Genomic DNA, 142,099 nt, shown 5'->3' with positions numbered 1-142,099 from the left:
CAAAAGGCAGGTCTTGCCAAACTAACCTGATCGCCTTCTATGACAAAGTGACTCGGCTGCTGGATGAGGGAAAGGCTGTGGATGTGTCTTCCTGGACTTCAGCAAAGCCTTTGACACAGTTTCTCACAGCATTCTGCTTCGGAAACTGTCAGCCTCTGGCCTGGACAGGCGCACACTCTCCTGGGTGGAAAAGTGGTTGGATGGCCGGGCCCAGAGAGTGGTGGTAAATGGTGTGAAATCCAGCTGGAGGCCAGTGACAAGTGGGGTTCCCCAGGGCTCAGTGCTGGGTCCAGCCCTGTTCAATGTCTTTATCAATGACCTGGATGAAGGCATCGAGTGCACCCTTAGCAAGTTTGTGGATGACACTGAGCTGCGTGGGAGTGCTGATCTGCTGGAGGGTCGGGAGGCTCTGCAAAGGGATCGGAACAGGCTGGACAACTGGGCTGAGTCCAATGGCATGAGGTTTAACAAGGCCAAAAGCCGGTTCCTGCACTTGGGGCACAGCAACCCTATGCAGTGCTACAGACTAGGAGAAGTCTGGCTGGAAAGCCGCCTGGAGGGGAGGGACCTGGGGGTGTTGGTTGACAGTGACTGAACATGAGCCAGCAGTGGCCCAGGTGGCCAAGAAGGCCAATGGCATCTTGGCTTGTATCAGAAACGGCGTGACCAGCAGGTCCAGGGAGGTTATTCTCCCTCTGTACTCGGCACTGGTGAGACTGCACGTCGAATCCTGTGTTCAGTTCTGGGCCCCTCACCACAAGAAGGATGTTGAGGCTCTGGAGTGAGTCCAGAGAAGAGCAGTGAGGCTGGTGAGGGGGCTGGAGAACAGGCCTTATGAGGAACGGCTGAGAGAGCTGGGGTTGTTTAGCCTTGAAAAGAGGAGGCTGAGGAGAGACCTCATTGCTCTCTACAAGTACCTGAAAGGAGGTTGTAGAGAGGAGGGTGCTGGCCTCTTCTCCCAAGTGACAGGGGACAGGACGAGAGGGAATGGCCTCAAGCTCCACCAGGGGAGGTTTAGGCTGGACATTAGGAAAAAATTTTTCACGGAAAGGGTCATTGGGCACTGGAACAGGCTGCCCAGGGAGGTGGGTGAGTCACCTTCCCTGGAGGTGTTTAAGGCACGGGTGGATGAGGTGCTAAGGGGCATGGTTTAGTGTTTGATAGGAATGGTTGGACTCGATGATCCGATGGGTCTTTTCCAACCTGGTGATTCTATGATTCTATGAATGTTACAAAAACCAGCCCTAAGCTTGAAACTTAATGTTAAATGACTGTCATCATTCTTGTATATAAAAAACAACCTGTGATATCCTTAACTCTAGAGCCACTTTGATATCTGTTATCTTTTTCAAAATAAGAACATATTAAAGCCTGGACTGATCAGTAACATCAACCTAGATCTTGCACCAGTTCTAGATGCACTGAGCCAAATGAGCAGCCAGCAGGATTCTAAATAACTCCAAAGGTAATGAATTACCTGTCAAAGCTGTGGCTGTGGTGCATTTGTTGTGGATTCTCGCACGGTTTTCTCTTAGGATGGCTTTGTCTTGTATAAGGGAACTTGGAAACCGCCGTTTAGAATTAGAAATAGTAAGAAATTTCTGTCTTTTTGTTTCCCAACAGTTCTATCTAATCTTGATAAAATATTAACAGAATTTAAATAATAATAATAAATTCTTCAAAGCTCTTCTTTTTTGCAGAACTATCCAGAGGATTGGAGGGGAAGCTTTCTCCTTTATAGGTTTTGTCAGCAAACTGAGTTCTAATTCAAAGATAAAGCTTTAAGACTTATGGTAGCTAATGATTAGTAAAAATTGACATGGCAAGAAAGCAATCACTTTATTGCATTTCTGTGTTAATAAATACCTTTAAAGGCTCTGGTCACTGATTCATGCATAAGACACAGCACCTTCGTTTATGGTTTCGGCTGACACCAACTCTGCCCTGTAAGCAGCGCAGTGGCCTCTTGGCTCCCTGGCTCTTTTCCAGCTGTTCTGGCTTTGCTTGGAGAGGTGGGGAGGAGGGACATTGAATAGCTCATAGCATTAGTTGGCCAGGAATTATTTCTATAATCTGCAACTTGAGGGCAAATGGACAAGAAAATAAGAAGCTTCTAAGCCAAAAAATCAAACCAGAACCGCTTCAGAGAAATGCTGCTGCTTTGCTTTTCCTTTACCCAATTGTTTTAGACCGAACTCCCTACATCTTCCAAGGTCCATCAGACAAGGGAGTTGACCCTGAAGCCTTTTGGTGTGATGTGTGTTGACACAAGGAGCAAACACTGTGGCCCTGGCAGGAGGGGCTCCGTGTGCTACCTAGAGCAGCTTTGTGAACTGAGCTGAGCCTGGTCTCGTCCAACTGGTATGGAAACTTCTTGTGCTGCTTCTAGGGTGCAGTGCAACCAGGAAGGCAAGTGTTCAGAGAAGCCAGGCTTGCCTCTGCGTTTCATTTTCTTTGCCAATGGCTTCTGGAAAGGAAAAGAACCATGGGGAAGATGCTGCTGGGTGGGTCACCTTGCTGAAGGGTGGCTACCGAGTAGGGTTTCCCTGGTGACCCAAGCAATGCTTGGTTTATTACCTTCTCGCTTTGAATACAAAGATACAATTTGTTTGCTGCCTTGTTGGCCAGAACTGGCCTTTTCATCTTGCTAGACTATATCTTCATGGAAGACATGCCAGTGTGCACCAGTGTTGTGTTTAGAGAGGGTTAACGCTATGGGGGGTGATGTGCTCAGCTCTGGATTTTCACATTTACAGGGGATCCTTCGGCACACTGAGAGAAAGATAAGTACTTACCTTAAGGAGAGGTGGATTTGTTTAGTTTCCTTTTCCTGCAGAACAACAGAGCTGGTGGTTCCAGCCTTTCCATGGACACACAGGTGAGCGTGTGCACATTACTATTGTAAATGAAATCACTAGTGGATTGCAGGGTTAATACCAATTTGCATCTGAAACCCCTGAGTGAGGTGAGGCTTTACCTTTCTCTTGCTTACCTTTCTGCCTCAAATGTGTCACCATCCTTTCTAACACTGCTAAGAGATTCTGTCTTCCTTCCCTATTCCTCCCCCAAAGATCCTCTTCTCCCAGCTTCCAAGTGCAGAATCTTTCTTTTGGAAATCTGAGACAATAGGAATTTTTTTTTTTTTATTGTTGTCTTATCAGTTTTCTGAAGATTGGTTTTCAGTTGTAGAGAATCCTAGTAGATTGTCTGCTTGGTTCCTTTGCTTCTCAGTGGTATTCCAGATACATGGAAGGCAGTGAGCTCTGACTAGTTCAGAACAGAAAAACTTCTATGGTTGTTTCTACCAGCTTTTCTAGCTCCTTTCCTGTCACTGCTACTGCCAATAGTATTTTTTATTAGCAGGAAGTTTCATGGTGTTGATTGCTTTCCTTTTGCTAGATGCTACCTAGAGAGAAATACTTGTTAACTTTCTGTACCAAAGGCAATTTAAGACCATGGAGCTGGAAATACCAAGTTCCTCTTCCATCTAAACACAAATTGTATTTAGCTTCCAGTCAAGGACTTGCATCTAGTTCTTTATCTAAATGCATCAAAAGAAGATCCCTGCTCACAAGGAAAAGTAACACAAAATAGTCCTTGCTGTATTGGACTTCTCTCAGTTTCTTCAGGCAGGAATACCACACCCTCAGTTCTTCCTTAAAAAAAGACACCTACTGCTTGGTCAAGGTGGGGTACACCTCCTGCTTTTACAGCTGCATTGGTTAAGCTGCTCTGCTTAGAGCCAATTTACAACAGAGAAATACACACAACACACAATAGGAAACAAAAAAGTATAGATAATTATCTGGGTCCATTTGGTCAAATTCCACTGATTCTTCTTGTGACTTGAAGCATATGGCTCCTCTCCTGCCTGCTCTCACCTCTGGGCAGTTTGTCTGGTTGCACTATATCACAGTTGTATGAAAAGCACATGTGTCTATGAAGGCTTGTGACACTAAAGGTAAAAAAAACATTAATCTGTAAATGCTAAGTATTTCCTCTTTTTCTTACTTAGATGTTGGTATTGGAAGGTAGAAGCAAACAGAACAACAAAAGTAACCTTAACATATGAATGTAATTTCTATTAAATTAGGCATTCACTCTGCAATCTCATAATCGTTTTTCTTCTCCTGGACTAACTGTCCTTTGTGCTGGACTAAATTAGCCATAAGACTTGAAGATTCTTGATAAATTCTGAGATGCTGACCCTGCCAAATCCTTGGCTGAGGTCAATAATCCTCCTCATTTGGCACTCAAAGCATGCATGATGCTAGTATTTTGTTTCAGTTATAAACCTTGGATATTTGTGTTAATCTGGAATTTTCCTGTGCAGAACGAGACAAATTTCTCCACACTGTAGTTCTCTGTACAATGTATTTCTCTTGTATTTGTCCCTACTACTCGATCCTTCTGATTTTTTTTATTTTTTTTTCTTTTTCCTATTGAAACAGGAAGACACTCAGCCCTGAATTTAATTTTCCTGGATGCACAAGGAAATGAGTGGGGCTTCATTTTGGTTTGTTTTTCTCTTCTGGTCCAAGATTGCTATGGACTCAGCAGAGTTTAGGTTGCAGCTTTCCAATGCGGGCTGAGCAATAATTATGGCTTTGCGGTATTTCAATGGACCTTCTCAGGCAGGTTGGGCAAACCCTCTTTTCTGCACCATTGTGTGCAAAAGGCCTGCTTCTGGCATGAGCTTTCAAATTAGGAGAGAGGAGTCTGTCACTGAATTGCCTGTAGTTAGGTAGGAAAGAACATCATGATGCAAACACAATCCTGTTTTCCTTGGTTTGAACAAGGTGTGTGCAAAGGGATGGAAGACCCCTCACCCGCATGCAGGGAAGCTGCTTGCCAGCACTGTATACGCGAGCTGGAACAAGGCAGGGTGGACTCCACTCTTTGCCATTGTGCACGCTGAGATGCCAAGGTGGTTGCTCTGTTCTTGTGTGTAAATCACTGCTGTTAAGCTATTTCTAGGCAAGTAAACAAGGATCATAAGCAACTTATCTTTTATTCTTGGAAAAGTGCCATTATGGTGATCTCTTAGCTGGCATGTGTCATAACGGCTGTAATGATTCAGCGTAGCTTTTCTGGGCTGTGTTGCAGGTTCATCTTGCGCCGCTGTTCCCTGCGTGCTGCAATAGGAGCTCTTCTCCCATGAGGGCCTGGCCACGTGAGCTTGTCTGCCTGCCTCCTACAGCCGTGTTGTATAGCCAGTCACAATCTGCTCTTTTGATTCACCGTCAGCATGATTCAGATGCTCTTTGCAAGATCTTGTTATTTTACTTTCGCATTTGCTTGAGACAAGTATGTAAATGCTTCTGATCAAGAAAATCCCAGCTATGACTGTGAAGTAGCTGCCATAAATTAAAAACTGGGAGGGAGAGAGAAAAAGGCAGGAGAGTTAATGAAAAACATGTTAGGGAAACACTGCCTCTTTTGGAGGTTAGATAGACACTCTATTACGTTCACCTATGTTTTGGCATAACTTCTTAATGTACAAGTTCTTGCTTTGTAAAGCAAAATCTTAGCTTTTCCTGCAAACAGCAGGTCTTTGAGGAATGAAGACCTGCCTCTCGCTTCTCATCCTTATCCCTCTTAATAAACACCAGAGGGGGGAAGGGACAGGAACAGGATTTTTTTCTGTTAGTGCAAAATATAGAAGTAGCTTCATTACCCACTTACTCATGAGTAATGTAAGCCAAGAGGCTGAGTTGGTCCTTTGTCACTCTTACTTGCACACTTCAGTGCGGTTACCACACTGGCTTCAACAAATATACCAGGATTTTGTATCAGTATTTCTAACAACAGTGGCAAGGTCATTTACGAAGTCCTACATATTCCTGTGCTTGATTTTAAAGTTTTAATGTTAGTGTTTAATTCAATCTTTAATATTTTCAAGTAACTTTTGCCTTCTCTGAACAGAATATCTCAATAGCTTCAGTCTATTTCAAATCTCTGAGGGTGGGAAGGTGCCCTAGCTGAGATTCTATCTGAGAAAATGCAGAAATCAATACATTTCAGTCAGCTCCAAGATGACTGGAGTTGGGCTGACTGAAGCTAGGGATATGGTTGTGAGATAGGACATCCCACCCTAAATTAAATGCCCAAACTATGGGCAGAAAACTCTTGTTTACGTTGAGGTACAGACCAGGTTTGCTTCTGAGCTGGAATTAGGAGGCAGGTGTCCTTGTCACTTGAGCTAAAATAACTCCAGTACTCCAGGCTGTGTCTTATGGTCTTGAACTCCCTTAACAACATACAGTCATGTTGATTCCTCATCTGAGAAAACCAGCCTGAATTTCTGGGCAGGGAGGATATTATTCGGTGTCCTATTAATCAGTCAAAGCTGATCAGATAGGGCCCAATTATTTACTTTCTGGTATGTCTGCCTTTAAAAAGGTCAAAGACCAGCAGCTGTAATTGTAAGGGCTGTGCTGTAAGTTGAAAGGGAAGACTGATGGCTGACACAAGGGAAGAGCAAGATGTCTAGGTTTCTGCAGAAGAAAGAGGGAATTAAATTCTCCTCTTCACACCATTTTGTCTTGCAAACTTTCGAGGATGAATTGGCTAAGCAGTAAGTGTGATGTAAGTTAACAGCACTTACCTGAGTCACTATGTCTAGTCTCAGGCCTTTTGAATCCACAACAACTACTGTAATGATGGTCTGAATCACCAGTGCAACAAAGTTATTGAATCCAAACATCAAGGCGTAGCGCTCCATGCTCAGATTGACTGCAATCTGGAACCTAATGTGAGAGCAGCAGGTCAGTCACTGCAAATTGGGTAGAAGGTTGTTCCTCTCCATTAAGTTGATGAACAGAAACGATTCATGCAGATGATGTATCAAGGATGGAATAAGTGGTTCTTCATTAATTTGTTTGCTTCTTCTTTTGCTCTAAATGGTGTCTTGACTACCACAGCATATTTTGATGGGTGTTCTTTTTTTTATTTGCCTCTGTTGCTTTTTTCAAACCACATTATCAGGTGATCTGCTTTATCAGGTTAGGCTTTGAAAGACATGACCAGATACAACTGTGACCTAATCTGGCATTGGCAGGAGCTCTGCCCTGACAGTGATATTAGACTAGAAAGTCACCACAGGTATCTTTTCTATGATGGTGTGAATCACTTTTGGCTTTATGTCTTGGAAGTGCAGGTAGAACACAATTTGTTTCTGCCAAGATCCTGTAGGTCTGCTTTGCAATATCTCCTTTGACAATAATTGGAACATTCTTCCTTGCAATATTTACCTTCAAACTTTCTAACTGAACCAAAGTTTTATCAAAGCCTTTTTTTTGTGCAAGCTTTTGTTTTATTTTCTTTTTTTAGGAGCATATGTTGAAACAGTCCAGGTGTGCTCCACTATAATGTACTAACAATCCCATAATCTGAAAATAGGACAATTGTTTGACTTCACTCAAGATAGGCATGATTTTGTCATGTGTTATAGTTTTAATCGGGTTTTTTTTGCAGTGGTATCTGAATAACCTTGGGCTTTGATATAAAAAATCATCATGTATTTTTGTTACTGAAACAGTGTGGTATGTCTAAAGACATTCCAATCAATAAAATAACTGGAGTACTAAAAATGTTTTCTTTATTGCATAGGTTATATATTATATTTTTATTTATATTGTATTTATTTTTCTATTTTTGACAACAGAATAACCTGCTCTCCCAAGAGATCTTTTCTGAGTTTATATGTTCTCTCTTATTCCTTTTTTACATCATAATATCATTAAAAATTATATGTATGAAGTTACGTTGTGGAACACTCTATGCCAAATATTTTCTTGTATTCATACAATTTATAGCTTTGTAACAAGTGTATCAGCAAGGTGGTTTAGACATAAGGGGGTTTATTTAAAGTTGCCTTATACATTGTTTAACTCATGCCTAAGTAGACATTCAATGTCCTTTTGATAATTATTTTTTATGGTTGTTTAGGAGAATGAAAAATTCATAACCGGACATTTAAGTGTTCTTGTCTTTACCTAAACAGTTATGTCTAGCATTAGATAAGCTACCTCTGAGTAGAAAAGAGCGCTACTCAGACTTAAAATATAGTTGGTGTTCTACTTACGTTTTATACTTACGTTGCTATTGTTATGAGGAGCATATAGCATGCTTTGAAAAGGAGATATCCGGCATAACTTGCCCAAATGTTGGTAGAGAAGTGCATGAGAAATAGAGAACCAGCATCTATCGCAGAGAAGATCCCTAATGCCAGTTCTCCAAAAAAGTCCCAGTTAATTTTCATGTATTGTACTATGAAAGATGTTACTGAGCCTAGAAAAAGAGAAAATAAATAACATGTAAAGGTTGCATCTGTTCTATAACCCGTAGCATCAAGCTTTGCCACCCTTATATGCTTAAAGGCAATGCTGAATAATGAAGCAAGCTTGTTCTGAAGTGTTCCGGAAGAATTTCTAATCACTTCCAAGGTCATGCAGATGACTGGTTGGTTTTAGACAAATGTGTGAATCAAGGCTTTGCCATCCTTTCTTAGTGTTTTATTCCACTTGACACGATAAACTGTTATGTAAAAGAATTCGTTGTTTTGCTGTGTGTACCCAGAAGGTATCTCTAGGGAGAGAATTAGGAACACAGTTTGGATTTCAAAAAACCAACTCTTCCAGCTTATACGAGCTGGCTTCATAGCTAAGTTACCTTCTAGGTTAATAGTTTAGCTTGATGCAGCTCATAAGGGGGCTAAGCTTTCAAAAAAGAGAGTCTTGTAACATATCAAGTGAATATATTCAGGAAAATGAGAAAGGATAGGCATTGTTTGCTTTTGGTGGGCCTGTTAGAAAGTTGCTTCTGTTGAAAAGGTAACCAACCTATCAATCTCATACAATCTTATACAATTTTAAAACTTCTTCATCTCTACTTTGAGAAATAAACCATTCCATGAGAAAGAGGAATTAGTGAGGGAGCAGACACTATAGGAGTTAAGTGCTTCTAGTTTGCGATTCAGTTGATCTGATTAGTTGCCTACATCAAGATGAGAGTAACTTTTAATCATAGAAGTATCTGTTTCTCCATAATGTATGTAAGGAAAACCTGAATGATGTAGACAGGTTTATTTGGGATCACACCCCAATGTCTTGTACAAGTTCTCTTCAACAGCACAATATGAAATGTTGCCAAGTCAGGGCGGTATCCTCTGATGTTACCTTTTGATAAGATCACTTGGCATAGCAAGTGTGATATGGATACCTGGTTCCGGTGCAAAAGACTAATGGTTAACATCAGTACTGTAGTGAATACAATAAGGTCTTTTTCTGCAAATCTCTGTGTAGTGGAATGGCTAAAATTCTTCTTTCCCTCCTGCTGTGCATGAGTATTTCACTGGAGCAAGATCATAACTAGAAGATTATATTCTTTTTGTGTAAAACTTTTATGAAAAAATTCTCTCATCTGTGTAAGCTGATGTTATTGTTACGGGAAGTACACAATACTTGTTTGGGGGGAAAAAAACCCCAACAAGCTAATTAAAAGAAACATAGGTGCTTATGAAAGGATTTAGCAGTTGAATGCAAGGTGTGTGTGACTTCTACATTCTGCATGATGATTGCATAAAGTTGGGTGTCCTAGTCACAAAGAAAAATAGCATAGCTGACATTTGAACTGTTTTGTACAGTGAAGAATTAGATTTTGCTTGCACAATGTATACCCTGGCTTCTTGGAGCATCTGCTATGGATTGGCACTTGAAAATATTCTGAAGTAAAACTTCAGAAGCTGCCTTTGTGACTGATGTTTAGACAATTACTTACTCAGAAAAGTTGCTATTGCTTCAACAGCTCCATTGTAGACTGCAGAGCTGTGAGAGGGGGCTCTGAAGTCCCACAGCACCTGAATGTAATTCAGAACCTGGTTAAAGCCTGCCGTGGCCAAAGCCCACCACAGGGACCAGTACAGAAGTTTCCTCGAGCTGTAGCAATCCCGCAGGTCCTTGCTCAGCTGCACCAGTACTCTGAGCACTTGATTGCAGGGCTTGGCATTGTCAGCCTGCTGTTCAAGTGTCGATGCCCTGTCAGCAGATACAGAGCCCTTGTCCTCTTGGTAGCTCGAGGGTCTGCTGGAGCCGAGTGGAGGCACAGCTTTCTCTGGTGCTGGGAGAGGTTCTGAGACATCTTTTCTGTGGAAGAACATGCTCTTTTGGGGCATTGGGAGAGCAAAGGAGCAGACAAATGCCAGGGACACGGAAGTCAACGTGATGACGTTGAGGTGAAAGTAGGATACGTCTGCTAAGGAAACCAGCAGCTGTCCCAGCACCGCCGCAACGGTGGCTGCAACCAGAGTGATACTTCTGCAATAGCTCGTCACTCTCTGATAGTGATCGGTGCTGACGACGCTGTAGATGTAGGCGTAATAGGCGACCTCGGTGGCTGTTGCCAAGCCGTAGAAGAATTCCACCAGCTGCATGGCGAGCACTCCATGTGCGAAGAGGAGCAGGAGAAAAGTGACGATGAAGCTGATGCCCTGGAGGAGGAGGATGGGCTTGTAGCGCATGTAGTCTGTAATCAGGAAGACTGGGAAAAGGAGTGCGAGGTAGGAGTATGTCCAAACAGGGAAAATCTGATTGGTAACCTAGAAGAGCAGAGCAAATCTCGGTGTTCTTATTCTTGGGGAAAAGAAGTTAATTTATTTTAAATGGCTTTTTGGAAGGAAGTTCTTACTCTAAAGGGATTAATGAAATTCATAAGCACAGTGAAGCAGCATATGACTGCTGAGCAGGCAAATGGATCTTGAACCCATTAAATCTATCTTTTATTTATGTCATCTGCTGCAAGCCGTAATCTGCCAAAGCTGGTTACAAGATGATTTTTTAGTTTTTATGTTTGTTTAAAACTTCGTTTATATTTTTTAGACATAGTAAGAACATACCTCATCTGTGGTCAAGTTTTTATCTGGTCCTGTTAGATAGGGGGTTAGGAAAGGTTCTGATGGTTTCATCATATAGAAGAAACCATAGAGGCAGAGAACCAGGGTGGGAAAAATCCAGGTGTTCCTTCTCTCTTGCTTCCAGCAGTCCATGGCCTCTACAGCAAAGCTGAGGAGGGTGTTGGTTAGAAGAATGATACTGCCCCTGCAAGCACAAAGATGCCTTGTAATTCCTTTTTATTTTGTGTTTTCTATTGCTAAGGAGTACTCTCGAGAGGCTGGGAGTTGGAGAACATTTTTCTTCATAACCTTAAAGTGAACATCTTTTCCTTACATTTGTCTGCTGTTTCTCTGCCTTTGTAGGTAACATGTCAAGAATGATTTGGAAGATCTTTACCTGGGAGGCAAATTACACTGTCATTCAGTCTGCACTGACTGAGCCAATCACAGGAACAGCTTTTCTAGACAAAAGACACTGAAGGTAGCTGTGCACTGGAATTTCACTCAACATCATGACAGACCACAGCCAAGCACTTTGTTGAATGACAAGCAACTAGTTAACAATTGCTGGTTTTTCCTCCTTTGCCTCCTAGATGTGCATGGCTTTCCTGTTAGGGAGAGCTGGTGACTCATAAGCCTGGCAGATGAGAGTTCCTAATAAATAACTGCAACAGAAGTCCAGTTTGGATACAGACATCCTATTTTCAACCCATAGAAAACATTTGTTGTCGCTTAAGGTAAACAGTTCTCACTAAAATGAAATGAAGTGGGTATTTTTCCCCTTGTCTCTAGCTAAGAATTATAGAATAAATTAAACTTTGCCACCCTGCTGGACAGGCCCAAATAGAAGTCAAAATGGGTGTAACAGGGGGACACATGAAACAAATGGACAGTAAGTTATACTCCACATTCGTGTCGGTACAGGCAATGTCAGGAATATAATTGAGTACAATTTATCTCTTGAAGACATCTGGAAGGTGCTTATTCCTTCCAGCTGGGATTTCTATCACTCTGCTTTTGACTTTTACCTCCTGAGAACTCTTTTTTTCTTTTGAGGCAAAAGTTTTAATCTTAAAAATTAAGTATTTGGCGGGCAGTGTTTTCCTCAGAGATTTTTTGTAAAAGCTGAAGGAAGATTTCTTCAAAAAAAGCTAAAGCTATTCATGTACATGTACGTGTACTTCCCTCCAGTTTGGATGCGCAGAGGATCCTCTCACAGGGTGTAATATATAATGGATAAGGCAGAAGGTATTACGCATCTTCTTTTCTAACTTCACACCATGATAGCACATTTTACTAATGGCTTGATGAACTAAGAAATAGGAGCAGAGGGAAGGGAATTCGAATGATTTCATTTTATACATAACAGCTGAAACCATTGACATAACAGGATTTAGAGCAGAAAAATGAAACAAATGGAGCTGGATGCCACTAGAGGGCAAGGTGACCCCAGCGAAGGAAAAATGTGTCGGGGATGGAGGAGTGGAGGGGAGGGTGGTGGTGGGGGAAACGTGAGACACCTCCAAAGTGCTCAAGGAAACCAGCATTTCTGCCCTTCCTTCCTCCCCCGTTGTTGTAAAAGCTTCTGCTGCAAACAGGGGCCACCAAGTTGATGAAGAGGTTAGAGGGGAAGCTGTATGAGGAGTGGCTAAAGTCACTTGTTCTGTTCAGCCTGGAGAAGAGGAGGCTGAGGGGGAGACCTCATCATGGTCTGCAGCTTCCTCACAGGAGGAGGAGGGGATAGGAATGGTTGGACTCGATGATCTGTGGGTCTCTTCCAACCTGGTGATTCTATGATTTCTTCTCTTTGGTGACCAATGAGGGGAACCGAGGGATGGCAGGAAGATGCCAGGGAAGGGTTAGGCTGGGCATTAGGAAAAGGTTCTTCCCCTAGAGTGTGGCGGAACACTGGAACAGCTCCCCATGGAAACAGCCACAGTGCCAAGCCTGATGATACTGCAGAAGTGTTTGGACAACGCCTTCAGACACATGGTGTGAATGTTGTGATTGCCCTGCACAGGAACAGGAGTTGGACTCGATGATCCATGTGGACATTCTATGATATGAATTGTGGGTTTGGCAGGACCAGTTTTGGCTCTGCCTGGGATGACACTCACTTAGTCATTGTAACATCCCCTTTCTCTCGTTTCACATGATAATCATCCCAGTGTTACAGCACGCTAATGCCATGTGAGCACCTCACATGATACCTTGAGATTCTGAGGAAGGCAGCAAGAAAAGTACAGATGAAAAGCACCCTACTGTAGTGAAGAACACTTGTACAAGTTAGCTCTGTGACTTAGGATATATTTTTCACTTGTCAGCCTAGATTCTCTTCCCCAGTCTGTGTCAGATCTTGCCATGTTTGCTCTCCCTGGCAGGTTCATGACCCAAAGGCAGCATGTCTTGTGGATCCTTTCAAAACATCCTGCACCTTGGGAGGTGAGTGGGGCAAACTGCTGCATTTCCAGGGACTGCAGGATGCTGCGTGCTGCACTTCTGATGCTGTCCATTTGTGGCAGGGCTATGACATTGTGTGCAGTAATTTCCATTTTTAGCTAAGTACAGACAAACTTCAGCTGTGCCCTGGTCATGGCATCCCTCCAGTCCCAGTGTATGCACTTTTTTGGGTGTTCTGGACCTCTATTCTGTAGGTTTACTCTTTGAGGCACCTGTGTTAGGGTGGCAGGTAAGTCAGATAAGAAGTTTCCCACCTGATTTAAGCAGCTGTCCAAAAAAAAAAACCAAAAACCCCTGCTGCTGGTGCTGAGCTGAGAAATACAGGGGGCTGAGGGCTCCCAGGGGCAGCCTGCTCTGCCCTTGGGGAGTGGGAGGTGGGCACTGCTTGCCTGCAGCAAAGCGTCCCCTCACCTCCCACCCCAGCTCTTTGCCGTCAGCAGAGGGCTCTGCTGCAGCCCCAGCTCAGCTCTGCCGGCTGCTGGTATAATCCCTCCTTTCTGCACTCATAACCATGAAGTTCTGACAACGAGATCCGTACCTTGGTGCTTAAGGAGGAGAGGTCCAACTTGTTCCAGTTTAGTCACCTCTTATGGTAAATTTGTCTGTGATAATCTAGGTTTTTCTTAACTTTTAGATGGTGTCATTCCTCATGATGCCTTGGTGTCATTCTTCAGGAAAACAGTTCTGTTTCTTGTTTCCCCAATCAATTCTCGAAGCTGTCAGCTCTTCTCCCACACAACCTGACCAGCTCCCCATGGGACTATTTTCTTTCCTCCCTCTTTCCCTTGTCACTACAAGATTTCTGGAGTTCATATATAATCATACCTTGTTTGCTGGAGATCCTCTTTTCTTACTTCCTAAGGAAAGGTCCCCTTTTAGTATCTCCAGTCTTTCTTCTGGCTGTCCGGTGTGTATTGCAGCTACTAGACTTTATTTGAGTTTTGTGCTTTTCCTGTTCTTCTAGTATTGCAACTTGCTCTTATGACACATCCCTTGAAAACATTTCCAGCTGGCTTTCTTTCAGCATCAACTCTCAGTGCCCTTAAAGGAACAGACAGATCATCCTGGCCTGTTCTTGACCAAAGACAGCAGTAAATTGAGACCCAAGCTATGGGTTTGATACCTGCTTGGTACAAAGTCAATAGAGATAATTCCAGTTCTAGATAATTTTGTATCTATTTGACAGGGTTTCGTGTCTAGGTGCCCACCTGTGCTTGAAGCTGGTCTGCATTAAAGATGGAGCAATAGCTATGCCTAGGTAATGACAGAGATGAGGGAGCACAAATACCAGTGTTATGAGGTTTATGTTTCCTTGTTAAATACACAGGGTTTCATATTATTCTAGCAGGTTGAAAAGGTAAATCACTGTGCTCTACTTTGCTTTTACTGTTCTTATGAAATTTCTCAGATCTTGTGCTTAGGCGAGTTCTCACAGTCCTTCTGAAGATAGAGACGGCCCTATACTCATCTTGAGGAGCTCTTGCAGGACTGACAACAGCAAAGGATACCATCTGAATGTACTGACTTGCAGCAATAGGATGTACCTAAGAATCTAGTTCCATCCTCATCCCCAGTCCTACAACATACAGGTCTGGAATGAAGGACGTAGTAATTACTTAGGAATCCAACCAGTACAGCAGGAAAATGATGGATTTGTAAATAGCAGTGAGCCATTCAGTAATCTCAGGAAGGTAGCTTCTTAGTTCACATACAGTAAAATGGTAGAATACCTTTAAGAATAAGGAGATAGGCATATGTAAGGAAAACATGAAATTCCTTCCTAGAGCAGATGAGTTGCCCAGCTAGGCTAGTATTTTGCCTTCAGCCTTGGCCACATCTTACAGGCTTTTCTCCTCCTACTCCTCAGCACTCAAAGTTACAGGATTAGCAATGACAGAGGAGCTGTCCCTGTCTGTTGCCTTTGTCATTTGTTTGTTGACTTGTTGTCCATGAATCCATGCAGATATGCCAGGGAGGTTTACATTGGACATTAGGAAAAGACTCTTCACTCGGAGAGCAATGGAGCACTAGAATAACTCCCAGGGAAGCAGTCACGGTGCCAAGCCTGACAATATTCCAGAAGCATTTGGACAATGCTTTCAGACACATGGTGTGAATGTTGGGGTTGTCCTATGCAGGGACAAGAGTTGGACTCGATGGGTCCCTTCCAACTCAGGACCTGATTCTATGATGTGATCCTGCATCAGACACTGCTGTATACTTATGTGAGCTTTTGTGACGTATGTGAAATTGGTGTCTGAAAGGGATGCAATAATTCCTTTTGGCACCTTTCCAGTTGTCAGTCACTGTCTGACACTGATTCCAGAGAAATTTTTGTTCTACTTTACTGCATGTTTAATTGAACCTATAGCTATAGAAGGTTACAGCCCATCTGAGAGGAGACTGTACATATCTGAATTTGATTTTATAATCTTCTCAGAGGCCCTTGCTAAAATGCAGAGAACTTCTGTTGAATTTAATAGTGTCAATTTGGGTTTGCATTGACTTAACTGAGGTAAGAATCTGACTCAAATTTCTTGGCACTGAAAAAAAATGCAAACTATGTGTTCCTGTAATGTAATAATGAGAAAGATTGATTTAAATAACTTCCAGTTATTCATGTGTGTTTTTTTTTCTGATCTCAAATCATCTTTTATCTTCTGTTACTTATTCTTTCCACACTTTTTCGTCCATCTCTTTTATAACTAAGATTTCATGCTTTTTCAGTGATCCACATCCGAATGCCAGATGGAAGACAGTAAATTTATCATGTGCATAGGCAAGATTTCATCAACTTGAGTCCTGTGTCATAAGCTGCCTGCATCAGAGCTTTGTTGCTGGGTTTGAGGGAGACTATGATCTTTATGCAGCGTTTGAATGTAGTCACATTGGAAGAAGTGTTTTTCTGCTTGGAGGGCAAACTGCGGGATCTGTTTATAGCTGGCATCCCAATTCTGTTCAGGTGGGAAAGAGAAGGTGAAAGGTGAGTTTTATAGCAGCAGTGTGTCCTAAAGGGTCAATGCTATATGGTCACTAATGTGTCAAGGATACGGGAAAATTCTGAGAAGGAGAAGGGAAGGCAGCAAGAGAACAAGACTGCAAACCGCTGTCATCCCAGTACATTCTCCTGTCTCTGCTGCCCCTTGGGCTCTATCCGGGTATTATCTCTGGTGCTTCACAGGATGGCACCAAGGCTGAGAGCCCCACCTCGCCTGTGTGAGGCATGTGTGTCTCTCAAACTGTTTGGGTGCTGGCTTAGGCACTGATTTTTAGCTCCCAAATCACATCTGTTTCTTGAGACCTGCTTAACTCAGGAGAAGAGACTTCGCAAATCAAACTGAAGAGTTATACCTTTTGAAGGCTGTATACTATAATCCCTGAAAGAGTAATCACAAGGAAAATGTTATGTGGCTAATGCTGGAGTTTTCTCTCATTTAGTGGTCAAATAACAGCCCCCCCCCCCCAAAGGTTGTAATGGCAGTTTTGAATATTAAACTACCTCTTTGTTGGATTCCTCAGACCCAGGAGTATTCACAGAGCAACATCACTTTTTGATTTATGAGTAAGCAAATCTTTACCTTTTCTTATGTCTGTTTTGGGAATGAGCTGCAGTTTGCAGCCTGAGCCCGAACCCCACAGTGTGTGAGGTTTTCTATAACTCACCTCTCAGCTGAATCTCACACAGGGTTCCCAAAGTAGGGAGATATTCTCATGCTGAACTCTAAAGCTTTTCAATCTGAGGCACTTAAATGTTTGTGCAAAGTCTAGTTTAGAATATTTAGCTAGAAACTACAAAGTGCATTACTCCAAGGCGTAAATTAGAGAATACCTTCAACCAAATCAATGTATCAGTTACCTAGTTTAAATGGAGAATTATGAGTACTTCGTTAATAAAAAGTAATGACTTAACCTTATATTTCACTACAATTTACTTACATAAGGCTAATGCCCTTCCCTTTTATCTGGTCACTCTTCCACTTCACATCACTAGAGCACGCTTCACCGTTTGCACCGTGCAGGGTAGTGGCTGCTGGGAGCAGTGCAGAATCTGGAACTAACAGCCGTGTTGTTAATCACCACGCTGGCACATTTTGGGGCAATTAATTATTTTTTCTTACAGGCAACGTGGCATCCTTGGCTGTTTGTGTCAGGAAGGCCTGGTGCTCTTGCTATGATGCACTACCAGCACAGTATGGAACACGCAGGGCTTTTGTGATGAGTTTAGGAAGACCAGTTGAACCTACTTTACTTGAAGAGCCATGCTTTATGTCCCCTTTTATCCACTGCTAACTTTGGGCCTGAGCTGGGCTGAAAGGAGTGCTTTACCCTCCTAATGTCCTGTTACTGGCCATTGAAAGTTAACTTTAATATCTTTAGCTTTCTGCCATGCAAGTCACTGGTTGGATTTTCTCCTCTTTTGGTTACAGATTCACTGTTGAATTAAATGTGGGTGACAGGCCAACGACTTCATAGTTGTGAGAGAGCGGAGAAGTAGCATCCAGTTTACACTGAGTGTCCCACTGGGAGTAATGCCAAGACTTCAGAAGTATACATGGCATCCTTATTTACATAGCAACTTCCCGATTTGCTCCATCTTTCTTGTGAAAACCTGTCAGAGACACTGCTAGATTTCCAAATAAAGGTGTTTCACATTATCAGAGAACTGTTTTGTTAATTGAGCAAGATCCCTCTCTTACTTTCTTGCACAAAGCACACTGAGTTCTCCCAGCAAAGCAGTGTGGTACAGAGGAACCATAGAGCTGAGCCAGAAAATGATGCAACTTACGAAGGTATCTGCTGATACCTTTCTGCTACAAATTTAATTGCAAACACTGATGTTGTTTGTGACCTTTGCAGTATCTTCCTCTTTGATTTACAGGTCTAAGAATGCTGGAAAATAAATTTTTAACATTTTCAATCTTGGTTTTTATGGTAAAAAACTACTTTTGAACAACAACAAAGAAATATCAAGCAGGTAAGTTGAACAGATGATAAAACAAGCTGGAGCAGAAAAATATCTTATGGGTGGTCACCTTCTTGGTATTGGGGTTTATTTTAGCCCTTACAATGAAATTTATGTCTGTTGCAACTGTACAAACAGCAAAATACTGTCTTGAAACTTTTAACTTAGAGGACTGAAATTAAAAAACAACATGATCCAAAGCTTACTGTAAGTTGGAGAAAGTCTTAGTGTTGCATTCAAAATACGTTCCAGCAGGGCATAGAGGCTCACAGATGAATAGGTTGTACCTCAAGTAGTTCCTTTTGTTTTCCTTACATTTTCCTTCTAGTTTACCAGCAGGAACCACTCTTTTGTCAGTGGGGTTCTCTGGGGATTTTCCTTTTATTTAAAAATTTATGTAGTGGTATTTGTAGGTCCGCAGATGACTTCTGGGCAAGTGCTGGCTGTGGGTGGATGTACCGGGCTCTGGTTTCCCTCTGCTCCCCACACAATATAGCTGTCAGCTCTTCTGCTGGCATAGAAGCCATCAGCATTTAAAGGAAGAAGAGCAATTTGATGGTATTTCTGGACGAAGTGGAGGATAACTGGTCCTGGTGAAAAGCAAGTGGTTGAATTTTTGTTGTGACTGCAAATCTATCTTTCACCTTCGCTTTAGAAAAGTTGGTGTGGTTCACCAGTTGGCTTTGAACTCTTTGCTTCTGTTTATTTTCTTTGGCTAATAAGAATATTTTGCTTAATAATTTCTTGATACACGCTATGTGTTACATGTAAGAATGAAACAGTTGCTTTCATAAAGTAACAAATGCTTTAAAAATTGTGGTCTGTTTTCTCAGCAGTGCCAACCGCAGATCACTCCCACAACAGCTATGAACTCCACATGACCAATGAGCCAGATAAAGTCCATGAGGCAAGTAATCTCTGGATACAGAGCTTGTGCCAATTCTCACTGATTTTTTTTTTTTGTGTAAATGACAACGACATCTTTTTAATTCAGTGTAATTATTGTTCAACACAGTAACAACAACAACAACAACAAAAAGAATAAAAATCATGCTTTTAGTTGATGAGAAAGGGAATAAATGAATCTATTAATCATCACATTTAGAATTTGGAGGACACTCAGTCACGGATGGATGCATGTAGCATGCAAATCCCAGCACCCAACCCTGCCATTCTCCAGGTTTGTTACTTGATGATTGGATGTGGTGACTTTGCCATTCTATATGTATCTTTTTGTAATGATGCTATACAATCTAATTCAATATGTACTCTTACATTGTGTTTCAGCCTCTTTGCGTACTTTCTTCATCTTCAGTTAGCAACGAGAGGAAATGATATATAGGTCAAAGAAATCTTCTTTAAATTGGTTAATACTTTTAGTGATTAATGACAACTTATTGTGGATTGCCTAAGAGAGATGAGAGGAAAAACCTGAAAGGATTTTTAGCTAACTTTCCATGTTGAAACATCCGTCTCTGAGGTGTGTTCCATTATATGCATATCCGACAAACCTCCCATTAGTGGCAGATTCTGCCCTGTCGTCATGGACCGATATCTCATTTCAGAGATGCAAATTTGTATTTGCACAACTTGTGTGTAGGAAGTTTCACCTCAGCACCTCCACACTACTTTTTTTTTTTTTTTTTGGCCCTCAAGGTGCATCTCACTTTATAGACATCGTGGGAGACTGAATCATTGCAGCAGCCTGGGTAGTGTCAAGTCATGCTGGAAGAACATTTGTCACCATTTGACAAGCGCATATAACTAGCTGGATGCTGCATTTAATACTAAATCTCTTAATGATTTTTGACAGAGACTCAAAATAATGTATCATGCTGCTAGTGTTTGCTTGAAAGTAAGACACTCAAAGTGTTCTGAATTTTTCCAATACCTTGATTCTTTGCCATCTCAGAAGAGTTTGGATAAGAGTCACCAAACATTTGAAGTGTACTAGGGAGTTTCTGGGGTTGTGGGTTTTTTTGTTTGTTTATTTGATTGATTGATTGATTGATTTTGTGTTGGGTTTTGACCTTTTCATGAAGAATACATTTTTTTTAATGTGGTCCAAAATGTTTTCTATATCCTTTCATCTTACTGTTAGTTCTTTCATAGGCAGCATTTCCAGTGCATGTGTTGTATCCTGAAACTTATTCCCAGGTCCCTCAGTATACTAGGTTGTATACAAACATGAAGAAAAAAAAGGACTGTGATCTGAGGAAGATTCAGACTAGTAACTGGAGGCAAAATTGTTCTTGTAAAAAACAATTACTTTTGGAATAGCAGATCTTCATTATTTCTAGAAGCCCTTGAAACCTGTGAGCAGTCTTGCATGTCTCGGAGCAGCATCTTCCTTAAAGCTCTAGTCAAGGACCTAACCAACACGGCACTGCTGTGACTGATTGGAGGTGTCCAGTGGGCTGACTGGAATTGTGCAGCCAGAAATAAGGTGAGAAAGACTGAAAATGAGGACAAGCAAGATATGCTTGAAGGAGTCAAAGGAAACCTTGTAGAAATGCAGGAAAATTATCCTGACAGATGTTTTCTTAATGAGAGCTGGACATTAAGATTTCCCTTGTTAAATCCTCCAAATGCCTCTTAACACAAATCAAGAGGAGTGGACTAAGACCCAGAAGAAGAATTTTTGGAATATAGGAGGATAAGACAGACAACATCTCACTTGTGTTATGTGGAAGAACCTCTAAGAGTTGGGATGGAAGGATCCAGGACTGTGGTTTCCTTGTAAAGAGAGCAGGACTCCTGGACAGAGTTAACTCTGAGCCAGCTGGTTTGGGCAACTGTGGTTTAAATCTACCCACGTGAAAGTCCCTTTAACATGAAACAGTGTAGAGCTGAAAAGCTACAGTGATCAATGCACTTGCCTTGAGAAGACCTATGTTCAGGGCTACTCTGCCAATGGTCATGACGCAGCTGCTCAATAATGTTAACCGGTATTTATTAAAAACAAATCTGTTTGGTTTTTATTTGGCAATCCAAAATAAGCAGGTGTTACCGGATGTTGTTAAGCTTGTCTTCCAGTAATACATGACAAAATGTCAGCTGCATTAAGTATGTACTAAGCAGTCAGGAGTGAACAAGTGCTCTATATGTCAAGTGTCACTTAGTAAACTTTTCAGTCAATGACTTCTCTTGGTCAACTTAAAACTTTACCACTTTATGTCACTTTGTTTTTCTTTTTTCTAATTTCTTTTTAGGGTTTGTTTTATTTGCTTTAGGTCAACTTGAGGAAGCAAAAATAGAATGCCAGGTTGAAGGGACCTTAAGGATTGGCTGGTCCAACCTTTTTTTGGGTGATATATCATTTAAATGAGATGGATCAACACCATGTCAAGCTGAGCCTTCGAAGTGTCCAGTGTGAAGGAATCCACCACTTCCCTGGGGAGATTATTCCAGTGTATAACTGTACTCATGGTGAAAAACTTTCTTCTCGAGTCCAATAGAACAAGAGAAAAAAAGAATCTTCACATTTTCTAAGTGATTCTCCTGTTATTTTTAGACAAAACTATTCACCATATCTCCATTGAACTCATGAAGAGCTTCTGCCCACCTTAAACTCCATTTCTGATGAAATTTTTAAGTTCTAGACTTTTTTGCCCACCCTATGTTCTTGTCTGCTAATTCCCAAAATCTGGCAAATGTCACATGTAGCTCTGCCATAATTGCCAAGGAATATTAACTTTTTCTCTTCATTCTGGATCAAAGTTTTTAAGTGCAAACCCTCATTTGTTAGTACTGGAAGTCCCCTTGATGCTCAGGCTGTGGATTTTGGCTCTGGCCACTGTCCTTTTACATATCTTTTTTGGGATCTCTACATCTCTGGGAAACTCTCAGCCACACCACAGCAGTGGGGAAGTACTGGCTGACATCCCTAGAGGTGGTGAGGTGGGGGCTATAGAAACCAGAAGTGTCAGGGGTTGATGACTCTAGTGCTAGAATGTTGCTGTCAGCTTGTTTTGTGAGGATTCCAGGATGTTAGAACGTAGTAAATAATTCTAAAATATCATAAATAACATTTTGTCAGCAGGGTTTTTTTTTGTCTGCAAATGACACTTGGTGGTCTCAGTCCCTAGCAGGATGTATGCATTATAACCTCTCGAGCGATTCCTTCCCTTTCCCTCCCAACTTTTTAATACATAAAATTGGCACTTTTCAAGTTCTTTCATGGTCAGAAACATATTAGTTTAGATTGTAACCTACAGCTCAGCCTGGAAGGCAGTTTTTCTTCTTTTGACTATTTTTTCTATCCTTCTTTCCAGCTGTAGGTTTTGCCTTCCACTTCGAGAGGTCCTTTTCTGCGTAAAGGTGGTTGGCTACCACAAGGGGCTACAGACAGAGTAGGCTTAGTTTTGACAGAGAAATCTGCCCTTATGACACCAGATATTCAGCTCCTGTGTGTATGTAGCAGCAAGCAACCACCGGTGCTAGGATGGGTACTGGGATAGCCTCCTCAAAACTGGACTTCTGATGAATCAGAGGTTCATTTCTCCTAACAGGCATATAACTTGTCTGTAATTGAACAAACCAATGTCACTCAATAGTATTTTTAGATCTGCTCTTATGAAGTGTAACATACTATTAGTGAAAATTGGTTTCTTCCTTCAGACAAGAATTTTTGTCAGTCATGCAAGCATTGAAATATCCGAAAGCACTGACTTGCATCACAGCCTCTAAACCTCCAGAGATATTGAGCAAGTTACCTGTGGAACTTTTGTGCTTGGGATTTGTTACCTATTTCATCATCCGAGGTTACGCAATGATTAATACCCACGTTTGGCTCTGTTCCTTTGAACTAGTGCCTTCTCCTGCCCTTTGCTCTGCTAAAGGTGCCATTGGAAAGTACACGGGAGTTTCTCCTGTTTGATTGTGTCTTTCCTGGTTTATCAGCTGTGTTGTTATAATACTTTATTTTCAGCAGTTTCAACGAGGGCAGTAACATGTAATAAAACAACATCTTTTTACAAAGTTGAATAAAAATGGGAATTTTGGTAAACTGTTACCAGTCAATTAAAACTATCGGTAAGTTTCTCATGTTATTGTAGCGAAAAAGTAAAGATATAGACAGCATCTAGTGCCAGGGTAGATAAGAGATGTTTGTTTGTTCTAAATCTTTTGGCTTTAATATTAGATTTAAACCCATAAAGAAGAGAACGTAAGTTGTAGTCTATCAATCAAACATTTAATGATTATTAAGTGTCTTCTCTGCCTCTCTCTTCAGAAGTTTAAGGCTGTGTTTTAAGCTTCGCATCTGTGTAACTGTTTTGGGCTCTCATAGCAGAGCTACATAGTCAAATAGAATACCACTGTGGGGCTACGGTTTCAAAGTATTTCAAACTGCTTTCCGTGTCAAGTACAGTTATGAGTTTCTCATGTGCACATCACTGCTTGCATGCAAGATTTTGAACGATAACTTTATTGACACAGCTCCATGTGTACCTGGAAACCAGGTGGTCTGCTTCTGCGCTGCTCTGCAATAAGGAGAATGATGGGGAAAAACCATTTCCCAGAAGTAATGCTGCTTGTACAGGGGTATTTATCAAGATTAAACTATTAAGTCCCTTCAGCACTTCAGAATCTCAAGAGGTACTTCCATGAGTAAAAGCCCTTTGGGACAAAAGAGAGGAAGCGTATTACCAGGAGACAGCAGCCTGGTGGCAAGGGGAAGTGGGGACAGCAAGGCTGTAGCTTTTCAGCTGGTGTCCTAGAGTGGCTGCCTCTCCAGCTCTCCCATTTAACATCCCCAGATGGCTGAGAACTATTGGTTTCCCAATATTAACTTGGAAAAGGCTCAGTTTTCCCTGATGCGATTCCTCTTTTTTCACAGCTCTAACTGAACAGCTCTACAGCACTGGCACCTAGACTGTCTTTGCCTTATCTTTTATAATACATACAGGAGGGGTTTGGCCTGTTCCCTCTGGTACCTGGAACGACAAGAAAGGAGGTTTAAGAGAGGTTGAAAACTTTGTTGAGCTGTGTTTTTGTGCTCTGTCTTATGGTGAGTGCAGCAACAGGGAGGAAGAGCAGGGTTCATCAGGGGATATGAGGAGGGAAACCAAGAGGGTGGGAAGCTGAGAAGCAGCAAAGGACAGCCAGGAAGAGACAAAGAAGTGGGGAAATTAAAAGAAGAAAAGGAGAGTTAGACAAGGCAAATTCCAAAAATATAATGTGAGCTTGACTGTGGCTTGGGAAGTATAAGACCATGCTCAGGGCAAGGACACATCCTGTTGAGGTTTGAGTGTCTCCAAGGGCATTCAAACTGGGCTTTCACATCCCCTCCTGGGCAACCTGTCCCAATCCTTCAGTCCCCTCACTATGAAAAGGTTTTTTCACTATGTGTGATGAGACTTGTGGCTGCTGCCTTTTGTGCTTCAGTTCTGCCACTCTAAGGAGACTCTGGGCACAGCCCTCTCCAGCCTTGTGGGCCCCAGTGCAGGGAAATAACGATCTCTTTTGGCCTGGCAGCCACCTCACTGACCCCCAGTCCATGTGCAGCCTCCTTATTGCATCATTTTGAGGACACTAAACATGCTGGTATTGGCCCAGCCATGCCCACTCACACATGACCCATGAGCAGACTCTGAGGTGATGGTTGCCACCTTGGAGCCTGGTGGCCCAATCTTTCACCTATGTTTGGGTCCCCTATCCAGCCCACGTGGGCCCATTTGGTCATGCAGAGGCTTAAGGGGAACCAGGATGATTTTCTCATTGAAGCAGGGTGGACAAGAATTGCCACCCCCTCATCTGCAGGGAATAATAATTTCCTTTGAACACATAAGCACCTTCCTGGTTTTGTGTCTTTCGTATTCTGTTTGCATTATGGACTTTTAAAGACTGATAAGATATGGTTATGAGTCATATCAGGCAACTTTCTTCTGCTGTTTGCATTAAAGCTTTTTGAAATTGGTTCTTTTAACCATTTTCTGCAAGTAACCTGGAGGTACCTTGTGCACACTAAGTACAAATAACAGGGCAGTGTTCCTGAAGCTGAAGCTCTCCTGGTGGCTTTTCTGCTAAATCTTAACCTTATTTCCTAAACCAAACAAACCGTGAGATAAAATCAGTATCATTGGCAAGAGCTTGGCTGTGACGCAGTGCACACTACCAGCCATTGCCTCTGGTGGGAACCTGGAAAATGCCTCAGGGCAGAAGTATTGGGTGAGCAGCACCCAGGTGAGGTCATTGCTCTGGTGTCCAAACTGCTTGTTAGGAACAGGTATGGACATCCAAGCTGAGGTGACAAGATTCTGCCTAATAAGCACAGAATGGAGAAGAAACAACGCTGTAGTCAGAAGTGAGAGTGGAGGTGCAAGGCCACCCACGTGTAGCTAACAGTATTGCTAACCATATATTGAGCTGTACTTGCCTAGGAAATGGCACAGGAGATACCAAGTTGGGCATATGTGTAATAGATTTTGGATCAATGCGAAAAAGGAATTAGGGAACATTTGTTTATCAGGGGAGAGCTTGGGCAGAAGAAAGGAGATGCAGGGCTGGTGAAAAGGTGGGTTCAAGAAAAGTAGAAAATGGGTTAGATTGAAGGAAGGAGGCAAGAAAGGGGAGTATCTTATGACAGGCAGAGTGCGGCTGCCTCAGGGCAGTGGTAAAGCTGTCCTATTGGGCTCAAGCTCCCTGGGATGCTGAGGGTGACCCCTGTAGAGAACCCTCCAGGCTCTCCATCAGGTCTGTGTCTGAAAGACAGTGCAGTGAGGGAGGAGCAAGAAAGGATAAACTTGTAAGGAAGGATAGACTTGCACTTTACTATTCAGTGCAGGAAGCAAGACAGTGGTATAGCAATTTAATATCACTTACTAGTGATTTTACACTTTTCTTTATAATAATTTAACCAATATATTAATATAACCACTTTCTTAGTACTCGTAGCAAGCAATAGAATTGTAAATCAATATTACTTGAAATTATATAATTGTGAAGTAATATTGCTAGTAATAGTGGTGTTTTTATTAGCCAATTGAGGTATTAGCTTTTTCTAAAAGATGTGCTGGCTAATCAATAAACATAATCACCCAAATAACTTATATCTTAAGTCTCTGGCCTAATGGGGGAGAGCTGAACTTATGGAGTAAAAAGTATATTAGCAAGATAGGAGACAAACTGAGCTCTTTTTTTAGAAGGCTTTGTTAGCAATTTTTAAGATTATTATTTGCCTACTGCTCTTGATGCTCTTAAAACTAATCCATGGGTAAGAAGAGACAGTTGTTGTCTTGACAATCTTAGAAAGCTCTCTTTGTAAAAGAGCTGGAGACTTCCCTAGTATCAACACTGGAGTGAAATAGGAGAGTGGAAGTGGAGGAATGTAAGTTGATAACACATTGCCTAATTTTCACATCTTCTTAAGGGCAGTTGCTTGATTGAGATTGCATGATGTGAAGTCCTGCTTAAAAATAATAATAGTAATAAAGTGGTGCTGATGGGGAAGATGGAGAATTGCTTATTGCCAACCTGATGCTTCTTGATGCCTTATAATATAGTGATTTATAATATAACTGATATTTATTAAACTACTCTTATCTTTATGGAAAGGGAAAAACCTATCAAGGCAAACTTCCATAATTGCAGGTGTTATGATTCTACTTAGCTATTTCGTAGCATTGCCTAATGCTGACAGATAGTCCTTAAAATAGTTCAGAAATAGCTGCATACTGAAAGCAGTGATCTTTATGTGTTTTTATGGCATTGCTCTATGGTCTATAAAGCAGTTATAAAAAGCAGCATACATCAGGGCATGGGATTTTATGGCTTCTTCCTCTGTCCCTTGGCCTCTCTGGCATATGTGACGTCATGCACACTGCAAGGTTGCTCATACATACCCCACTCGTATGAGCTTCCCTAAATTCTGGCCATGATGTGAGGAAAATAATTTCTCTGAATAACAATCTGTTCTGACGTTCAGAGTTTTTACATTTCTAGGAATAAATAATAGGAACACACACTTCTTGAATGGTATTGGCAGTCTGTGAAGGAAAGAAGGCATGTAATTATGAATTAATGTTGCCCCTGAGCTCTGCCTTATGAGAAGCTACTTAAACCTCAGGTTAGTGTACAACTGACTGGAACTGATAGCAGCTCCTGTGTACATTGGTTGGTCAGGACAAGGTCTGCAGCCATCACATTCGTTTCACACAGGTCACTAAAACACATTGGAAAGTAGCAGCCTTCAGCGGCAGCTCAAATAGTGTGCTTGTAGCAATGACAAAGCCTCTCTCCAAGGTTTTATCCTGAACCATGCGAGGCAGTCTTTAGATCATGTGTGTTTTAGCTGAATGTTTGAGATTCACAATACTCAGATAGTTTGACATGAGAAAGTAACAAGATACAGCTATTGCTTATGAAGCAGCATGAAGCCATTCTGGATGATACAGGTTCAGTAGAAAATACAGGCCTGTTTCAAGTTGTTATTAAGCTAACTCTGTTTCAGGGGAAACAGTTCAGATGTGCGACAAACTGTAGGTCACTGAGAGTTACCCAGATTTTACTTTCCTCATTTCACAACCCACACTCCTACCCCTAAAAATACACAGCCTTCACCCACAGAACCATTACCTCACAGCCTTTTATTTCCTTTTCTTTTAGACTGAATCTTCTAACCTACTTTTAAAAAAAAATTTCCCTAGCACGCTATTATCTCTGGTTAGAACACCAGCACCAGGAAGGTGCGCTGGGGCTGCACCAGGCACGATGGAATTTGCCATGGGGAAATCCGCTGATAACAGCAGAACCCGCCCGCGTGTGAATTCCCGCGGCTCCTGCCATCCCTTTATAAGCAGGTGGAGGTGCGGCAAGGCTGGCAGGACAGGCAGGCAGCAGCCACGCACTCACTGGAGCACAGCGGCTGTGTGGAGTGGAAATGACTGGCTTCAGCAGCAAGAGCTTGGTCCTGGTTTCCCTGTTGGGGCTCCTTGCACTGCTCCTATGTGGCAGCTCCAAAGGTGAGTGAGCTTGGGCGTTTGGTCACCAGGTATCACCAGTCCTGTCAGGTTGCGCCTGCTCACAGCTGGCAGCAAGACAAGGGAGAGGTGGAAGGGAATTATTTCAACAAAGTATACTACCTAATCCTCCTCATCTGTTGATGAGGAGCTGGATCCAGAGGCTGGACAGCGAGTACCCTAGGCAGCGCGGCAGTGAGTTCTGAGTGAGTTTTTATTTACTTTGCTGCTTTCTTTCATTCCAGCACAAAGCAACCAGGATTGCTGCCTGTCTTACACCAAAGTGCGTCTGCCTCGGTGGGCCCTGAAGGGTTATACTGAGCAGCTCTCCGGTGAAGTCTGCGACATCCATGCAATCATGTAAGTAACTTCTCAGAAGATCCTCTGTTTTTTCTGATGTGTATTAAGCTTAGGATGTTTGTTTGGGCAGAAACAATGATGTGAACGTTATAAGTGTGGCATTTATTGCTTTTTCAAAATGCTGAATTAACTGAATAAATTGTATGTGATCCCTGTAAGCATAATCCACAACCTAGTGTTGATAGGGACTCTTAATGCACAGAATGGCTGTACAATGTAAATAATAAGTCAGACTGTCTAGGAATTGACTGTGCAAACAAAGACGTGCTTTGTCTTCAGCTGAGGGCCACTCTAGCTAACACTGGTTGTTCGTTTGCCAAAACTGTTAAAAGATCTATAAGCAAAAAGAGTTTTAATTCACAGAGATTGTATTTTTTTCCCATGAGGTTTTAGCCCTCCTAAATGTTGTTTTGCCACCTTAGCTTGACAGCAACTATTGTCCTTAGTCACGCAAATTATTTTTGGCATCCAGAGAAGTTCATTGTCTCAATATTTCCAACAAATTGAACGCAACTTTATCATGCAAAAAATGATCCCTGAGATCAAAGCAGCTTTTATGTTTTAATTTTGTTAAGTGTTTCTTTGTTTATATAGTATTGGAAGGGTTGTGGAGCATCCCATCTCTAATTGGCATATACAAAAGCAGTTGCTATTGTTTATTGTACAGAGTAATTATGATGTATGATTTTGACCAAATGCATCTTAATAGTATTTGCTAGCAGGGATTTCGAATGATTTTCTGATCTCTGTATCATTATTTCTTTTCCAGTTTCCACACTAATGGTGGACTAAATGCCTGTGTAAATCCTAAGGAAGGCTGGGTCAAGAAGCATCTTCTTTACCTGAGGTAGGGATTTAAATATTTAAATATTTAGAAATGATGAAAATTGATTATGTATGAAAGCCCATTTCTTACACCTCCTGAACACCACTTCTGGTGGCAATGCTGAACATATTTGCCTTTCCATCTCCTGTCAGAGATGGCTACTTTGACAGGGACAGTGATGTCATATATCCCTTTTTCTGCCTGAGCTATTCTCTCAGAAGGTACTCTATCTTGGAGATATCTTGGAGACCCGCGACTGAGGTCATTTATTTATGTGTGTCCTCATTCTTTTAACAGCCAAAAGCTCAAGAAGTTGTCAATGTGATATGGTTTCCAGCAGGGAACTAAATAGATGGAGCTGAAGAGCCATCAGGTTCAACCTCTCGGCTGAGATCATCGTCTTGTACACTGTTGTGTGCTTACCACTATCTCTGGCTTCTTTGGAACCGTTGAACTCCTTGAGTTGATTCATATTGCATCGCTGTTTTGCTTGAATTAAGCATTTTGTTAAAGGTTCTACTTTTACTAATGTGTGTATGTTACTAAAACAACATGAGTAGTATTTAGTAAGGACTACCTTAAGCTATTTAGTGAATTTTAGTAAGTTTATTGCATGTTATTTTTGTCTTGTTCAGCATGTGTAAAGTGGGTTATTTATTCTGTTTATTTTGTAACTACTTTGGCATTGCCTTGTGCCAAAATGTTTCCTTTCAGCTGTAGTTAGCATTATAATACTTCTTGAACTATTGTTAAACAAAGTTTTCTTGTAGAAAAAAAAATGAAATTGGGGTTTAAAAACAAATAAATGTTAAAATCTGTATTTTCTGTGAGATATGTTTATTTTTTTGGTTGAAAAATGTCACATCTCCTTGAAATCAATTTCTTTGCTTAAGACTCGGCAGCTGAAGAAATTACAGCAGTGTGTTTGCACCTGCTAAAGCCATTTTCCACCTTGCTCACTTTGGTTGCCCTATGGGCAGCTATGAACTCCATAGGATATAATTCCTCCCTCTCTCTCAGGCAGCACCTGTATATGAAGCTTTGTCTTAACATGAAGACCTGTTCTTAGCTTAGTTTCATCTTAAACAGATTTGAGGGACTCTTACCAGTTTCTCTGTTTAGGAGAAACCTTACAAACACTGTTACAGGACAAGATGCTAGCTCATCCACAGAGGGGAATTATAATTATGGTAAAACAGTCTGCTCTCAACTTAAAGGGCTATCTCTAGAGGAGAAATTTGCAGTGCTTTCTTCCCATTTATGCGTACCCTACAGTGCCCTATGATTTCTGGCATAATGAGATTTTCCTGATGCAGGATCTGTTGATGGAGGTCTGCAGTGACTATTGCATTACAAATGATGCCTGATAAAAGCAATGGGACTTCACAGAATCATAGAATCACCAGGCTGGAAAAGACCCACCAGATCGTTGAGTCCAACCATTCCTATCAATCACTAAACCACGCCCCTCAGTGCCTTGTCCACCCATGCCTTAAACACCTCCAGGGAAGGTGACTCAACCACCTCCCTGGGCAGCCTGTTCCAGTGCCCAATGACCCTTTCCATGAAAATTTCTTTCCTAATGTCCAGCCTAAACCTCCCCTGGTGGAGCTTGAGGCCGTTTCCTCTCATACTGTCCCCTGTTACTTGGGAGAAGAGGCCAGCACCAGGCCGCCTTGCGGAGCAGGTAGGACATAGATGCAAGTTGAATGGGGAAGATTGCTCACCTTTTATGTACTATTACAGGACCCACGCAGACTTTGGGGATGTGACCAAGTTGGCTGTGTAGTCACTGTCAGCATTGGAGTCCTGCAGATAAATCTACACCTTGGCTTTTAGTACCTTTCAGTCACAGAGACAAGCATTGTTTTTAATTTAAATTAAACTTAAATGTAAAGTGGTTTTGGTGTCCTTGAGAGAGGAGCTGAGAGGCACTGGGTTTTCTAAATGGTGTTCAAGAGTGTAAGGCTGTTATTTTCTTGTTCCAAAACTTGCTAGAAATTAGAATCATAGAATCACCAGGTTGGAAAGGACCCACCAGATCATCGAGTCCAACTATTCCTATCAAACACTAAACCATGCCCCTCAGCACCTTGTCCACCAGTGCCTTAAACACCTCCAGGGAAGGTGACTCAACCACCTCCCTGGGCAGCCTGTTCCAGTGCCCAATGACCCTTTCCGTGAAAAAATTTTTCCTAATGTCCAGCCTGAATATCCCCTGGCGGATCTTGGGGCTATTCCCTCTCGTCCTGTCCCCTGTCACTTGGGAGAAGAGGCCAGCACCCTCCTCTCTACAACCTCCTTTCAGGTAGTTGTAGAGAGCAATGAGGTCTCTCCTCAGCCTCCTCTTCTCCAGGCTAAACAACCCCAGCTCTCTCAGCCGTTCCTCATAAGGCCTGTTCTCCAGCCCCCTCACCAGCCTCATTGCTCTCCTCTGGACTCGCTCCAGAGCCTCAACATCCTTCTTGTGGTGAGGGGCCCAGAACTGAACACAGGATTCGACGTGCAGTCTCACCAGTGCCGAGTACAGAGGGAGGATAACCTCCCTGGACCTGCTGGTCACGCCGTTTCTGATACAAGCCAAGATGCCATTGGCCTTCTTGGCCACCTGGGCCACTGCTGGCTCATGTTCAGTCGCTGTCAACCAACACCCCCGGGTCCTTCTCCTCCAGGCAGCTTTCTAGCCAGAGTTCTCCTGGTCTGTAGCACTGCATAGGGTTGTTGTGCCCCAAGTGCAGGAACCGGCTTTTGGCCTTGTTAAGCCTCATGCGGTTGGACTCTGCCCAGAGGTCCAGCCTGTTCAGATCCCTTTGGAGCCTCCTTACCCTCCAGCAGATCCACACTTCCACTCAGCTTAGTATCATCTGCAAACTTGCTAAGGGTGCACTCAATGCCTTCATCCAGGTCATTGATAAAGACATTGAACAGGGCTGGACCCAGCACTGAGCCCTGGGGAACCCCATTTGTCACTGGCCTCCAGCTGGATTTCACACCATTTCCCACCACTCCCTGGGCCCGGCCATCCAACCAGTTTTCCAGCCAGGAGAGTGTGTGCCTGTCCAGGCCAGAGGCTGACAGTTTCCGAAGCAGAATGCTGTGAGAAACTGTGTCAAAGGCTTTGCTGAACTCCAGGAAGACACATCCACAGCCTTTCCCTCATCCAGCAGCCGAGTCACTTTGTCATAGAAGGCGATCAGGTTAGTTTGGCAAGACCTGCCTTTTGTGAACCCGTGTTGACTGGGCCTGATCACCTGGTTCTCTTGCATGTGCTTCATGATAGCCCTCAAGATCACCTGTTCCATGACTTTCCCTGGCACTGAGGTCAGACTGACAGGCCTGTAGCTCCCTGGGTCCTCCCTGCGACCCTTTTTGTAGATGGGCACAACATCAGCCAGCCTCCAGTCCAGTGGAACTTCCCCAGTCTTCCAGGACTGTTGGAAGATGATGGAAAGGGGTTTGCCCAGCACACCTGCCACCTCCTTTAATACTCTTGGGTGGATCCCATCCAGCCCCATAGACTTGTGGGTGTCTAGCTGGGCGTGCAGGTCTCTAACCGCCTCCTCTTGGATCATGGGAGCCTCATTCTGCTCCTCTAAACTCTGGGTTTGTACACTGAGGGAACAACCTTCCTTACTATTAAAGACTGAGGCAAAGAAGGCATTAAGTACCTCAGCCTTGTCCTCATCCCCTGTCACTGTTGTTCCTTCTGCATCCAATAGGGACTGAATATTCTCCCTAGTCCTCCTTTTATTGTTAATATATTAACAGAAAGATTTTTTTGTTATCTTTCACAGACTTTGCCAATCTGATTTCTAGTTGGGCCTTAGCCCTCCTGATTTTTTCCCTGCACGATCTCACTTCCTCCCTGTAGTCCACCCAAGACACCTCTCCCTTCTTCCAAAGCTCATAGATCCTCCTCTTCTTTTTGATATCTCTCAAGATCTCCCTACTCAACCAAGCTGTTTTTTCCCCCCAGTGGCTTCTTTTCCGGACCACGGGGATGGCTTTCTCCTGAGCTGCTAGGATTTCCTTTTTGAAGAGCTTCCAGCTCTCATGGGCTCCCTTGCCCTTAAGTACTGTCTCCCATGGGGCTTTGCCAACCAGCCTTCTGAACAGTCCAAAGTCTGCCCTCTGGAAGTTTAATGTGCCTGTCCTGCTAATCTCCCTCTTCACCTCACCTAGAACTGAAAACCCTATCATTTCGAGATCGTTTTGTCCTAGGCATCCTCCTACTGCCACATCCCCCACAAGGCCTCCTCTGTTCACAGACAGCAGGTCCAGGAGGGCACCTTCCCTTGTCGGTTCATTCAGCAGTTGTGTGAGGATGTTGTCTTCCACGCACTCCAGGAACCTCCTAGACTGCTTCCTTTCTGCTGTATTGTACTTCCAGCAGATATCAGGAAGATTGAAGTCTCCCACGAGGACAAGAGGTAGTGATCTTGAGACTATCCCCAGTTGTTTATAGAATTGCTCATCAGCTACTTCTTCTTGGCTGGGTGGTCTATAACAGACTCCCATCATAATATCCTTGTTCTTGTGGGCTCCTCTGATTTTAACCCATAGGCACTCAGTCCCATCCTTGCCATAATCAAGCTCAAGGGTATCAAAGCACTCTCTAACATAGAGGGCTACCCTGCCTCCTCTCTGACCCTTCCTGTCCTGCCTGAAAAGTTTATACCCCAAAGCAATCTGCAGATCCAAGCCCTGGAAATTCTGTGTGTAAGGGTCTAAAGGAAAAGGTTAATTGGCTTTAATTTCCATCAGGTGGATTCCATGACCCTGACACTAAGGATGACAGAAGATATTGGCCTCTCAGGGAGCAGTAACCACCCAGTGGGGATTTCCATAACTTCTGGGCCAAATTTCAGAGCTATGTCTCATACCTGTCAGCTCTGGTGTGGGTTTCTGTTTGGGCTCAAAGAGCTTGCAGGCTAAATCAGCACCAAAAAAATGGTATGAACACAGCAAATGCATTTGTGTAACAGCATCAGAAGGTAAGGTTCCCCAAGCCTACCTTGGGAAGAAGTAGACATTTGTGGAAATGTTGGGAACCAGATCTATGTATGAACTTGGTGTAGAAAAGCCTAGAGTCCAAGATATTAAATTCAAGGCAAGGGAGCAAAATAAGAAAGTGAAGATCTATGTGTGAAATTCTGTGGGTGGCTCTTTTTACAGTTAAAAATTCTGTATTGCTTCTGCAATTCATCCTTCCTCTTGTCAGTCATGGCTCTATTGCCACAAAACCCAGGCCCTTCATCCACAGAGCTATGACTTGTGTGAAGTTTTTTTTAGTTCCTCTTGTTGTAGTTGAATTTTCTTTTATTACCAACCTCATTGGAGGAAAAAAAATAATAAGTTGAAAATTGGTTTCTATGCTCGATAGGATAGATTGATAAGGTCGTTATGTTACTGGGAGGAAATCCATGTAAAAATAGCATGTCTCTCCACATGTTTCTGAGGATACAAGCAAGTTTTATAAGTGGGTGCTACCTCTACATAATCATCAGATTTGAGGCCCATTTTTGTAAGTAACCTGAAGTGGCCAGATAAAAGTTCTGACAGCTCTGAAAATTATGACCATTTCTAGGAAAACCTTAATCCTGATTATTTTGGTGGGGCTGTTCTGTGTATGTGTGGTTATGTTTTTTTTTTCCCTCTATATCTTTGGCCCACAGCTCATAATTCAGCATATGTATTTTTGTTGAATAATTTGATGTGCAGTGTTAGATGGTGTCACGTTCCACTCATAAGCGGCTGCCTGATGGCTCATTTCATTTACGATTTCAGAGTGCAACGGGAAAAAGGCAATAATTCAACAAGTCATGGGAGTTAAATTTCAATATAAACTGGTGCTCTATTAACTGCACTCATAAAGCAACTTACGATAGTAGGAGACAGAAAATAAGGAAAGAGATGGGGAGAAGAGGGAAGGAAAAGGGGCTTATAGCTACCACCATGGGTCCACAGATGTCTGGTGCCTCTGGGAGTCACGGTCCAGAAGACCTTCCGCTGTTTCGGTCTTTGATGGAGGTGATCCTACAGTGGGGGGGGGGGGTCTTCTTCTGTCTTGATCTTCTGTTTTCCCCATTCAGCTCCAGAGCTGTCTTTTATATTAGTCAATACACCTGTGACCCGCCTTTGACTGTGGAGATGTGTCAATCTCCACCTAGCAGGCCACATATGCCAAGAAAGGAGTGTCTGCAGGTCTCCTCCCCTCATGCATGTGCTCCTTCTGGTGGCAGTGGTCGACCTGGGCTCTCCCGATGAAGGCCAGTAGTCATCATCACCTTGCGCGCATGCTCTGTTAGCTATGGGTCTGTGGTAAGTCCCGTCATTAATCCTCCTGTCTTTTCCTCGATTCATGGATCTTTCACAATGGTAGGGAGTAGGGAGGCTTGAAGACAGGTACAAAACATTTTTGAGATAAGGAGGTAGGTACAGGTAGTTAGGTACAAAGCACTCGTTCAGTACCAGCTCTGGCCATTTTCCTAAGGCCTATATCTGTGATTTATACAGTCAAGTTCTGAGGCTTAAAATGATAAATTGTTGAGGCAGAATTTTTTTCTTGCAAAATGCCAAGGAGGCATTTTATCAGAAGTCAGATATCATTTGGATAATGGGCATCAGTTTTCCTTTCAAAGTCTCAGGTCAACTTCATACTTCAGTTCCAAAGTCTCCTGTTCTTGCTGTATTGAGACCTGTCCTCAGTGATCCCTGTGCCTGTTGGAGTATTATTATACGTTGTTTGTATATTAATATGCTCTTTGTCTATGTTTTATTTTTTACTGTTGTTTGTTTTATTTCTATTTTTGCTTCTTTTTTAGATCCTTTTTTCTTTTTCCTGAAGCCATTTCATGCCATTCCCAGTCAGGACATCGCAGCATTTAATTATCTTGGGGTCTTTGTCAGAAAACTTTCTCTTCATATATAGAATCGTAATTAGATTAGGTCATTTCCTAATATCTTTTTCCTCCCACTCCAGCACAAATCACCTATGATTGCTGCCTTTCTTACCCAGAGAAAAGTGCCTCATTTGGCTTGGTTACATAGAGCAGCTATCAGTGGACATCTGTGAAAATAAATCTATTGTGTAAGTTATCAGCTTAAAGAATTTCAGTAGCATTACCAATATTGATTAGTATTGCCTGATGCATGGATCTAGATCAGTTCCAATTCTGGATTTGGATATGTTCTTGGCTAGCAAGAAAATGTGTTTAAATACTATTCTTTCTCATAGCTGCATATCATCCTATGTAATTATCTATATAGATAATGTATACAATGAGGAATTGTTAGTATGCTGTTAGTATGCATTTTTATCTGTCACTGCACACTGTGTTTACAAATCAGAAGGTGTTAATGAAAAGTAGGAGAGCTGTTCATGATAAAAATAACAGCATTGCTGGAACAGTTATTTTTGTAAGGAATAGCAAACCTTCTGCTGACTTGATTTCACTGTTATAATATAAAACCTGCCACATCTCACCTGCTGAGCAAGTACGAGCAGGTTATTTGCTGAATTACTGTTCAGTTGGCAGCAGCTCCTCTCAACCAGTTGAACACTTTTTTGTTCCCCGTCTCTTGTTTTTTCCACCTTCCACTCAACACAGGGCTGTAAAGCATGCGCAAATCCAAGAGACAAATGGGTGAAGCCCTTTCTTAACCTGTGGTATGCATGTTTTCAAGAATATCTGAAAACCAAGCTTAGTGACAAGAGCAGTTTTAGGTCTTCAATTGGAGTGTTGATAAGGTGTCAGTTATTTTCAGTTACCGGTACCAACAAGTCCACCTGTAGTAACTTCACTCCTGATGAACTTTAATATATTGTTCAGCTCTAATTTTGTTGAGAAGTGAATTGAGGAATTAGTGAACCAAGAACAGCTGTAGGCTTATGACACTGTCACTTGATTTTAATGGCACGCACCCAGCTGGATAAACATCAAAACAACACAGCCGCCCGTATACTGAGCTGAGCTGGGCTGCGGTACACACGGAAAATCTTATTGCAAACACCAATCTACAGGCAATGTCCTTTGCCAAAATATGAATAATAAAAGAATTTTTTAGTCTTCAGACTAAAACCAGTGCATTATGTATGTTAGGTTTACCGACTGATTATAGATTTTATGACTGTACATAAATGGAAAACAATGATCTATGTTCTTGTGATCTTGTGGTTGCTCTGTTCCAGGAGTCCTAACTCTATTAGAGATTTGTAAATTGTGTTTTTTCCTTCTGCATTGTCAATTGCAGATAGCTTCCAGACAAAGCTCTCCAACAGTTGCAGGCATTAGAACATTTCAATACGATATACAACAGATAAGGTGCTGTGACTGCTATTATATATTTAGCATTACATATTGCTTATGTAGCTACTACCATAAATACACCCAGATGCTTGTTTAATAGTCTTTTAGCCAGCTTGAATTTATAGCATTAGTCAAAGGCTACGCAATCTTCAAAATACATATTTAATATAAAATTAGACAAAATTCAGAATACTGTATGTTTAAAAAGCAAATATGTCACAGGAACAGTAGAATCTAAAATACTATTGTTAATTGTTATTATCAAATTTATAATGACGTTTCTATAGTTTTGCTTATATGACTTCTGTTATACCCCTAAAAGAAAGTAAAAAATATATTTGTATGCATCCTTATCTACATTTCCATGTTCCTGAACTTTGGTATGCCCTAAATTTAAATTGAAAACTCTACTCATTTTTTTCATCAAGGAGACAATTGATGGTCAGGGTTGAGAGCCCTTGAAAGAAAAACATGCCTTACATAGCATCCCTGTACAGAATTGTGATGGATACACTTAAAATGTGTGTCCTATACTTGAGGGATTTTATCTACCAACACGGCCATACAGATTCTGGACGGTAAATTTCAATGATAAAATTTAATCAAAACATAGATTGTTCTTGAAGGAACATGGCTTGCATGGCTTTCTCTGTACCAAGAATTTATATAACAAATATTGAAGTGACAATAGATATCATCATTATGTACCAAGGGAAAAGAAAAAGTAGAAATTGATAAGAAGCTACAGCTCACACCTGGGGGGGGGGGGCATAGCAAAGTGCTATGCACTGACTGGTCGAGTCATCTAAATAGAGTTATGTCAGTGGGGACGAGTTCAAGTAAGTGGTCCAATTTACAGAGACAATGTCAGTCACAGTGTCAAGATTAAAATGCTAGTTTAATATCCTTGCAGCATCACTGGTCAGGTACAAAGCTAGTTAAGAACACTATAAACTTACAAAGTAGGCAACTGGGAACTTGGGAATGACAGGTTTAATGTGGCAGATAAATCAGACCTGTAGAGTGGTCAGTGTGTTCATTCGTATGTGGCAGTATCTCACATATAAAAAAGCATTGTTATATAGCTGTACTTAAGGAATACAAACCAAAATGCTCATGTAGAAGTTTTCATGTAATACTGTTTAAACTTTATGCCTTACTACAGTCATTTCTTATTTCAAATATACATTTACTAGAGCTGGTTGAAAAACACGATTTTGTGTTCCAATGGACAGCTGAATGCTTCAAATTGTTATGACTAGGAATAGATGAACTAAAATGTCTTTCAGAGACAATGCAAATCTCAAAGATACCTGAGATACTGCAAATCTCAGAGTTGCTCTCTTTAGCATCCTCCAAATTAGTATGAGAATAGGCAAAAACGTCTTATAAATCTGAAAGTGGGTAGTGCTGCATTAATGTTAACTACAAAGAATGGGTGATACATCTTGTTTTGCCCATCCATGTGATGTACATCAAAATGGTGGTAAACTTAGAAAATAAGAAATACAGCAACAATGTAAAAGGGCTACCCCACTTAGTGAAGGAATACAGATATGAAGGAGACACGATGGCTTGTGTGAAATGCTTAATGAATCTTGGCATCATAAAAATTAAGTATAAAAGCCCAAATGAGTTATTTTGACTTTTTAATTGAAACAAATGGGGAGATGAACATGCTTCCATTCTAATGAAGCTTTAATGAAACAAAGTGGCTTTACTACTTATCTTTTTCAATTCTATTGTAAATCTAATAGAAATACTGTTATTTGTAGGAACTTCTATTTCTTCCTCCTGACTCAAAGTGGTTTGACTTAATTGTGTGCTAAGTGTGTATAGGAGAAGCGCTTCTCCTTTTTTCCTCACTAGGTGCAGCAAGGTAACTCACTGGCTCTTGCCTTGCAGTCAGACAACGTGACCGCAAAATGCTTGCATAATTAACTGATACTGTCAGCTTTGCTGTCTGGATTAGATGACACAGCTCTGCTTAAACAAAAGGTCTTCAGCCCCCTCCAGTCTGAACCATGGAAAGAAAGATTAAAGGCATTCCTGTGTTCTTCTCAGAGAGGGTAAGATAAATATATTTTATTGGGGTTTTTTTCCACTTTGATTTTTTTTCTCTTGTTTGGGCTCCCCATCAGCTTGGCAAGATTAAGAGGAAAGGTTTTCCCTCAAAATGTAGACAGCAATGAAAAACTTTTTTTCAGCTGAGTGAAGATTTGACTTAAACAAGTAAGAATGTAAGGAATTTGTCTGTATGCATGGGTTGTATAAGCAGTGTGAAGAAATGGAAGATTTAAGAAAAGAGCAAAGATGAGAACTACTGTTCCTTTCTGGTACTTGTTATTATCTCAGTGTAGTAAATAAAACAGGAATCTATTCATGTGAACAGAAACTTGAAGATGACACACATTGGAGGCGAAGAGCAACTAGTAACTTTTTTTTATTCAAGTTAACTTTAAATTGATAAAAATAGTCATGCAAAGATGAAAAACAATTTTTGGGAAAGAGAACATTTTGTATGTCCCATAACAGCTCTTTCTCCCAGAATAGCTCTTAGCTAGCAAACAGCAAACTCCTGGAAGATTACGTTCTTATAGAAGCAGTATAGTTTTAACATTTCTCATGCCTGTGGTGTCATGTTTAGCTCTGGAAATAACAGAGCAGAAGTGAGAAGGAGCTGTAACAATGCACAGAGAAGTGTGCATGTATAGGTGTGGCTGTTCAGGCAAGATGAAGAAGATTATCTATACCAGAATAAAACAACCTTGGGAAGAAAAATGACCTAAACCCATTTAATTAATCAAACTGAAAAAAGGCAATATCAGAGCACAGTCCTTCTGCATCTGACTGACTAGACAAGTACAAGGACATCACGTGAGAAAGGACAGCACGCAAAAACTCCCCTCAGTAAAAATTCACTGCACCCATTGCTAACATAACAGAAATAGGAAGTGGCTTTCTTCATCTTTCCCTTAACTCAAACTACTCTTAGGGTGGCCTTTCTGACTTAGTTCAGCACACCACAGACTGACCTACTTCAGAACAAGTGGGTCATGATACAACTTTAAACCAGGAAGCCTAAAACCCACTCTTCTCTGCAATCAAGAATGTGTGTGAGTCACAAACACTTTCTTCTTGTTATTCTTCTTAGGATGGTACTTTGGCTCAAGAAAAGAGAGATTTTTAGGCCTACATTGGCAGGAAGAACTCAGAGTTCTCAAAAAGAAGCTCTTCATTGAAAACACATTAATTTTGCTTCAAACTGTCCAGCAGAGTTATCTTCAGCACTCTAGATACGTGTATATTGCAGCTTTTCAAAAGCATTTGATTATTGACTGATAGAGAGGTTTAGAGTGTCTTAACTCTCTGATGCCCCTGCAAACTGCTGACATAAGCAAAAAAAGCACAGGGAGCATTGATGTCTAAGTTATCTTTCCAAGCTGATAGCGTCAATACATTTGATCTCTGTACATAAAAGCTGATCATCTCATCCAGAGATAAAAAACTGCTGGAGATCCTGGCTGTATCTCAGCATTTAATTTTTCTTTCCACGATAGATGTTTTTGAACTCTTTATGGTGTGTATGCAGATTCTTTGAACCTGGCCTTTCATCCCTTAGAGGCTGTGTGCAATCTTTGGACACTAAAAAATATCACGGCAACAATTTTGCCCCAGCAGTCTGAAAATTTTCCTTCTAAAAATGCACATTTGTTGTCCATTCCCCTAACTTAAAAGAGTTGCATTTCTGCTTAATAGTGGTATGGACTTCAGCTCAATCTGCTGCATCGTCAGAGTCCCTGCTTGTCTAGTCCTCAAGTAAATAGCTGTGTTTAAGTCCTTCTTTTCACTCCTTCACTGCAGTTTTTGCCTTTGCTGCCTGAAGTCTCCTCATGTAACTCTATCTGTGCTACAGCTCTGGTTGTGTTTTGCAGAAAGACTTATTGTTAGCTACTATATATTTATTTTGCAGACAGGCATGTCCTGGGTGACACTCTGGGAAAAACTTCATCTCAGCATAGTGTTAGAAATTTGTCTCCCGCTCCAGTGATCAGCAATGTTTTCCAGTTACTCTATGTCCAGTGCAAGCAATGCCATTATGCCAGCGCCTCTCTGGGACAGGCTGGGTAGCAAGCCCAGAGGTAAGAGGGGCTGATTTCTGCCATGACTCCACTGCTCCTGAATCTAATGCAGGGAAAAGAGGCTAGTCAAGGCCTGATTTGACTTATTACCTGCCAGTGTAGTTATTGCCTCTTAATCTGTGAGGGGTGCATGTTCAGATGGAGATTTATAACAACAAAGTGAGGAGGGAATGTATGAACCACCGGGTACTGATGTCATGGAGCTCTGCAGCCTCTCCACTTCCCTCTCCTCTGTTTAGACTGGGTTGCATTTGCCCTTTCTGTATCTCATGAAAAGAAAACACACACACACATACACACAAAACCCCGCTTTTTGCATATTATATGCAAAATGTGGAAAAAATGATTGTTCTAGAGAACTGCAGTAGTTGATTCAATTAATTCAGCCCTGAAGTACAGAACTGGAGAATGCTTGCTATCTGTTATGGTAGCACTGCAGATACTTACTTATGCTGTAAAGATCTATAAAGCCATTAAATTTGCCTAAAAAAATAAAATTTAACACTTGTAGTTGGTTAGAAGTAATATTGAGGGCACCAGAAGGGTTGCACAAATGTGTGCTGATGAAGAACAAAGATGTTAACAGAGGAAGCAATGTCCTTGCCATGTTCATTGGTAACATCACTTAAGTTAAAAGAACAGAAAAATAATTATATTCACGAATTATAATCTGGGTGGATACATATTATGCTAAACCAGTACAAAAAGCTGTTAAACTAGAGACCACCAAAATTCAGGATTGTTCAAAAAGTTATTTTTGAATAGGGTTGGTCCAAGTAAGTCAATTCAGTTGGAAATCTGTTTGGATTATTTGTTTTCAATAGGAATACTTATCTACCTCAAGACTTCCCACATACAAATAAGACAAAAGATTAAAGTGAACAAATAGGAATGAAAAAAATAGAGACCACTTTGTCCCTCAGTCATGTCCCAGACTAAATCTGGAATTAGTCATTGTATTTTATTTCCTGGCTTTCAAAAAACCAAAGGTCTGTCTTCAAAGTGAAGCTGTAGGGAGCCATGTGGGTGTTTTTTGAAAAGTCACGTAGCATTACACACTGACTGAGACTGTCTTCTGTTGAACACGGATAAACGATGTGGGCTTTGAGGAGTTTTACTGAATGAAAATCTGTTCACTGCTTCCCCCTGTTGATGCTCTTCAGTAATTTCTGCATAAAGCCAGACTCAGGTTTTTAGTTCTATTAATACGATATCTTTTAATCACTTCACCTTGGTTATCTCTTTTCAAATCTATTTTTTCTTCTGTCATTGATGAAACACTCCTCAGCACTTGTCAGCCTGCACCTAGAGTACTGTATTCATTTTTGGTCCCCACTGTACAAAAAAGATGCAGACAGGGTGGGGGGTAGGAGGGGATGGGGGTGGGGGGGGCAGAGAAGGGCCACTAGGATGATCAGAGGGCTGTGAAACCTGCCATGTGAAGTAAGGCTGAGAGAACTGAGTTTGTTCAGCATTGAAAGGAGGAGGCTGAGACCTTATTACCATGTACCAGCGCATAAAGGCTGCCTACCAAGAGGATGAAGACTCCCTTTTTATGAGGAGTCACATGGAAAAGACAATGGATAATGGGTAATGCTCTTGGGGAGATCTCAATTGGATTCTAGAAGAAAATTTTTCACCATGAGAACAGTTAATCATTGGAATACTCTCCCCAGGAAAGTGGTGGATTCCTCTACACTGGACGCTTTTAAGGCTCAGATTGACAGGGTACAGGACCATCTCATGTAAACTATATATCACCTAAAAAAGTTTGGACCAGATGATCGCAGAGATCCCTTCCAACCCAGCATTCTATAATTCTACGAACTGTATTTTGATGCTCTTGTATCTGTCCTGAGTTCCTCTTTAAAAAAATCAAAACCATTAGGATTTTACACTTCTTTTTCTTAAATATTTGCCTGTGTTATTTAGTCATTAAGTGACTATTTGTTGTGCTGCTACTTATGGGTCTGTGGGGCCCCAAATTCCATCATTTTTTTGTGCACTCCAGCCTTTAGAGATCTGACACTTTCCTTCCACGTCATAAATTAGATGCAGCACTGTATGAATTATATAGTTTGAGCAGTGCAGCTGCACAGTTGGGGCAGGAGGAGGACACGGATGCGCAACCGAGGCATCCGCCTCGGTTGCGCATCCGTGTCCTGCTCCTGCCCCAGCTCCAAGGTTGGTTGCACACATGTGGATGCCAAAAGGCTGGTTGTGGGGCTCGAAGAGACATGGAAGACCCCTTGCTCTGATGACCTTCTCGTCCAGGGGAAGCGCATGCGTGTAGCTGATGTTTGGGCGTTGCTATGGGAACGAATTGATGCCACAGCCGCTGGAGGATGAAGCTGAAGAGGCTGCTCCTGCGCTATTACCCACCGGGTGCGGAGCGGGGTGCGGGGAGGCTGGGCTGGGGCAAGGGCTGGTCATTTAGCAGGCAGTGTGGGGTGCAGGGGTGGCTCACAGAATGATTTTTCTTCACCCCCGTCACCGGCCAGGGCAGCAGTAAGCGTAGAGATGATGCATTCGCATCTGGATTATTTGAGCGCAGGTGTTTTGGCTGTTTGAGAGACTTTCTGCTGGAAGGAGCAGGTCCAGAGGGGGCAATGGACATGCACAGAGGGCTGGAGCACCTCCCATACAAGGACAGGCTGAGAGAGGTGGGGTTGTTCAGCCTGGGGAAGAAAAGGCTGCAGGGAGACCTTAGAGCAGCTTCCCGTACTTAAAGGGGCTACAGGAAAGCTGGGGAGGGACTCTTTATCAGGGAGTGCAGGGACAGGGTGAGGGGTAACAGTTTTAAGCTGAAAAGAGGGAGATTTACACTGGATATAAGGAAGACATTTTGCAGTGAGGGTGGTAAAACACTGGAAAAGGTTGCCTAGAGAATTCATGGGAGCCCCATAGCTGGAAATGTTCAAGGTCAGGTTGGATGGCTCTCTGAACAACCTGATGGAGTTAAAGATGTATCTGACCCTGCAGGGGGTTGGACTGGATGACCTGTAAAGGTCCCTTCCAGCCCAAAGCATTCTGTGATTCTATGAAGCAACTGCAATTAATAACTGTAATTACAGGGGCTGTAATTAATAACTTATCCTTGTGAAGTCAAAGCACCCTAATTTTTATTACAGGAAGTAGCTTAAAATGTCAAAACCAAAAGCAGTTGACAACAAAAAATGCTTATGCGTTATCAGAATCTCGGTTTAGCAAAATGTTGCCAAATTTCTTATTTGTATTTCTTTGTTTTATTAATCTTCTGAGCAGAACCATGCTTGGAAAAGCTATGCTGCTGGACTGTCTTCATTGTTTCTCATGAACTCTGTTAGGAGACTTGATGAATTTTCAGAAGTGAAACAAGAAGGAGATGGTCAGCTCAAGAAGTGTACTGTGATAACAGAACTTTCTTTCAATTAAATACCTTTCTTGTAGACTTGGTAAAATGCAAAATGACAGAAAAATTTATCTGAATTATCCTTTCCCGCAAAAATCCAAGGAGCAGCAGAACTCTCTAACATCTGCTTCAAAACAGGAAACAATGTGGTTACACATTTTAATACTTCAGTTCGTTAGAAGGTGCAAAGATGCCAGAACATACCTAGAAATGAAAAGTGTGATATGTTTTTCTACACATTTCTGCACACAGGCCTTTGTGAACACTGAAATAAATAAAATGGGTTTTGTAAAATGTGTTTTCCAGGCTTCTTAGAACACCAAACTGCAGCAAATATTTTCAGGACAGTTTCTCTGAAAACAGGGCTTATGAAATCAGCTTTTATCATATAAACACCTCGGAGTTATTCATCACCCTGCTAATTCTCAGGAAGAGCAGTCAGCCTCCTTCTAGTTCCAACAACTGGAATTGAGGCTGCTGAAGTCAGTGGAGTGATAAAAGTGCAAGCATCACTGTCTCCCGTGCATCTTATAAAATCCTGTACATGTCATTAAGACCTTTTTATCACCGTTTTTTTAAAGGCATTATTCTGGAATATGTACAAAGTGATGAGCTGAAGATCAGATCTATAGATCTACTTAATCTTAGACCTGAGTAAGTATGATATTGTTTCAGATAACAGCATTGCTGTCTTACAATATACTCATATACAACTCTGTTTGATTGTTTTAAATGTAATTGAGTCAGCTATGTCCTTGTTCACCAAAACACACACAGAGAAAAGAAAATAACATAGTCAAATCATTCTTCTACTATTTTAAATACAGAATCTTGTATTCCAGCTGAGTATTACTGTCATATTTACTAAATAACTTCAGTAAGAGAAGGAAGGATGTGCAGAAATCAAGGAAGATTTATCCATCTTTCTGTTACAGAATGAGATAAGTGAATGTCTTTTAATTGCTTACTTCAGTTTTTCTGCAAGTAAATAATATTATTGTGTTTATATTCATAATTATTGCCAGAGGATGAAATCTAGAGGTTTGGAGTTTTTTAATGGTTGTTTTCTTTTTTTTTCCTTGTAATTAGCACAAAGGCTGTAGCCTTAGTAGAAGAAATTCAAAAAAGAGAACCTCTCATCACAGCTTCATACAAGGAACATGTACTGTATTTAGTACAAAGACTGCAAGAGAAGCTAGAAGAAAAAGAGGATCAAAAGTTTAAACTTTTTAAGGTCAGAGGCATCTTAAAATAGTTTTGGGGGTTTCAGTGGTGATGGTGCGAGTATGTTTTTACTGCTGCATATTATGCCTGAGAGCAAAATTTGGACTTTATTACCAAATTCTTGGCTCTTTTCAATCTGCACTGCTTAGACCAACTAAACCTGACTTGGTTACGCCTTCCAGGAATTCCCCCAAAAGGCTGGTAAGTGTGACTGTTCCTAGACATTGCTTAAATAGGCTTATGTAGAAGCAACTGTTTTGGATGGCGAGAAATAGTTCCTATTTGTCGAATAGAATTCTGTGGACCAGCACACTCATAGTTATGTTTAAACAAAACCTGTAAATAGACCCCAAGTAAATTACTACTGGGGCAGACCCAAGATATATCCGTAACCTTGTCTAGCTGTTCTAAATTTTGTGGAAATTATGAGTTTTTTATGTATGCTGCTACATATAGTAATACTGGTTGTCATTACTTTCTGCCCTTACTATTACGTTTGGATATTGGTAGTTTGATATTCAGCTTAAAGGCAGCACTTAAAAAAATTTATTTTAAATTAGTAAGCTCTTTAAGGGAAGTGATTAGAGAGATCTTTCAGGCCTTTAAATCCAGGATTCAGTCTGACAGAAGAGAATAGGTTTACTTATATTTAATTGTGGAAATAAAAAATAAAATTACTTCCAGAGACTGCATGTTGCAATCTGAAAAATTAAATGTTTTATATTTATTGTGTCAGTAGATGGCAATGTGTAGCTGTTAAAAATTGCTGGCTAGTGTTCTGTTATTGATTGTTACCTTAAATTTAGAGAGAAAAAGATGTTTTGTGTTTGTTTGTTTGTCTAAAACACCCCTTTACATGCTGCTAGATATAACTTGCATTCTTCTGACCAATGGTATGCATCTGGGTGAATTCTGCAAAGGTCTGTGTATCTAACCTTGAAAACAGAGCTCTATAATAAAGCATCTTACCTTAAACCAGAACAGAAACTTTTAAAATTTATGCTCTCTACTGAGGTAATTCTTTGCTTTCCACAAGCTTTTAAAATACTTTGCTCATTGCAGAGACTGGCAAATCATCAAGTGCTTGCTTAAACTGCAGTGTAAAAGATGTATTTGTTCGTTGTTGAGTAAATATGACACTTAAGTTTCTGTATTTGGAAATACTAAAGGCAGGCAAATCCAATCAATGCTCACTTATTTCCTTCACTCAAGAGTAGTTAGAAGTATGTGAAAACAACTTGTTTTGTTTCAGTTCCATTTAAGACTTGTAAATGAAACATGAGTATCGGGTGCTTCTGAGATACTGATAAAATGCAAGAGATGGGTGGGACTGATTTTTTTTTCTAAGTAATGTTCCGCATGTTTGCATTGTTTGGAAATGAATATTTTTTTTCCTGTTGCATGGGAGCATAATCTTCAATGAGTGTATAAACCCATCCTTTTGTTATTTCCAGTAATTGTGGTGACAGTGTTGTGTTAGGCACCCTGCAGAGAAATAAGCTTTGTAACAATTTCTTGGAGTCTAGACTGTTACCTAGCAATGGTCAGCTGTAGGGATTTGCAGAGTTTTATCTTAGGGACTGCTGTAGCAAATTTTGCGGAACCGATATATATGTATATATTTTTAATATTGCCTCAGGGTTTGATTATTGTATCATTTGCACAGGCAGTTCTTGATGGCTTCGAGTTCTGTGGATGAAGCAACTGTAGCATTGGGCGATGGAGGAATAGAATTAGTGCTGTGGTCTGAAAATGAACATAAACCCATCTTGTTTTCCTCCCTTTTTTCCATAATTGTTAAATACTTCTGTTGTTCAGAGATGTCTGCACAGATCCCTTAAAATTTAATGGATAACATTTCCATCAGTTTCCTTATCCCGTTTTCCATTATCCATTCTCATTTGCAGATATTTGTATACCCTGGTTGTTTGTAAAAAAGCAAAATATTTCTATCATTTCCACATCCGAATTGCCCAGTACCACTGCTGCAGCTGAAAGTACAACTTTCTTACTTTCTCTAGAGAACAGAAATTGCTGTTTCTCTGATGTAAAATGCCTGTTCTGATTCTCTCTCACTTGACCATTGCTATTTCCCTTCCACTTTTATCAGACCCTAGTCATCTGCCTAGACAACCTCTGAGCTCCCTCATTTTCCTTTTAGAGACAAGCAGCTGGGAAAGCTAGAGATAAGATGAAAAAGTTGAAGCTCTGTTGATATCAGAGAGTCATAGAATATCCTGACTTGGAACATTATGTCAGTGATTAAATGGTATTGCCCATAAATAATTTCTTCTTTATTCTTACACTTTAGAGAAGACCTAGTGGACCACTGGTGTATTTTTAACATCCCTTTATTTCACTCTCAGCAGCTGGTGTGACTTCCCAGGTTATGATTTTATTACTCTTTAGACTCAAGCAGAAGCCAGCTTGTAATAGGTGAAAGTTGTTCAAATGCAAACCTTTTTATGCAGTAACCACCGTATGGTTTTTAGCCAGATTGCCTGTATTTGTCATTTTCAGGATATCATGGCACACTGATTTTCATTGGTAACACCCAAAACCATTTTCACCTATGTTTAATAAACCTTAATATGTATTGTTATGGGTTTGAGTCCATATACGTGAAACATCCCTTCTGTCTCATTAAAGGACCTTAAAAGCAATGTTAGGACAAAATGACCTCCACTACTTAAACAATACAGGCAGACATCAAGTTTGAAATTCCCTCTTTGAATTTTACCTCAATAAGTATCTTTGTTATGGTTCTGAATGCTTTTTTTTTTTTTTGTCATGAACTCATAGGATATAGATGCAGCCTATTTCTGTTCCTCTTTTTTAAAACAAAATTATGTACTAGTGGAAAGCTCCCATAACCTAAAAGACTCAAAGCACTCAGTTCAGCTAGGTCTCTTGATTCGCTACATAAAGTTTAATACTAGTTGGGATTTCTTTCATCAGTGATCTCATTGGCATGCTCCCCTCCCTCAGCTGGATTTGCCCTTTCTGCTCTGGTCTAGTGCTACTTTGCTTGTCTCAGAGAAGGTGGAGAGAAAGCAAACACAGGGCAAAAGACAGTTCATTCAAGCAAAATAGAACTTTGAAAAAAATACCACATAATAGCTGCAGTGGTAACCTGTTGAGGCATGGGGGCTTTTACATTTCGGGATTAATGTATTACAGTAGTAACTGCTGATCTGACAGGAGGAGGAGAAAGTATTAAGCTACTGAATATTTTAAGCAATTATTTTTTTAACTTAGATCTGATATTGTTTTCTTCTCCCTGCCCTTCTATTTCAGGTACTTAGAGCACATATATTGCCACTGACTAACGTAGCATTTAACAAATCTGGTTCTCGGTAAGTCGTTTTCAAAATCAAAATAAATAATCTCTAATTGAAGTTTTGTAATTGTAAATTAAAATGTAAGAGAATTTCAGTGCTCTTATCTTGCTGCAAAAAGTCTTTAGCTGTGCTACTTATAATCAGCTGCAAATATGATTGAGGATTGGTATTCAGGCCCTTGTGGGAGCATCGATGGAAGATGCAAAAAGGGTAGATGATGAGAATCAATTTATGTAGTTTTTTTTCTTCCTAGGTGGTAGTTGACAAGTACCATATTTCAGAAAGAAGCACCTTTGTGAAAATAAAATGAATATTACTAAAAGCTAACGAGTCTTTGATGTAAATTCGTTTCAGATCTGCACTATAGTAGAATTTCATATTAATTGATTTTACTATGGGCATATGCCTTATCATTTTTTTCCTTCAGTTCTTGAAATCATTGGCTTGCTTTTTAGTTGAAGCGTGTTAAACATTAGAAACAAGTTTTTCATGAGTAATATTTTTTTAAAAATCAAAAGAGAAGGACCCTCTGTAGTCATTTATCTATGTTTTTGAAAGAAAGAAGGGGTTTAGGCTCTGAAACAGGGCTAACTGAAATCTGTGGAAATGACTAATTTGACCGTGCACCAGGACCAGTAAGGTATTTACTGTATTTGGAAATTAATTTCTCTTTGTTTTAGATTTATCACTGGAAGCTATGACAGAACCTGTAAAATATGGGATACTGCATCAGGAGAAGAGCTGCATACGCTGGAGGGACACAGAAATGTTGTTTATGCAATAGCTTTCAATAATCCCTATGGGTAAATAAATTTTCTCTGAGATACACCACAATTGCTAATCATGTTATTTTGCAGATACAGAACTCAAACTTTCACATGAAATAGAGTATCTCAAATTGAAAGAGTTCAAATTCTGACCTGGTAAAGTTCAACTATAGCTAATCACCATGGGATGGCACTGTATATTATTTGTATAAGATATACATTCAAGCATCTTTTCTGCTATAATTTTTTTAAATGAAATTTAGAGATTTAAAGCATAAACCTCAGTGTCTTGAAAAATACAAGTGTCAGTTTAATATATTGAAACACAGATTCATTTCAATAATATCTACACATTCAGATAATGTTCTGAATGTTAATAATTCTTTACTGCCTCCAGTACTTGTATGTGTTGTGAGGTAAAAGTACTTATGACAGCTCGTGTTTCTTTAGTTAAGGAGAAAGAACATTTCTGTCATAACAAAACTAGATTTCTCTATTTGGCATTGCACATTCATCATTTTTTAGGACAGTGTCAGAGCTGTTGGGTAGTTTTTGTAAAATCCACTGGGTGCCGCCCTATGAATGTCAAATGTGAAATGAAGCCTCTCGTTTTCTGCAACGACTGCCCTAGGTTAGAATTAGCATTTGTTAGGTGCAGGGAATTATGTTAGCTACAGAAGTTGCATTGTCATTTGCTTCATGTTGTCATGTGCAAGTAAGCATCTTGCTTCTCTGCAAAATAATAGAAAATAATTCCTAGCTTTATATTTAATCGTCTTATTTCTTGCACTGTTAGATGTCCTGTTTATCAGTTAAGCAACATCCAGTTAACCTCTGGAAATAAATGTTAAAGACTTGTCATTACACTATTTGGATTATCATAATTTCTTTCCAGATGAAAAGACTTTATCTAATTCAGAACCCACTGTGTCAATGTCTTATATTTTGGTATTATTCCTTACTTGAAAAAAGTAATTAATGAAATTGTTTTATGTTTGAAATTAATGAAATTGTTTATGTTATACCATGAAGAAACTAAGCTATGAAAAAAATCTGTGCAAAGGCCAATAACTAGACTAACATAGAAGTGAAGAAGCACTATACAGTGATCAAAAACCTGAGGAGAACTTTGAGCTACTTTTAACTTAAAAGTTCAATAAAAACAGAACATTTTTTCTGCTTTTTTTAGGTTTTGATACAATGCCCCTTGCTATGTTTTCTGGGTACCTCCCTTCAGTTCAGTCTTGCTCTAACTGCAGTGGTCACAACACTTCCACTCACCTCAGTGGCAGTGGAGTTTGACCTCTGAAATTTGGGTAAACCTGCTTATAAAGATTTTATAATTGTAGATAAACAGACACTATCAGATGGAATGACATAACATTTAAATACATCTGGAAGTACAGCAGATAACCTCATCTCTAATGTAGGTTATCATCTTCTGTGCTAATAGAGAGGCACAGTGCTTCATTTAGAAACTAATTATATATACTCATTTTTTCTCTTAACATAACTTCTGTTTGTGAAATCCTGTTCCAGGATCTCGTAGCGCAGCAAAATGTACCAAAATGCATGCAGGCTTTGACAACTGGATATTGTTTCTGTAAGCTCTACTGTCTTTGAAGTCAAAGGTTTCTAAATAAAAATGACAGGACTTTTTTCTGTTTAGTGACAAGATTGCCACTGGATCTTTTGATAAAACCTGCAGACTATGGAGTACAGAAACAGGAAAATGTTATCATACTTTCAGTGGACATAGTGCAGAAATAGTAAGTACTGATGTACATTTCTTATTCCTTTCTGTTTCCTCACACCATCAGTGGTGGCTGTGGGTTCCACGGACCTGTGAGCTGACATTGGAAGGGGCAGATATTCTGCCGAATCTTTCACACATGCAGATCTTGTGAACGTTTCTGCACTACAAGAAATGATAGCAATATAGTTCTTAAAAAACAGAATAAATTCTGTAATTTGAAATATGTTACAGTTTGTTACAATTTCCCTTGTTTGCTAAATGTTAAAACACTTTTGAAAAATACCATTAACAACTGGAATTTTCTATTAATTGCATGTATTTGTTCCTTGATTTGTTTAGATATCTCTTTTTTTCGTGATATTTTGCATTGCCTTTCATTTTTGCAGAACTAAATACACAAGAACGTCATTACTTGTATTGCTGTCTTTCATGCTGAAATCTGTAGTTCATGTACAAGACTGATAGGAGCCATAGAAGAATGAATTTCTGAAATTTAGGTGTGTTAACTTAGAGTATGTGGGATGCTGAAATGTCAAAGTTACATGAAACAGAAACAGTTTAAGGTTAAAAATGGTTCGTTTCCTTCCCAGTGCACTAGGAGCCCTGTCACCAATAACCAATATCTTGATGTACAGCACTATGATTGAAAAGATCATGGCAAATCCACTGAAATGCTTAATTTGAATGCAGAATATATTTTCTTAGCAAAAATAGCAATGCAATCATTATTCAATAAAGCATTTCTGGAAATTGTTTCTGGGAACAATTGGAAATTAGTTTGTAGAACGTAAGGCCTGTAACTGGTGTGAGAAAATGGTTGTTAACCTTGGTGGGAGGGGAGGTTGATTTCAGTGGGGTTTGATTCTCTGGATACTTTGAAACACTTATCCCTTACAATAGAGAACATGTTTGCTTATTGAGATAGGCTGCTGTGATTTTGCTTCCGCAGATCAGTCAGCTAAATATTTGACGGCCTCTCAGTTTCTTCTGACTTCTGTAAGGGTTAGATTAGACTCAAAGTGTTACAGGTTGTGCCAGCAAGTAATTAGTAGGAGATAATAGCCAGCAGAAAATGATGTGTTTCTCTGAAAAGTAGTAAGAATCACATAGTAAGAATCTCACACTTTATTGTGTATGATACAATCTGTCAAGGGTGTGGCCAGAGTTACTCAGAATAAAAAGAAGAGAACAAAAGGAACGGACATAGTGAAAATGCGTTAAGGAGCTCAGCTACTGTTTTCCTACCTACATGTCACCTCCTATCCCTTATTAGCAGAAAAATCATATTGAATGATTACAGAGAATGGGAAGATGACTACACTACTTTTTAATGTGAAAAAATGAATTAAGGAAATTGAGCTTTTGTTCTTGCTTTTTCACAAACAGATACGATATTGTAGGGGCACCCTTGGCAGGCACTTGAATAATGACACCCGTGAAGTTAAGAGTGTGAGTTTACAGAGTGTGTTTGTGGGTACACAAAACTGTCTGGAGGGCCTTTGCCCCAAACTGCTAAAGTTAAAGAGGAAGCCTACCAAATGACAGTGTCAGAGATTATCTTCAGTCAGATTGAACAGTAACTAGAGAATGTGAAGGAGAGTTTTGAAATAAAGAAGTAGAAAAGCCCAAAATGAAGTATGAAAGAATCAGGACAATTTATAACAAGGTAGGGAAGACTTTGGAAGCATCTGTTGTCTGCTGGGCATCACAATCTCTGCCTAGGCTAGAAAGTGTGGCCTTCCTCTTGGACACACCATGAGTTCGTTGCATCTGGCTAGTGGGCTGTCAGTATGGGGTTCAAGAAAAACACCCCTTTGTCCTGCCAGGCACGATGTGTATATGCAAATTTCTACTAAAGCCAGAGCAGTCGTGTCTCCTAGGGAAGGTGTGTGCAGGTAGAGGAACATAATGCTCTGATAAAATTGTGAGTGTGCTTATTACGCACTCATCCTTTGAGTTGGGAAGAGTGTGCATGCAAGGGTGTGGAACTGTATGATTAAAACTTCCTGGCATTGGAGAAGGAGGTTCAGAAATTTGTAGCTGTTTGTTAAGATTGCATAAGTTTATCTATTGTATTATCCATTCGGATACTGAATAAGTAGTTCACTGTCAGTTAACTAAGACCTGATAATAAATTAACAAAGTGCTGCAGCCTCAGTTTTCATTAAAACATTGAGAACTAAATAATTTCTCCCTGTGATGTAAAATGAGGCACTGAAATGGTGGATTTTTTATATAGGCTCAGAAAAAAATATGGGAAATCTTCCAATAAGTCTTTTTAATGCATTGCTATTGCAAAGCAGCCAACCAGTCCATTTGATTTGAGTAGCTGTCCAGGGCAATTTGATAAGGATTTGTTGCTCTTCTGGTGAACTGCTGGAAGAACTCTACAATTTTTGTGTATTCCATAAAGTATTAAGTCAGGTTTTTGTCTTGTTTAAAAATATTAATACATTGGTTTTGAGAAAATGTATATAAATGCTTTCCCACTTCTTACATCCAATGTTTCTTACTACAGGTCTGTTTAGCCTTTAATCCTCAGAGCACATTGGTGGCAACTGGAAGCATGGATAGCACTGCCAAATTGTGGGATATAGAGAAAGGAGAAGAAATAGTCACTTTAAGCGTATGTTTGCCTTCCTTATGTTTTTAAAGTTGTTCCTTGCTTTCTTAGTTTTCTAACTGAGATAAATAACAATATTAGCATAACAACAGTTTCAAAACTCAGAGTGTCTGTTACCAGGTGGCCCCACAGAGATCATGGTTACAAAACAGATTAAAAAAACTTGAAAGGAATGATAAAGTTATGATATTTTAAAAGAAGTCCTATTTACCAAATGACAGATTTTCCTCATTTAAATGACATTACTGCTGTAAATAAGAATGCCTTCCATCGCTCATTAAAACATGTTGTTACACTGTGAATTATGACCTCTTCTCCATTAACATAAAGTAACTCTGAGAACATTCATGTCAGAACTACATCTGTATGGTTCTTCTCCTGTAAACATCAGCAGAGGACAGCCATCCAATTACCTCTAGATTGTGATGTCTCTTTGCTCTATGTGGCTTGCTGAGATTCCACAGGTTTGGATTGGTCTGTGCTGTTTCAATGCATTTCTCTCACATAAATCCTAAACAACAGCCTACTTTGGTATTGGTGAACAGAGGTAATTCTGTTTAAATAAAATATGGAAAATATGCACTGACATCATCACTGGACAATTGCTCACTGCTTAACTGATATGCCTGATTTTTTTTGCAGTTGTCAGGATGATGACTATTTCACAGTCCAGTAGATCTTTCTGTCAAAAATACGATATACTGGACAAGAGAGGAAATAATATATTGGAGGGTTATTGAAGGATTATGCTGCTGAAAAATGCTACGTATGAACTATATTAATGGAAACATCATTTGAATTCTCGTACTTCTTTTCTCCTAGGGACACTCAGCAGAAATCATTGTGTTGTCTTTTAACACCACTGGTGACAGGATTATCACTGGCTCCTTCGACCATACAGTAGCAGTGTGGGATGTTGGCACTGGCAGGTACTGAAGTGATAATAAATATAAATTTACATTCCATGTTTCAATGACAAATGAATGAGACAATGTTGAGCTACAGAATACAGACCTTATATTTTTGCTTCATTTAGAGTATGCATTCCTTCATCTAATCATTTGTTATTCCTATTCTCTTGAAAAAAGAGAAATTCTCTCTGAAAAGCAATGCTGTTCACCAAATGCTTTTGTATACAGTTTTTATTCTACGTTTATTCTACGTTTCCATCTTATGAGCACTGGGAGGCAGACAGAATGCCCTGTGTTTGTTGCTGATGAATTCTCCAAACAGGAAAATATTTTATCAGTGTGGAAAATCGTGTTTTGGAAGGAGTCTAGAATTTCTAGATGGAAGAAAACTAAGCAGACAGACCTTTATGTCAGTATAAATTAATAAGGAGGAGAGCATTTGGCCCCTCTGACCACAGAGAACAAAATGTCTCGATAATGATGCCAACAAATAATGATGTAGTGGCTAAATATAAGCGGTTATATTATCCTGACAAATCCACTTGTGTTTTCAACTGGAAACTCATATATATAGAATAATAAAGTGATTTCCCTGATTACTGACAAAGTAAATTATGAAGATAACTATTCTATTATGTTTTCAGAGGCCATGTCATTTTTCTTTTTCTGAAAGCAAGAGAAATACCTCTGAATTTATATATGAAAGTAAAGTGTGTGTTTAGTGATATCTTGATGTAATAATGTGTGGAGCTTCAAAATGAGGGCAATCATGGGATTTGAAAAACAATGAAAAAAATAGTACATCTTTTAAAGATTGATCCCATAAGCTTCGAGCTTTTTCAACATCAGCAGTTTTATGTTTGGTGTGTTAACACTTAAGAAGTGCTCATTCAGCAAACTGGATCTTTGCATTCAACTTATTCAACATGGTATTCTTGCAAACATTTCTATTTGAAAAGAGCTTCTTCTTGTCTGAGCCTGCAGCGAAGTGAAAGTCTTGAGATTTTCATGTTGGATACATTTTTCCTAAGGTATTAACGCGGACTTCACAGTAGGGTCAATACCAAGAAGTGGAATATGAAGGAGGAAATTCTTGTTTAAATGCTGGCAGCTCTGGCAATCAGCTAGCAGGCAACATAATTGTACCAGGGCCGGCATTCAGCCTTTTAGATTGCAGCTGGGAATGTATGCATTTAGGAATAACAAAAAGTTGCAATCAGAAGGACTGTAAGCAAATCACACTTTTCTGTATACAGGTTCAACTAGATTTGCAAAAATCTTGTACGTAAGGATGTGTGTGCCTGTCTTTCATCAAAAAAAACAGTTGAGAAACTTTGCTTTCCTAATCTGAGTTTGGACATGAAGTTTCTTTTAATTTTGTTAGATGACTCTAATGAGTGCCCATGTTCCTCACTCTTTTCTGGGTAGTATCCAAAATTGTCTTGAGGGAAGTTGGTGTAGGGCCAAGAAACCTCAAGAAGGTTCAGGATTTTCTTCTCAAAGTGTTGAAATGAAATGAAATAATAAAAAAAAAGGCAGGGAACATGCTTGTGTAATACAGGTCTGTATTTCATCAACGGCAGATACAGTAAGCTATAGCTCAGTGAAAAGAGTCTTCAGAGCTTTGTTTGATAAATCAAGAACTGGTAAACAGGATCAGAAGTGCTGGGAAGCAGGGTTGCTCTGAGAGAGAGAGTTTCTTCTTATTTGCAACTGTGGTGCAAATACTAAGGCATCTATATATTAAATTGATTTTATGTGCTTAGTATGTAAATGAATGCAAGAAACCTATCTCTGGCACTGTAAATCATTGCATTACGCTGGAAATATATTCACTAAACTATTTTTGAAAGAGAAAGGGGGACTTTTCCATTTTATTTCTTGCTGCCTGTCTGTCTCAGAGATAACAAAATGAAACTGATGTAGTACTAGAATCCTAATGAGCTGTACTGATCCATTTCATTACTTTAATGGATAAAATGGTGAAGACTTTACACCTTAACTAGACCATTTTATAAACTTACTTATAATTTATATATGTATGTAAAAATACACACACAAAACATAAACTGTTTTTTTTTGTAGGATGTTACACACTTTAATAGGCCACCGAGGAGAGATTAGCTGTGCACAATTTAACTGGGACTGTTCTCTTATTGTCACTGGATCAATGGACAAAACATGCATGGTAAGAAAGCTGAGTATATACTGAATATGTCCTTTTATATATAAAAATACATCTTTTGTTAATGGAAGAGAATTATTTTTAACTAGTATATGTAAATCATTAAAGAAGTCACAACTAAATTCAAAACATATAAGCATAATAATTTCAGTGCAGTCTGGCTAAATAACAAAATATATTTTAAGGTTCATTTAATCAAAACACTGAACTAAAAAATACATAGGACTTCATTCAACTGACTAGACAGTAACTTTTTATTGATTTACATCCAGGTTTCATGTTAATATAATACATTGTCAGACATCAGAATGGGTCTATTCATGTTGCTTTATGGATCAAAAGATTAAGTAAATTAGCCAAAATAAGCAAAAAATTTACCCATATTTATCTATGCAGCTATGGAATGCCATGACTGGGACACATATAGCAACTTTAGCAGGTAACAATGATGAAATATTGGATGTCTGCTTTGATTATGTTGGCCAGCGTATCGCAACTGCCTCTGCTGATGGTAAGTGAAGTGACTGGGGCTGTGATAAGAGTTGCAGCAGTAGCATAAAACACACGTCCTTTTCCTTTGGTTTTGCTTTGAATATAGCTTGATGAAAGACGAGTGTCATGACTCAAAACTCTGGATCATGGAAAGTCTGGCATTAAACTTGAGAAATTTTCCCAGTGAAAATTTCCTTATTTTTAACACTTTAATCAATGTTATCTTCCCCCTTGAATTTCAAATTTATAGGGAAACATTTCAGTTGTGGCTGGAAATACATTTTAAATATTTTAGTAAGTCGCTTTTGAGTGAAGTTGGATGTGGGTAGCTCAAATATAGGCTTAAATGCAAAAGGTAGTTGGAATCTTAATGGTGGGTTTGCTGCTAGGCTTTCCAGATGCACAGCAAGAGGGCACACTATAAAGAGGGAGTGAAAAAAATGATTTTGTTTTTTATTGGTATCCAGCAGTTTTGCATGCCTGTTATTTTTTTAGGAATTGCAATAAACAGTTTTTGTGTTCACCTGCACAGTGTTATATTATAGTACGTAATGACAATACTATATTATTTTTACATACTTAAGTGTTTTGATTTGCACTTTGAGAAGCAGGACACCAGGCTGGATGAGGGACACTTTCGATTTGATTTGCTGTCGTTGCTGAAGTAAGATATAAGACAGTGTATAAAGTTTCCTAAAAGGTGATCAATAGCTTATGAAATATAATTAATAGCTTATTAAATATAATAAATATTTGAAATATAGTGAAGACGTTGTGAATATATTGTACCTGCATTTTGAAATGACAGACTTAGTGTTTTGTGTTCTATGTGGACATTTGTATTCACATTTTAGAATTTTTTCAGCAGAAACCACTAAGAAGTCAAACTTTTCCCACCAGATTACATCCTTTTGACATACTTTATCCTTGGAGGGAACTATGTTAAGGTTGTCTTCTATTTCTTTTGAAATAAAACCTGAGGATGAGACCCTTAGACCTTTTTAAAATGTTCTTATTGAAACGCTTGGCTAAGACTGTCACAAATGGCTCCTAATCTACCACAACAGGATCAGTAAGAGTCTACAATGCAGAAACGAAGACGTGCATTGCAAAGCTAGAAGGACATGAAGGTGAAATTTCAAAGGTAAGCTCTTTATGGTTTGCACCTTTTTTATTTGATTATGTGTGACATCCAATCCACCTGTTATTCTGTGAGACAAGAATACTGTAGAAGAATGTGATGGTAAAACTACTAATATTTAAGGTTGAGAAGTCTGTCTGCAAAGTTATCTTTACTAAAAGAATGTTCCTTTTGACTAAAAGCTGTCAGTCAGTTTTCCAACTCCCCCCTCTGAGCTAAGATAATACTGGGTGTGCCACTCCTGCAGGCTCCACCAAAAGACATCTCTCCAGATCATTATGTTATTTATTACTTGATTCCTTAGAATTGGGGCAGTTAGCAAGAGAATACCTCATCTAGTTAACACTGAAATTATTGGTTTTGCTTACGTCTTTCATTTTTCCAAAACAGTAAGTAAGCTGGGTCTCTGCAATCACTTGGTAGAGAACAGGGAAACAGAGGGGGAGATGTTCTGTCACTGTTATCATCATAAACAGAACTTCTCTCTGACCTGTACTAAATTTTACTTGTGTTATTACATCCTTGGAATCCCCAGATTCTCTGACAGAATAAGCACAAGTTATTTAGTCATTTGATGATATCTTCAAGGCTGTTCCCTCTGAGGCTTTTACCATCACTCTTCTTCCTTGCTTCTACCAGATCTGCTTTTCTTTACTCTGTTTCATTTCTCTGCATTTCTCTGTCTCTGATTTATGCAATGGAACAGAAAAAACATAATTCTGTTTCAAAATATATGGAGGCTTATTTTCAAAAGTGCAGAAGGGACTTGGAAATATAAAGTAAAGCCTGTTTCAAAGATCACTTGGTCATGAGGACTGTGGTCATGTACTGGTCTGGCTCAATTCTGAATGCTGAAGTTCAATTCCAAATAGATTTAGTTACTACCAAAACTGTATGTATTTTTCAAACTTTCTTATTTACTGCTTTCAGCTTTCCCTTATTCTTTCAAATGGATAGTTGTCACTAGCTTCCAGGCTAGTACACAAATTCTGTACTGTTTTTGTTTGATGTGTTTTGTAACTGAAATAATAATAAAATTTTGGCATTTTGCCATCACTAATTAAGAAATTTAGTGTTATATAATAACTTGGTATTGTCCAGTTAGTGCTATAAAAATATATCTGATTATCTGGAAATACATGCCATTTTGGCAATGGATGTTTAACAAATAGGAAGACATGCTACAAAATATGTTGTCTTCAGTGGAAGCTTTGATATTACAGAGGCATATATAATGTAATGTAGAACTCTATGAAATATATATAAATTTTACATCAGAATAATGTTGTTACAGTTGTAAATAAATTATGATTTCGGGGACAATATTCTGAAGTCTTGATCCTATAGTAGAATCATAGAATGGTTTGGATTGGAAGGGACTTTAAAGACCATTCAGTTCCTCCCCTGCCTGCCATGGGCAGGGACACCTCCTCCTGGCCCAGGCTGCTCAAAGCCCCATCCAACTTGGCCTTGAACACCTCCAGGGATGGGGCAGCCACAGCTTCCCTGGACAGCCTGTTCCAGTGCCTCACCACCCTGAGTGTGAAGAAATTCTTCCTAATGTCTAATCTAAATTTTCCCCTTCTTATTTAAAGCCATACCCCTTCATCCTATAACTCCATACCCTTGTAAAATGTCCCTCCCAGCTTTCTTGCAGGCCCCTTTCAGGTACCGGAAGGCCACTATAAGATCTTCCTGGAGCCTTCTCTTCTCCAAAGAGTAAGGTCGTTGTATACAGACATTTGTACATACACAAAGTTTTCAGTCACAGAAGTTTGCTAGAGTGACTCTAGTGGAATACTATCCTTAATTTTAGGATAAATCCTTAATTTTAGGAAAATCTGAATGCAAGAGTTGCTCATTTCTTCTCATCTTTTAGTTACTAGATATGCTTCCCTTTCTAGGCATATTAACTTGCTAAGTAATATAATTCCTTTCTGTGTTTTTTTTAAAGGTATGTTTCAACCCTAAAGGCAATCGTATACTAACAGCCAGCTCTGATAAAACAGCTCGACTCTGGGATGCTGCTACTGGATGCTGCCTTCAGATATTAGATGGTCATACTGATGAGATATTCTCCTGTGCTTTCAATTACAAAGGCGATACAATCATTACAGGTAACTAATATATTCCCTTTTTCTTTTTTTCTTTCTTTTGAGAGATGTTTCGGATCTTGTTATGGTAAGAAGAGTCTGAAAATTTTCCTGAGGCTCTATCCCAGATACAGATACCAGAAGTGACTTAAAGTATAGTCAGGACAAGCTAGAAACTTACTTTTGAAAAAATTTGTATAAAGGCATGGGTAAACCCTACCACCTCTCCTCTGCGCCTATACCAGCACCAGGCATTTTCTCACAGTGCATTGCAGCCAGGGAGGTCTGGATGAGCAAAAGGCAAAATTTTTAAATGGAAGCACCTTCTGTGTATCTGGCACTGAATTCTGTTCAGGTTTCCATCTTTTCAGACAAAAACTCTTGACATGAACAGAGTATTTGCGATCACTTCAATCTTTTGACTCAAGTATCAAAACATGTGATGCAGGATCAAAATATTGCTCATATAGGTGTTAAGAAAAATTGATATATTGTGTGATACAGCTAAATGATTCCTTCACAATGTGTGTTTATTGCTAGGAAGCAAGGATAACACCTGCAGAATATGGCACTGACTGAAGAGAAGGAAAGGTCCGGTTTGGTATGTGCCGACTTTGTGAGTTTCATAGTCAATAAAGTCAGTCTTTCAGATGTATTTTGTTTTACCCTCTTTGTTCACCCTCAGCTTTGCTGAATTAGAAGAGTTACCTAGATTTTGATAGGTTTGACTTTGTTGATATCAGAAGTTGAAAGGGACCTTTGGAGATCGTCTAGTGCAACACAGATCACTGCGAGCCAAGCAGGCTGCCCAGAAGTGATGTGGGTTTGGATACCTCCAAAGAATGGAGAGTCCACAGTTTCTCTGGGCAACAGGCTTAGTGACTGATAACTCCTACAGTAAAAAAAGTTGGTTTGTTTTTCCTTATGTTTAAATGGAATATTTTCTTATATTTCAATTTGTTCATGTTGCCTCTTCACTGGGTACTAACCGATAAGGGTCTGGCTCTGTTACCTCAGTCACCTGAGAAAAATGGTGAGAAGCATGAATAAACCTGGTAAGATGGCCCCATTTTTCTGGTATAATTTTTAACTTGTAACATTTTTAATAATAAAAGACATAAATAGCATCACAATATTCACACATGTGAAAGGGGTGTTGTTATGCACTTGCTCTGAGTACTTTTGTATTAACCTTTTTGCTGTGTAATAAAGTATTAATTTAAAATGCCAGTTTTGCTACTTGTAATAGAACTTCCTACTTGGTATTTCTAGAGAAAACCAGCAAATATTTGTGAACTACATTGGTCTTAATTATTACATGCATGCTGTAGTTAAAATCCCACTCACTCCTCTTTCATACTTGCTCATATCTTTCCATTCATTCCATTTCTTCCTGCTCAGCCTTCATTCTCCTATTTTCACCTGAGGTAAAAAAAACCAAAAACCATGGGTGCTGGCTCCAACTCTGAATCCTGGCCCAAAGGTTATGGCCAGTGTGAAGAAACCCTTCATACCACTGATTTGGAGCCAAGGATCATGATGTAAACTAAAAAGTGGATAAGGAACTTCCGCAAATTTTTTGCCCCAGTACAATGAGCTCTTGCCCAGATGCTAGCAATTACAAACAGGTTTCACATGTGCAGAGTGCTCTCACTTCCTAGCACAGCACCTGAAACTACAGTTGCTCTTTGCAGGGAAGTAGTGAAAGATCAGAACCAACTGGTCTCTTCCAGCAGCCTTCGAAGAAGGATGAGGAGGCAAAGAAGGTAGGGTTGAACAAATTATGTGTGTTGAGTGAGAGAAAAGAGGAAATGTGCAGTAGAGAATTAGCTTGAGGGTATTTTGTGGTGGTTACGGACCTGGCTTCTAAATGTTAAATTTAATAGGTAGTTACTAATGCTGATGTGTTTCCAACTTCTAAGTGCTTGCCAGCATCTTTGTGAGTAAAGGAAGAGGCAGAAGTGCCTGTCATCTCTTGGCAAATATCCTAGTTGTTTCAAGTAGTGTTGTGTTGTGGGAGGACTAAGCAGTGTGCTACAGATCATTTAAAGTTAAACCTTTACCAGCAGGCAAAGTGGCTGATGTTAATGTTGCTGTGATGCTTGTGGTGCTTCCTGTTGTCTTTTGCAAACATTTACAATATCGAATGTTTATCTCAGTGATCTGGAATAGAAAGGGGCAACAAGCGTAATGCCAGTCTGGGTCGCTGCTGAACTGCTCAGTGTCCCTTTATTAGTTTGCACCTGTACTTGCAGGTGTGACGTGGGGGATTTCTGGCCGACTAACAGGGAGGCAAACTAGTGTAATGATGTGCACAAATACTGCTGCAGAGTCAAAAACTGAAATTTCACATGCTGTGTAACCATCACAAAGTAAAGAATTCTTTGGACTGTGATTAAGAAATAGATTTTTTTTTTTTTCTTAATCTTTCAGGTTGGGTTGTTTTCTGTTGCCTTTTCCTTTATGATTTAGGATTTTTCTCTTACACTATACCAGAGATTCAGCGAATCAAACATCTGCAGTAGCTTTTGCCTTTGAGCTCTTATCCTGTTTTTATGCAAATTGAGAATGAGCTGAGGTTTCATAGACTAAACTTTGGACTGGGAGGTCACCTGAACTCTATTTCTGACTTTCCCTAGATTCACTGAGCATTGATTTTCAGGCTAAGCTATCCAGGTTTCCTGCTCAAATATGAAATAATTCTGCATCGGATGTGATTCACAGCATTGCTGAAAAGTGTGCTGACTTGGGGCCTTGTGAGAACTTCAGGAGTAATCTAGGTACTATCATGTGAATGCTTTTTGTATTAGGCTCTCTGCACCTTGCTTTACGCATATGTAGATTTAATAAATTATAGAGATATATGTTAGAAGTTCATTGCATAGATGCATCATCCTGAAACTATTCTGTATCTCTGGTAGCAGTTTGATCCCTTTGTCTAATTTCACTTCAGTCTCTGCAACCAAAATAGCCTGTGTGTGTGCTCTAACTCTAGTCTGGTGCCTTTTTAATCTTATCAAAACATTTGGCTTCTACATACCTTACACTTTCCAAGTTGCTACTGTAATCAGTGGGTGGTTGGAGAGGAATCTAATGTGGCTTTAAACATTATCCTGAAATGCTGTAAAACTTGATTCGTTGTGACCTTATTGAAAAGGAATCCCTAGGAAGACTCCTGAAGTGTGCTTTCATAAGGATTGTCACAGTGGAAATCATGTTTGCTGTATTGTCTGTCCTTTAGACCTCTGAATCCTTCCAGCATATACCTTTGTGAATACACAAGTTTGCTTTTCTGGGGAAGAAGCTCTTGGCTTGTGTTGTGGAACTTTCCCAGTACAGAACATACAAGACAAGGGATGAGGATATCCATGTAAACATACGATGTGTACTTGGACTCTTGACGTATCCCTTCAGATTCAAATTCTTTTCCAAATAGATGGGGATAATAATACTCAAACCCACTCATGCTTTCATACTGTCATCTTGTGAGGATTTTTTTTGGCTCCTTCTGCGTCGTCACTTGCATTTTCCGGGTGGTTATTGAAAGGGTATGAAGTCTATCCTGCTTGGTTTTATTTTACAGTTTGCTGCACTTGACTGTCTAGTTTTGAGCTGAAACTTGGAGGAGAGCACAGTATCCATCAGCCAAAACCTGTCGTTACTGTAAATTGTTTTAATTATTTGGATAGTCCAGCTGTCTAATTTAACTGTTTGCCCTGTTAAATGCTGTATAGCTGCAAGTTCCTTTCTGAGACTCTGTTCCTCATGATGACTGGCTGTAGAGCTGGCTTGAAAAATTGAAGAAGTAGCAGCATTATGAATTTGCTCATACTTAGCAAAGGCTTAGGAATGGTTCTGGTTTGAATTAAAATTCTTAAATTGACTGGTATGGCTGTGCTTTCCTTCTCAGCTGGCATTTGTTTTATTTGTTAAGTAGCTCATGTGGGCACTTCAGTTCAATGGAGTGGTGCTTTCCTTTTCTTTATAGCAGCAGAAATACCTTTACACCTAGGCAGTAGGGGAGTAAATATCTGCGAAAACTTAAACAGGCAGAACAAAGTCCTGAACTTCTCTACTTCCCCCAACCTGCCCACTTTTGTGGGTACTGAAAGCAGCTAGAGTGAGCACTGAGAAAGATTTGGTTCATGGGGAGTTAGCCAGGTGTTAATTCTCTGCAATGAACTGTAACTTCTCTCATTTTACTCTCATACCAAGAATGTTATGATTAGGCTTATATCACTTGAATGAATTGTGGAACCTGAGGAAAGGCGTAGCTTTGATACTGAGGCATCCAGGGCTTGCTCTGACCGGGTTAGGGTCATAGGACAGAATTTTCATAGAATCCTTTGGTTGGAAAAGACCTTTGAGATCAGCGAGTCCAACTGTCTCTGTCTCTGTCCATTACTAAACCATATCCCTGAGCACCTCATCAACCCGTCTTTTAAACACCTCCGGGGATGGGGACTTCACCATCTCCCTGGGCAGTGTCTGCCAGTGCCTAAGAACCCTTTTGGTGAAGAAATTTTTCCTTATGTCTATTCTAAATCTCCCTGGCACAATTTGAGGCCATTTCCTATCACTCTATCACCTGTCACTCCTGAGGAGACCAGCACCCACTTCATTAAAACCTCCTCCCAGGCAGTTGCAGACAGTGATAAGGTCTCCCCTCAGCCTCCATTTCTCCAGGCTAAAAAAACCCAGCTCCCTCTGCCACTTCTCCTTAAGACTTGTTCTCCAGACCCTTCACCAGCTTCATTGCCCTCCTCTGGACACGCTCCAGGCCCTCAATGTCCTTCTTGTAGGGAGGGGCCCAAACCAGAACCCAGGATTTGAGGTACAGCCTCACCAATGCCAAGTACAGAGGCACAATCCCTTCCCTGCTCCTGCTGGCTTCATTCTTAAGCAGAGCTTTGAGAAACTATGGGGATGGCAGGCTAGTATTATTTAATAGGTAAAAAAAGAACCCTTAGCACATTCATAAACTTTTAGGAAGGCAAAGAGGACATGCATTATAACATAAATTTATTTCTGAATAAATTGCAACATTAAGAACTACTGTACAGAGAAACCGCATCACACTGTTACAACTCTGTCATGATATTTGTGCTTTGTAGGCTAAGTAAACATTGATTCTATCACAGCAAAAATTGTATACTGACAACTAACTGTATTTGGTTTAAAAATAAATACACTTTCTTATTAATTAACTCAAACAAAGCACTTCATAATACTTGGTGCTTTTTATTAACTTTCATCCTCAGAAATGCTGAGCATGCAGAGTTGCCGCTCACGTTGGTGGGAGTTACAGATGTTCAGCAATTCTTAGGAGCAGGCCCAGTGACTGCGCAGTTATGCTCAGTGTATGCAATAAATTGACCTTTATCTTGACAGTAAAGCCACCTTCGCTGTTTTGTGTCTACTACAGAGTAGGTGTAGAATGATTCATGTTCTTTAATGTTCCGTGTTGGATTTTGATTCACTAACAATTTGTATTTCATAACAAATGAGTGATGCGATCGTGCACGTTTAAGGATGGTTTTAAAGATAAAATCAAGAATATGGCTCTTTTTCATAGATTATTTAAAACTACTTCAAAATTTTCAAAAATATTTAGTGCAAAAGGACAGCTTTTTTTTTTCAAGAAATAGTACAGAAGCATATACTGTTATACGGAAAATAAAGCATCTCTTAAATATTTTCTTGGGAAAAGCAGGCAGGTTTTCTGTTGCACTATTTGAGTGGGGAGAAGTGAAAGGAGAAATAGCAGAAGATCTGTGATGTGATAAATTATATTTGTCTTTAAATTCAAAACCAATCTCTTTGGCAGAGTCAAGAGAATGCATCATTAAGTGCATGATACTAAGAGATCATCTCAACAAGACGATACCATAGTATATCTTATCAAATAGTTATATAAACGTTATAGTAACGTGAACTATCACATGTAGTCCAAACACTTATAATTAAAAATGAACAAGCATGTTTGAAATGTTAACAATCATTTTGCTTTCTTGTAGGCTACAAAATTTAAGATTTTTGTGATAAGATAGTACTCTTTTCAGAAATGCATTTCTTTACCTTGGTAACAATTGATTTGATTAAAATAAACAGTATTTTTTCAGTGCTTTTAACTTATATGTAGCATGTTACATAGTACTTTAAATAGAAGCACTTTATGTAACAAATGTACTGTCATTACTCCCTCTTACCAGGTAGGGACACTGAGGCACAGAGGTGAAATGACACGCCCAAGGTCTAGTGGCAGCTCTGTGGTGGGACAGGGCTTAGAAACCTGCTGCTCTTACTTGAAAAGAAAGGCCAACACACTCAGGGCCGTGCCAGGGGCAGCTATACTGAACTCCACGGCCAACAAGTGAAATGGTATGAGTTTTTTAAGGGTAAAAATTGAAAGTCCAGATTTCATTTCCTTGAGAAGGAGACAGCAATAGAGAACAGATATGGAGGAGAAATAATCACATGGAAAGAAACTAAAATGCATTTTCAGCAGCTGTTAATTGTGTTATCTAACTGCAAAGGTGTGGAGTGTTCAAAATGTTTTACCCCTTAGCATTTAGGGATTAAAAAAAAATAAATTATTTATCTAGGGACACGGGTGTCTCTAGGCATTATGGAATGCACCCTGGTTCTAACAGTTAAACTGCAAATACAGGTGGTTTACAACTGAATGTTAGTGTACTATCCCATTTTAGCTGATTGATTTAATCACATTGATGGAAATGGAGCATATTAGATTATTAAGCCTTTACTGTGTAGTCCATTAACTGAGAAGGCTAAGGATCCATCCCTTCCTGATACAGTACACTCTATAGTACCACATGTCGAGTCCCTCAAGACACAGAAAGATAAAATACACCTTGGTTTCATTTTGCTCCTTGCTCAGTTGTGGAACAGATGAGTGCTGTTTCAGTAGAGCTTGTATATCTTTGCTGGTTTTATTCAGTGATGTTTGGAAATCTGAGTGTTACACAAATCACTGCTCATTTAAACTGGAATAAAACAAAAATGCTGAACAGGTGAACTTTCTTAACCCAATTCGAGAAGCCAGTCAAACAGGCTTGGTGTTGTGTCTCTGCTTTCCTCGCTGAGCTTGCAGTACTGCACCACAGCATGAAAGATATCCCCCACTTTCCAGGACTTCCGCTGGACTAATTGTACCACATCTAAAAACTAAATAAAAAAACACAAACAAAAAAACTTGTTTACGATTTGGTGAACTTTTTGCTAAGTTTTTTTGCTCTAAGATCAGCCTTTGTGCACTGCTGTGGGAGAGGGTGGACAAAATTCCTCACACAACAACATAAAGGGTCTTTCTATTTATAAGATTCCAATTTTTAAAGTTCCACAGCTCCCCAAAGGCTGGTTGGATCCCATGACATTTTCTAAATTGGCTGCTCTTGTCAATTATTTCTTTCTTACTGCAATGAAAGTAAGAACAGTGAAAGCAAAGATCACAACTTTCCTTATTATTGGCAACTCACTGTCAAACTAACAGAAGTGTGACTGTTCATTTTAAAGGAAAAAAAAGCCCCTTTGTTACCATTTACCTATATTTTAATTTATATTTTCTATCTTGTGTTTCCACATATACATCCCATAGTATTTTAAATATTCACATATTGCTGGTGACAGGGAATTCTGGGTAAATTTCTGTCACGTGAATATGTTTGCTGCCATTGTCATTGAATCACAGAGAGTATTTAGATTTAACATTTATTTTTTTTAACTTCCAGATAAACCAGAGGTTAAAAGGATGATCTTAAGAGCTGTGAAAAATCCAAAATTTTGTCCACTTTGTACTTAATAATGGGCTTCACTGTGTCACACATCTGGTACCACTTTTATCTGAAGCACATAAAAGAAAATCAAAGCTTTTCATTTCTTTGAATTTCACAATCAATATCTAATTAGCGTGCTCCTTGTACAGTTCCAGTTTTAAACCACACAAGAAAATATTGTGTGTTTCTAGTTAGTGTAGCTGTTTGCTATTTACATACTGCAGCCTAAACTTTTAATATGTATTTTAATGATATTTAATAGGCACGCGATTTCCAAGAGCACTGTTGTAGGCAGGATGTGCTTCATTTTTCTCTAGTGTATTTTAGCAATTGAATTAACTGTTTGCCGAAGCACATGGGTAAAGCTGACAGCTGTTTCTTTAATTAGACGCAATTTCGACTGTGGCTGCTGAATGCATTTTAAATTATGTTTATGATTCCCAAGTGCATGTACTCAAGAAAATCAAACAATATGTCTGCTACTCAAAAAGATCTTCCCATAAAAGACCAAAATACTGATTAGTAATATTTCTTTTTCGTTAATTGATTTGAGTACTGTGGTGCTTTTTGTAAGGCTTGAGCCACTCTTGCTGACCTTGGAAATGGGGCTGTTTTGGTCATTCCTGAAATTCTGTAGGGGGCATTTTGTGGTATCTGTGGTGGAGCACTACCTAATCATTCACGAATAGAAACAGTTTGCTCTTCTTCTCAGTTCCATTGTCAGAGTCTGTCTGCCTGTCTCTGGAAACAGACTTCTGCTTTCAAAATGCTGATTGGCAGAGGCTAAGCTAAACCTGAGCAGAGGCAAAAGAGGGCTGGAATACTTAACAGGTTTTTATTCTAAGCCAGGGAAGGTGCTTAATAACTTCCATACAATGATGCAAGATATTTCAGTCAGTCAGTCTAATTCTCCAAGTGACTTCACTGGAAACACTGGTTGCTCACTGTCTGGGCTAAAACTGCCTCTCAGGGTAGCAGTAATAGAAGGATTTGTCTACACAGATAGGTTCACCCGCCCTGTCCTCTCAACTTCCCATTAGCTCTGGTGAAGAATCCTGGTGGTCTTCTTATGTCAGACAGTGAATGTGAGCTAATATAGGTTACCTTGATTATCTCAGTCTATAAGGCCTAAGGAATTTCACATCTCAAAGTCTTACGTGCAACTTACGTCTTGCATCACAGTCGGCTCTTATGGTCACTCAGTGGCAGAAATTTGTTGTCCACACACAAGTGACTTTTATTTTCAATGTTTAAGCTACATGCTTAAAACTCCACATAAGCCATCTGCAGTCCTTCCAGTGCAACCACATAAAAGATTCATTCTGTTAATTCTGCCTTGGGCATTGATACTTAACGCATCATTGATATGAAAAAGTGAACAGATTCACCCAAGCATGCTACAGAGGCTTTGGAGGTCTCATGGGATGCTGTTTCTTGTGCCATGGACACATTTAATACTCTCCTTCCTTTCTGCAATAAACAGTACCACTGCCATCTTGCTGTAATGATGTTTTTGCATCTGCTTTTAAGCTCATTAACTTCAATAACTCATAAGTGCTACTGCGATTAAAGTGAATTAATAGCATGCCCAATTCTGTAAATACTACCTTTTCAATTCTGTTTTCCTGAGACTTCTTAAAATAGATGGTTGGAATTCCAAGTTCCGAAGCGGCTATCCACTGTAGGGTGGCTCGCAGCTCCACATCGGGGCACTCTGGTTCCAGGTCAAAGTTTATCACCAGTAGGTCCTTTTGACAATTGGCTGTTCCCACTGACAGCCCAGAAGTACTTTCTGGAAAAATAATCCCAATAGTTACTGTGCAATTACTTGTGTTAACTTCAAATTTTATTTTTTAATTTATATGGTTCAACTTACCCTCTGTATTTTCTGTCTGCTCTTTAAGGAAAACCTTCTCTTCTACTAATTCACTTAGAAACAAACAACAACAGAGCTTATTAGTGATATTTAGGAACAGTCTACAACATTGCTTCATAATGGATAAACTTCTCCCTCAACATAAGACCTAGAAAACTGCAAGACAAATGTTACATAGGATGAACTAATAAAATACTGAATTTATTTAATTTAATCTATTAGTCAGGAAAAGCTATGGGAATAGCTTTTTTATGGGAACCTGTGCTGGTTGTACTGTGTATTACATTTCACTAGGATCTGTCTATCTTTACAGTTTACATAATGACATGTAAATGACAGTAGGGTAAGGCACAACAAATCTCATAACCTGGGTGGGAATATTGAACTTCCAGTGGCTGCGTTTTGCATTGCTTTACTCCCTGTCAGAATATTTTCAGTCTTGCTTTCTAGTTTTACCTTTCATAGATAAATACAAACATAACTATCAATGTCCTCAACTACTGCTGGTTTTGAATATGTTAGCTGTTTGGATAAAAAAATTCTGCCTACACCTTGCAAAAATTTCCAGAGATCTTGATTCCTCATGTACTACCTCCTTCTTAAACTACAGGAAACAACCTCCAGGCATGTGGCCATTGCTGTAGCTTCTGTTTCTGAATATGACACCCATGCTCATGTATATGTGGCAGGAGACTGTATATTCACTATTTCTGTTGCAGCTATTTCATTCATTTAATCACTTCTGGAAGGACAGCGCTTATAGCAGACGTTTCCAGACAATGGAGGCAATGCCACAAGTGTAAGAGTTTCCTTCTAGCATGGCAGGATGCTACTCTTGCCACCTTCATTCCCAGGATTTCAGACCCTCCCCTGGGGTTTGAAAGAATCAGAATTATATATGCTTGTCTAGTGGTTACTGCAAGATGTAAGAAGTAATAATAAAGTGGCAGCATGCAACATATGCCATGACCTGGAATCAGAGTTGCTTAGTAACTTCCTTCCCATCGTATTTTTTTACAGTTTTCTGTTTGAACAGCACATGTATTCTGTGCCTTGACTTCAATTTGTGGAAGAACAAACTCCTCATGCCTATTGGCTAACACATGAGAACAGGCCCTGAAAGCTAACAAGGGGAGTCAGGAATTTATCCCTTTGGTTCTCGGAAATACAAGGGAGAGGGGTTATCTTTAGGAATATGTGTAGAAACTACCACTGCCCACCATGAAGACTGGAGTGTTTCAACAAGGCTAGTCTCCAAATCAACAGATGAAAGGGAATACACATAACTCTCTAGAAATATGAATGCCCAGACTTCTTACAAAAATAAGAGCCTCTTGCAAGCAGAACAGTGGTAGTATAGTCTGGTAATGACCTGTGAAGGTTTTCTGATGTCACCAACTTCACAAAGGTCCCACATTCAATGCGTGATGTACAGCCCAGACAGTTCTATAGTGGCCATGTCGTGATTGCATCATGACATTCACCAGTTGGCACATTGTACCTTGGTTCAGGATATCTTTAGACAGGTGCTTGCATGTTTCTTGGTAATTTCATCGTGTGCTTAGTAGAAACATGCCCAGAAACAATAGGCATGATGTACTTTGGGTTGACTAATTATTACTCTTAAAAAGAATGTCATCATGTTTTTTCCCTTTTGACTTCAATTGATCCTTATTTGCTTGAGCTTATTTGCTATTATATTTAAGTTCTGATGGTATTCAAAGTTATTCAGAGACGAAAGCTTATGCAATTGGAAACCGATACCACAGAAAATTGTCCTTTACACAGAGCAGCTAGTGGATCCCTATGGACGAGAGACGCCCCTGGATGGGATTCCCTGTATTTCCTTGGCTAGTGCCATCACTCTGCATAGACACCTGCATGTACTTTTTTCTGAAACTAATGGCAGGCTCAGCAGTGGGTGCAAAGCAGGGCTTGGCACTTTTTAGATGGTGTAAATGATTTGCACTTAAAATTAGACTAAACATCAAGTCTCACTTCAGTAACTACTTACTTAATCACAGGAGAAGATGGCACATTCTCCTGATAAGTTTCCAGGTCCATAATGCCAAGGCTGCTAGTTGTGCTGCTGTTGCCATTGCTGACAAGGCAAAAGTTTAAATATTAGTGCCAAACTGCACTGAACACATCTCCATACATCTCTTTAAAATTTATTTATGTAGAAAGCAAAGTGAAGAGGCTGCTCCCTGTTATGCTGAGTTCCAGAAAATCAATTGTGCTCAGCAAGTGGTTCCCAGAATGAAGCACGTTAATCTGCTCAAAATAATGAGTCTTTTAATACAGGGTTCTAGATGGAGCATGTATAAAATAATGCTGTAAAGTGGAGGAAAAAAGAAAGTTGACTATCTCCTGGTGAATGGCCTATACAATGAGCATTAGGCCTCAAACAAAAACAGAGTCTGTACAAGTGCTTGAAAAGAAAGATTATCAGGTACAGAGATGTCCTGGGAAAAACTTGCAGAGATTAGATAGCTCTCAATGTGGTAAATAATAGCAAGGTGTTTGGTTTCCCATCATACTACTTACCTGTTGTGTGACTCCATGCCTGTAACAAGTAGCAGTTTCAGTGTATTACATCATACCCCCCAAATACTCTTGGGTTTCTGACTATGGAAGACTGAGATTTTAATTAAAGACAGAATTCATCGGGACCGGTAGAAGTATTTTCTTTGGCTTCTTCACAAGAATGAAATATTACATCTGAGAATATCTGGGAAAAGCAGTACCAGTTCACTTTATAACATCATTGTGATTTTGACAGTGACTGTTCATGCAGGTATTGTCAGAGTCTGATGAACAGGTTGTGAATTTGCTGGCTGCAAGTCAATTAGGACAAACAAGTTCTGTGTTGCAAGTCAAATTGAACCACTTAATTTTTACTGGAAAAGCAACTAGTAGTATTTTTCCCTACATTAGAAGGATTGACTAGACCATTTCTTTCCCCATAAGGTATCTCTGAATCAAGGTCAGCATGCCATGCATTCAGACTTGCTGTAGCAGTTTCTGTTTCAATGCAGAGCCAAAAGGCACAGTACATTAGCTCTTTCAGACCGAGGACTTTCTTAAAGGCCATACGATAATAATGGGATGAGTGTTGACCCACAATGACAGAAAACTACTACTTTTTACAACTAGCCAACAGTTCTCTATCACGGCCTCTTTCTCTTCCCTGTTTCATTATTTATTATATACTGTCTTCCCTCCTTGTTGTCTTAACACCCAAGAGAAAGATATAATTAGATATCATTACTTGACAATATTTTAAAACTTAATCTAAGAGCATGTGAAGAAAAATCCTTGTTCAATTAGAATTTGTGAAAGGGCTGAAGTCAAATTAACATTGCTTTACATAAACTCTAAGGACTACATAACATCTTTAAACATATGTCTTGACTTAAATAGGAACAAAAAGCAGCACACTGCAATGAGAGGTCTGGAATTTGTGCCTACTCAGGGGGAACCTGGCCATTGTCTGTTGATCTGTTCCCCTGTGCCAGTCTAAGTAGATCAGGGCTCTATCTCTATTCTCAGTGCAGATACTTGATGGGAATAGCAGCCTCGTTAATCTTGGCCATGGAGATGCCAGAGTAAACATTACGGAAATAGTAGCAAATAAATCAAAAGAAAGACCATAGCGATTAGCTTCTCCAATGGCCATTTCACTGTACGACTGAGGCATTTGAATGGTGCCAGGAAGTTTTTTCTTTGTCTGAATCTACCTGCTCACCAATAGTTAAAGACTTGCCTGAGAACCAGAATGTGGCTAATTTTTTTTTCTTTTTTTTTTTTCCTTTAAAATAAAGAGATGAACTCTGTGATTAGGCTTTCCTTACAGTATTCTGAATAAATCTCAAGCTGTTGGTCCTAATTCCTGATGCATGGTAGTCAAACCATTGGCTCGGTTGATTAGACCTTATTGCATACTGAGAACAGACAATATGGGTACCTCAGGGATCGCTCGCTGAGCTGTAAGTAGCTGCTTGTGTCATCAGGATTCTCCTCGTCATTAGCTAGCTGGGACCAGCTGCCAGTGCTTTCTTCACTGCTGCTGAGGTGGTTTGGAAATTCTTCAGCTGTTTTTGTCTCTCCTATGACTTCACCATCCAGTCTGCTCTGGGGATTGTGGCTGGTAGGGTGATAAGGAAGGCACATTGACTTTGTAATACAGACAAACACACTGGTGCCACCAGTCTTCAGGCAGTGTGGCTTGTTAAAGTCAACCAAGCTGCAAAATTATACAGATGCAAGAAATTGGACATGCTTGTAATTTATACATGAGGTCCAGCTGAATGTACCATCTGCGATGCTCTTAATTAAGGACCTTCCTGTGACTGCTATAAACAAACAAACAAACATGTGTAGCAAAAGTTTAACTTGTGCAAAAAGATCTTACAAGTAAAAAAAGAACTGGCTACTGCATAGGCCAATTGCTTAATGCACTTCCGTCAGGGTTGAAATATGTGGTATATGTTAATATGAATGACAGTTTCTTGGAAATATACATTGGCACTGAGTCCCTGTCTTACTAATGGATGCCTAAGTTTCTTGCCAGGATTTTCTACGCTTTTAACGCTGTAGATCCAAAAGGGGTCTAGAAGAAAAAGCAGGTTGTGAAACACTGACTACTCTTAGCCTTATGTGTCTTTTAAGTTCTTTGCTGCTTAGGATGGGGAAGGAAAAGTTTTCCCTTCCTAGGCAGGTGTGTGGCAGGTAGTTGGAAACCAGATGGAATATGGAGCCTGGACTGAGTTTAGAGAACACAGGGTTAAGGGGAAAATGGTTTATATTTCTGCAGACTTGACATACATCTCACATGTGCACACATTTACATGACACGTATATATGCACACATAAAATAAAAACTATATTCATGGTAACTTTTCAAAGCCAATCTGGACTTTGTGAGACTTATTTTGGTGTGCAGACAGAAGAGTATAACATATAATAATCCAAAGCTCTCTCTTTTTGGACAGTAAGAAAGAATCGTATCATTACAGTTCCATAGTAACAAAACAAAACTATAGTTTTGTTATATTTCCTGGATGGTCTGTGTATGCAATTTTGTGATTAAGACAAGGTACTGTGTACTGGCAACCCTCTGCAGGATGCCTCTAGAGAAGTTCTTGCCTTCAGACTTTAATGTATAGTTATAGCTGAGGCACCCTGTCTTCAGTTAGAACAAGAGATCACCTCAAAAATTCTTCTGCTTCCAAGTAATTAATTTGATTAAGAATATACTGAGACAATACTATTGTGGATATCTCCTTTTGCTGTGCTCTCACTCAGGACAACAGAGAAATTGCTGTATTAATGCTGGATGTTATAGAAAGAGTACAGGGTGAAAGGCAGTTGCTTGCCTGAGGGCCTCTGCTCTGCCAGGCACTCAACATCTGTCGCATAAAACTCTCCCTGTCATCCTGACCCCTGAGGTACAACACTCGTCATCTTTAGTAACATGAAGGCACTGAGCAGCCAGGTCACAGGGTGGTGGTGTTATTCAGACTTTTAATACAGGGCAGGTAGCACTTAACACTTGGTCCAAAACATGAGAGATGTTTTGTGGGGGCTGTTACTTGGCTCTTTGGGGCTTGTTTCACTTGTTATGCGATTACATCTAAAACTAGCGATGCTTTGAACTGACAGTTCCCTACTTCTGAACAGTCTGTTGGAACTGTTTCTGTGTATCTGTGACAGAACTATGTCTGTTACATTGCCTACATACAAGAAACAACACTCTTTCCTTGCTGAAGACCTCTTCCTCTAGGCCAATGTAGCACTTTTTAATTAGTATTTTACTTTTTCTAATAGACTGCATGTCTGCTTGATATTTTGCCTATAATCCTATGTGCCTGTATCTACACTAGCAAGTGTTTTCATCTAGTAGAGGTGGATCAGTGGATCAAAGTAATTGGAGTTGTTTTATTTATATTATATATATGTGTATATATTTGGGCTTTTACTTCATCCTAGGCTTGGTCCAGACAGCCATGCTACGTGTGAAGAACCACTGGAAGCTTTGCTTTTCCAGTAGGAGTACGAGCATATATGGTACACATTTCTGTAGCTTCTGCTTGAGATTCCTTTAAAAGAAACTTGCATGACATCTGCAAACAAAGCTGATGCATGTAAATGGAGACAAGTTGATTCAGAACTGCACTGTACTTCTGAACCAAAATGCTCCAGTAGGTATAGCTGCTGGGTACTAATTCTGCCCTACCAATTCTATTACTTTAAAATTCCCATAGCCACTCCGGGAACTCTGCATCAAAGGCAGAGGAAAAGTTGTTATTAAAAAGGCTCATAAACTGTACAAAAATAACTTCATTTTCAAACAGTCAAGATTATAAATAGGCAGATTTCTATTTGTATCTTATTTAAGCTGGCTGTGTTTGAAGGAAGAAGAAGGTTAGTGGGGGAGAGTCGTTATGAAAGAATAGTGACACTATGATAATTATCCACCTAATTACTACCATGCACAGGAAAGTACATGGTTTCTCACTTCAAGCCGAGCTTTGTCAAAAGCCAAAATAGAGCACTGCTAGAATAAAAGGAGCTATAAAATGGTTTCTAACGCTAGCACCTGCATGCTTCCTGGCTCTCTGTGATAATGGGGTGCTGCAATTCTCCAAGGGAGTTTAGATACCATTAAAGTAACCGATACGATGAAGAAGTATAGTTAAAAATACGCAGTGATTTGAGAGAGCACCTTGCTTTTAACCTCATAGCATCCGCAGCAACCCTCTACATTTGCACTGCACTGTCATATAGCAGGGCTTATGCTTTGCTTTAACCAAAGTTGCAAATTTCTCAACAAAAGCCAGAAGGAGAGGGCAGTAAGCTGTGATATAAATGGAGTTTTATTCTTTTCTCTAACTAAATTCTGATACAGAAGTCTTGAATCAAAGGAGCTGAGGGGGGGCTTTTAATTACTATTTTGTTTCCTCCACTGAAGAAATTTTTTTACTTGTAGGTCCAGACTTCAAACTCTCAAAAGTCTGGTCTTTTTTCCAGGCACACAAAGCATACGCTATAAGAACAACCATAACAGAGAACTACATGGTCAAATTCTGCTGTCTTCTGTTTTACACTAACACTGATTTTTATTTATTTTCTTTTAAATTGAGATACCAGCCAGTGCTAAATGAAAGTTCAAACTTTGTCCACCTTCCCTGTCTTGTCTACGGAAGACTGAAATATCCATAGAGGAAAAAGTTACTTGTCTATGCAGTATTAGATTTGACTCTCAGACCTGCAATATTGTCATATCCTAGTTCACTTCAGAAACCAGAACCACGATATACGACTGGGTGATTTTATTAGAAACTTGTAGTGAGAACTTAACTTGTTTATTTCTCTAGAAGTGCTTCTTTTCTTATCTTGCTCTTTTATTGAAATAATTGTTACTGGGAAATTAAAACAAATACAAAAATAACGTGCTGATTTGCTGTTTCGTCACTTACCTATTTAGCAGGGAACCAGAAACTGTGTGTTTCCCATCCAAAGCTTCGGGAAGCTTTTCTTTGCTTTGATGCTCCTTTCCAGAAGGGCCACAGGAAGTTAAAGGCTCTGAGTCTTTATCTAGCTCTTCTCGTTGATCAGTTTCTATCTGAATTAAAGGCACTTCCCTGTGCTGACCTGCAGGGAGGCATCCTGGGCTCTTCATATGCTCTTTTTTCTCATCCAGATTCACTCCATCCCTTTTGGGTTTTGACTGAATCTGAGTTGTGCTTTGGGGATATTTCCTTCCTAGCACGTCTTCTTGACTTGTATAGTCAAAGGAGTCCTGGTGGGCAACAATTACATTTTTACCACTTTCAACAATATTGGCAGCCAGTCTATTTGCGTATTGTTCCACATGTGGTGGGGAATCACTGTGAAACTGGTCTACCTCTGTAATCTCTGCCTCATCTACAATGATTTTGTTCTTGCGCATGAGAGATTCAATAGAACTTGCCCAGGTCTCATGAATCAACATATCTGTTATCTGGTCAGTCTTGTGTCTTTGGTACAGGCAAGAGTCAGACTTGCAAAGACCTGAAGAAGCCACAGTACTGACTGGCTGTACACTTAAGGAATCTTGGTGATGGTGGGCAAATCCATCTAATGAATTTGCCTTAACTGGGACATTAACTGTTAGCCTAGAGCCTGATGATCTGCTGTCAGGCATTGATGACTGCCTAAAGCAAAAAGGTGATCGTAGAGAGGGTGACAGTAAACTGCCACACCAGTCCTTTGAATTCCGAGGGGAAGATAAATTATCTTTATTTTCTTTTTCTATTTCTTTTAGCATATATCTATAAAATTCTTCTGTTATGCTTTCTGTGCTGGACTGTTTGGATGGGCAACTTGGTTTCACATTAAGATGACCATTTTTCTTGGCTACCTGTTGCAAAGCAGAAGTTAAGATGTTGTTTGCATTTTTTCCTGCGTAGTAATCCAGTAATAAATCAAAGCCTCTCCCTTCACTTTCCATTTGGTTCACCATAAATCTTGAAAATTCATCTGTAATGCTTTCGCAACTAGACTGCTTTGAGACAGAACTTGTCTGACTCACGGGCTGACCAAGAGCATTCATTAGGCCTAGGGTATTTAAAGAGGCTTTGGAATCTGAGTCCTCTTCTGGTATGCTCTCACAGCTTGAACCCTTGGCTCGGCTCCATCTTTCACAGTGCAGCCTGTTCCTGGGGTGGTTTGGACCTTGCCAGATGCTATCAACCATGGAGAGTTCTTTGAGGTTCATGATCTTGGCAGCCACTTCATTTGCAAAGATATTGACTGAATCTGGTGTGTCCTCAAGGTTAATAGATTCATCTACTACCCGATTCATCAGTCTTTCCTTTAGCTCAGGATGCTCATCTGTTTTTCTTTTGATCTCACTAAGTCTAGGTGCCCTGTGCTTCCGAACGACTGAACCATTAGCATGGCTTTCCTTTTTCCTTTTCATGGTTCTGCATGATAAACTCTGAGTCACCAGATATTCATTGCCTCTCTTCCATGCACAGAACCAGGGTTGCTTTCCATTTGAATTTTCAAGACAAATGGCAGCTATTTCTGTTGCCATAGAGACAACTGTTTCTGCCAATTCTTCTGCAAAATCTGTTATACAATATTTGTCCCTTGAATGTTTCACCTGTAGCACAGGCTGAGATGGAAGCAAGACATGATTTCCCAATAAAGACAAGCTAACCTGAAGATTATTATTTAGCACAGCATCAGATTTAAGCTTGGGCTGGTTTTCTGCATTCATGGTGGCACTGGAAGACAGCTGTTCTTGAACACCATGCTTGCATTCATTGTTTGCAAAGGTATTTTCTATGTCTGAAAATGATGTGTAATCTTTCTTCTGATGATGATTGTTACCCTGATTTGGGGATTTGTAACAGTCTCGTGCAGTTCTTTTCAGGTATCTTTTCTTGGGAGATGTTTTTGCAACAAGTGCATTTTGCCCTGTAGCTCTACTTGTTGGTTCTGAATTCAGTGTTGCACTTTCCTTGCTACTTACATCCTTCATATTATTTTTCCTAGTGTTTGTGACATTTCCAAGATCTTTGCCAGCACTAGTGCTGTGGGACGTACCAAAGGGCTTAACAGCAGAGCGATCAAGGGAGCTGTGTGAAGTTTCATGTGTTGTTGCCTGTGTTGACCATCCTTCCGCTCTTGTTACTTTCTCTGCTTTTGTGCCCTCAGAAAAAAGAGGAGAACACTCTTCAACTTGTCTTATGTCATTTATCTTCTTGCAAGTGAAATATATTACATTAAAAAGCAACTCATTTGCAGTATCCATGAAAATGTCTTGTGTGCTTGAGCCATTTTCTGAATGGGGGTGTAGCTGTCTCTTCTTCCTAACCTCTTCAATAGAATGTCGTAGAATGATATTGGATAAGTTTTGCGCAAGTTCATCTCTGATTACTTCATCAGTGTGTGGAATCCGTGGCCTTGCTGCTGTTTCAATAATTTTTTCATTTAAGGATTCCATAAAATGCCCTACATTTTTGTATGTGCTGGGTTTTGTCAAAATTATTGATGCCTCTTTGAGAAGCGCCTCTGCAATGCTATCATTTAGCTTCTCCATGCTGCTTCCTATAGCTATGCTACAATGAAGAGTAATGGCTGCAGAAGTCTGAGCTGCAGACAAAAGTCCACACGAAGTTGCAGGGTACTTCTCTTCTTTTGTTTCTCCCAGACCACAGACAGCTACAGCACTTGCTACTTGAGTCATGCCACACAGTGCAGAAGGAAATGAATATTCTGTGACAGCAGAATCATTAAGTAGCTCTGAAGATGCTGTGTGTAGCTCTTCATTATCAACTGCTCCGCTTTTGAAGTCTGTGGCTTCTTGATCCCGTCTGAATTTTTCTGCAGCCTGAGGACTGGAAATGGTTCCAATAACAGTGGCTGCACAAGCCAGTGCCACTTCCAGCGCACTCTGGCCATGTCCATTCGAATGTTCTTCCTCAAAGTAATTGGAAACTTCAGCAGAACTTTCTGATTCAGTCCAGTGGCAGAGGCTGGGGAAGGCAGACCCTGCCCATTCAGATACATTCTCAGAACTGTCTGGGCTTTGCACTATGACGATCTTTGGAAGCTCATTCCACAATCGGGAAGCAGATGCATCTTCTGACTTACGGGAGCTTCCTGTGGAGATGCTGACTGCAGCCTCCTCCCTAAAAGTGGGTTGAGACTGTGACAGTCTAATGAAAGCATCTTGCAGAACAGATTCTGCTAAATTTGTGGCGTACTGACCTGTAGTTTCTTGCTCATTTTGTGAGGGAGGATCAGTTTTCCTGATACCTGCACAACCCTCTCCACTTGTCTTACTGCTGTGTTTTGTTGTTGGGTCATACAGAGGGCCCAGTTCTTCTTTAGCCATTTCGGTTAAAGATACATCTTCTACCATGTGCTCTAAGCAGGAGTTTTCAACCTTGGTAGTCAAATCAGTAGTACTAACAGTTGAAGTAGATCTTACAGCTAATTCCTTCTGCCATAGTATTTCCTGGTCTGACTTATCTTCAGGTTGTAAGATGCCATCTTCAGCCACAACATTCACAGCTTCAGAGACTCTAGTAGCTGCATTATCCTTAGTAATGCAATTCCCTTCAAGAATGAATGGCAACCTGGCTTTTCGGTAGTGGAGACTTTCAAATCCCTTTCCTTTATTTTTTTTGACATCTGAAGACACTTCTGAAACACTTAGTTTTTCTTGACCTATTAAAAGAAAAATAAGGAATTAGTTTTGGTAGAGTCCCCCATAACTTTAACAAGAAAAGAGTTGCATAAATGTGTAATGCATTACTGCTCTGTAAAATTACTGCATAACCATGTATCCTTGTCTTTGAACAATAATTTAAAAATATCAGCAGCTGGCTGTCCATTTTCTAAATTACAAATAAATACATGCAAATATTAACATCAAGTGCAATTTCTGTGAGCGTTGCCACGGCTGTTTACACTATGAACAACAGCAGAATTATGCTCAGCCCCGCTGCTTTTACCAGTTCTATATTCATCAGCCTCGTTGTCATCCTCAAAGTGCTCAGATGCTGTGAGGAAATCTTCTTCTATTGAGGACACTGAGCAGTTTGTGTCATCCTCGGGCTTTAAGACATGACTTTCTATCCGCAGCTGTCTCTCCTGAACGAGCTCAAGTCCAATCAGAAACTTGTTTATCTCAAAAATGATGCAGCTTGCACTGTTTTTCCTGTCCCCTCTCGCACACTGAACCAAGCAGACATCTGCCATCCAAGGACGCTAGAGGGGAAAAGAATCTGATATAGTTATTTAATTAAAAAAAAAGAAATCTTTTAAGCCTCCCTTCCCATCAATATTTTGAAAATGTTCTGTTGCAAAGAAATAATACAATTTGTCATTTAAATGTTACATATACGCCAAAATAAGCCTGTTTGGACTGACAGCTTTTGTTATACAAGCATTTTAGTAGAGAGCCCAGCTGTATCACAGGAGCATCTTTATTTTGTTGAAATTACCAAGTTGCTTGTTTTCAACCAACTTCTCGTTTTGATGACAGGGACTTATTTGCTTTTAGAATCTGACATACTGTTATTAATGACCTCATGCTACCTGGTATTACCTTTCTCTTGAAGGAATTGTTTGTGGATAATTTCTGTTGCAATGCTTGTCTAAAGGCAGCCCTGTAAATAGCGGCTGGCAAGATTGTTTAGAATAGGCCACTTTCAGATGTTTCTACAGATTGTTTCAAAGCAGTGTTTTATTTCTTTTTCCTGTGTTTTTCTTCCTCTGTTCCTCATTTGTTCAAAGTCCAATTATTTGAGACCTGTATAACTTCCCATTGAAAATGGGCTCCACCATGCACTGCCCTGAGCCTTTATATAAAACTGTATTACCCAGAGGAGCTGAATAATTCAGTTGAAAGTTGGACAGAAACTGAGGGAAAGGAATTCTTGTTATCCTCATTTAAAACTGTTGGATGTTTATACAACCACAGAACTAAGTTGATATCTCTGCATGGGACTGTATGTGGTATGGATGTACATACAAAAAGACAAGCTTTTGCAGCTTGTGATCTTGTGCTTTAACTCTAGGCTCCCAGGAAGAAGCCAGCTTGAGTGGAGCCAGCTCTGGATCAAGGCAGTAGATTTTAAGTGGTGCATAGGTGCCCTCGACGCCCTGTGCATTTGCACAGCGTGTAGGATAATGTAACCCCATCCCAGATCTTTTGTCTTTGAGTGTGAATGCAAAGCAAAATAGCTAGTAATAAAGGAAGTGGGATGAATGTTATGTTAGAATAGCATGTTTTATTAGCCTGTTCTTCCTTTCCGCCTGAAAAATATGTCTGAACAGAAAACTAGATAAATTAGTGTGTTAAAGCAAAATACGTTTTTTGAACTAGCTCCTAAGAAACTGATGCTGAATCAGATTTGGGCATACACTGTATTGTGAAAAATGCTATTAAGAACAGATGCAGCTTTAGATCAAACATTCCCCTGCTGCTCCTCCCTTCCACAGTTTGCAGGGTTGTACTGCTGAAAAGGACAGAGGGGAACCTGAGTAAAACCCCTTGAATGAAAACTATCCAAGTCTGCTTACAAATGAAATGCTCTGGAAAGACAAACATATGTAAGGGGACACATAGCACGTGCCTGTCTGGTCAAAAAGTCTCACCTAGTCTCAGTGCAAGGCTTTACTGATCTTAGAAGACAGACATTTAAGTCAGCTCATTTGCTCCCTGAGAAGGCTGCCAGTCTCAATGCCTGCAGCCTTTAGGAGATGGGGACAATTTGGGTACTTAGAATCATAGAAAGGTTTGGTGTGGATGGAATCTTAAAGTTCATCCAGTTCCAACCCCCCTGCCATGGGCAGGGACACCTCCCACTGGATCAGGCTTCTCAAAGCCCCATCCAACCTGGCCTTGAACACCTCCAGGGACGGGGCAGTCATGACTTCTCTGGGCAAACTTTGCCTCACCACCCTTGCAGGCAAACATCTCTTCCTAGTATCTAATCTAAATCTACCCTCTTTCAGCTTAAAATGACTCCCCCTCATCCCACCTCTACACTCCCTGATAAAGAGCCCCTTGTCAGCCTCCTATAAGGTGTCCCCAGAGCCTTCTCTTCTCCAGGCTGAACAACCCCAAATCTCTCAGCTTGTCCTCAAATGGAAGGTGCTCCAGACCTCAGATCATTTTTGTGGTCTCCTCTGGACTAGCTCTTACAGATCCATGTCCTTCCTGTGCTAAGGACATCTTGTTTGGGCCTCAAAACACCCTTGTGTGTGTTGCAGTGGTTTCTCCCCAAGGAAGTGGGGTTTGGAGCTCCACTGCCCCCACCATGGGCTCGTGCTCTGATTTTTTTAAAACTTTCTAAATTTGGCCACTAGTCAGAAGTGGCAGGAAAGCTCAATAACCAGGCAATTTCTCTCTTTAAAGATCAGCTTATTGGCATAGCATAAAACTCAGTCATCTTTGCAATATCACTGTTCCAGGGCCTGCTTCCTGAAGACTTTTGTACACAAGCTAATTTCAGTGAAAAGAAGTTTTCTGCTTTTTTTTTTTTTACTCCAGGATAAGTCTGCAGTTTTAATGAAGTTGTTCCCAACTGAATATAAGTACTGAAGTATTTTTCATTCTCTTTCCTCATACAGACAGGAACAGGCATAAAATATAATAAAATGGAAAGGAAGGAAAAGCTTGTTATTACAGTAAGGAGTTAAGCTTCTGGACCTTGTATATTAAAATGCCTTTAAGCAAATGTTATTGTTTGTTTCTTTTCTGTATGTGGTGCCAGGAAGAGGAATCCTCAGCCTCCAGACCACAAACAGAGAACGTTTCATGGGCAGTAATGGCTGTGAAAGAGTTAACATGAGAACTAAGCCTTTAGCAACTTTAAATGTTAAGTTTTAATTAATGCATTAATTACTTTTTAAGTTGACAGAAGTTAATTGAAGTATCAGATCTGATACGGTTAATATAGCTTGGTATTTTCCATTGTCACGTTCAGGCTTACGGTAGCCTCTAGGATCTTCAAGTCCTATCATCAGCTCTTTTCCAAGGTGCGTGCGTGGGAGAAGATGGATTGGGAACAGAAGTGGGAAGTAGCAAGACCTCACTTGAAAGGGAGTCTGTAGGAGCTGTGCCCCAATGTAGCTATGTGAACAGAAAGTGTTACATCTTTCCTTTCTCCCCTCTGTGCTGCCCTTCTGACTCCTACTGCACTTGAAATCTGGGCTTATGAATCATCTCTGCCACCAATGCTTGCATCCCCTGAAGGAACAACTGCTAATATGGCTTAAAGCATTATCAGCTGCAACCCAGACATCCACAGGATCTACAGGGAATAGCAGGATCTCCCTCCTATCTATGTTAACCCTCCCCAACACACACACTTAACAGGCTTCTGTTAGACAGGATTTATTTTTTATGTTTTTGAACTCCCACTCATCCCTTAAACTGGTGCAAGGTCTTTGCTTCCAGCTTCCTTTTTTCCATTTTCCAAATTCCATCCTTCACAAGTGGGACGTGATCTTAAAGATGAGTTTGATTCCTACCTGGGGAACTTCATAATCGACCTGAAGGTTTCCTGATGCTAATCCACTCAGCAGGACAATTTCATTTTCCTTTGGTGGCTGTACATTCATCGAACTGATGAGTTTGGGGAGATTTGGAGACACGCTGATCAACCTCTGTAATATGAAAGATAGATATTGCTCTCAGGTAATGAAGTCTGAGTTGCACAGTTATAGTCATGAATGTCAAAATGAAATACCACTTAGAGGCATCTCTTCAGAAAGCTTACTTGATCTTGCTACTTTGAGTCCATTAAAAATAGAACTGGCAGCATTAAAATGCACATTCTTTCTTTTGAACCACAAGGTAAGAGAACTGCAGCAGTATAAATTTCTGCACAACTGTCCAACGAGACAATCTGTCATCCCTTACGTTATCATGTGCTAAACAGCTTGATTGCATGTAAATGCTTGGCCTTCCTATTGTGAGCGAGTTCCTAAGAGGCTGAGAACACCGTGTCTGTTACTGTCTAAAAAAGAAATGATTCAGTAAGTATGGTAATGAGAACAGGGCAAACCTTCCAGTTTTACTCCAGGCATATGATAAGCAAGAAACCAAAGGGAAAGTTAGCTGGAAATTGCTGACCAAACTGATGTAATAACAAACTTGGAATAATGGAACTATTTAATACACGGACGAAACATCTGTTTCATTCCTCTTCCACTGGACACCTTTGTGGTTTTTCATTTATAATTTTACAATCATTTTCTACCTGTTACGTATTTGCTGGAGCCAAAAATGGTAACAGTCACATCATCAGTGAGGCTATGAAACACAGATTTGCACAGCACTACTGCTGAGAGTCCCCAGTGCTACGCAGGAGGCACCTGTGCTCATCCGTGCACAAAGGCCAGATTGAAAGGACAATACCTGCTCTTAGAGTGCTTGCAATTATTTTCTGCCAAAGATCTCGCTGGGCTTGCTTTATGAACAGGCAGGGAATCAAGGATGATCCCATACAGAGGGAGGAAATAGCACCTCCATTTTAAGCACTAACACAGCTCATCAAATGGCAAATCCATGAAGGGATTGCATATCTTGGGCACTCAGTGGTATGCTTTAGTTACTATGCAATTCAATGATACTTCACTTCTGCTTTTTCCTTTTCATCTTAAAAATAATAAGCTTGCAGTACTGTTATTTTTTTTCCTCAGAGTGAATTAGATATAATAAAACTTTCTGGCTTAGAAAATCTTATTCAGTTTTGGAGAACAATTCACTCTTCAGTAGACTGATCTTCTGATGAGGCTAAGTATTTATATTTGACATAACTAAATTCAGTGCTTCAATTCAGTTTGACATTTCGGTATAGCACAAAAAAGTTCCCATCCTTTTCTTTTTTTAAATTATAACCTTTCTGTTATCACACACATTTAGCTATGTATCTCTATTTTCTACTGCCTAAATTGCCACATTTTATTAGATATCTTAGGTAGGAAATCATGGCATTTTTGTATATCTTTTACCTCAGTCCCTTAACTTTTTGTTCAGAATAAAAAAGGAAAGATGGAAGGTCTGGAAAGACAATTCTTTTACACTAAAAAACCCCCAATTTAACCCATTCCAACATTCAAAGAGCAAGGCCAGATCCTAATAGTACCTATTAGTAAACAGTTACATATTTCATATGAACAGAAGCTATGCTAACTTTTTTAAACTTCTTCTATGAAATTCTTTTACCACATCAGTGTGCTTGTGCAAAAATCCACCCCACTCACAGCTAATTTACACAAACTGTATATTATACACAAAAAAATTGGATGAGTGAGTTTCCTCTTAGAGAAGTTTACACAGTGTCTGTGCTAGAAGTGAAATTTTTATTACCTACACGGAAAACTAAAAGAAAAATATCATCTCCTTATAATGGCTAATAAATGTGTTGACACCAGAAACTGCCTTTCTAAAATGCAGCCAAATGTCGTGGTCTCTCTTTTACTGCCAGGCAGGGAGCACCAGCTGTGGGCATGTTGGGATCCAGCACTTTAGAGAGCTGACCGGGTTCTGCTGTGAAGGAAGGGTTTAGAGCTATGCAAAGTGCATCGGCTGTGAATGCCTCACTGCTTTAGGGCTGACAAGTAAAAATTATGCAGCTGCTTTCAAAGGTGATTTGTGCTTGTGAGGGAGTAACCTAATCTCCATGTATTGTAAAGGGTAGCTGCATGGAGCTAGTTTGAGTTGGCTTTTACAGATGTCTAGCTCTAAGATTGGGGGAGAGACTTTGGTGTTTCTTTATGACTTGCTGTATCTGTTGTTCCTTAATAAACACTCTTTAAACAACAATAAAAACATTGCTTATTAGAAAAGAACCAGCGCTTCTGTGGATTCAGTGAAGTTAAACCTCTCAAGCTGTTCTGCACAGCTAACCTGCTGATTCAACAGAAAAATAATCTTGCTGCAAGAAGCTGTGGTTATTTTTGACATCTGAATTTTCACAGATCCAGGGTGCAGAAAACAGCACAGAAAGCCAGTTCCTGCTAATGAACGACTTGCAGGAGGCAATGAGGTCCCAGTATTGGTTGTCCTCGCATAAGCTAAAAGTGGTTTCAGCGAACTAACCATAATGCTCTACTGAGGAACTCCCTGGATATTGTCAGGAGATCCTACCTTTGTTCATTTATGAAATATTGCTGCCATAGTGCTGTGCAGATCATAGGCATCAAGCCAGGATCTTGAAAATGAACTGACAGAGGAAGATGTAAACTCAAAACTGACACTAGCCCATATCTTTAAAATGTAACTTCCTCAGATCTGAGGGCTTTTTGGAATGATATATATTTTAAATAGCATATCATGATGTAGCTTGTCTTAGTGTTTGTAAAATAATCAAGCTTTCTGTTAAGCTTGGGTCTTATCGGTGGGTCTCTTCCAACCTGGTTATTCTATGATTCTATGATTCTAACTTGGAACAAAAGAAGTTTCATCTGAACATGAATAAAAAACTCATTTACTGTGAGGGTGACGGAGCACCCTCAGGCTGCCCAGAGAGGCTGTGGAATCTCCTTCTCTGGAGATAGGAAAAAAATGCCTATATGCTTTCTTGTGGAACCAGCTCCGTGTGACCTTGCTTTAGCAGTGGGGGTTGGACTGGGTGATCTCCAGAGGTCCCTTCCAACCCCCACCACTCTGTGAAGATTCTCAAAGGCTTTTGGCTGTAGGAAAGAAAGACATCAGAACTTTTTAATGTAGTTTTATGTCAAATTAAATTCCACGTTTAATTCTCTAATAAAATCAAGGCTGAGCAGAAGTCCACTCACATGATAACTGGTGTGAATTCACAGGCTGCAACAATCTGCTAGATAGTTCTCAGATGTGAGTAAGAAAAGCTATAAAATATGGCCTGGTGTTGAGAAGTTCAGATTCCTAATGCATTGCTCTCTGTAAGGGTTAAAAAGTCTAGGGCTACCTTTGATTTGCCCATAGAATTTTGACCTGGGTTTGTATTGGAGAGCCCTGATGTACATGACTAGACCCACTGTGTGTGTTATTAAGACCTATATTGTTACCTGTTTCACTTGCTCATCGCTGCAGTCATCTCTGTTTGCATCTAAATTCACAAAACAAACCTGTAATAAGAGAGAGAAAGAAACAGTAGCTTATGAAGTCATATTAGAATGGCAGCGGCCGTTTTAAAGTCAACATATGTTCCTTTTTTAGCCTCGTAGACGAATACGTGAAGCCTTTTCCAAGTACACAAAAGGTTTAAAGGTTAGCAACGAGAATAGCAAGGTAGATATTAAAAAAGGAGAAAAAGGAACACAAGTAAGAGTCATGACTTTATGTGCTCTGACAATTAGCTTGCCTGATGAATGGGCAATAAACTGTAATACAGAGGATATTAGAAAAAGGGGAGGAAATGTTAAAAATTCATTTTTTTGTATATCAGATAAACTCTTCATGTCTGCCTTGCTTTTCCAATGAGTTCTTCTTTTCAGGAGCTTATTTTTAAATGTTTCATAAGTTCAAGCGCTGATATATGTACATGTGGTGAGTTGCTTTTAGAGTTTTCTCCACAGCACATCAATATTGTAGTATTTCTCCAAACTTTCCAGGTTTCCTGAGTAGAAGTTTCAGATTTTATGGAAATATTTTTATTTTTTTAACCTTGGTTCATGAGCCAACGTACAAGCAGAAGTTTACAGCAGTGCTAACTGGGCACTGCAGTAGGAGGCAGAAAGGCTTACAGCCTGGTAGGTTTACGTGTGATTCACTGGGAAGTACTGCTTCTAACAATAAGGTCATTTACCCCTTCTTTGGTCATTATGAGTTTCAGCAGCTATTTAATGTTAGTGAGAGCAACTTAAACCTCAGATCTAAAGGCTGTCGCATTTCTGAAGACTTACGTTCTTTTACATGACTGGAAAGCCTTTTTCAAATTTTCAGAAACAAGAAAATCCCTCCTCCAGCTTTATTTCTGAATTAGGCACAGGGACTCCAAAGATAGGCTGCCTGCACTATGCCTGCATTATGGGTATCTCTAGAAATTTGTGAGTTCAGTGTTGTCTTGATTTAAACCAAAAGCTGGCACAGATTTGGGGCTGAGCTGAAGCCAACACCTGATTTGAAGTAAATTGCAGATCCAGAATTTATCTCCTAAGATCAGAGTGATTTCTTTTTTTAATCAGCAAACAGTAAATGCTCCTTTCCCTAATTCCATATATATTTCTCCTAGAAAAATAAAATGCTCTAAATTATCCCCTTCACTAATATACTTGTGTTAGGCATCTGAGCTCCTGCTATGTGCCTGCTTTTACCCTACGACAGCACTGACTTCAGTTTATATATGCACATACCATATGTACTGATTATGGCCATCTGCAGTAACAGGCAGCACAGCAGATGGAAAGCTCCAGTCAGACCTCCCATTGTAAACCAAAAAAACCCCACAAAAAAATAAAGTATTCTGCCCTTTAAAAGAGTTTAATGGCATCTTTATATGAACTTAAAAACATATTTTCCAACAAATTTACAATATTAGGAAAAATATTTCTTTGCCTGATAATGCTAGGATATGCCACTGTCACCTGCATTTTATGGCTGTCTAACTTTTAAGAAACATTTATAAAAATGTCAAAGTTATAAACTACTAACAATACTTCTAGCAATAGAATGTGGTAGCTGTGTAACGTCCTAAACATGTTACAATTAATTATACAGACAAAAACGTGTCTTACTTTCCACTGGGGCTTTGCATGTAGGCAGTTTGCATATCAACAATGGGCGTTTATTACAAGGCATTAGAAAATTACCCTGGATCTGCACATGAACTTGCCCAGTGCCCGCAGTGATAGATGGCTCTGAGTCTGCAGGTACATGGTAGTATGTTTTCTTCGGTGACTGTTAATTTGGCAACCAGGGTAGGAGTGCTGGGAAGCAGGGATCCAATTTCTAGTCCTCTCAAGCACGTTTACTACCATGCTGAAAGTAGGAACTCCCACACCAGAGTGGTAAGGTCTAGTTTTGTACTGGATTTGGTGTGAAAGCTTTGTCATAAAGCTGGGTAGGAGGAGTCCTATCTGTATGTACCTTCCAGCCAAACACCCGACTCTGGTAAGCTTTGGTCTGTCATTTGCCAACTACATGTTGGTGCAATAGTACATCTTTTTGCTGTTTTATACACTGACTGCCAGCCTAAAGAAAGGTATGCACTTTCTGAGCATCCCTAAAGTCATCATCTCTATTTTATGTGGCATGGAGAGCATATAACTCACTAATACCTCAGTAGAAAAAAATAACATTATAACCAGGAATATCTATTATAAGGCGTGTTCTCTTTCATTCATCTAACTCTTTTATTTATTTTCAGAACCCAATGAACTTGTACTGTAAACCTCGTGGTAGTACTGAATCCAGTTTCCAAATGCAGTTGTTGAATTCCATTGACATTTATTTATTACATCGTCGCTGCAGTCTCTTAGCATTTTCCTATTCTGTAAATTTTGTAGTTTTAATTATAGGTAATTTTTGCACAAAAATAGTTTTGCACTGAAAGACACTGAAGAACACATTTACTTTTTCCATTTTGCTCTTTGCTTTGAGATTGGGCTTCGAGCAGGAGGATGGGACTAGCTAGCTACTGTAATCAAATTAACAGCTCCATCCTGGCAGGCTCTATGCTACCTCTACCTTCTAGGAAGTTCACTGTGAGGATATTTTTCTTGGAGATATTTTGCCAGAGGTGCTCAAAGAGAAAAAGGTCCATCTGAAACATCTCTCACTGGTTTCTGCTTATGTTATAAAAATCTAAGCTCTTGCTAGCCTGCACTGCTTGATCACTTTCCAGTGTCAGAGACACCTCCATCAAAACAAGGCAAAACAGCACTACAGAATAATTCATAATCTGTAGGAGGGAAATATACAGATGATGAAGAAGCAGCCCAGGTCAGGTCAGGATTTTTTAACTTCAATTTAATTCTGACTTTTTTCTCTTGGATCAGATGCAGGTTAATGGATTTTAAGTTAGTTTAACTAGAACCTAACCTTGTCCTAATCCTAATATCTTGAAATATCAGTCCTTTCCCAGACACTTCTTTACACCCCACATCCTTGTCTTCCCACAAAGATATTTTCATTTCCAAAATGTGTCTGCTCTCCACTTATACTGAGTCTCAAAATGATGCAGAAAGCTCAAGATATTGCTTTTTTTTCTGGCTTAGGAAAGACTTATTTTGGGGAAGAAAGCAACAAAAATTAAATGATGTTACATAATACAAAAAAGGAAAAAAAAAACCCCACCACCCAAATTCTGGCTTTACACAGTGAGATTGTCACCCACAACTTCCCTGTTAGATGCTAATATCTACTTCTGTTTCAGTAGTGTTTCCAGTGTAGAAATGCTATTTGCACCAGTAAGAACAATACTTCTCTTTTGGTGAACATGTACCACTGCTATCAAATTTAGAGTCTCTATACTGGCAGTATGCTACATACCCAGAAACCATTTAAAACACAATCACATTATAAATAGAAATGTTTTTCCTATGTAGCTTCTTGTACATGAATAACAAGAACTGGGAGTCTGACCTGCAAACCTCCTCTTCATAAAATCCTCTAAACGTTTCCACTGGGACAGTACCAGGCAGGTGATCATTATTAACTTGCCCAGCTTTGATCTTGAAGAAGCCTTTACTTCCCAGGGTCATATAAGCAATTAGAATCATAGAATGTTTTGGGTTGGAAGGGACCTTAAAGATCATCTGTTTCCAAACCTCTGCCATGGGCAGGGACACCTCCCACTGGATCAGGATGCTCAAAGGCTCATCCAGCCTGGTTGTGAACACCTCCAGGGATGGGGCAGCCACGACTTTATGGCAAGCTGTCCCAGTGCCTCCCACTCCAAAAAAATTTCTTCCAAATGTCTAATCTAAATCTCCCCTCTTTCAGCCTAAAACCATTCCCCCTAATCCCATCCCTACACTCCCTGATAAAGAACCCCTTCACAGGCAGAGAAAATCTTCCTCCCCCCACTTTTTCTTCTCTCTGTTGCATGATTTCTGTGACTATTAAGAGATCTGTGGAGTAGATTCTCTAGATCAACAATTTCAAGTCCTTAAATCTACTCTTGGGTTGGTGTGGAAATTATGCAGACACCTCAGCGTCCACTGTCTGCAAATTTAGACTATTACTTCTTAAAAGAACTACGTGTTAAGAAATAATTTATTTATAAAGCACTTAGGATATAATGTACTATACACACAATATATTTTACTCTTTGACAGATGGCTTCAGGGAATTGCTAAAAGCATAACTCTATTCTCACTTTGGAGGCATAAAGCAATTTCCTTTTTTTTTTTTTTCAGAGCACTGATGCTAGCAAACAGCTGAAAGACAAGCAACAAAATACATTATTATATTCTCCTTATTGCTTTAATTTAAGCTTGTATGAAGCAAGGTTGGTATTACCAACATTTTAATATTCCCTAGATGAAAAAGCACAGTAATGGTAAGAAAGAAACACTGACTCAAAGGTATAATACCAACAGTTTTTAAAAACTCTGTGTGTTTTTCCTAAGTGTCTGTTCTAGGGTGAAGTTGATTTCAGTTCTGTAGTAGTTTCCCCAGATAGATTGCCAAACTGCTTTTTTCTGTTAGTTTTGGAAAGCTCTAATGCCTTTTTTTCATTGTGTACCGATGCCTGAGATTAAGAAAAGACTTTTTCTTTATCCTGTGAAATATCTTACAGCTTTCGGTGAGATTAAAACAAGCGCTAGCTTGTGGAGTCTTTTATAAAACTGGTATTTTTTTTTTAATTAAGAAGAAAATCTGTTTTCCAGTCCTTTTCTATGTCAAAATACTAACTCAGCAGAGATGCCACAATAGTAGTAGCTTCTTGCACAGTGCTGTAAGGGCTAGGAGCTGTTAGCAGCTTTTGAGAAGAGAAACAGCTTCGAGACACTTGGTCCTTTTTCTCCCATGAAGCACGAGTTCTTCCAGCTTCTTCTTAGGGAAGAGGTTGAACTGAAAATCCACTATAGTCCTCCCTCTCTGTTCCTTGCACCCATAGCTGTTGCTTGCACCTAACTGATATGGTTACACTGGCAAGTGAAGTGAGAGCCATGGTCTTGTATTCTGCATTGTACAGGAATGTGATCAGCACTTGCTGAAGTGCTGCTGGAGGTGTTTATTCCCCCCCACCCCCCCAATCCAAATACCTATACGTTATATAGCATTCTCCCAAATAAATTTCAAAATCTATTTTAAAATAAAGGAATTTAAGCTGAAATAGAACTATGCATAGGTGGCTTGTGCAACCTCAATTCTACTTCGTTTGCCCACATTTATGCAGTGCAGGATCTCTGCCTGATTCAGTGAACAGGAAGACTGCAAAAAGGTGCTGAATTATAAGGAAGTAGAAGACAGTGTACCTGCCGGTTTCTAACATTTGAGTTTATGACTTTGTAATCTAAAGGATGCTCTTAAATATGGTTTCTTTGTTTTTGATGTCAATTGGTGGATTATGACTGCACTGTTAAAGACAGTATCGAAGTGCCAAAATGGTGGCAGAACAACGTTCAGGTGGCACAAATCACCTCATTCCTGTCACTCTTATTGTATCCATACAGCTGATCCTGGGTTTGGTGCCATACACCACAGCGTAGGCTAAACTTCTGTGTATGTATTTGGTTTTGTCGCGGAACTGTGCAGAACTGCCTGTGTTCTGTGCTGTCCTGGTTGCTATGTCGGTATAAAAGCTGTCTGGAAACTGAGGTTATGGGGTCTTTATGTCTCAGGTCTGTGCTGTTCTGCTTTCTCCATCCTCCCTCCTGTCTTCTGTCACAGTACCAAGTCTACTTAGACATGCAAGGTGCCAATTGAGACAGCCCAGGAGAGAGTTAGAGGAAATAACTGGGCTGGGACTGCACTGCAATCTGCTGATAAGACTTATGTTTAATTTCCTATAAACAGAAGTGAAAAAGATAATTAGCCCCAGGAGAGAATGCAGGAGAAAATAATTCTATGCAGGCAGTTCCTGGATGCAAAGGAAGAATATAGTTTAAATGCCTAAGCCTGAGGACATGCAGGATACAACCGTGTGGCCTAGGAAGGCTGAGTTACTGCTGAACTCAGGGCTGATAATAGTTTTGTATATAAAGCCAGCTGAAGTGCTGATGAGAATGCAGTCCTTGAGGGCAAAGAACTGAAGAAGTGACTGCGTTTCCACAGCAGGAAAGGCAAGTTCAAGCTGTGCTCTTCCTTGCACCTTAAGCATTTGACAATGACACTCAGTAGTTATTTTGTTCACTTTAACTGTTAGCATCTGTTGCTGACAGGAATCCAGAGGGAGCAGGCAGGTAGCTATGTGTCAGGGCAGTCAGCTGTCTCCCCTCTGTCCTGGTTTGAGTGCTGCAGGTATGAAATTCTCTCAATGTGACTTTTAAATTAATATATATTTAACTGTGCTTATTTGTCTCTTCCCTTGCTCCTTTTGCCCAATGTAAGTAACCTGCATCTTAAGATTAATGCAGTGATATTATTTAGCAATATCCTTTGAGAAATTAAAGGCTTATTTCCATGTTGATTCCCCTCCGTATTGTGTGTAGATATTGTAAGTTCTCAGGATGTGTATTGTTTCTTATACACTATTGTGCTACTGAGCACTTTATCCCTTTGTTAAAGGTAGAGCTGTGAAGATAGAGTTCGTGAACAGGATTGTGAAGTTTTTCAGCGACTGTGACTGCTGCAAGAGTTGTTTTTAAATACAGTTGCTCCAGAATTTTACTGTACTGAAGGCAGAGGCTGCTAGCTTTAGAAAGGTAGTTCAGATCACCATAATTTTCCCACTGCACAATAACCAAATACAGCTACTCCAAGGCATCACTCACTAGAATGATCTCTATCTCACAGACCGTACAGCTGCAAGTTGTGCTCCCTCAGGAGCAGAGGGCAGCGAAAATCCTAAGAAAAAAATACTTTTCACTTCATGCATCTGAGACAAAGCAAACTGTAACTCACCAAAAACATCACAGGAATGGCAACATGCCATATTTTGTTCAGAAATTTTCTTTGAGCTTTCTCCGTTTGAAAATGACCAGCAACATTCATCTATTTATATTAGGATGGCATAAAATGCCCTTTTCAGTAGATTCTAGCAGTTCAGCCATCTGTTTTTTCTGTCTATGGCAAGATCATTTATTTTGATGGTTATCAAAATGCTGATCTGCAAAGCTCCCCAAAAGAACCTTGAATTTATTTTCACTTGAATTATTCATGCTAATGTGAAGTCTAAATAAAAACTCTTGGACTTCTTGTGAGACATGTATACCTATCATATTTTTAATATATATTTATATATATAATACATATTATCTTTGTTATGTGTATATATTTCCTGTCTGTAAAGACCAATATTTTTTAACCTGTTTTCCATACTTGCACCTGCTTGAGCCTTATAATCTCTATTGAGTTTCACGTACCATCTATTTAGTTGTTCAGAAAGACAAAATAGCTCTAAAATGATGATTTCTAAATGAATGCTCTAAAGTGTCACATGAGATTACTCTTTAGCTAATAATTAAACAAGCTACCCAGACCTAGGAATTCTGGAGATCCCAGTAACTTTTTTGGTGTCTAACTTTGTTAGGATTTGCATGAATGGAAGCTGCTTGTGTGATTTTCTGGGAAGCTTGTGGCTTTGATCATTATCACCAGAATTATTTACCAGAAGAAAACATTCATAACTGACACCTGAGCCCTACATGTCTGCATCTTTCAGTACAATTTGTACAATGTGATTCTGATTCCTGTGCTGAAAAGCTGCTATCAAGTTTTCAATGTGACACAGGTTTCGGAGAGTAGAAGTCTCCCTACACTGCAGCTTCAGAAATTTGAGGTCTTGGAAAAATTCATTGCATTTGATGGTAATCTTGTTACCAATAACTCAGTGACTGCTCCAATAAATATGCACATGTTGCGTGTAAAACTTACTTCACAGAAATTATTGCATCCATCAGGACCAAAAGCAATATTCAGCTTAGTATTTCTACCCTTTGCTTGTCTCTCATTACTATTAAAATGTTTGTGTTTCTCTATCACCATTTTAATTCACAGACTGGAATCAAAAGGGATTCTTGCTTCATAATGAGTAGAGACTATTACTGCTCTTGTACGACTGCAAAGTCGTAGGGTATATTTCTGTAATATCTTATAAGCCTGTAATTAGTCTTCCTGCATTACTTTTTTCTTAGGTCTTGTGCTTATTTATTTTCTTTCTTCTTGTACCCATATAAATATAAAGTAGAATCTCAGAGAACTACATAATATAACTGTGACAGTTAACAAAGCTGAGAAATCTGATTTCAAGGCCAGTCTGAATAAACCAATCATAAACATAAACCAATAAAATAGAATTGATACCATCATTTAGCTTTGTTCGAGTTAATCTTGTCTTTTTCCATTTCCTGTATGTGAAGATTGTTGGTATGGAAAAATTATGGTTCCATCAGACCACTGCAGGGGATGTTATTTTCAAGGAGGATTTGTTCCTGAGCAAAATAATAAGTATGAACCCAAGACCAGTTTGTGGGCTGCACAGAAGCCAGTTCTGGTCCTTCCCCTTTTCTTGCATCCTTTGATCTCCTGCTCAGCAGGGCATGTCGATGCCTGCTACCCAAATATCAGCACAGTCGGGAACAAAGTGTCAGTGACCAGGCTGCTCCCCAAAGACAAAGGTAAAACTTTGTAAAATAGTACTTCCAAATTTTAGACACTTCTAGGGAAAAGACTTCATAGAAGTTGTTGAAACTTTCAATTGTCAAAATGCCATGAAGTTTTAACTGTTGTGGTTAACTTTCTGGTCTATAGTTGTGGTAAACTATATGCCAGACTCTACTAAATACACAGAAAATATTTAATGGTTTGGAAAAATGAGCTACTTAACAATAAAACCAAGATGAAAGATTTGACTTCCTGCAGCCAGGAAGTCTTGGTAAGTCAAGAAATGTAACTGTTGTCAGCCTACAAAGCCAAACAGATGCATACTTTAATTTTACAAGCAACTGAAGCAGGGAATTATTAGGTTGTTGGGTATATGGAGAAAAGATCATTGATGGTGTGTTTCTAAATGAATGTTTAGATTTCTAAGACAGATGATTTTTTGACTATTTCTTAAGACACATAGATAGTCTCATTTGGTATGGTGTTGCTCTAAACTACTATAAAAATCAATTATTTTTCCCAAAGACATTTGTATGTCACACAGAAGCAAAAGAAGGTGATTAAAAAGTTGTAAGTAGTTAAATCCATTCTGCTTATCTGTGCATGTCAAACAGTTCTGTGGTGCTCTACAGGAATTTTCAGTACTTGAGAAAGATGAGGAAGTAAATGCTGCTGAGCCTAATTTAAAAATGCAAATGATTTTGCTAAAAAAAGATATCAAGTGAAAAACATCCATAGCAGTGACAATGAGAGAATGATCAGACTCAGGTTCAACCTGCTCCAGGTCTCTGGGGTTTACGAGGTGTGACACAAAAATCCCAAGACTGTGCCCGTAACTCCTTATTTAATAAATTAAGAAAATCAATTATGATCACCTTCTAAATAGTTTCCTTCTGAGTTGATACAGCAGCATACAATGCTGCCAACATCCAAAGCAATTCCACAGATCATTTTCTCAAAGGCTGCTGAGGATCTCAATTGTTTTTGCTTTTAAGTCTTCTACTGACAAAAAAATGGATTCTTTGAGCACCACCTTGATCTTTGGGAAGAGGCAGAGATTGCAGAGAGCCAGGTCTGGCAAATAGGGTGGGTGCTCAAGCACAGTGATACATATGTCCACTCAGACTGAGTAAAGTAATCAAGTTGACCTATGACAGGACAGAACATGTTCTATAACCATCATTTTGTCTCTCCCCTCCCACTCTTTGTTCCCAAGCTGTTAGGAAGATGTTCCTAACAGTGTTAGGAAGACTAGTGTTAGTCTTGTTTTTTTTCTGTGTTAGATGTCCTATAAATAAGCAGGTATTAACAAAGCACATCTATCAACTCCATAATAACAGTAAATTGTGAGTTATACAACCAGATATAAGCTTTTAGAAGCTGATGCAGCAATATCTGGAAGACTGCATTTGTTTTTTTTTAAAACTGAGCAAGCTATTTCTTCCTTTCCTGTACTACTCAATAATGCTTATCACTTCATTATGACACCCAAAATAATCTCTCTTCCCCCCCCCGCCCGCTTGCAGTATATTGTTAGAATGCATAATAATTTAGACTGTGTTTCTCTTTTTCATGCTGTCTTTCACATAGCAGGGCAGGTCTGCTACTCACTACTGTTGCCTGGGCTTAGGTGCCTTTGTTCTGGACGACAGCGGGAGAAGAAGGAATGGGCAGGTGGTACTTTGCAGGGTAGCAGACAAAATCAGCAGGTCCCTGGTTGTCATACCCCCTGAAACATGTATCCTAATAAATTTATATTCAAAGTCTCCGGTGGAAAGGATTTCCAGGCTGGGTCCAGTGGATCAGAAACTACTTTCCCTAGATTTAAAACAGGCCCCTTTGCTCTGCTGGTTAGTGAGGTCCTTCTGTAGTAAAAGCACATCATTCTTTTAAAGTTCTCTCTGCTTTTGAGAAAATGAGGTGGGAACTAAGGAAGGAAATATAGGACTGATGATGGATTTTGACCAAGTTCAGTGGTATCTTAAATACCCATCAATATACACATTATCAATATATACACATAAGAAAAAACATCAGGTTTGTACAAAACTAACTGATCAGGATAATGCCCTAAACACTTCCTTTTCCCCACCAAGCCCTTACTGGCCCCAGTGCTGCTTACTGCATCACGGATCATAGCATTACACTTTAACCCAAGACCATCACATTTTCCCCCCTCTGAAAAGGAACGTTTGTAACAGTACTTGCATTCAGTGCACAGAAGATCCAGCTACAGTTGATCAGTGTTACAAGTGACAGAAATTACAGCTTCATAATGGATACAGCTGGGGTCACAGTCTTGCTGTGCAAGGTCTTAGCTCCACGCACTTTATTGTCAATACCTAACAGTCTCCCTGTAGAAACCTACAGATAAAGTCAAAGTACAAACTAAATAATCCATTTATTCTGTGGCTGAACTAGTTTGTTCTTTAGAGACTTTTCCCGCATAAAACAAACTTAGCAACTAGCTAGTGGTTTGCACTGCATTTCAGAAGATAACATACTCTGTTCCAAACATTGAGTTCACAACATGCGGAATAGCCTCTAAAATGAACAACTCATATTCTTTAATAACAGCCTTAAATCAACTAATCTACATTAGCTCAGTTACACAAAGGCCAATGAAGATAAGACAAACTACTAGGAAACCAGTAATGTGAAATCAGAAGAACAGAAATGTCAGTGTCAGGTTTGTCAAAGGATTAGCCCAGAACAGCAGTGATGTATTCTGCTTTGTGTGTCCCTTCTTAACAGGGTGCTTCAAACAAAAGGTTAATTGCTCAACTTCACCAGCTCAGTCTTTCACTGCGGGCTTTGTTCCTGCTGTGACTTACCACGCTCTTCATCATTTTTGAGTAAAGTTCTATAACAATGATAATTTATGGTTGCCAATGGTTTCAGTAATTTTAAACTAAACATTTAGGGACTGACCTCAGCTTCTGCTGAAGGATACTTGCATAGCATCTGTCTACTCACATGTGCTCTACAAATTCCAGGGTAGCTCTGCCCCAGCTGTTAGGTTAGAAATAGGTAGAGGTCTCAAGCAGCAACATTACTTGGAAAAAGAAGAAACATTATACATTCTTGTGCTTATGAAGTGGTCGGGAAAACAGCTGATTTTCTGATTGTCTATGCGATTGCTGGGGTTAGAAAAGCCTGCTTACCTGTGTATTAACATTTCAAGGCTAAATTTGAAAATGTCTACAGATTGTCACATGGAGACCTAGAGCATATGTACTCAAAAGCTGTCTTGATTGCAAATGAAGCACACAGAATGGTAGGTTTGTGTGTTGTATCAAGCACATCAGATACCAGATCACGCAAACTGTAGAGGAGTCACAAGAAGAACACTAACAGGGTAGAAGCACTGGTTCCTCCTTTTCCCAGTGTCAGCACTGGTGGCAACACAGTCTGTCTCCTTATCAAAGCTACTCACTCCCCAGCCTTCTTTGTTCTTCTCACCTGCATCCCACAGACCATCAGGGCTTGGAAAAGCTGAACCCAATGCTCAACTTGTGCTGATGGAGTCTGTTGCTGTGGGAAGTTGTTTGACATGGCTCTGTCAAAACACCGGACTCCTCTGTCTTTCTATTTAAGCCTCTCAGAGCCATAGGGGGAGGCTCGATTGCCAAATGTGTCCCTGAAAGGAGTGGGTCTGTGCACCCGTCTGCTTTTCCATAAGTAGGGGTTTACTTTCATGCTGCCCTCTCTTCCTCTCTGCCTATTTTTAGAGGACTGCTTTGTGTTTATTACCTTAAAAAAATGTCTTCTATGATACCGTCATCTTGGATCCCACAAATTTTTTGAAAATGAAATCATGAATCACCTAACAGGCTTGCAGAATGTGTTGTTCAGTCACGTTAGAGAGTTTCAAGTCAGTTAATTTGACATCTTAAATATATGCTCTCAAAACCCTAAATGCCACTGCATAATTAGAGAGAAAACCTTAAATGAACTTTGAAATTTCCTCCCCCACCCTTTTCTTCTTTATTTGTTCTCCTTTTTTGAATTTGCTCTTTCAATGCTCTCAGTTGAGTCTGAAATTATTTATGTTGGTAAACAGGCAACCAGAAACCGTAATTATGCTTCTTTACTGAGGCAGGAGGTAGCCACCACATCAGAATTATCAAAACCATCTGTAATACTTGTGTGTAAGGCAAAAGTACCTGTACTTCTGCACGCTCACTCATTCTTACAAACTCTGTATTCCTGGAGCCAGACCACACAGCTGCTGAAATCATGGATGTTTTTCTACTAAGTTAAATAGCAGCAGACAGAAATAAAGATCTTGCTGTCCATGAGTCACTTGGATTAAGTTTACCATTATCATTTTTAAGCTCTGCAGCTTAGAAATTGAGTTGTTCATTCTACGTACTTATTTGTATATGTGGCTGGAGGAAAAATATCTGAACAACACTCTAAAGCAAGAACCTCCTCGCTTTCAATTTCTCATATCTGAAACAATGAAACTGGAAATTAAAAGGAATTTCTAGTCCTAATGTTCTTCCCCATGTTTTTCTAAGCTTCTACTAGGATAACATCTGCTTTCTTCACAGCCTTCCTAAACCTGTAGATCCAGAGCAGTGATGCAAATGGACTATGAGGCTCCATGATGTTCTTTCTGTGGCATTATCTCTAAGTTGGGCTCATATGGCCTCAAGCTCCGCCAGGGGAGGTTTAGGCTGGACATTAGGAAAAAATTCTTCACAGAAAGGGTCATTGGGCACTGGCAGAGGCTGCCCAGGGAGGTGGTTGAGTCACCTTCCCTGGAGGTGTTTAAGGCACGGCTGGACGAGGCGCTAAGGGGCATGGTTTAGTGTTTGATAGGAATGGTTGGACTCGGTGATCCGGTGGGTCTCTTCCAACCTGGTTATTCTATGATTCTATGATTCTATATTCCAGAATGGGGCCTGGAAGCTCTTACAGTGATGACTAGAGTCAGGGCTTTTATAGCTTCCTGTTTCTTTGCAGAAGAGCAAAGAGATGAGAAATCCTGGTATCCAGCTGATGATATGATTGGATTGGATTGGATTGGATTGGATTGGATTGGATTGGATTGGATCTTTTTTGAAAAGGAGCTAGAAACCTCAACCTGAGCCAGTTTCCTGCAATACTATCAGAAGTGGTGTTTTAGGTAATTTCAGTTATACCATGTAGTTTGATTCCTGATTGTTCTCTAATTTATGCTGATACTTGGAGAAGGCAAATATCCCTACAAAACTGAAACCTCTGTTCCCACTTTTGCTTACACTGGTAACTTTTTCTTCATGTAGTTAGGAAAAAAAACCTGTCATGTGGTAACACAATGATGGTAAAATGGATGTTATTTGGACAACTGTAGTGAATCTTTCAGCTCAAAGGGCACATGAACATGCACTTCGCCTGTACAAGGTCCTGAGTTCTGCAGAGGAAAATATCTATGGCAAAACACTCAACTACAACTAGGTGCAACTTACAGTGGAATGATAAGAGCACAAAGCTATGGCAGAACTTCCAACCTTAGTGCATTCTTCAAGTTCTCTCTTTTACTGTCAGCGGGCATGTGTGTTTGTCTGTGTAATAAACAACCACTCATTTTACTTCACAGAAGCTCTACTGCTGCAGCCAGCAGCTGACTGAACTGGAACAGAGGCGATTAGATGAGCTGCCTGGGGGCAGGCGGTCTTTGCACTCACTCCGGCCCACTCACAAATTTCTCAGCTATTTAATGATATAACTGTGCAGTCACACACACCCCAGTGAAGAGGAAATGAGGCTTATCAAAGGTAGAAGTGTGTACAAGTGACTTTCTTGTGCATACAGTTTCATAATGCCTAACATGATCTTCATTCAGCTTTCTTCTCCTTGTACACTGTGCTGCTTTAAAATGCCTTCATGTGAGGCTTGTGACACCTCCATTATAAAGCATGTAAAGGAAAAGACACTTTCCTAGTTTCTGGGAGAAAGAGAGATCCCAACTGTTCACAAACTGCTAGTGGAGATCTGTAGAATGTCAGGGAATATTGTATAGAGTATTGTCTCACTGGTTTGTTTGCTTGTTTGTTTTGTCATTGCTATTATTTAGCCTCTTAATGCTCCACCTCTGAGTAGCTTGGGAAGCAGGCAGGATTATTTTGTTTCCTGCCTTGCTATTAAATTCGTGTGCTGTCATGGGATGGAACAATGTAATTGTGTAATTCCCAAGAGTTTCCCTTCCCTGAACAGAGAGCTAAATGCCTACTGAATAAGGATGTGTTATAAGAATTGACATATCCTTTTTGTAGAGATCTGAGATATTTCCTAAGAAATAAGGAAATTGAAAATTACCATCTGTTGCTTTTATGTTGCAGTTATTTGCTTTTAGATTACAATTTCCTTTCCCCCAGTGACTAAATTTTGGTGACTTAATTTCACTGCTGTTGGCTCTCATTATTTCCTTTTGGAGTCATTAAAAGTTAAAACTAACATCTATAGCTCAAATTTTTGGTAGATAGGAAAGTGAAAATGGTATGAGCGATGTAGTGCTCTCTTCCACACATGGTAAAACTTGATCCTTTACATTTATATGGTTAAAGAGGATCTTGTGTTGGAATATGTCTTATATGAGGTGTTTGGAATAGCCTGATGGTGACTCAGAATAAAAAAGCATCTTCTGGAAGACAGAGCTAATTATCCATTAATATTTTGATTCAACGCTTGTCTCGCATTGATTTCCATGCTTGCCAAAATGATTCTGGCAGAGGAACCAGCTGTGAAATGCAGAAATAAAAACATTAGTTTGGAAGTTCTAAACATGCCACGTAGCTGCTTGAAAAAGGCGAAGACAAACGGAAGTATGAAGCAGCAGCATTACACAGGTGGCAGAATTTGCAGGTGAGAACCCCAGAGCTTGAAGAAGCTCAGGCATACCTTCTGCACTTTAATCTAAATAACTCGAAAGGCTTTTCATGACAGATACCCCTCAGCTCTCATCAAAGTGAGATCAGGCTACTGCAAATCATCTTTGATCCTTGTCAAAGTAGGACCACTCTACTGACAGCTTCTCTGCCCAGAACTTCAACAGGATGCAGGGTAGGTTGGGAAAATGTCAACTTGAAGCCAGGTCTGGGCCTTCTTGCTGTTGTACAATCCTTCATATGATTAGAGAGTGACAATTACCCTCTCTAGCTGTGAATGGCAAAAGTCTTTTTCCCATTCTTGCCCTGTATTTTCATTTGGATGGCCACAAAAATCAGATTCTATGTAAAAATCACTTTTCTGAGATGCACAACTGCTAACATGCAGCTAAAGTTTCCAAAGACTCTCCTTGCAAGCCCTAATGGAGCATTTTGAAAACTTAGTATATACTGTCTTCAGTGAAACACCCAAGTTCACCTAAATAAGGTCCTGACATGACTTTCTTGTGTCTCCCCAGCCCACCCACAATTCTTTTTTAGGTACACACTGTATGTTGCAGGAGGATGTATTTATACTACTCTCCTTCCAGCATTTTTAGTGGCAATTTACCAGAAATGTCATTGCAATTACTCTTCATTAAGGTGCATATCTCAAATTGGTGGATTTACGGGTCTTGATATTTTAGAGACTATCCTTATTTTAATGGCCGGAATGCATTAATGAATCATCCCAAATCATTTTTTCATAATTTGTTTCTTCAAAAATGGCTGTGAATACTTTCTTCCCATCAAGGCTTATTCCTTTGGGTTTGATGTAATTAACTGTCACTTATGACTTAAAGAAAATATGCCAATAAATATTTATGTCACATGCACCATCTGCTTTCTCCAGTGCCCTGTACACTTAATGTTTAACAAATTTCTATAAGCCTCACACTGCAATTCATGTTAGAGGGAGCCTGTGGTTATAACAGCAGCAAGCAGTTATAGATGTCCACTCTGGAGCTAGCACAAGAATCCTGTCTCTTGATAAAGCAGAATATGGAGGCTCAGAGACTATGCAAGTGTGAAATGCTGGAGGGGATACGGCTGCAATACCTCGCCTGATCCTCCCAGTGTTTATTTAGAGCTTTGTCAGAGTAAGGCTAAGTATCGGGTTCTCTTAAATACAGATAAGAAAACACTGCTGTCCGACAGAATCACAGAGGGACAGGAAAGTAGATGGCAGATCTAGACAGACAGTTAAAGAGTGTCCAAGTCTAAAGCTTCAAGGAAAGAGAAGAAAATCTATTGTCAGTCTTCCTCGCCCCAAAATTCATGAGGCAACTTTTGGCTGCTATATAAAATACATGTGATACTGAAAATGTGGGAATACAATCCTTTAAAGGCAGATTTCATTTCTGCCTTAACATTAGCTCATATGTGAAGATGTATTTTTCAGAGCCAAGCACATACAAGAGCAAAAAGAGAAACACATTTTACAGATGATACAAGTAATCATTTCAGCAGTCTTTTAAACTGGTGCTTGGTCTGCCGTCACTGGGCACCATAAGGCAGGGTGTAATTGGTGAAGAGGAGGATTTCTTATTTCTCTGTGTAGCTGAAAGAGGGACCCTGTAGAAGGTACTATTCCTTGCCACAGCAGCATGAACACCCACACACGCCTGCAGAAAGACTAAGTCTCAATGCCACAATTTAGCCTGCAGCTGTTGATTCCTGCTCCTTGTCAGGATGTAATTAAGGTATCGTCAGGCTGAGTAGAAAGACGGAACTTAAAACTAAAAATACCTCAGTATATATAGCTTAGATCTGGAAAGAAATGGATGGATTTTGATTTCTGAAAGAGACAATGCTGTTCCTGAAGGTGGTCGAGTAATTGCTGACAGAAAGATAAAAAACACTGTTGTAATTTCCTGTCTATATGACATAGTGCCGAGGATGTGCATGCAACCTTGTGAGAGAAGGCAAGCATCTTAGCATGTAAGGCTGTTTTACACAGACACGTTTAATAGGAAATCTAAGTCTTCATTCAAACGCAATAATACAAACAAGTTGTTTCAGCTCTGTATGGTCACTATTGAGGAACACCGGTATGGTTTTTATTTAAAAGAAAAAAAACCAATGAACAAACCCCACACGCTTTGTTAGCAAGTTACCTGGAAGTAATTCTAGTACTACAAGACTGATGTAAAATATAAATCCATATATTTGTACCTAAGCATCTAAAGATATGTAGCACCAAATCTTTGAAAAGACTTCAGTGAAGAAATGAATGAAAACCACTCATAATCTACTTTAATTCAACTGAAAGCTGCTCTCTGGTTTTTTCCCTCAGAATATACCTTGCCAAGGATTTTCCCTTTCTGCATATGTTATCATTCAGTTTGAATTAATTCATGTGAGCTGCTTCCTGGATGGTTTTGTTCCACCACTTGAGTGAGCGCTGGCATTTGTCTGACAATACGGTGAGATGATTCAAGGAATTGAATTGGCCGGAAAAACTAATTTCTTAATTTCATAGTTATTTTTCTCTCTGAAATGACTTACTGCATATTTGTACAAAGACTAGTGCAGTAAAAAAGATGAAGTAGGGGCTGGAGGAGGAGGTAAGGCCACAGAATCCCTAATTTGACCAGCTCAAATTGGCATATAATGGCATCCACAACCTCCTCCTGAACCTGTTTAAAAGCCTGATGGCTAAACTGCAGTGAAATTGATAATGCTTAGGAACTTGTTCAGGACAGTGAAGCTATGCAGACAATTCTGAAAGTCCAGCTGTTATGATGGCAAAATGACATTCTTCACTATCTCAGTAAATGGAGAGATCATAGGCAACATGATCCATAAGTACCTCACCTCTTTTCTTTCTTAACAATGTATTTTCTTTCTCACCAAGGAACAGCCTTGTTACTCATCACTAACATAAGCATTGCTTCCTTTCCTTGAGATGCTGTCTGTCTCCAAGATCGGGTACGTTCTCCTGCATTTAGTACTCAACTAATGAGGTAACAACCCCAAACGGCAGTTCTTCCTCCTGTGCTGTGGATGGATTACAGTTCTTCCCTACAGCCTAAGCCCACCCAGTTGCTGGTTACTGTCTCCACCATCCCCACCTCCCCAGTTGCGTTGTCACCCATTCTCCTTTGTGCTACCACCAGCAGTCATCAGACCACTTGGAGAAAAAGTGCAAATGGCAGGTGGTCAGAACAAAGCAGCCAACAATTAAATGAGAATGTACTTTAACAAGACTGAATTTGACAGAAGTTTGGGCTGCTGTCCTTCTACCTTCCGTCTTCTCTGGTGATCGTGTTCCTGCTCCCTTGGACTGGATCTAACCAATATACAACTGCATATGTCTATGCATACAGCCTACATTCTATGTCTACTTGTATGGACTATTCTGGTGTGAGCATTTATGTTGCTACAGAGCAGGAGTACTTGCAAGTGGAAACGTTGCTGGACCATTTCAAGAATGTTTCAAACCTTTAAACCCCCTATTGAAACTGTGAGCTTTATTTTAAAGTGAGCTTTAGAGCCCTTGGCGCATCTTGATGTTTTATAAAGTGGTATCTTGTTATTCTAAAATAATAAATAAGCATTGTTTTTTAATGCTTTTTTTTAATTAAAAAGCAAGTATTTCTGCCTTCCATATCTATAACTGCTATTGAATGGTGTAAATTTTGTTTCCACTTCTCCAGAATACTTGACAAAAAGTTTGCAGCATTTCTGCCAAAGTCTAGAAATCCCATTACCCCTCACATAGAGGCACAGTGCTTGGGAAAGGTGGATTTTCATAGATCAAGTGATTCCTGTGTGGAGCAGGAAGGCCTGCTTCCCAGCTTCTGTGCTGGGACAAGAAGGCCATATGAAGAGGGAAAGGGCATGTTGTCACATTTTATGGGGAGATTATTGGAGCCTGGGGTCATTTTGAGAGAAAATCTTTTTTCGATGCAAATATAATTTCTAATGGCTTTTCTCTCTTTTGCTGGTCTAGAGTGTGAAAGTTGAGAGAAGTTCTGGATAATTTACTGCTGTGATTTATGCATATTGAGGTGAATGAATGCCAAAAGTCTTCCAGGACTATACCACCACTTTTGTTTTGTTTTGTATTCTACTTTTTTTCTAAGGAGCTCTTTTCATTAAGAGTTCCTAAAAGACAATTAAGATGCACCTTTAGCAGCACAGCAATACCACCAATGCTGATCAGGGAATGTAGTGATAGGATGAGGAGGAATGGCTTTAAATTGCAAGAGGGAAGATTTAGATTAGACATTAGAAAGAAATTGTTCATGATGAGAGTGGTGAGGCACTGGAACAGGTTGCCTGGGGAAGTCGTGGCTGCCCCATCCCTGGAGTTGTTTGAGGCCAGGTTGGATGGGGCTTTGAGCAGCCTGGGCCAGTGAGGTGTCCCTGTCCATGCCATGGGGGTGGAATTGGGTGATCTTTAAGGTCCCTTCCAATCCAAACCATTCTATGATTCTTACTCTACAGGCACTGAGAATAGAAATGTCAAACTACTAAGAATTTTCATAAATGGCTTTTCTGTGTGCAAGATTAAGACTTTGTACTTTAGGAGACTTCAGTGCTAGAAAAAAATGATAAATCATCTAATTAAGGAAGAAATTACATTTCTTAACTTGTACTAACATAAACCAACCACAAATGTTCAGCGCTGGTAATGAAATAATCTTGACCTTTGGAGTGAAAGCATCTATTTGTTGTTTCTTTTCATATAAGGTTTGTTTAAAAGCATGTCCAAAGCAGGGAACATTTGATGTAAGTACAGAGAAAGACAGCTGGCAATAATGGAGTGGACCAAGGTATATAAGTTTGTGTGATACTACATTTATTTTATGAGGTCTTTTCATGGGGTAATTAGAAAGTCACATTATAGATATTTTAATTACATTTTTAAGTCACTACGTGCAGCTTATGAATGATTATGCCTTATGAATCCATGTATTTTATTCTATTAGGTGGGTTTTGATTAAGTTCTCATTCACTGGAAAGGAACAAAATAACCTTTCCATAATTAAACTACCTTTAAAATGGATATTACTTAATTATGATATTAGCATGAAACTATGTATTCCAATCTGCAGCAGTAAGCTGCTGCTAAGCACTTTCATTGATAATTGAACTAAGTTTAATGTTTAGTAATTTCTCAAATATTCACTGAAGAAGAAAAGAAACACTTAAAATATCAGTGTAGAAGAAGTTGTTCTTTGAGGGAGTTTAACCTTTTTAAGCAGACAGCATGGCAAAATCAGATACAGTCGTCTGAAATAAGGATGACATGTTTTATTCCAATACAGAAATGGAAATAAACAGTGCTACTACCTAGGATTTACTTTCACTCTCTCCCACTGGGCCTTCACTTCAAGCACAGAGAAATCTCTTTCAGCTGCCCCTTCATGACCCGCCTCTGTGGGAAGCCTCCCTAGAAAGCCCTAATAACCTAAGACAGTTAGCCCTGTCCCCCTGGGTACCTAATCTGGTTTCCTAAATGTAAACCCTGAAAACTGGACAAAAATACTATATACAGAAATTAGAAAAAGAAAGTTAGGACAAGACATATCTTTCAAACACTGTTTGCATCATACTTACTCATTATACTAACACCTCTTTTCAAAGACAACTCACTAACATACTCTCTCAGTTGGCATAAAAATGGAGAACTGGCACCATATCTTGCTATTACTTCTCCCTATGATTTCTATTGTTCATCCTTGCAGATGACCAGAAACACTGGATTAAATATGGACATACTAGGATTTCTTCTGTTATGATAGGGTACCAGAATTAGAAATAATAATTTTCAGAGCTTAGGACAAGCACTCCAAGTTAAGCAAATATGAAATACTCTTCCTCTAACACAATTTATTATATTCATATCATGTTGGCTATGTTAACCAGTTTTGAAATGAAAGGACTATTATACATACCAAAATGCGTATTCTGTTTAAAAAAATTCTCTCTTTGAAAAAGTAGTCTGCTATAACTGAGTTAAATATTTAGTGTTTTAATAAATCAATGGTAGTGTACTCAGTGAGCATATGTAGGACAGCCATGGCTCTATTTTTACTTGTACTAACTGTGCTAATCAGTAATAGGACATAATGAATATAACATTTATGAAAGCTATGTTCATATGCTCTCGTTGCGTTTATAGTTACACTAAGATTAGAGCCCTTATAACTAAACATGAACTCTTCCAAATGAAAACTGAACACAATAGCTAAATGTATTACCACCTATCTTTGGGAAAAGCAGCTGTTAATGATACAGTACATTTGAGATTTCTTTTATCCTTCTGCAAACCTAATGAAAACTTTCAGAAGCAGTTTGATTAAAACATCTCTGGCACTGCTGGTAACAGGAATTTCTAACATCTTTGATATGAAAGAGAAGACAGAACATATTTTCTGCTAAGGGCAGTCTGGTTTGCTTGCTAATTGAGAAGCTGGGGAAGCTATTCCATGTTCATATCCTTCTGCCCACCTCATTCCTGCAGCTTCTGTTTGTTTAGTATCAGTCATTGGAAACGATTCAGAACGAAGTCCTTCGCAGGTTTTGAGTATGATACTGAACTAATGCTTATTCCTTGCACAGTGGTTAAGTATTCCCTGCTCCCTGGTTTGTTCATGTACTGTGCACAGCCATAAGAAGCACCCACGTATCTAAGGTGGGGAGAGCAATTCTGAAAAAAAAAATGTGCTTACACTCAGATTCATATATCAAGTTTGATGATTAATGTCAAAACTTTCTGATCTACTGCTTGTATTTACATAAGTTGTGCAAACAGGTTGCCCAGAAAAGTTGCGGATGCCCCCTCCCTGGAGGCATTCAAGACCAGGCTGGACGGAGCTTTGAGCTATCCGATCCCCCCATGGCAGGGGGTTGGAATTGGATGATCTCTAAGGTCCCTTCCAACCAAAATTATTCTATGATTCTATGAAAATTCTGCACTGTACTACCAGGCAGAATAAATCAATCAGTAATATGACAAAGCCCTTCAATTATAACAGTTTAGAGTCACTATTTAAAAGCAACTCAAAAGCATAACCTCTAGGGACAGACCAAGAACTAAGCTTCCAGAACACAAAATACCTTCTCTCTTGATGTGAACAATGATATTCCAAAATAATATTTAACATCTTAGCTTCTAAATGAATGCTTCCTATAGCCGATACTTTAATTTCACTCAATATATTGTTGTCCATTCCACTTCAGTATTGTTAATAGAAAATTCTTACAATATAATCTGTTTTCTTCTATAATGACAAATGTAGATAGAAGAATTATTAGGTACTAAAACTTTGCTCTGAAAATTGATAAAAAACCTTTTTGTGTGTGGGTAGAGTTGATACTGTGTTCAGAAAACCATACAGGGAAAGCAGACAAGGATGACTTGGCAGACTTTGTTTTAAGGCATATCCTAATGTTCCTCCGATGTAAGAAAGGGGTCAGAGTCTTGTAGCTGAGGATGATATTAGGAACTGTGGGGCAGTTCTGTATCCTGGAGTCTCATGGAGCGTTTTTGCCCACTCTGCCTACAAGTAAAACTACACCATCATACTACAGTAACACAAGCTGGTTTTTGGTAAAAACTTTGTCTTTGGCTTTTCTTTGACAAAAAGGAGATTTAAGAGAAAATTAGCACCTTGCAGGGAAAATTGTGGGCATTCAGCTCATGTGAGATTTGGGTCTCTGACTTGATGAAACCCCTTATCTCTGAATCTCTTTTTGGGATTATAATAAAAGTCATTTCAGTACTTCTGGTTCTTCTCTCACATCTGCAAAACAGTACGAGTAATGTTCATTTTCCCTACAAGGTGATGACCAGGGCTGGATAAAACCTGATCTGTGCTTTTAAGAGGAAAAGTGTGTATCAAGCAGCTATATTGAGTTGTTTTAAATCAAATCAGAGTATAGTTTTGCTTTAATAAGCTATCTTTTCTCAGTAGCTCCATCCTATCACAGATAGATATAATTTCCTATAAGATTCAAAGACATCAACAATAAAGTCAAAGCTCGATACATCAAAAACCAAGTCATAATTCATTTTTATATTATTTACTTGGAGTAATCATTTCCTCTGAGACAATAAGCCTCTTTTTCAGGATACAAAATACTAAACAGGAAAACCAAATGACTGTAGTAAAATTGGGGTTTTTTTTGCATTAGCAGCAATCCTTTCTTATATCAAACAAGGATATCACTGATTACCTACCAGATGACCTTATTCTGGTTAAGAATGTATTGAGGATGCTGTTCAAGTGACAGCATCTCAGCTACAATTGAACAATGTTTGTAATTCCTAATACTGTGACCCTTTTGTTTGGGAGAACACATGCAGAATGCTCAAAGAACAGTTAACTGCTGTCTGTCCACTTTTGGGAGTCTAGGAAATCAGTAACACTAAACATAACTCCTTAATATCCCCTTCCTTGTATTACCCAGCATAATATACACAGGAGCCTGTTTTTTCCCTTATACCTTGTATGTTTGCTTATTAGCACGCTTAGTTTCTGTATTTTTGGTGGAAACTGATAGTCCAGTGGACAGCACAACAGTGAATTCAGCCCTGTAACCTTTGACCATATTCCTAAATTTTTCCTGCTGCAATTAGACTGTTGTATCACCCCTGCTGTTCTCAAGCATCCTGCATCACCCCTAGGCAAGACACAAGGCCTCCAGTCATCGCCACCATGGGATGAAGGTTCAATTTCTTGACAGCAGGCTTCTGGGTTCACCAGCTAGAGCTGAAATATCCATGTACTTAAGAGAAACCCAGCTGACTCCACAAGAGCCCTTAGCTAGTTCTTAAGTTGTGTGTGGCACAAGCAATTCTGGAAACCTCTTGCATGAGAGAAAACTGCTCTTTTCTAAAGCCCTTGTTGACTCACTGAGGCCAGGGAGAAGCAAACAAATGAGATTTCAATTAAGGATCTCCTCGAGTCCTTCATCAAATAAAAAACTGCTACAATCATAGCAATGTAATTCCATCCAGTTTCATGTGGATAGGCTGTAAAGCAACAAAACAACTCCTATTTCTTCATGTATGCTCTTAACCAAAAGCTGCTCTTAATTGCATTATAACACACAACAGTGAGATATAAATTTCATTTCAAATGTAAAATAATTCTGCTTGAGTTCTTCAGCAGCTTCTCCTCATCTAATATGGAAAGACTTTTCTCTTTAATTGTATCTCTATGCCTTCAAGAACATTGAGCAGCCTTTTAAACATCTGCTCTTTCCAACCTGCCACTTAACAAGTTATGGTTTGGAATAATTTTCTCTTTCCCTTATATTTCTCTCTTGTCAGTTGCAGATTATGAACCTAAAAAATAAAATAGAGAGGACCACAGATTCTGAAGGTTAAATGTAGGAAAACCTCTGCAACAATATTTATTAATGTATTCTGTATAGAAATCTGTGAACATTTTTGCTTTGTACATTTGCTTTTAACAGAAAACTGGAAATTACAGAAACTACAGATTGATTGCTGTCATTTCAGTGTTGGTTAGTCAGTGACTTTTTAAATTGAACATGTACTGTGGTCATCCCCACACCCTACCCAAATAGCGCTCAATGGACTCTTCCCCAGAGGAGATTACAGTAAATACTTACTGAGGCACAGTTGCTTTCTGACTTGTCTTCCAGAAAGCCAATTTGGCATGGTGTCCTCTGATTCTGCAGCCAGTAGTCTGTTGATTCTAGCAGACTGTTACTGCAGAGAATCTGTTAAAACAGTTAAAAATAGTTAAAATAATTAAAATGTCTATTCACTCCTATTGTGCTTTAGGGGCCTGAACTCTATTTTTATAAAGGAAAAAGTAGATTTCCTTGTCTAAGGAAATATTACCTACAAAATTTTGTGGGGTCAGGACTGGGACCCTTGTTCCTTTTGGACCCATCGAGTTAATGCACCTTAAAGGAAGTGATTTATATACCCCCTAAAGTAATAGCTTATTTTCTTTCAGAACAGAAAGTCCTTGGGAGATACTTGAAGGAGATGCTTCAACACAACATTTTTATTTGAAAATCTTGCTCGGAGTTTTGTTCTGTGTTCAAGTGATAAACATAGATGTTGGGGAAACTAATTATTTAATTATACCAGAGTGCACAAACTTGCACCCTTTATGAGTTACTGTATCTCTCTCCACAATAGATCAGTACCATTCATTCTGCCAGCAGGCTCATTTCTGGGATTGCCTAGGCTACAAACTCTTTCATCTTAAAACACATTTTTCTGCTTTCTGAGAAGCTAAAGTACTTAAGGCCTGCTGGAATGAGTACTGAGCTCAGTCAGTACCCTGAGACCAAACTTTGCGTTTGATGTCTCTGTGTTGGCTCAGTCCTGCAGCTTATGCCACAAGCTTTGCTCAAACAAAACCAAAATGGGGCTACAGATATTTGTAGACTATAAAGAGGCAAAGCCTAAACAAAGTCAATGTTTAGGTTGAACTGAATTCCTTACTTTCTGCTTTTGTACTAATATTCTACCATGAAAAAGATGGACCTTTAGTATTATTAAAACAACTGGTAAATATCAGGAAAAGAATAGCTGCAACAATGATGCTACTTACAGAACATTTTATATGGGTTATCATATTCACCAGGCAGCAATATTAAGCAGCATATTTGTGAAACGGAGGTATATTTTATTTGTATTTCTCATAATTCTTGCATTACATGGAAATAGGCTGTACTCTAGCTCTTTAGCCTTTTATTTTAATAACAATTTTTTGAAATATAAATTTGTTGTTCTACCTGGAAAAAAAATCTATTCACAGTACTTTCCTTTACCTTAGTGCATGTTTTGCACTGACACATCTTTGTCCTGCTTCAGGAACACATGGTTTGTAAGCCTAGATCCCTTCCCTAGGAAGAGAAGTGAGATGAGGCCTCCTCATTTCCCAGGGAAGATAAATGACGGTGGAAAGATGAGTTGGTCAGTTGACACAACTTTCTTACACTCCGAGGCAATTCAGAAATAAGCTTATTACCACCCACAAACTAACACCCACTCTAATTTTTATCTTTCTAGCAGAAAGCCAGTTAGATAGTTAATACTGGGCTATTCTATATTGATTTCTGAATAAAAGTCAGCATAAGATGGATGAGGAGGTAACGGGGAATGCCACAGTCCCTAAGTTTGGCCAGCTTTAATGCCTTTCTTTGGTGCCCTCCACACAGGCTTTGCACCTTGGCTGTGGTTATTCCTCAGTACTCCATCTCTGCTATGGTATTTCTTCCAAAGAGCTGCTGAATAGAAATTTAGGGTTCACAAAGTACTCAGAAGAATCACTGTACCCAAAGACTTTGTTCTGCGAATGACAAAGGCTCATGAATGCTTCACATCAACGCCAGTCTCTTCTTAGGGGCTGCCAGCTAATCTTGTTTACCAGTTGAATGACTCTGCACTCAATAAATTTTATAACCTCCTCTCTCAGAGCAAAAAGATTCCTGCCACCGTTAACTCTGAGACTAGATGGGGAAAATAAATTTTTTCATATCACAAAGAAACAATTTTTGTTAGTGTTATAAACTGTTCTTTTTTTAAAAAAAAAAATGTTTTCAAATGTGGAAATACTGAACTATTTTAAACTGATTGGTAAAATCTAGAATCAAGCACTCTTTTCCTCTTTGCCAAAAGTTACCATCCCCTGAGGCTTTTATGAAGACCTAAAGAACTGAACATATGTGCACACACACAGCCCTCCACATTTATACATTATTTCAGATTTCATCTGATTTTAGACCCTCTCATTGATGTTCCAGTTACCTTTTAAGACATAATTTTGCTCAAATTGCTTTTGCTGTAACAAGCAGTTTCATTTCCTTAAAAATCACAGCAGATTTCTCTTCAGCCTTAATCATTTTAGATCTTTCTTTCCTAAAACTCAGACAGTTTCTGAGAAACCAAAATAGGCAGGAACTATGCAGAAACAAGCTTCAGAAATCCTTGGTACTACTGCTCTTTGTCTCATAAGGACTTGGTGTGCACACCCAACATTTCAGAACAGCTAGGTCATAGCAAACGTACATTGTAAATAAAAAAAAAAAAAAAAATCCACGAAATGAGCTTGCCAGTTCAAACCTCATCTTGATTTCCTCCTGTGGGATTTTACATGACCCTTGGTAGCTCTATCTTTCTCTCAGAGGATATTTTTGTCAGGAAGTAAATACTTTTAAAGCACCAACAGAAGAAATAGCTCTCCTGAACAAATGTTTCAGTCAGGTCAGGTCATAATTGCCAAGCTTGGGTCACTCCAAGATGGTTTATAAGTTGCAAGGCTTTATAGTACTTTTAAATTTTGTATGCAGCTGTTCATAATAGTCAAGGGTAGGAAGTATAATGTGGAAGTTTTAGGCAGCATGTGATTATTAAGTAACCCCAAGGAGATGAACAACAGTAGGATGAGGTTTTTCTTGGGCCAGGTTCTGCTTTCAGGTGTGAGTAAGTAATTCTGCACATGCACTTGAGAATGCAGCCAGAAATGTGAAGAATGGTGCAACAGGGATAATATTTTTACTGCTGGAGGCTGGAGAAAATAATTTGCAGCAATTTGGATTTGAAGAAGACAGGTGAGAAAAGCAAACCCAGATATACTTGAGTTCACATAGCAGAAGCTGACAGAGGTCAGCAATTTAAGGAATATAGGTTGGACCAAAGTCATCAGGAAAACCCTTGGAAATTACTCAGAGAAGACAGCGTTGTAGAAAGGGAGGCATGAAAGTTCATCCAGGAGAGGCCTTCTTGCATATCATCAGGTTTTAGACATATCTGAATGGTGTTCAGGAGATGGAAGGTGACATTTGAGTAAGCAGTACCAGCAATGACTGGATGAGTCTAAACTCTGCCTTATGAAGCGCAAGTTTCTGCATCAGGACCTTTACAGAAATGTTATTACTCAGAACCGTCCCACAGTGCTGATCACGCTAAGGTTACACACAACTGCTGTGCAAAAATGCATATATAGAAGCTGTGTGAGCTTCTGGCCCCCCTTTTTTTGGTAAAAGACAGCAATATTATCACAGTCAAAGAGAAATATCCAGTAAGAGTGAATGTAATACTTCTTACAGCATCTTGCTATTGTAAGGCAGGTCTCCCTGCTAACTAGGTGCGAGTGTTTATTATATAAAGTAGGAGTTCGCATATGTATTAAATCTTGCTGGGATATTAATGGTTTTAAAGGAATATACTAAAGTCCTTATAGTAAAATAATGTGTGACTGCAATGACCAAAAGTGTATAAGATGCAGGAGCTGGCGTAAATTAACAGGGCTAATTAATTAACCTAGTGCAATGTGAGAATTGGTATTCCTCAGGGATATAAATCTATCAATACATTCTGATTGCTATTTTTGCATTTAAGCATATTTTTGAACTATACCAAAGGATAAGAAAACCTAAACCTGTATTACTTCAGCTGTCAGTCAGCATCCTTGCTTTACATAGCCTGCACTTTTAGGGCAAACAGTATCACTTGCCAAAATTTCTTATCTAATTGAGGCAATTCTGGGCCAGTCCCATTGTCATACAGTGTTAGCAGTTCCACTGAATTCAGCAAGGTTGTTTCTGATTTGCAATGGCACAATTGAAAGCAGAACTTGATTCATTGACCATACTTACGTGTAACATCTGCACAGACTATACTGCTGTATATCTGGTTCAGAGCAGGATCATCACACTCGGAAAATAATTCAGGATGAATTTGCATCATACACTAAATGTGAAATCAGCAGTAATTCATGGTTCTAAAAAAAAAGTTTTCCACTCTCATCTAGAGACCCAGCCGTCAGCATTACTCAGTGTGTTGTGAATCAATGAACTAAATCAGCCTCTAGCAGAGCGTGGATTAGAAAAGTCACTCCTTCCCAGAGGAAAATATTGCATATGAGTTTAGTGTAACAGCTTCTTGCTCCCTAATTTAGATCATAAGACATTAAAATACAGTAAATATCTATAACTGAGACAACATTAAAAAGGCTCTGCTCCACAAATGAAACATCTGCGTCTTCGTGGCTGATCATCTTAATTGCTTTGGTTAATTACTTCTCATCAAAAAAGATATGAAAGTGGGTCATACAGAATAAGATGAGATATCAAGGGGCACATCTTCTGCATTCATTCAGATCGGCCTGCGTAGTAACAGGCCACGTCTCATATGATTCCTGACAGGAGCCATTCATGCCCAATACAATTATTCAAACCTGCAAGTCAATTCTTTCCTTGCAGCAGGAACCCATAGTGTTCCACCCCATCACCAATTACACATCTAACTTAAAAAATGCTGTAACTAACAGAGGCTAAAGGAGAACGTAATGGCATATTTTTAGTAATTTTGTATCCTTTTGCTCACAAAAAAAAAAAAAGAATGGTAACATGTTTTGGGACAAGGCTGTAAAGAAGCCAAAAATATCCTGCAGTTTGTCAGAAGTGTTGGCAGAAGAGAATCACTTCTTTTGGTGTGCTGACAATCATAGAATTGACTTCTGTTACAAAGAAAAGTTCCAATGTAAGGGATCAGACAGGTGACATGGCTCCAAGCCATGTGGTAAAGGCTTGCCTTCAAAAGAGCAGTGTTTCTGAAGGTGACCAAGCTGGGAGCATTTGTAAACATAGTGGTGGCACTTCTCAGTGCTGTGCCACTGCCCTTCAGTCTTACATAAAATAGAAAACCCTAGGACAGTTTAAGATGTTCTCCTAGACAATGGATTTTCTGCCTATACAAAGATTCCAGTTACAGTCAGCAGTATTTTTTAAAAAAACAGGTATTATTTTGCAAACAAATAACCCCTTTGATCAAATGAAATATTGACACTCTTAGTCTTTTAGCCATTCTGGGATGAGCTGGAGAAGCCCATTCCCAGAATAACACAACAGTGTATTGAGTTCTTTTTTATATCAATGATTTTATATTTAACAGAATTTCTGCAGACAGACAACACTAGCCTCTCTTCTCCCTCCCTCCCCCTCCCCCTCCCCTGGAATGGTATTCAAAGTGAGGAAAGTAACTTTTTTTGTTCTACATGTTTTATCTTTCTCTCTCTGTGCTTGCATATATAAGTATATATTGATGTTATTTTGAAAAACAAAATACAAAAGAAAAGCGTCGTTATTATTTGTGGAAGGAAAAGAAAAAAATAAGAATTATGGGAAAACTGAATGAACTATAGCGCTTCTGTGTTAGAGCAAATGCTTTCTCATCAGCTTTAGACTTATGCCTGTGGGAGACAGTAAAGCTCTGGGCTATTGCAAAGTGAGAGATAAGAGATGGCCTGCCCTCCTCAGCAGGTCTTTGGTGTAGTAACCCCTTCCCTTGGACTGTATGGCCATAATCTGACTTCACCTATGTATTCTCAGTTATACAGAGATTATCTACATGCTTAAAGTAACATTAGTCATATTTGACTCCTCCTAATGACATACATACGCACACACGCATTGCATTCCTTTCCCCTGCCCCATCCTCTAAATTAAATAACTACATATAAATCCTTTTTGAGGCAACAAAACCAGTAATGGTCAATCTATACTACCTCCTGGGTTGCTGAAACTCTTCCAGGCAGATACTAGGGAAGGCAGAAAAGTGGTATCATGAAGTACCCTCGATTTTTTTGACCTGAGAGAAGCAAAGCTCTAGAACCTCAGGCTCAGTCCCAGAAACTTGTCACTTAACTGAAGAGTAGTCCTGAAGGTATTCACGCTGTGCAGTGCTTATGTTTCATATTGTCAGCTAATGAGCAAAAATAGAAATGTATAGGGGGAGACAAGTATATACCAGGCAGACAATACCACAAGATACCATAACAGCAACCAGAATTTCTCTCTATCAGTCCTTCTCTTTTATAGGCATCAATTAAATTTTTATTCCCCAATAAAGACAAAAGCTAAAAAGCAAAACTATAACCTGGGATATATCCACCTTGAATAAAACATAATCTTAGAAGTTACCTTCTTACATGCTGTGACAGAACTTCCCAAACTGCTTGCCGAACCGTCTGCGCTGCTGCCTTGGTGCTCTGGGACTTCATGCATCAGTGGAGATTCAAAGTTGCTGAAGAACAAAAAAGAAACAAACACCCTAAAACCTCTCCACTGACTCATAGATCGCAAATGGTACCAAAATACAGTTCAGTAAAGAGACGCAACTTAACTTAGTTTACAAGAAGTTGTCTATACTCTCCTTGCTGGTGCTGCTAATCTCTTTGTTACCTTAATTTTCCCATTTTGGAAGACTCCTGAGCTACATACTGTGGACATAAAATAGCAGATCAATGTTTTCAGACTACTACAGGATAGCATGTACCTGCCTACAACCATACTCGTTTATCTTGAATGACACTGTAAAAAGTGGTACTAGCTTATTTTTATAAGCAGGCAACTTGGAGCAGCAAATGAAATACTTGCTGCATTAATTCATCTTGGTAGGCAAAATAACTATTTGCTACATTTTTACTTGCCTGGATAGAAGTTAAGGCATAGTGATTAAAATGTAAAAAAAAACACAGCAGGAGTGGTTAAATTCAGTAATCTAAATGGCTGTCGTACACAACAGAACTGTATTTACCTTGGGACTGTGCAGAAGTGAAACAGAAAATTATAAAAACAATTCCCCTCATCCAAGTTACTCGCGTGCAGAGCACACAACACCTGAAACACTTCTTTTTTTAATAGTTCAGGCCAGTCTTGTACAATCTCCCTCCACTTAATAACCAAATTCTCGTAAGTTTAGTGAAGGTCCTCCCTCTGGACATGATGTGCTTGCAATTAAAGAGCAGAGAGTGCTAAAGGACGGTTTCTCCAGGAATGCACTAGAGAAAGGGTAGCCTAGGCGATCAAGTTCTGCTTCCCATACTTCAGTCTCTAGTACGCTTTGAATTTATTGCAAGACACCTGTGAGAAGATGTGGAACATGTTGTGATAGCCCATAACAAGTGACCAGATTACCACAGCTTAACTAATACTCTTTAATCATTTCCAGTGTGATAGCAGACCATGTGCAATATCCTGGTGTGCTCAGTTAAAAACTAAAATGCGTTTTCATAAGTCACCTTCACTGGAGCTTAAGCCTATGTATTAGGAGGAAGCTACTTTCACTTTTTGCCCACAGTTAAACATCAATAAGGCAACCTTTCTCTCAAAGACTCCTGTATGTGTATTTCACTTGATGCTGCTTAAGGCCAGGTATGAGGATATCCATACCATAATGTTGTCAAGAAGAATTTTGCTGCTGTGTGTGGTGCTGTTCTATAATTATTAACAAAGAAGTACCTATATGTGCTGGAATTGGAAGAGTGAATGAAAATTATAAAACTAACTTAGCGCTTATTAATTCCTGACTGGGAGGAAGCTTCATGAATTATATGGGAGGACTGAACATACAGAGTGAGAGCAGTAAGTTAACTGACTTCACTTGAAAAGCATGACATCACTCAATACTCTTTGAGATACTAGCATCATTTGTGTATAGAAAAGACATTTTTCTGTTTACAAAATTCGGCTCCATTGCTTAGATTATGTAGACAAACAGTAACAACTCTGGCCAGTAATTTCTCTGGCATTTGACAAAGCAAAATAGCATTTTATAGGCCTTATACCAAGCTCTGTAACAGAATAAGGGACACTAAACAGATGAAGTCATTCTAGTTTTATGTCTTCATTAAAAATAAGAACCTCCTATTCAGAGGATCAAATACTATATAAGTTAAGTACCCTTCCTGATAAGATCATGTTTAGATGCAGGCTCTGTACTAGGCAGACCTCTGTACTCCCAAGCACTGCCTCTTCTTATAAGATGCATCACTTCTGCAATCTAATAGTAAATTACAAATCAAGCCTGACCTGCAGGTTGAACAACAAGTCCCATTCGTTTTCTCCTGCTCTTCACTGAGAGGACGACTGAATGGCTTTGCCGCTGCTTTACCCTACAGTGAGTTGTTATGCTGATAAAAACTATTTGCTCTCAGTTACAGTGTGTGCAGGGAACTGAACTTCTAGTGCACACATTGAGTCTGAAAGTAGCAAGATGATAGTGTGACCACTAAATGAAGGCCTATTCAGACCTTCATTAAACAGTATAAATAGAATAGTATATTAAAGCATAGCTGGAAAATATAGTTGAGGAGTCAGGTTCTGGAGTATTAACAATTTTTTGCTGTCTCTAGATCATACCTCCAGCAAGGGGTACTACATTACGTGTTCTATACAGAAGTAAAGTTGTTGTCTTAGTCACATGGAAAGCAAAGAGATTTTACAGATCTTCTTAATCCTTTAAAATCTGTGTTGTTTCAACTTTTCATTTGTAAATATAGAAATGCTTGATAAAACTACAAGATGAGCGAAATAGATGTAGAATGCCATTAAATGTTTTGAATGAGAACGGGCTCCATCTCAGACTGAAGTTCAGACAGGCAACAACTGCCTTTGGTGTCACTAAAACCTGGTAAACCTTAATTCTCTTGTCACCTATCTCAGTTCTCAGAGCTGTTTCACCTCCAACTGATTACGTAAAGTGCAGTAAAATCAGCAACTGTGTTTCACAACATATTTAGGAGTACCTGTAACAGAGCTTCTTTTTGTCTTAGGGTTCACATTTCCTGTGCTTTAACTGTAGAGCAGAACCCTTATTCTCATGCTGCATTGCAGTTCAACTCTAGCATTGTGCTAGTGGTATGAACTCAGGGCTCCCAATGTTTACAAACAGGTTCATGTCAGGGTTCACAGTCACTGAAAAGATGAATAATTTTAACAAAGAGCAGCTAAATTATGTAAGCTACATTTGGAAATAGTCTTAGACTCCTCAGTGGCTTTCTCAGTGAGTTTACAGGTGCACGGCTTCTAAAAGAAGTACAGAGAAACACATGCACCTACACCTTGGCCACCACTGACGGTCAGCTATAAGAACACCTCTAGGTGTCATACAAAGTAGATATGTAGCAATGTATACTAACTGATGGAAAAATGAGCACCTAGCCAAGATTCTTCAGGTCTGGCATCTAATGTCACAAGCCTGAGTCATCCATAACTCCGGGAGGCTCAAGTTATCAGGTTCTGTCTAGACACCTTCCGATTCATGAGTCTTTCTTTCAACATGGAATGTGGGCTTGGATTTTCAATACCTCTTTTTCAATTATCTCCTCTCTCAGTTAGAGCAAAGTTCCCTCTTCTCCTTCTTTATCCTGTGGGCACCCTTTCTAAGCTTTGATTTTCAACATGTATGTGTTTTCTTAAAAGACCCTCCTCAGGCTGTACAGCTCTGCCACCTTTGCTCTGTAGAAAAGCCAGTAAGATAAAGCTACTTTTCGTTAGCTCCTTAGGGAAAAATTGTTCTGTCTTTGAGAAGCTGTCTGTTCTCATTAGTTCCTCAACAGCAGAAAGTTGAAAGAAATTGCTGTGAAGATGTAGCGATCTCATCATCAAATGATAGTTCTGCATTCCCATTCTGTACTCGTTACTTCAGCACATTAAGTGTTTAAACAAAGCACAAGTCTTTCAAGCATCTGGCACAGATCAGAAAGCGGTTGAAGGTTTCAAGTTCTAATTCTCACCTTTGCTTGGCTCCCCTTGTTTATTATGTAATGGAAAATGCTCATTGGACTTAGATGTGCTCATCTGATTTAGAGCTATTGTGGAAGGCCACAGGTGATAACATGGAATTTCTGTTAAAGCATAGCTCATTTTGAGACTTTTCCTTTGGTGTGAGAGGTCCTAATTTACAATTCACCTTTTGAAACTGAAGCTGGGAACACGGACCTGTGACCCAGTGTTAAGAAGTACGCTGTTTTCACTTTATTATTTCCATTAACAGAAGAGTCTCCACCATGACTTATTTGCCGCCAGGTGCTCTTACTGATTCATTAATGATTACAGATACTTCTTTTTTCCTATAAAGCTAAATGCTCTCATTAAGAATGAAAACAAATTTCTTGGAAATTAGAGGATGCGGTAAATAGCTGAGGCTTATGGCACTACCTGTAATAACAATACATCCTTTATTATTGACCAAAATGCAAATCAATTTCTTCTATTTTCCTACACTGAATAGCGCAAAAATACTGACCTTGATGACTCAAGACTTAATCAAAAAAACACAGCTGCTCCTAAAAAAGAATAATCTTCATTGCGGATGTGGCAGATGGTGCTACATCAACTAAGAAGAGGTAATTTAAAGAATTCCCCAGGTTATCACTAAAGAAAATTAATCTTGCAAAACAATATCAGAAACTCCAATTTCCTACTGTATTGAATAAGCATAACCAGCTTCCAAAAACTTGGTGTTCAGTAATCATTCCTAAGGATCATTTAAATAATAAATTTAATATTTATTATTATTATTAAATAATAAATTTAAATAATAAATGATCCTTATGTTATAAATATAGTGAACCAATCCTATTCAAGCCTAGTGATTTTCATCTTTTCATTATGATTCTTAATATTAGCATTTTGAATATACAAAACATATTGATCCATTAAAAAAGATAATCTAGATGAAGGAAGAGAACTGAGTGAACACAGTAAGGTTTCTGCGTACAATTAGCTCCAGGTTGCATTTCTAATGTTTTGCTAATATTTGTAGTGAGCACTGTGAACAACAGCAACAAAAGGAATTAATCTTATTTTGAAACAGAAATATGGGACAAGTGAAAGTCTGGCAAAATACTTTACATCCAATAATAAACCCAAAAGTTACTCAGAAACTGAGGAAAGCAGCTGTTATACCTTAATCCAGACCCTAAGCAAGCAGCAGTTTTGAAAAGCATGAAGCATTCAAACAGCATCCCTTAACTTCAAAGCCTTTCTGAAGTGGACAGACTAGTCACACTCTTTCCTTATGCTACCTTTGAGATTTTACAGTTTTAAAATTCACCTTTACATGTAAACAGGTTGGCAGAGTCACTAGCAGTAAAATCTTTAGATATAACACTGTGAAAGTTACTATTTTAATCCATAGAATTGGGTTTTATTCACTCTGGACCATGTCTATGCTTTGATCAGAGCACAGATGGTTAGTCAAACAGATGCTCTATAAATACCTCAAACAAATGTCTTTCTGATTTTGTTATGGATTTGGAACCCATGTGCAGAATGTAATCACAGGCAATATCAGGGTTGGATCTTGTAAGGTATTCACAGACTTGTTTCAGTCTTCCTTGGCTGCTACTGACTTCACTGGGAATTGAAAATACTGAATAGTTCCTGTCATTATCAGACCTGAGTGCCTATGCAATCTAACAGGTGCAGGATTGGGTTGCTAGTTTTATAGATCAGTGCACTAAAAAGAGTAGAAATTTAAATGCTTTATATGCAGATTACTCATTTCATAATGTCTACTGGGTACTCTTGATTTACATTTCATTTTTATCAGTGATACAGCTTCAAAAAGGCCAGGCTACATACTAATGAAAGACAGGAGCAGAGTAAAGACAACCCATACTATGGTATACCAGACAACAAAAGCTCTTTTCCTTCCATGTTCACAGAGTCCTGAATATCCTTTATTCTGCTTCAAATTAAAAAATGCAGAAAAGTCTAGAAGCATCTACAAGCATTAGAAATGATCAGCTTTCTTTCAAATCGTGTTTTACAAATAGAAAAGAACAGACAAGTTCTACTGAAGAATGAATGTAAACCAAATTAATTAAATTTTATATGATCTACTTAGAAATATTCCTTCCTTCCTTTATTTGCTGATTAAATTCTTAAAGGAAAAACAACAAGGTTTTCTGTAGAAGTCTGGCAAACTTCTCCACATTCAATACTTATGGCAGGGTATGCTCAGATGAAAGAGCTGACAATCAAATCAAAGAGTTGGCAATCAGGATCTGAATGCCAGATGATTGGGTTGGGTTTTTTTGACGTTTAACTATATTTCAGTAGCTTACTGACAGACAGCCAACCCAATATAAACTGAGTTTTTGCATACAGCTGATAGGCATCCTGCCTTTTTCCCACCTATCCCTGGATTTGACATGACTTTACAATAATTCCAGGTGGACCTTTGTTATACTGCTAGAATGGCTACTTACTAAGGAAACCTTCTAGAAAGGACAGGCTTGGACCTTAGTAAGAAGGGACTACAGAAAAAGACATGAGGAACCATGAGATCTTTTCCTGGTATGGTTCATAAGGCAATGGAAGAAAATGCCTAGAATGACAAGAAGGATGTAGTATCGCTAATACTAATTTTTGAGGAGTTCCTGATATGGAGGGTTTTTAGAAGGTATAAAAAGAAGACCTGGATCAACAACAAAGTCTGATGAGGAGAAATGACGGAAACTGGGAAAGATGAAGGAACAGACCTTTACGTTCAGGGAGGGCTGAATGACTGCACCTTATGAAGTCAGACTGAAAGATAGCCATGACTGTTATTCTCCCCTAAAAACAAGAAGTATACTTAGCTCTGGAGTGCTAGCTAGGTGGGAAACAAAGGTACTGTTTCACGTTTGGCTGCAGGAAAGATAAGAAATATTGTTAAAGGAAGGATTCTTCAAACTAATTAGTCTGTATGTACATAACTTAAGTGGACAGTGCTGATAAGGAAGATGGTTTTAGAGAGAGATAGCCTGAATTCACTATTTCCAGGCCCAGATATTACAGAAAAAAATCAGTATAAGGCAGTTTCATTTCCTTTAGAGCAAAGCAATAGGCTTGCTACTATTTAAGCCTAATAAGTCATCAAGAAGCAATACAAAATCAGAAATATTCTCAAAAAGATGTCCCACAATAATTCCTTCTTCACTCCACATAAGTAGGTATACTGTACAAAAGCACTCGTCCTTGTGCTGTAAAAAGGACAAAGAGGCATCATCACTTGTTTTTCCTGTCAAATAAGAATGTTCATGACTGTGTATTCATTAAACAACTTGTGTTATTACTGCACTTTTGATGGCAATGCCTATTCTTAATATAGAATATGTTGTTAGTGCAGCATAGTGTAATATTCCAAGTGTGTGATGTTATCTGATCTTACTTCTTTTAAAGATAATGGAAAAAACATTGTGACACAGCTGGAATCTGGTGAAATATGGTCCAAATTAAATACATAACAAATATGTAAGCAGTTCCCACAGATTTCAACTAGAAATGGAAATTCTCAGCATTTTTCAAGATGAAGTCAAAGATGTTGCAAATTAGGCTTTCATGCCATAAACCACTGGGTAATTTTTAAGTCTGTTTTACATGTTTCTTGTTTCTAACAAACAACTTGCGTTCTCTGACTGCTCCTCTCATCCTTTTGCTAATGCACAAGCTGTCAGATGCGCATTTGAGAACCAATGGAAAATGACATAGGAAAACAATGATGATTTCATGTGGAAGATGTTAATCTTGGCTTAATTAGTTTGTTAAGCACTTTTTGGCATCTTGTTTATATTGTATAGCCAAACTTCACAGTCGAGCTTCTCAACCAGCTTTTGCCACGGAGCCATGCAGTGTATTTCTGATTCTGAGCATTAGAGCAACAAGAGTCAAATACTGACAAAACAGGTCTCAGTGTAGCACATGCAACCAAGTATTTCGCCATCTGACAACTTTCCTTAAGGGTTACCTTTAAAGATCTCAAATCTTCTCTATGAAAGCTTTTCATTAATTACATTCAAGGCAGACACTAACTATTTCTGAAAGGAAGAGAAATGTGACGAAGATGTTCATAACTTAAAACTAAATGTGTCTGTCATGGTTTTATTTGAATAGAAAATGCAAGTAGCTAATCAAAACTTGTGAGCTCTTCTAGTGTTTTCCTTTTGAGATTGATTATAAATCAAATAGGCTGTAAAAGTGTAATTGAAATGTAGTATGTACTCAGGATTATGTGCGTGATAGGAAGGTGAACATTGCTTTCATGTTTTCTAGTGTTCAGCAGACTTTCTGAAATTCTTTGTACATGCTCTCCTCAGAAATAATAAACCTGGCTTTGGAGATCTGAAATTAATGAAGGCTGATTTGTCCCCAGATATTTAAGGGAAAGCTTGGGAACTTACTACGGTCACAGAATCACTTTCAGCTACTTCAAAAAAGGTAAAAGGCAAAGTGTTAGTGAGAAGGGACTGATGATACTAGAAAATCAACTTTTTAAACAGAATCTGAATTATGGAACAGCTTGACGTCTTGAGGAAAAAAAGTATGCGTATGACCAGCTGAGAGACTATACTATCATGCTGTACAGTGTTCATTATTACAAATCATGAGAACCTAGAATTGTCTTCAGCAAAGTGTAGTTAAAGATGCAGTTTTCTGTATTACAGAACTTAATGATTTATTCCAAATGCCTGAAGACTCCTCAGCCACTATTAAGCCTTCAAACTAATCAGGAAAGCACAACAACCTCTTTTTTGTTTTCCTATTTTTATTTTTTTTGGGGGGGAGGCATCTCTGAGACACAAGTCAATCAGAGTAGAGGGAGAAAGAATTGAGTGAGATGGTCCCATTATCAGGAATTTGAATGGCATACAGCTACTGAGCTGATGTTCTACCAAGCCTTTTTAAACACAGAGACAGTGTTACTGCAGAATGACCCTTCCTACCACCAAACAACCATCCTAGACTGTGTGGTCATTCAAATTCACGAGGAAGGTAGTGTATTAAGTGGAATGGACAGATTTCCCTCATCTTCAACATAGTGCTGGCTTGCAGACATTTTGGCAAGCCACCAAAGACGTTTTGAACTCCTGTTGGTCAGAACAGAAGATCCAAGCAGGTATTTTGAACCCACCTGCTTGAATTCCTGCCTTCTGCTCACCCCCAAGAGAACAAAGACTTGGCTGCTGTGAGCAAAGCTGGAAGCTTTCGTAGGTATTCTTCCATGGAGTGTCTAACCTTTCTTCCTCAGTTCCCTGAAATAACATTATCCAATTATAAAATTCTTTTTACAGCTGTAAAAACTGAGGAAGTTCATGGTCTACTCATCTTCGACACTCAGCTTCACCAGCCCATCTATATATTCAAAAAACATTTGGCCAAAATTACTGTATGTAGTTGTGATGTTGGTACCTGCTCAACCTGCTCAAATTTTATTACATTAAATATTTTGCTTTAACAGTATCTGAGGTACTTTCAAAAGTATCTACCTAGTAAATGTAGTATTTCTTCATTTTCATTCTGGTTTCCAGCCCTTTTTATTTGAAAGAAAGCCAAATTGGTTTAGATGCCTGCTAAATCTTTCAAAATGTTGCTTAGGATACCAATAGTGTTTGGAAATAAATAAGTTTTTTACCTTAACTAATGATTCCAGCAAAGTAAAATAATAGTCTAGAAATAAGTGTCTTCATCTAAAATATTCACATAAGTGCATTATTCTCTTTTATCCAGCATTGTTTCTACCACCACCTGCAGTTATATTTGTAAACTATCTAGCTAAAATGTCAAGGTACATTCTGAAGTTATTTTAATGCCAAAGAACACATTCTGTCATTGCTTATTCACAACAAATCTTACTGTAACATAATTTACATACCTAAAATATTCCTGAAAAATTCAGGTTGGTTACTAATATACCAAAAGAACATAAATCTTATCGATTTTGATGCTAAGTGTATATGTCAATAAACAGCAATCTGTGATAACTTATGGATAACAAGGCTTCAAACCCACTTGTTTAAAAGAATGTTTTCTTTTAAGAAGCATAACAACATTGTCAGAGATGTGAACAAAATGAAGCTGTCTCTAATAATCTTGGCTTCTAATATGTTAAAACCTGCTTTTGTATAATTCTGTCAGGACAGTACAAACATTGCCTTTGGTTTAGCTTGCTTGAATTTATGAAAGTTTTTTTCCATGGACTGTAATGTGATTAAGAGAACCAAGTGCTTGGTATAAAGGCACCATTCTCAATTTTTAACTGGCTTATTCCAGCATAAATAAAGCAGGAAACTTCAGTGCAAGAAATTATGATTGATTTTTTCTGGCAAGATGAATCCTTCCTTCTACCCCCTAAAATCTACTGCCTTTCTAACTATGTAAAGGGAACGCAGGACATTATCTCCCATTTTTTTTCCTTGATGGCATGATGTAGATAAACTGCAGAGCTTCTTCAGCCAGCCACTGCTTTGTAATGAACTTGAGAGTAACTGTGAAACTGCTGTGACAAATAGGCTGGAAACGTTAGACTTCTCCTTCGGATGCACAAAGTCCAGCAGAACTACCTGCACCACTGATTAAGCTCAGCTTAAGCTCTCAGATAACCTTATAATTATCTGCAGTGTGTTTATATAGATACTTGCTAAATTCTTATTTTTGCATTTATACCTAAAGCAAAAATATAGACCAGAGTATAAGTAGACACAGATTTTCATTTTTCCACTTGGAAAGCAACAGGAGATTTTGTCGCAGAGAATCTGTGAAAGATGAAATCACTCTTTGATGCCACTTGCTCTTTTTCATGCTTGGTCCTTGCAGATAAAAGTGTTTCTATTATACGTTAGTTCAGATACAAACAAATCCACTTGCACCACAGTCTAGGAATGATCCTACAATAACTTCAGTGGAGCTGACCATGTAATTGGATCACACAAGAACAAAATGGATATCTAAACTGACCATCTGTATCACAACCATTAGCTTGTCCAGGTTGCTTTAAAAAAAAATAACATTACCATGATATTTTTATATTTTGTAATGCATCCAAAAGTTCTAAATGACCTTAACTCACAGTAATAAGAAAGCTGAAGGTGCTGTCTCTGGGGCAGGGATGCTCCCCTGCTTCATCAGAGCCCAGCAGCAGCCATGCTGTTCCTATGAACTTCATTAAGAGCAAAGGTTGTATCTTGTTTCATGTGTTTGGGTGACATCAAGTTTTACTCTGATCAGCACTGCAAAGTCCCAGTTCTTTTGATTCAAAGAAACAAAAAAAAGAGGTATGCACTTGCATCCAGGTTTTGCAAAATTACTACTGTTTTACTAGTCATGGATCATTGCAACAACATCAGCTGGAGAAAGATGCAGTATAATAGAGAGCTCAAGTTCTATGCATCCAAAAGGGATCAATGCCAAAGTAAACCTTGTCCAATGGCCTCTTTATTGTTTGTTTGTTTGTTTTTCATTACTGGATTTGGATTATTATTTGTATTGTTTCTTTATGGTCTCTCTCTACTTTTTCTGTAGTTACCCCATTATTTTTCTAATACGTGATACTTTAAAAGCCATACCTTCCAAAACAGAAAGTATCTGCTGCACTCAGCAGATATGTGCTTACCTATAAATTAATTTTACTTATATGGAATAAAAATCTGCTGCTGATGGTAGTACCCAAAGACATCTCTCACTTATTCTCAGATGCACTGTTCTATAATGTAGATTATTGATTTCCATAATCTTAGAAATATGGTTGTACTTCTAAAAGTATCAAAACTATGTATTTTGTAATTATACTACCATTTAAATTACATCAAGCAAACCACTGATGCAGTTCATATATGCTATTTATTTTTAAGAATGTGAATAATGTGACTATTGGATTTCACTAAATTTATGGCATGTATTATGCTTAGGATTTTATTTATTGGCACATACAATGTGACCATTTAACTAAGCTCCTTTACACCTATGCTATTACTTCTGTATTTTTACATATTCAGGAAACAATTATTCTTTTCTAGTTGAGGAGAGGGTCCCATTCCAGAATCTGTGTGAGGATGATGGGTTTTCCAGTTAAATATCACAGTAAGAAAATCTTTTCCTTTTAAAAATAAACGAGCTGTTCATTTTTATTGGATGTCTACAATGTTAATACACATTTTTCACTGAGAAGGAAGACATTGCCTTGACAACATAAAAGAGGAACTGTCTATAAGCATGTTGTTGAACTGTAATCCTGCTGATTTGACCTCTTCCCTTTTCAAACTGAAATAGTATAGACAGTTATAAATAAATCTCGAGGGAAAAGGATTCAGACCTAATTTAAACAGAGTTCTGAAAACTAAGAGACACCTTTTCTTTCTCCCTTTAATATTCTGAAGAGCCACTGTGTGTAATGAAGAGCTCCACTGGTGGTGGAGACACCCTGTGCCTGGTATAAGAAATTCTGATAACTGCACAATCTCACAGGGACTACATCAGTTCAACCTCAGTCCTATGGGATGCCCTAAGTAAACCAAGCCTCTGCTGAAGGGAAACTACATTACCCAAGTAACTTAAAAGCCCCAGACAGCTAAGCCCCCCTTGGCCTGAGGAACACTTACTTTTACAACAGTTCTGCCTATGGACTGGAGGGGTATGCTAAAGCTTTCTGGACTTAACCTCACGCAGATGCTCAGTGCTACCTCTCCAAAGAGAAAATGAACCTCCATGTAAGGAAAAAAAAAAAAAAAAGACAAATTTAAGTGGTTACATAGTTGCCAATAGGTAACTAATTCTATAAAATATCACACCTTGTGGGTATCTGGTGTAGCTTTGGGAAAGCCAGTCACTGACATCAAACCGTTAAAGATTAGCCATGCTAAACTGTGCATCTTTCTGTTTAAAAAGCTTTAAGGGTAACCCAAAGATGTCTTAGTTCAATGAATTCCAGGTTTTCAGCAATTCATATAATAAATCAAAACATTTCCAGAAAACAAAAAACTCCTGTAATGCTCGGAAGCTGGTTATTGCAAGAGCATGCAGCCAGCTCAGAATAGAGCACAGAGGGCAGATTCTAGGCTTAGAAGTGACCACTTAGGGTTACACAGGATTTGTTGACCAGTTTTGAATTTCACTAGCTGGGAAACGTGCAAAGCAGCATCAGGTTCTGTGTTAGAATTTTTTCACAAGTACTTTTCCTTAAAGCTATAAATTAACTTTCAGCAGGATTTAGAAAGGAAACTTTCTTATGCAGCAGTCAAGAATAACTAGATATATTAGAAAAATTCTGATGCTACAACCAAGAGAAAACACAGATTTTATGAAAAAAAACCTGACAACCTAATGTGTGTCATGGGCATTTGCAGCAGCCAGATATTTAAAAACAATCAGGCAAGACTTGAAGTGAAGAAAATTAATGAGGGAAACTAAAGAGATTAATGAAAATAATCCAAGGTTGACATGACTAAAAAAGAAGGTTTAAAATTCATACTGAGCAGCAAATAAATCCTAGCAATCATAGTATTAATCTGCACATACTAAATTTGTACTTCTTATTAAAAGAAAAACAGAAATATTGAGTGTGATACCCAAAGATTGTTTTCAGTGAAGCAGGAGGAAGGGAAGGTGTACAGGAATGTGCAATCTGAAGCACTAGCTGGTAAGCAAAGGGGTTGCTAAAAAATTAGGAAACAACCTCCAGAAGATTCTGGCACAGCTCCTGATATATGTAAAGCGTTTCAAAGCGCATTGTCCCTGCTGGTGCTAGGCAGGCTTTCCCTCCCTGCTGCTCCCCAGAGAGCACAGCCAGCACCAGCCAGGAGCCTGCACAACACACAGGGAGATACTGCTGCATTTTGTACAGTAAGTTGGTAATTAAAGCTGTTGTTTTGATGTAAAAGTTTATTTTTCTTCTTCTGAGTGAAAAATAAAACTGCCTTTTCCACTTCTGGGTTAATGCTCAAAGCTACTTGGCTATTACTGCTTTGGTTCCTGGTCCTTCAAGATTAAAGTAATAAACATAGAGCTGAGGAGAGAGATGGCATAACCCTACTAACCTAATAAGTGTGCTTACATTGATTACTGGAAGGAGGTACAAAATGCACAGCATATCAGCAGATTATGAACATATCAAATTGCCACTGTCACTTGTTAGGGGTTTTCAAGTCAATCCTCAGGGAAGGACGTTTGAAGAAGGAGTGGATTGAACGATGAAGGAGGAGGGTTTGTTCATATAGGCAGAACTGTGAACAGAGTGACTGACGCTGTTACAGGCACTGCAGTCAGAAAGGGGTGAAGTGATGCACAGGAGTAGAGCAGGAACTGAAGGAGGATATTAATGGATGTTTTCAGGAAAAGAAGTGTGAAGTTCCTGTGGGAGGCTAGGGTAGCCTGATTAAAGAATTCAAAACAGATGAGAATGGTGAAATAAAAGAAGAAGGGGAGATGCAAGTCTGGAAATGAGCAGTAGGGTTTTGTCGCTGTAGTGGGCACTGAGTTAGTGAAATAAACCATGGAAATGAGATAGTTAATTTGTTTATCATTTCTGCAAGTCTCCCTCCTCATGTCACCTGCAGTTCCACTTCTCAAGGGATCAGATTCCTTGTCCACAGATTTATGACCTTTGACAATTTAAGTTCCTTCTGGAACTTTTAGCTGAATTTTTACTCCCCTGACCTTGCTGAAGGAAAACTTACCTGAGAACTGTTGCCTGTGTTTGACCACATGGGTTAGCCAGGTTAAGGAACTGTTTAAAGCAGTTCCCCATGAAAACAGGATGCAGCATGTCAATTCAAGAATCCACAATGCTGACAACCCAACCAACATTCTTAGAAGGTAGTGAATATCCATCTTCTAATTTGTAAATTAAAAGTATACTCAGAAAATATTAGATGGATTCCTCTGGTAGGACCGTAGTACTGGTTTCTTCATGAGTGCAGAAAACCAGATTTTATCCTCATATGTGACATCAGCTGCTACTTTAATGCAAGCAGTTGTCTTGATAATGAAACTTCTGACATTACACTCTTGTTAGGGGGATATATTCATCTCCCCTCTTTTATTTAAATAATACTTGTAATGCATTTTTTTCTCTTTTACTCTCAGAGGTGGAAAAATATGGAGAACAGTTCTGTAAGCTATGTGGTCACTCTCACCAAATACCAAGCATTAGTAGTCATCTTTGCTTATTTCATTTGACAATTGTTCAAACTAAATTCTTAGTACTGATTCCTCATGGTTTATGTGCTGTTGTTCTATGGTTCAGGTTTCTCTTTGTTGGAGTTATTTTTTTAAAATTTTTTTAATGATTTCTTCAAAGAAACTTTTATCTCTAGCTTAGTCTCATGACTGCTGAACTTCGTAATTTGGGTCTTTCCCTGCAATTTTGTCTCCTTAAAGGATCAAAGTTTTATTTCACTCATTCCTAAAAGCATCTTAGCACAAAGCTGCCAAATCTGTTTTCTCTGTCATACAAGATCTAGGTTGCTTTGCTGGACCATAAGAGCAGCTGTCAGCTGAAGTCTGCGATATTAGTGTTACTGTGCGAGTTACCAATGGCAATGAGTATGTGCTACGTGCCTCCTGTCTCTAAGAAAAGTCTGATACAGCTGCAGCTTTTGGATGTCTTCTTAGCTTTGAATATCTTAACTTACCTCTTTGCATCTGTGGTCAGCCCTAGCATATTCATCAAATCTAAGAAATGCTCGGTTTCCAGCAGGACCCCGCAAAACTAGAAAGGCTTTTCTTGACCATCCACTGGGCCCTGTGTATCCAAGTTTTCCGCCACACCAGGATTTACTGAGATATAGCAAAACTATTTCATTTTGTGTTGACGATACAAAGCTTTTTGTACTACATGGAAAGCAGGTTTCTCAGAAACAGCCAGACATACTTTAGGCTTGTCTTTTCACTGTTTAAAATATAAACCCTGCCACCTCTCATCTGTGTTGGGTGAATATGATCTTAATTCTTTTGAATTATTCTTCAGTCTAATGTTGCTTCTAAGCACCAGTGCTGCTTCTAATTTAAAATTGAAGAACACTTATTATCCCTCCTTCTCAGTAGTTAGACAAAATGTGTGTTGAAAGCAAGTTTCAGTCCAAAAGATGTGTCTGAAGACTATTATTTGTCAGCTAAGACTACTATCAGATGTACAGAAAACTGCATATGTGTATACATTTATTTTCATAACCTTGAGCAGAGAAACCGCAGTTTTACCAAAAGGAGTGGTTGTATTTCCTTAGGCAGCTGTGTAATAGTATCCCAAACAGTCACTGGCTTATTCATGGGACAGAAGCACGTAAGTTCCTGGTAAAAAAATTCAAGTATTTTTCTTCCTACTTCTTACCTGAAGAGATAAAGTGCAAGCTGGTATGTTTAATGGCTTAATGTGGTTTTGTTTCTCCACCAACAAAACCCAACAAATCACTATAGACCACAGTTCCAGCTTCCCAGCTGCAATGTGTACTAAAAATGCCTTTTAGCTGCTTGAAGAAAAAATGACAGCTACCAGTTCTGTGCAGTTCTCTGCAGCTGCTCATCTGATCCCCAGGGTAAGCGTTCACTGTAAGAAGCTACTGCCAGAAACGTGAATTTATCAGTGGCCAAAGGCCACTAGCCTGCTCTGCTGTGCTCCACAGTGGCTGCAGGCATCCAGATCCAGAGCTTGTGTTTTTGCCTTCAGATCTGAAAGCCAAAGCATGGGAAGGTCTGGAATTAACATGCACCCTGAGTTTATGCTGAACTCAGGAAGCAATTGTAGTCAGCAAGGTGGGCAAAGCTGCACCCTTGGTTTAGGAAGCTGGGTGTAGGTCAGTAAGATCAGGCATGAACAGCCACAGAAAGAAGCCAATGCCCAAACTGATTCTGTAGGAAAGACGCAAAATACTATTTCATTTATAACACTTTGACAGTGAAAACCTTCTTTGGTAAGATCTGTAAAGCTAATTCCTAAATGCTAACATAATTACTGGTTTGCATTTCTTGAGAGCTGCTGCAACTAAGTTCCTAATAAGAGTTGTCTAAAGATCTTATGGTAGGCATGATGAAGGTGTATGAGGACAAGTTGTATGTCCCATGGCTTTCCAGGTGTGCTTTTTGCCCCATGGTTTCCTGGTGAAGGCAGGAACACCCTGAATAACTTAGCCACTGTTCTGGTCACCTTCATTCCCAGAGTCCTCTGACCCTCATTTACAGAAAGTATAAAGCTCACATAGTTGTTCAGCAAATAAAGCGTTACCTTGATTAACAAACAACAAGCAGCTGTCAACATACCAGCTGCAAGAGATAAAGGGGATGAAAAGGTCATGGAGGCCTTGGTTCAAGGAAGTCTGAGTTGTTTAAGCTGCAGGAAGAAAAATCTCTTGCCCTTCAGGAAGGAAAAAAGGTACGTTGCTCACAGGAGCACAAGAATGCTGGCCTTGCTATGGAGATAGGTCATGTTTTCTGGGTAATAGACTAGCTGGGGTGAAGAGATGACTGGATGGCAGAGCTCTGGAGTGAAGTAGGACTGGTTTCATCAGGTTTATACAGTGATGAAAAGCCTAGCAACAATTGTGTGCCTATGAGGAGGTGAAGGTGCAACAGTGAAAGCAAGACCATAAGGAAGGAAAGCACCACTTTGTCTAATTCTTAATAGCTTTAAGACTGTCTCTTTAGAGTATGTTTTATCCTGACCAAGGTTAGTGGTCAAGATTGCATTCTACCCATTTTTTCTTATAGAGTGTGAAATATAAGATCAGATAACCTGATAAACATAACCTATCACAAACCTATAAAACACTAAAGTTTGTATAATCACCTTGTGTAAAAAAATGCATATAAAAACTACTAGTCATGATTTTAAAAAAAGCTAAGTCCAGATCATTTCACCCTGAAATACCAAGAGAAAAATCATAAAGGGCTATTTCTAGATCAGGCAATTCAGAACAAAATACAAAAATATTATTAAGCTTTGGCCAGTAAATGTTTGCTGATACGAAACAGTCAGCTCTCTTTGAGGGGTTGCTTTAAAGCTTTTTGTTTCCTTCATGTAAATAAAAGCAATTTCTGCTGCAAGCAATTATCACCTGCTTAAGTGTCCCTCCCTCTCCCAAGCAGTTCCTCCTGAGGATTCAGGTCATTATGTATGATAAAATCATAGAATGGTTGGGGTTGGAAGGGACTTTAAAGCTCACCTCGTTCCAGGCCCCTGTCAAGGGCAGCGATGACTCCCTCTGGACCAGGCTGCTCAGAGCCCCCTCCACCCAGTCTTGAACAGCTCCAGGGATGGGGCAGCCCTGAGCAGCCTGGGTCAGAGCCTCCCCACCCTCACAGGAAAAAAAATTCTTCCTAAGATCTCATTCAAATCTGCCCTCTTTCAGGTTAAGCGCATCCTATGACTGCGCTCCCTACTGCTTCGCTACCTTCCTCTCCAGGCTGTGCTTTCTCTGAACTTTTATTTCCATCGCTTTTACACTTGGTTGTCATCGGGACGCTGCATTGGAAGCAACTAAAACAAAACAAATTGTAATAATTTGCAGTACACGCATTTTCCCTCTGATAGGCTGGATCATACTTAAACGGTACAATTTCTATAATACTTCTGCCTGCCTGCTGTCATCAAAATGCAATTTACTTGATTGTTGAAAACGATGCTTAACCACATCTTGCATCTCTGTAAGCTGCGGCAATTTCAGTTTTGAAGGAAGTTTTGCTCTAATCCGTTGTTCTTAGGTGCTGTCAATGTTTGGAGGCCCAAGGATATAAAATAAATCCGGTGCTTTTTAGGTTTTCTCTCCCCGCGAAAGAACCCGATTTTCTAGGTACTCTACATGCGAAGTGATTCAAGCAGAGGTATTTCATTAAGCGCTAATTAACTCGCTGAGTCTCTTAGGGTATGAAAAGCAGCTGTTGTAGCAAAATGAGATGGAAAAGAAAAACCTATTTTTTTTCCCCGTTATTTTTAAGAGAAGCCCTTTAATTCCGCCCGGGAGGGAAGCCGCGGCTGCCGACCGGGAGCAGCGCATCGCCGGCCGCCCCGCAGCCCCCGGGAGCCGCCGCGCCCGCTCCTGCCCCCCGCCCTCCCCGGGGCCGCCCGGGGGCACCGGCTCCCGGCACCGAGCTCCGCTCCGGGCGGGGACCGGCGGCTGCCGCTGCGCTCCGGGCGGGGAGCGGGGGCACCCGGAGCCGCTCCTCGCCGGGGGAGCGGCAGCAGCGACGCTCCTGACCGGGCGGGGAGCGGGGGGGACCCGGGGCCGCTCCGCGGCGGGCGGGCAGCGCGGTTCCTTACCGGGCGGGGACCGGCGGCGCTCGTTACGCCGCGGGCGGCGGGACTCGCGGGCGCTCGGCGCCGACGCGCTCCGGGAGGGACCGCGGGCAGCCGGAGCCGCTCCTTACCGGGCGCTCGGCGCCGCTCCTCGCCAGGCGGGGACCCCCGGGCGGCCGGCGCGGCTCCGGGCGGGCGGGGAGGGGCAGGGGAGGGGCGCGGGCCCTACCTGGGGGCGGCGGGCGGGGGGCGGCCGGGCATGGCGGCGGCGGCGGGACTCACGCTCCGCCGGGCTCCGGGAGCGCTGCCGCCCTGCTCTCGGCATCTCTCCTCCCCTGCCCGCCTCTCCCCGGCCCTCCCGCACGCCCCTGGGTGCCGGTCACCGCCGGGTCACCGTGACCCCCCCCCTCCCCCCGGGACCCCTCGCACCTGCCCGGCCGGGACATGGCGGAGGCGGCCGGTCGGGGCTGTTCCTGCTCCGCGGAGCTCAGGGCGCCTGAAGAAGCTGCCGGTGTCGTGCTCTGTTTGTGGTGTGGGAACTGGGACGTGACAGCGAGGGGTTGGGTGACTCCAGCAGGAGCGGGCTGGTCCCTCGTTAGAGATGTCACGATGCTCTTAGAGCCTCAGTCTCGCAAACCGTGTGACCAAAATGACGGGGTTCGTTCTTTCTGTCTCAGAAGCGAGAGTTGAGAATTTAGAAAAAGAGCCCGCTTAGTTAACTACAACTCTGCCTTGTTTTGAGCTCCTTAGAATCACTAGGTTGGAAAGGACCCACTGGATCATCGAGTCCAACCATTCCCATCAATCACTAAACCATGTCTCTCAGCGCCTCGTCCACCTGTCCTTTAAACACCTCCAGGGAAGGTGATTCAACCGCCTCACTGGGCAGCCTCTTCCAGTGCCCAATGACCCTTTCCGTGAAAAATTTTTTCCTAATGCCAATCCTGAACCTCCCCTGGCACAGCTTGAGGCCATTGCACCTTGTTCTGTCCCCCGTCACTTGAGAGAAGAGGCCAGCACCCTCCTCTCCACAACCTCCCTTCAGGTAGTTGTAGAGAGCAATGAGGTCTCCCCTCAGCCTCCTCTTCTCCAGGCTGAACAACCCCAGTCCCCTCAGCTGCTCCCCGTAAGACTTGTTCTCGAGTCCCTTCACCAACTTTGTTGCTCTTCTCTGGACTCGCTCCAGAGCCTCAACATCCTTGCAGCAGTCCTGTCTTTGTTGTCTTTCTTGTTCAGTAAAATACTGACCGTCTGGTTGCTTGGCTCTGTCGTGTTTGTGCACCCACAGCTGGGAACGTGTGCAATACAGATTATTAAGAATTGGTCTCTAGTCATGGAGAGAGAGGTGAGATTAAAAGCATCTGAGTCACAGGTAACACATGGTGCAAACATAAGTTATTGGGGAACCCTGAGGTGTACATAGAGCCCTATTGGTCTGTAGGAGTCCTTTGGTTCAGGTGTGAAACCTGAGGGCTGGAGACAACCGTCACCACCTTGTAGTAGCTGGCAGTACACCCCTTTGCTGAGACTCATTTTTAATAAATTTATGATCTAAGTCGGAGCCCAATGTCTGCTCTGTTCATCAGGTAAGAAGTATTTTACTTTTGTTAGTTAAGTAAACACTGTGCTCAACAGAAGAATTCAGCAGTAAAACCATGGCAAGACCTTCTACGTAAGTTGTACTTACAAATCAT

At 39.7% G+C, this 142,099-nt stretch overlaps 4 protein-coding genes across 6 annotated transcripts; 2 read left to right on the top strand and 2 right to left on the bottom strand.

The window, feature by feature from the left end:
* Positions 1-4,856: 4,856 nt before the first annotated feature.
* LOC138724571 (thiamine transporter 2-like) lies at positions 4,857-14,348 on the bottom strand. The gene is made up of 6 exons (XM_069864660.1): positions 14,177-14,348; positions 10,895-11,060; positions 9,781-10,597; positions 8,100-8,292; positions 6,608-6,749; positions 4,857-5,374 (listed from the first exon to the last, which is right to left on the bottom strand). The coding sequence occupies exons 2-6, from the start codon at positions 11,042-11,044 to the stop codon at positions 5,195-5,197; spliced, it is 1,482 nt and encodes a 493-aa protein (XP_069720761.1). The 5' UTR covers positions 11,045-11,060; positions 14,177-14,348; the 3' UTR covers positions 4,857-5,194.
* A 13,767-nt stretch (positions 14,349-28,115) lies between these two features.
* Positions 28,116-30,243, top strand: CCL20 (C-C motif chemokine ligand 20). Its single transcript, XM_069864750.1, has 4 exons — positions 28,116-28,276; positions 28,519-28,633; positions 29,403-29,480; positions 29,757-30,243. Exons 1-4 carry the CDS (start codon positions 28,195-28,197, stop codon positions 29,782-29,784), a joined length of 303 nt encoding a protein of 100 aa, XP_069720851.1. The 5' UTR covers positions 28,116-28,194; the 3' UTR covers positions 29,785-30,243.
* Positions 30,244-44,208: 13,965 nt separating this feature from the next.
* DAW1 (dynein assembly factor with WD repeats 1) lies at positions 44,209-62,830 on the top strand. The gene is made up of 13 exons (XM_069864663.1): positions 44,209-44,295; positions 45,883-45,955; positions 46,391-46,535; positions 49,823-49,881; positions 50,547-50,669; positions 52,303-52,402; positions 54,908-55,015; positions 55,835-55,941; positions 58,009-58,111; positions 58,505-58,619; positions 59,668-59,744; positions 61,696-61,858; positions 62,375-62,830. Exons 1-13 carry the CDS (start codon positions 44,256-44,258, stop codon positions 62,407-62,409), a joined length of 1,248 nt encoding a protein of 415 aa, XP_069720764.1. The 5' UTR covers positions 44,209-44,255; the 3' UTR covers positions 62,410-62,830.
* A 5,447-nt stretch (positions 62,831-68,277) lies between these two features.
* SPHKAP (SPHK1 interactor, AKAP domain containing) lies at positions 68,278-140,966 on the bottom strand. Of its 3 annotated transcripts, none has more exons than XM_069864641.1 (12): positions 140,835-140,966; positions 121,559-121,661; positions 115,226-115,336; positions 90,071-90,130; positions 86,549-86,683; positions 83,020-83,275; positions 78,988-82,732; positions 75,474-75,653; positions 73,521-73,607; positions 71,507-71,559; positions 71,238-71,422; positions 68,278-69,022 (listed from the first exon to the last, which is right to left on the bottom strand). In XM_069864641.1, the coding sequence occupies exons 1-12, from the start codon at positions 140,849-140,851 to the stop codon at positions 68,879-68,881; spliced, it is 5,076 nt and encodes a 1,691-aa protein (XP_069720742.1). In that variant the 5' UTR covers positions 140,852-140,966; the 3' UTR covers positions 68,278-68,878. The 3 variants fall into 3 exon arrangements, with proteins under 3 accessions (XP_069720742.1, XP_069720741.1, XP_069720743.1); XM_069864640.1 differs by lacking the exon at positions 140,835-140,966 and adding an exon at positions 140,635-140,667; XM_069864642.1 differs by lacking the exons at positions 73,521-73,607; positions 140,835-140,966 and adding an exon at positions 140,635-140,667.
* Between the last annotated feature and the right edge of the window lie 1,133 nt (positions 140,967-142,099).

Source organism: Phaenicophaeus curvirostris, chromosome 10 (assembly GCF_032191515.1).
Source record: "Phaenicophaeus curvirostris isolate KB17595 chromosome 10, BPBGC_Pcur_1.0, whole genome shotgun sequence".
NCBI lineage: Eukaryota > Metazoa > Chordata > Aves > Cuculiformes > Cuculidae > Phaenicophaeus > Phaenicophaeus curvirostris.
Note: the sequence above shows the minus strand (reverse complement) of the source record. Positions and strands in the feature narration are given on the sequence as shown.

Coding starts and splice junctions, on each gene's coding strand:
- LOC138724571 (XM_069864660.1), bottom strand. CDS start 11,044: ATGGACTGCTGGAAGCAAGAGAGAAGGAACACCTGGATTTTTCCCACC. Junction 8,293..9,780: donor AGCAATAGCAACTTTTCTGA/GTAAGTAATTGT, acceptor CTCTTTTTCTAG/GCTCAGTAACATCTTTCATA. Junction 5,375..6,607: donor GACTAGACATAGTGACTCAG/GTAAGTGCTGTT, acceptor TCTCCCTCCCAG/TTTTTAATTTATGGCAGCTA.
- CCL20 (XM_069864750.1), top strand. CDS start 28,195: ATGACTGGCTTCAGCAGCAAGAGCTTGGTCCTGGTTTCCCTGTTGGGG. Junction 28,634..29,402: donor TGCGACATCCATGCAATCAT/GTAAGTAACTTC, acceptor TTTCTTTTCCAG/TTTCCACACTAATGGTGGAC. Junction 29,481..29,756: donor AAGCATCTTCTTTACCTGAG/GTAGGGATTTAA, acceptor TTCTTTTAACAG/CCAAAAGCTCAAGAAGTTGT.
- DAW1 (XM_069864663.1), top strand. CDS start 44,256: ATGAAGCTGAAGAGGCTGCTCCTGCGCTATTACCCACCGG. Junction 55,942..58,008: donor TGGGATGTTGGCACTGGCAG/GTACTGAAGTGA, acceptor TTTTTTTTGTAG/GATGTTACACACTTTAATAG. Junction 59,745..61,695: donor ATGAAGGTGAAATTTCAAAG/GTAAGCTCTTTA, acceptor TTTTTTTTAAAG/GTATGTTTCAACCCTAAAGG.
- SPHKAP (XM_069864640.1), bottom strand. CDS start 140,666: ATGCCCGGCCGCCCCCCGCCCGCCGCCCCCAG. Junction 83,276..86,548: donor TCGATTATGAAGTTCCCCAG/GTAGGAATCAAA, acceptor TTTCCCCTCTAG/CGTCCTTGGATGGCAGATGT. Junction 71,423..71,506: donor GCAGACAGAAAATACAGAGG/GTAAGTTGAACC, acceptor TTATTTTTCCAG/AAAGTACTTCTGGGCTGTCA.